The sequence below is a fragment of the Pinus tabuliformis genome, chromosome X (genome assembly GCF_031772625.1).
Source record: "Pinus tabuliformis cultivar Carrire ecotype Pingquan chromosome X, CPIR1, whole genome shotgun sequence".
Classification (NCBI taxonomy): Eukaryota; Viridiplantae; Streptophyta; class Pinopsida; order Pinales; family Pinaceae; genus Pinus; species Pinus tabuliformis.
The window spans coordinates 1,241,617,217-1,241,761,395 of record NC_142308.1 but is presented as its reverse complement, the minus strand read 5'-3'; positions in this window follow the sequence as shown (position 1 = coordinate 1,241,761,395).

Here is a 144,179-nt window from a genome sequence, read left to right as displayed (position 1 = left end):
CATTTAAATTTTAGGTTTTGAGCATGGTAGCTCTCTAGATCATTATCTCATTTAAAAATTACCGTAAATTTTAATTGAGTGGCCATTATTACGACAAATGGTCAAGAGATGAACATGAAATTTCGTTCGACTGTAGCATGAGGGAAAGATTTATGGATCCAGGTAGATTTATTGGCCAAATATACATTCATTACCCCAATTCAATAGAGACAGCGTTCGTATCTCATGATCAACTACTTACCAATTTTCAAACGTCTGAAGCACGAGCTCTGACATATCTAGAAAATTCATATAGCTCCCACAAATTTTCATTTAAAGCACATAGTTTACATTAAGTGTGCAAAGTAAAAATTGTGTTTTTGTGTTCTAGTTGTCAATTTGATTTCATTATAACTTTATTATAAATATTTATCAAAATAGGGGCATGTATTTTTATCTTGATGGTTAATTCGCTGAATATTATGACATGGAAAAAATAACCCTTTATGAGCGTTCGACTTACTGTATCAGTTTAAAAAGTTGAATCGCTAGAAGTTCTCAACATAAGCTGCACATTGTAAGAAGGGAACACACTTAACATATATTACATGTACACAAAGCCCACAGAGAAATTAATGGATTTGGAGATGCGACCTTCAACATTAAAATAAAATCTTGGTAACAAGCAAATCTAGAAGTTTTTAGGTGGTTTAGGTAAACTTCATTTACCCAAAGTAGTGTTGGGTTTTAAGCATATGACAATCTATGGTTTTGCCCAAAATATTTATGTGGAATGTAGCTTTCAAAAATTCCACAAGTAGTCCCGCTGGCAGAACAATGTAATCCATCAGTATTCCTGCTGGCAGAACAGTGTAATCAATCAAGGTGTCTTTGAACACCATCATTTCTCTCAATAAGGAATATCAATTTCTACACGTGATCTGCACCAATTATGAATTCTGGCATACACTGTTAGAGATCTAAATAGAATTAATATATATATTCCCTATAGAAGATACTGTTCATGGTAATCAGATTAACATTTCATTTTTAAGATATCAATTAAAATATCTTGAAAGACAGAGAACTTTAACACGTGGCCCACGAGCAATCATCCACGCCAGAAGGACAATAAAGCGGTCAATGGAAACGTTTTACATGGTACATCAGATTAACACATCATTTCTATGGAAATCTACTATCTTGATCATTTATTTACATATCTTACATCTATGTGTGAGTGTGTTGTCCATAACCTTTTATTCATTCTATTTAAATTAAATTGGGAGATATGTTATTCATGCTTTCATGTTTATTCAAATACATTTTGGAATAACATGGTTAATACATTGTTAATCTATTACTTAAAGAAAATAGTTAAAGAAATTTCGCATGTTGGATGTGTTTTTAGGGTTATGGTTTTTGTTTATTTATATTAATTTTTAAGTTATAAAAAAAATAAAATTAACTAATTAATTTATAATCTTATTTTTATGTTTAAAATAATGATTTTTTTAATTAAATTTATTTAATTTTGATGGTTTAGTAATTGGAGAAAATTAATATGGTTACACATTTTTTAAAGGCAAATTATAATACTATAATATTGTATATAAGTGAAATATTATAAAATATAGTCTTTAGCATTTAAAAAGAAAAACAAATTTCATTTTTTATAAAATAAAAGTTATAAGTTATGTTTTACCAATTTTGTATATATATATATAAACATTTTTATTTAATATTAATATATATTTTTGTTTATGAGGTAGTTGAAATTGAAAGAAAAAGATATTTTGTTTTTGTAAATTAAAACAATTTCTTTCCTCTTAAATTTATATGTTATAATGCTTTTAATTGAAAAAAATGAGAACTTACAACTAAACAATGAGATAATTGAAACTTGATTAATTCAAAAAATGATTAACCACCAAACAATGAGATAACAAAAAGATTGACATAGTCAATATTAACAACACTTTTTAGACAACACTAACTAGTGACAAAAATCACACTAACTAATAGAATCTCTTAGTTTGAACTATTACAAATAGTAAAAAGAATAATACCTAGGTTTTTTCTCTTAGAATTCAAAATCATATCACATCAATGGCTTGGAAAATTTGTTTACAATTGGTCTTGAGATTTACAAAATTGTAGAATGATGTTGGCATTGTTAGCAAAGTCATGAATAAAATTATAGTAAGTGTCAATGTGCTTACTTTTGTGATGAAACAATGATCCTTACATAATGCAATGGTTGAAATATTGTCAAAAGGATAGAAGTTCCTTCTCTTCATGTGCAATATTTCTTAAGATTTTTCTCAACCATACAATCTAACATGTTGTGGGTGTAGTTGCTACATACTTTTCGTGAGTTGAACATATTATAACAATGATTTTTTTCTTGGATGTCCATGAGAGTAAACATGTACTATCTATGTTTCCAACAAGAATATTGTATTTTGAAGTGGAAGACCTGATTCCATAATATGTTATGCTTGCAATGTACTGTAAGATTATTTTATCAACCTTCCAGTGAGACTCTTTGGGAGACTCCATATATCTAGAATAAGCTTACTCCAAACATGATTGGACTTGTAGTGGTAAGATACATGAGGCTACCTACAAGTTTTTTGTGCAAAGTATGATCAACTATTGATCCTTTATTTTCTTTACATGACTTTGTGCCTGTGAGAGTTGATGTAGCTACTAGTTTTATTTTATCTATTCTAAACCTTTTCAAAATATCAATGGCATACTTATGCTAACAAATAAAAATACTTTATACAAATTTCTCAACCTCAGTTTAGGAAAAATACTTCATAATTCTAAGGTCAATCATTTCAGACTCTGTGTTCATGGTTATTTTGAAATCATCCAATATTAAATCTATTCTATATATCATATTATCAACATAAAGGAAAAAATTAGAATACTACCTTATAATCTATTTTAGTGTAAATTGTGATTTCGTTATTTCTTTTATTGAACTCATTATAGAACAAAGGGGAATGCATGCAACTATAAAAATATTGTAGAGCTTGCTTAGAACATACAATTATTTCTTCATCCCATAAAATTTGTGCTTTTGATCCTTGGATTCAAATCTAAGTGCCCAATTTACATAGAGTTCCTCTTCCAAAAAATCATTTAAATTTTTTTATTTAACATTCATTTGATAAGCATAACAATCATTTTGGGCCACAATTTGCAAATTTGTTCTAATTATGTATAACATTTCCATTGGAGAAAATGTCTCCCCATAATCAAGGATAACTACGACACTTACTTCCCCTATCAGTAAATCTACAAGATATTATTTGTGGTTCTTCTCAATTGCATCCATTTCTTAATTCATAGCTTGAACTCTCTATTTTTCTTTGATTTCTTATTCAAGGGACATAAGATGACATGATAATAAGGGGAAGTGTGATTTCTAATCCACATCATCATGTTGCACATAAATTTCTCTCAAAATTCTTTTTTTTTTGTTCCATTGAGAGGCTATTATGGGATTTGAATTGACCTATTTGTGTTTCCTATATTGAATATTTTATACATTTGACCTTGGAGACTTGGTGGAAGATCTTATTGTCTTGTAGAATTTGTAGAATCCACTTGTTTTCCTTATGAACAAGGAATCCAAATTCCAACTATGTAATCAAAATGATCATCCCATGAATGATTTTTTTAGAATTTAACATTCCTACTTACTATAAACTTCTTGCTAAGAAGATTTTACAATCATTATGCTTTACACTACTCGCTGTAGCCAATAAACATATATTTTTCACTTTTATCATCAAGTCTTTCTGTGAATTCTTATGGAACATGTGCATAAGCTACATAACCAAAAATCATAAAATGTGACATATTGGATTTCATGCTAGTTGATTCTTCTTGATGGAATTTGTCCTTCACACTCTTGGTTGGACATTAGTTAGAGATGTGTTTTACCAAAAATTCATTAGATAGATTTTTAGTCTTAAGCATACTTCAAGCCATATTTATTATGGTCCTGTTATTTCATTTAGATACCCCATTTGGTTGTAAAGTTTACCTTGTGATTCCTTCCGGCCCACATAAAAATGAAGATTCTCTAGAATCATACTCGCCACCTCCATATGATCTAATTACATTAATATGTTTTCCACTCTATCTTTCTCCTATGGATTTAAATTTCTTGAATTTTCCAAAGGTTTATGATTTATTCTTGATAAAATATATCTAGTTCATTACAAAAAGTTGTCAATAAATGTTACAATATAAAAATTTCCTCCTATTGATTGTGATTACATTGGACCATAGAGGTATGTTTTCATTAGTTCAAATGATTCCTTGGATGTGTAGGAAGTAGTTGATGGAAAAATATCTCTATGTTGTTTAGCCAGGATGCAACTCTCATGAGAGATTGGACATTTATCATGGGGATACATTTGATAATATATTCCTTTTATAAAATAATAAGGCTATTACTAAGTATATAACCATATCTAAAATTCTATTTCTAGGAATCATATACTATTGAAACATTTTATGCATATGATTATGACCGATTAAGATTCCTCATTACTAATGGAAGCAATGTATTTTTGTTCATTTGTATTTTTACAATTATTCTCCTACTACATGGCTTGTCTAAAATGGTACACGTGGGACCTTTAAATATGAATTGATAGCCATTTTCACTTATTTTCCCAACAATCATCATATTATGTGAGACCAAGTACATAATAGATATTTGAGATGTCTTCCTTTCATATTTCTTGATCAAAATATATACTTTTTATTTTCCTTGAGAATTTAATAAATATTCATTCACTAATTTTACTTTAGTTTTGAATGAATTATCTAAAATTGGGAACATGATTTTGTTACCTATCATGTGATTGTTGTAGCCACTTTCCAACAACCAGAGATAATTATTCTTGCATTATTTAGATACTTGACATGAATGGAACATGGATTCTCATGTACCTTCATTAGTGTTTATCACATTAGCATTGCCTATTTAGAGTTGATTTCTTTATCTTACAATCATTTTTGTAGCATCTAAATTTATTGTAGCAATATAATTGTATTTTTGAATTGTGAGTCCTCCTTAACTAACTGTAATGTTTTCTTCATGTTATTTGGTTCTAGGGGAAATCATCTGACTATATCCTATGTTCTAATGCTCACTTGTCTCCTAATTGAGAGTGAAATCTTCCTCAATTTCCTTAACTTATATTTCCTCCACCTCTTCCCCCACTAATGGAGGTCTGATATTCAAATTCACATTCCAAAGAGTCACTACTTATGTTGGTTGTTTTCTCATGTTTCAATAAATACATAGCGAGTTGTTCTATAAGTAATTGTGATAGATATTTAGTCTCCTCTATGGCTACTACAGTCATATCAATGTTTTTAGTAAGGCTGCTATGTACATTTAAAATAACCTTATAATATGAAATGTTTTATCCATGTGCTCAAATTTAATTGTCAATTTTCTCAATGTGTTTCATAAAATGGCCTATAAAATCTATGTTCTTCATATCGACAATTTAGATGTTCTTTCTAAGTGTTACAATTTGGCATTTTTTACTTTATTTGTGCCTTGATACGCTATCTCAAACTTGCTTCCCATGATCAATTACTGCAACCTTTGGAAAAAAATAAATATTTTATCCCTTGCTGGATAAGCCACAATTCCTTTAAATATTTCTATTATTTTTAGTAAAAACTTGTATCTATCTATTTGTAATTTGTATTCTAAGATTTTGTAATCTATTTATATGAGCCTACTTGCTACAATATCCCAACATTCTTAATGTAAAAATTCATATCTATCAAACTTGGGCCGTATGACTATCCTTAATTACTATTAGATTAGAATGCTTATTTTTTTAGTTTGATCACATGATTGCATTAATACTCTCACCTGGGAATGATTATTAAAATCTCGTTTTGAATTTCCTTAACTCAATGTTCACATTATTCTTGCTTTAACATGACCTTTTTTATGAATCCTTATTTTTTCTAAATCAAACTCATTTTTAATTTTACCAAGCAAAATTTTTCCTTCTTATTTTAACTTTTATGGAATTTAAAAGTAAAAAAAATAAAAAACTTTCTTTTTCCTTTTCTAATCCACCATCCCATTTTCTTTATATTAAACATTTCAATAAAGAAATTTTATAAGGTAATATTTTAATAACTCAACACCTTCTTAAGAAATCCACTCTCAATTAGTCTTAAGACATGGGTGCTTAATAATCACATTTCCTTTAATAAATCTTTGACAAGTTTCCCACCACTTTGTTTCTTTTTTCCACTATAAACAAATCTTCATAATTTAATTTAATCACTATATTATGACAACGAGGTAAAATATTTCTTAGTGTATTTTCATACCTACTTTCTTCCAACATGCAACAAATTTATAGATCGAATTTATGGATTAGTTAGTTTTGTCTCCCTTTAAAATATACCCAATTTTATTCAACTTCATAGGGAATTAGGTGGCTCTTTCTAATGGAATTGACTCCTCCACATATGCTTCATTATAGCTTCGCTTTTACCTAGTTTCTTCCCAAAATGAAAGTCCTTTCTCTCTCACTCAAACACTGCACACCATCCGATCATTAGCACAATGTTCATATTGCTCTTGTATTTTAGGAAAAACTCAAGTCTTACTTTAATACCATGAAAAAATCAAAAAGAGAAACCAATAACTAAGATACTGAACCAATAATATGATCAATATATAAAATTATTAACATAAAATATGATGATTCATTAATTCATAGAACACATACTTATAAAAAATATTTCTTCCAGAATAACTCTCTTAAAATATCTAGATATAACTAATTAACATAGTGAACCATAAGTACTAAGATATCTTAAAGATACATAACATTAGTGATTTTAATATAATGTATACTAACTTCATCCTCTATTCTTCAACAACTTATCTTAGAGTTAGGATATTGATCACATCTCATTCTAAGTAGTACATGATTTAAGTAATTAGTTTTCACTAATGTTTGAAGTAATATTAAGAAGCCCTTATATTTTATTTTAAATCTATTTTCTTTATTAAATAGATATATGATCATGATAAAATATTTTCAAAAAGACAAAATGAAAATGAAAAATAACAGAGAAAATATTATTTTTAATTTTAAAATCATAATTGTAAACCTATGGGACCCCATTCTCTATATACACATTAAAATTAAATTCATATGAAAAAATTTAATATCATTAAATATTTAAAATATATACACACTTCCATTAATACAAGTGTATCACCTACCAATCTTACTATAATGAAAAAATATACGTATCGACAAGTAAAAAATATAAACAGTTGTATCACCTACCTCTATATATATATATATATAAAATTAAATTTTCTCCAATTTGCGTTTTATTAGGTGGCATATAATAATTTTAGTTCATTTTTATTAAGATACTTATAACACATTATTTTATTTATTTTTAACATAAGGGGTTTATACATATATATGTTATTTTATTTTATAATGGTGTATTTTTTAGTTGTTACGGTGTTAAGAGGTGCTCTATATTTTTCTCTAGCCAAGTATGGAAGAGATGTTGTAAGGTTATGTTATATTATGTTATGTAAAAATTTTGAGGTTTACTCCTCGAGACTTGATAGATCCAGGGTAAGAGACATCTAATCTCCTTATGATAATATTAATATGAATAAACAATCATTCATTTTAAATATTTATTTTTTTCCATTAAAAATTTTCCCCTCTTTCTAACAACATTAAGATGAAACATAATCTTAAATTTTAGTGAAATTAAAATAAAAAATCTCACCCAAAAAATATAATCAAACTAACCCACTCAAATGAAAATTTCACCAACCCTTCTAAGTGACCCCATAAATCCTTTTCATAACCCTCTTAATAGAAAATTATTCTAGTATAAAAAATCTAGATGAATGTATGCTTGTTTAGTGTTATTGATTTTTTTTCCATTAAACTTTTCCATTAATTTGTTGAAGACTAGACCACAACTTGTTAATGTAATGGGATGGTCATATGGTGATGTTGGGAGAGATTTTAAATGTTTTATAGGTATTTGCATAAGGATGTGAGTTTTGTTTTTAGAATAAGTTGGAGGAAATATTTAGTAATGCAAATGTAATTTCAGTTTCCCATATTTTGTGAGAAGGAGAAATGAATCATCACTTGTGGCTCTTGGTTATCCCATGTAGATTTCTTTTTAGAGAGGAAGAGTGTTGGAGAAGAAGTGTGTGTGCAACAGAGGATAAGTGCAACAATGGAGAGGAGAAGCTCCAACATTATGAGAAGAGGAAAAGGATGAGAGCCCTAGGCTACACATGCCCACATTGTATATCTGGCTAGGCTTAATGTATACTCAAGTTGAATAATGAGCAAATTCGTTATGTGCCTATGTTTTGGTAATTTCATTGTCTGCCCATTATTAAGTAAGTCTTTTGTTTGCACTTGTTAAGAATATGAAATGTGCTAGAATGTGTCATGGTTTTATGCCTTTATGTCAAAGTGATGCTTTGGTTTAAATGTGATCTGGGCCTAAAAATATTCAACCTTGTGCGTATGAAGTTGTAGATTCACAAGACTATCATAATGTTGTTGATGTGTTATGAATTTAAGCTACTGGACTATTGATGTGTGCTACTATTGTTGGTATATGGTAGTGTCATAGGTGGGTTGTGAGAATTTATGAGATGTTATATGCCTATTAGAAATTAGACCCTACATTGTAGATGTTGATGTGTGTGTCGATTTCTTGTGAAGATTGTCAACTCTATTGAAGACCATGAATTGTGTTGCATATAGATGGTTTGTGCAACATATGTAAGGCTACGTGGTATGTGTGGGTATGCTGGTTGATTCCCTTTCCTATTGTTAAATGTGGAAAGTCTTCATGTGCGTATGAAAACAGAGCACACAATTTTGTTTGCACATTGTCAAGACCATTTCCAATTTGTCTCTATCGAGTTAGAGTTGTAAATCCCCATGAAGGAGGGTGTATGAGGTTGTTTGTAATGTTAGGGAGAAATTATAGGCCGTGAGTAATTGATTTTAGGAAGGCCTGAGTCATTTCAGCTTCCTGGAATACAAAAAGACAAAGTTTTGGAGCGCTACAAAAATATTTTGTAGTGCCTACAAGATTTTGACTGTGCTATAACAAGCATTTTCTAGGATTACAAGTTTGGGTTTTTGAATCTTGTTTGGCATGCTTGGTGTATTATTTGATAAGTGAACCCCATGTGAGTTAGATGAGGTAAAGAAAAGGGTTGGAAGTCTTGAGAGAGATCTCTCATGGAACTTGGCAAAGGAAATCTCCATTCTTATTTTGACTGCATATTTTAATTAATTTACTAAATTCCATAATGTGTTTAAATACAAAGCTATGGATACTTGGGTTGGAGTATCCTGAGTTATGGGCACTCGGGGTAACCCGACCTGTCCCTATCATTTATTCAAATTAAATTACTACAGACTACACTTCATTATCCTTACTATGTATGCAATTTCAATAACATGTTATTAAAAATGACATTAATAAAAACTTATACATGATTTTGGTGAAATACTATTCTTAAACGTTTTTATCAATAAATTAAGTAAATTTAATTTTAGATTATTATTTAAATTAAAATAAATTTAGAAAATAAAAAAAATAAAAAATAAAAAAAATAATTCATGTATAAATTATTTTTCATAATTATACCTTCTTATAATTCTCTATATTCTCCATATTAAAAGAAGTTCAACACCATTCATTAAATTAACCCCTGGTTGAAAAAATTCAACACTATTCACTCGATTTGTTGAAATAAATATCTCTAACTAGGCCATAGAATAGATATCTCAAATCATACCATATGCCATGTAAGATTATGAAAGTTTATAATATATTAATATTTAAGTTAAAAAAAAAATTCCAATTTTGATATTTATGATTTAAAATTTCCTCATTCCAACATTTAATTGGGAGAGAATTTGATGTTAAGTTGAGCCATGTTGAATTTTAAGATGAAGTTTTTTATAATATATTAATATTTAAGTTAAATAAATTTTCCAATTTTGATATTTATGATTTAAAATGTTCTCTTTCCAACATTTCATCGGGAGAGAATTTCATACTAAGTTGAGCAACGTTGAATTTTAACATTTATTTTTAGTGAATATATTACGATGTATATTTTATTTTTAATATTTTGATGTAGGTGTATAGATTGAGCAAAAGGTTTGATAAAGTCTAGACTAGATTTTGTTAATTTGATGGGATGGTTATATGATGATGTTGGGAGAAATTTTAAATGTTTGGTAAGAAATTGTAGATGTTTACATTAGGAAGTGCACCAAGAGTGGAGCGGTGGAGAGGAAGAGAGAAGGCTCTCTAGAACGAGGAGAAGAGGTAGAGTTCAAGAGGCTCACATGCCCACATTGTATATTCTAGCAAGTTTAACGTATGTTGAATTTTATTAATGAGGAGTTTGTTAAGATGCTTTTGTGGTTGTTTACTTCTCTATCTGTATATGGTTAATAAAGTGCTAGTCTTTGGGAAAAATCGATTTTTGTCTATAAACTGGTGCAATAGTATTTTCTTGATGTGTGTTGTTGTCATTAGAAGTATGCACTTGTAATTTGATTTGTGTTAAATAATTTGAATATTGAAGCCATAGATCATTGGGGTTTGTTCATACATTTTGTGGTCTTGTTGAAATGGTTTCAATACCCCATGATGGAGTATTTGTTGTGTTTTGGTAGCAACTATGTGTGAGTTGAATGTTGTTAGAATAAAACATAGCACCACTGTTTGGATGTCATCATGCCATTTTGACTAGAATGCAATATGCTTTGTTTGGTTCCCTTGAGGTTAGAAATAGTGTGTTCCAAAGTTGAGAAACCACGTGTGTAGATTATAATTGTGCTAGCTTTGTTTGAGTCATCGTTGTCGTAAAGTGCCTACATATGGAGAAAACAAAGCACCCAATTTTGTTGAGTGTTCTCCAAGCCCATTAGATTGATTCCTACTTAGTAAGTTCGAGTTAGAGTTGTAAATCCCCATGAAGCAGGGCATGTGAAGTCATGTGTAATGTTAGGAAGCAAGTCTAGGCCGTGTGGAATCGATTGGTAGCAAGGCTAACTCGTTTCACCTTCTAAGAATGTGAAAAGATAGTTTTTTGGAAGCACTACAAAATCAGCGCGTAGCGCTTATATGATTTTATAATAGCACTACAAAATCAACTTGTAGCACTTACAAACAATAATTTTCAGCGCTGTGTGTTAGGTTTTGAATGCCTGTTTTGGAATGCCATGTAATTAGATAATGTGAGGATTGGAAGGTTAGATGGAGAATCTCTCACTACATTTTTGTGTTGGAGTCATGATTGCCGTTTCACTAAAACCCGCAGGTGTTAGTAAACAGAAACATTGCTAGATTTAAGCACATTCCACGAAACACATAGGGAGCATTGGATTATCCTTCTACATTGCCATTAATGGGGAGCCAACAATCTGCCCCCCCCCCAACGCGAGCCCAGTGTGTTTCGAACTCGAGACCTTTGGCTCTGATACCACTTGTTGGAGTCATGATTGGCATTACACCAAAACCCACAGGTGTTAGTAAACAGACACATCGCTAGATTTAAGAACATGCCATGAAACACACGGAGAGCATTGGATTATCATTCTACACCGCCATTAATGAAGAGCCAACATTTTCAGCAAAGTGAATTCACATGAATTCATAGTCTTATATTGACTGCATAGTGTAAATGTTTCATGTAATTAGATAATGTGAGGATTGGAAGGTTGGATGGAGAATCTGTGACTACATTTTTGAGCGAAGTGAATTCACATGAATTCATACTCTTCATACTCTTATATTGAGTGCATAGTGTAAATGTTTCTTTAATTAGTGTCAAATTAAACAAGCTATGGGTGTTTATTGAGTTATCCTAAGTTAGTGGCCGCTTTTTTTTTCCAAAAATATAGAACTCTTTTGTTAATTACATTTATGAGTAATTATTAACCTTTAAACCACTTTGGAAGTTATAAATTACATTTATGAATAATTATTAACCTTTAAATCACTTTGGAAGTTATAAATTCTGCATATCCATTTTCTCCTCTATCTCATGGATATGAGCGAAATCATGTAAACACAAGAAATGTAAATCTTGATATCTCCGCAAGGGTCATTATAGTGAAAAATGTCATCACACAATTTAACGTCTAACCACAAAACGCGAGTCCAGTGTGACATTTCAGGCACAGCTAAATTAGCATAAACGATACCTCTTGTTGTGACATTGAACTAAAGAAAGCCCTAGCACTAGCACCGGTGATGAATCTTCCTGCGCCTTGTTTCTAGAAGCAGCTAAAAAGTATTAAAAAAACATAATTAACATAGAGTTATCGTGTATGAAACAAATTTTCCTTTGTTCTCCGACCGTGCAAGCAATCTCACAGCGTTTTTTCAAGCTGACCAGGTCGTATTTTGTAAGCATTACATTAATTGAGTGGTACACAAATACAGAAGAAAATGAATTACAGTGGGTTTTTACTATGATTACCTCATCGACCCTTCAAATCTGTCATGCTACCTGTGGCCATTGTTAAATAGCAGCAAACGGGAGGGAGGAGAGTGCATTCTATTGTCTAATCCAGTTGTTTTGTATCCAATGGCTTCTTCCTTTACTAGATCATCCTTGTCGTTTAGAAGGGAGGGGTCATCGGGTTTTGTATGGCGCGACGGTTGTATTCCCCGCGAATCACACGGATATGGCAGATCAACTCTGGCCATTAATAATAATGTTCATGCTGCTGCAGATGGTGTTTTATCGGAAAATATGTTGAAGCTGCATCAGATTTCGACAAATCAGGTTTTGCATCAGAGCGGAAGCCTCGGATCGAATTTCGTGCCTTGTGCTGCTTCTGCCAATCGTCATGAAGATTATCGTACATACAGAAGAGTAATTAGTAGTACTGGTGCACGTAAGAAGACCAACTCTGGCTTTAGGAGATGGGTCAGACGGACTTTTTCCAAATCCTCCTCGGCCTTGTCGTAACGATGAAATTGAAGGCTCCTCGTGCTTTGTTCTATCTAATAGTGTTTCGGGTGTTCTCTATTAGGTAGCCCTACAATGTTTAAGTTGCCATGAATACATTTCGGCTCTGCTATGACGAAATGGTGTCCATATCAATGTTTATCGCATGGATCTGTACTCTGCTCCTCAATCAATCTATATATATATATATATTTGCTTGGCAGTATCCATATCGGTGTCCTTTTGGTCTTTGAGCTCAGATATAATTTCGGGTTTAACAATATAAATGCAATCATCGTATTATTAAATATTTTATGTTTTCCCATGGATATGTACTCGGATACTGTACATATATAATCTAAAGCATATATATAATCCGTAAACTTATGTAATGATCATATACGTAATCGATAAACATATGTCATGGCGGTCTCTCACTACAAATATATTTTGACCCATAGCAATATTAAATGAAATTTTCATATATATGTTTATTTCGGGAGAATCACTGCAATTAACAGAACTTTTGTAAACAGTCCAATACTTTTGGTTGAATTAACCGTATTTTCCATTTTTAACCTATTAAAGTCATCTTGCCAATTTTTATGTTCTTGTTATTTTAACAAGTCTTTTATTAAGATGCCTCTCCCTCTCGTAAGATGGCTCTTTTATTAATATGAAATGATTCTTTGATTTGATTAATAGATGAAATGATGTTTGTTATTGAGTTTTTATTTTTTAATTTTTATTTTTGTTTTAATTAATGTAATTATTTAAAAAAAAATTAACATTTCTAAAAATAATAATTTAAATTTGTGATTTTTTAAAACCACTGCAAAATTTTAGTAGAATTAATCATATGAAATATAAAAATGGCTCTATAAAAAGAATTCCAAAATTTCAAAAGATAATTTTTTAAAACCACTAAAATTGATCATATAAAATGTAAAAATAGTCCTATCATTTCGTTATCAATTTTTTTCTTAAAATAATTTTTTGAGATGAAATAGATGAAGGCTAACGGATCGAAAAATTCAACAAAAGTATTCAATATTAATTGGGTCCGTAGAAAACTGGATAAAAGTATGCAACGATAAGTATGTATTATTGCAAATAAGTCGTTCACTCTTCCATTCTCTCGTCTTCCGTGTTGTATAGAAGCAACCAATTTTAAAAATAAATTACGCTTCAAATATATGTATGTTATATTTGTAACCATGGTTGTATTAAGATGAGGAGAAATAAATATCTCTCATAGCATTTAAAGTTAAGATTAAGTTAAGATCGTTAAATATTTGATAATTGTAAAATTAAATATACAGCTAATGATTTAACATCAATTAAAAATTGTAATAAGTGTAGTAAGAGTATACATTTGATACATACGACTTGATTAGAACAAGAAAGACTAGTGTCACTACATGGAGAAGATAGTCTAAAATTAGTTTGGCCCAAAACGCCTACATGTGGAGGTTTAAGATATTTCTCAAATGGAACTCATTTAGAGGCTACCACAAATAGAGTATCCATTTCAAACATCTATTTGAAATGTTTTATTGCAATGTTTTTAAGAAAATTAAAAATTTTAGGTCGTGGTGGGAGAGGGGTTAGGCATATTTATAAGAAATAAGTGGTTTAAAATATCTGTTTGAAATGTTTGATTGGAGTGATATTGTTATCAAGAAAATTAAAAATTTTAGGTCGCTATGGGAGAGGGGTTAGGAATATTTATAGGAAATAAGTGGTTTGAAATATCTATTTGAAATGTTTTATTGCAGTGATATTGTTATCAAGAAAATTAAATATTTATAGGAAATAAGTGGTTTGAAATATCTATTTGAAATGTTTTATTGCAGTGATATTGTTATCAAGAAAATTAAAAGTTTTAGGTCGCTATGGGAGAGGGGTTAGGCATACTTATAGGAAATAAGTGGTATTCTCAATGGTTTGCATTTGGTTGATTTTAATAGATAAAAACTTTTTTGAACTCACTAATGTCAAAATAGTTATAGTAGAAACCAATCACGAACATGGCCCATGAAAAGACTAATGACACCTCACTATTATTATAAATGTTAGCTCATCTAATGCTCTTTCCTTAAATCAAACCTATGATAATCCATGCAAAGGCTAATGGAACCTCACTATTATTATAAATGATAGCTCATCTAATGCTCTTTCCATAAATCAAACCTATGCTAATCCATGCAAAGTTGTCTTGTATTTGTACTAGGGGGTTGGTTGGATCAATAGTGAATAAGTAGCCCCACAATCATTTGTTTGGCGATATTCAAATATTTATCTTCTCTTTACATTAATAAGATACCAACTTAGTATATTTCTCTCATCTCGGCCCTATATTAAATTATACTTATAAATTGATTATGAGAATAGTAATGGAGGTAATAATGTTCTCAAGGGATGTGGCTAATGAAACTTGCAATGGTTCCTTCTGCTGCTAAGATATTGAATGAATATTTTTTTTAAATCTTCTGTAATTTTGTATTTATGGGGTGGGATTTTCTTAAAGATTGAACTTTTTTAGTGCTTCTATTGTGTAGCTTGTATCTCTATTTAGTTTTTAGTTTTAAGCCATATTAATAATTTATTATCACTACAAATTATAGATAAATTGGAAAATAGGAAACTACCACACTTTGGTGAAGGAAATAAAATTTTATATTGAATATGTAGAGCAAGCTATTATTGTAAACCAATTGTTAATCATTTCAAAAAATTTAAGAGAAAAAGATCTTTCTTCATTCCAAATACATATAAAATGAAGATCTTTATGAAAATTGATCTTATATTTCATGAATATGGAAATGATTTTCAAAACAAGATGATGAAAATGTACAAAAACTTCCTCAAATGGAATTTGAAGTACATATGAACTAAATTACATTTAACATCAAGGTAGCATTGGAACAACCTATAGTGAAATCACACAAAGAAAGAGTGGACCAACTTTGCACATAAATGAGACACTCTAAAGGTTAACAAGGGAAATTAGGGCATTTATTAAGCATAAAGATTATGGTAAGATGTGTAAAGTTATGATCATAGAAAAATACTTGAATTAGGAGAAAATAAAAGGTTATAAGAAATGGATGGATGGTATGAAATAAAAATATAATATTATCAGTATCCATCTTAATTATAGATATAGCAAGTATTCAGAGGGATCTAATATTTTGATATGCAAATCTCTTTTCTATTCCGAAATTCAAAATAAGGTTTGCACTTTAAGAGATTCAACCTCTCTTGAGGCCTAATATATCTATGATTGAAATGGATTTATATTGGTTCTATATATACACATAGCATGTGTAATTTTTCATTGTTTAAACTACAATTTTTTATTTCATGAATGAATACAATGTCTTTAAAGTCCAAATTGGGCACTTGAATTGTGCAGACTAGATTACTTAAACTTACAATACAAAACTTTAATATATTTTAGAAAAAAAATACTAAAAAAATATACCTAGGTCAAAATAGTGAGATTACTTGAAACCTTTTAAAATGTTTTAACTATTAGAATATTTTTTTAACTACTCTCTCTATATATCTATATGTGGGTGTGTGATCATGAAATATTTACTTCATATGAATCATGATTGATTATTAATTTATTTTTAATTAAAATAATGATGAATCACATTGTTCATATTAAAATTTATTTTTTGTTATTATTTTATTTTTAAATGCATGTTAATATTATTTAACTTTATGGAGTGAAATATTTTATTTATTCTCTATATTGAATGTTTTTATTATTAATGCAATTCTCTCATATTACATATTTACTTTATATTTTTTTTTTCTGAATTGAGACTAATTCTATTAAGAAAAGAAATATGGTACAAACAAAGCTTGCAAAGAAGCGAAGCTAAGGAGCATGGGAGCCGGAAATGATATGAAATCAACCTCGGTCCCAAAGAGCTAACACGGCATGAGCAAAAGAGAACAGAGAGAACAGAAAAAACGAGCTGGTCTAGGAAGTCTACCCAGCATGGGCTAAATCTTCCAATCTACATTTTTTCCCCTTTTTTTTACTGACTTTGACCCAACCAATTTGATCTGGCTGGACCGGAACTACTTGTAGACAGATCTGAGCTGAAGGAGGAGACTCCTTATCTGAATCAGAAGGCGAAGACTCATGAGTACGTTTCTGCGAGAATAAAGGCGCAGAAGGATCCTTGGCGCAGGCAGAGGGAGAGGCCTCCGGTTGCTCCAAATTCTCTTCTTCCACTTCAATGTCCTCCTCATCAGAGCTAGAGGACTCTATGTCATCCATAGGGGGACTATCACAAGGTTTCCAACTCTTGGATTTGGATTTGCGAGTGAAATTTTTCTTTTTGTCGAGGAACGCTGCACATGAGTTCTGGAGATGCCCCGTTTGATGGCAGTGGCGACATCTGAAGGCTGTATTCTCATAATCCAAAGTTTGCGTCCAATGGAAGTCCCCGACTTTGAGGATGATCTGATCCGGCAGCCCTTTGCTAATGTCTATTTCTGCACAAATTCTGCCGTAGGTATAGATTCCTTTCTCCCCCCTTGTGGTATCTGTTGCCAGGAAGCGGCCTAGGGTGTTCCCGATTCCTTGAAAGACAGCAAAATGCCAAAGATGCGCAGGGAGATTTGGAAGCCTGACCCAGATAGGGAGCTTTGAGATGACTGCAGTGGAGGGGTCAAAGTCTGGGAACCAGGGGGAGAGGAAAAGTCCCGCTGAACCCCAGAACCAGGGGCCCCCCGTTAAGGCTTTCTTGTAATCTTCATTGAAGGCTAAGGTTACAATAAAGAAGCCTTTCGAGCAGAAGAAGACTTTGCAGTTATTGGTCCAATTAGAATGGATCCACTGGTATAGATCAGCAGTGCGTGGCCAAAGGCCATTAAATCTGCAAATGAGGGCTTTTTCTGCAAATGTCTGGAATTGATCATCCAGAGATGGATGATTGATTTCAATGGCAGGGGTTTCCTCCATTTTGTCCACCAAGAAAGGCTTGGGAGCCTCGGTAGATTGGGCAGATTCCTTGGCCGGCTGTGCATGTACTGCATCTTTGTAGGAGAAGCCCTTGGAAGCAGAGGATTGCCCAACTGCACCTCCCCGAAGTCGGAGTGATAGGATCACTGTGGCATTTCTTTCAATATTATAAAAGGAAAGAGGCATATTGTTGTCAAGCTGCTTACCTACAAAGAGGAGCCGCAGAAGGGAGGAAGGGATCCCCAACCTCTGTTCAAGAATCTTTGAGAGCTGGCGCACTGTAAGAGATGGCTGGACCCCCAGGAGCAGGGTTTTGCCTGTTAGAAGAATTATTTGTATCTGAAAACTCGCTTGCTGGAGATGGACGCCTTCACTAATAAAAGCAGAGATAGTCGAGCCCTGTTTTGAGAGAGAGGGCTTCACTCTGAGCTCTGCCCTTTCGAGATTGCCTATGGGTATATTTGGCTCATTCAGCAGCTTGGAAACCAAACTGGCATCGACGCGCTTCTCCACGCCTGAGCTCCCAATAAAATCCCTCTGAACGCTCCTGCCGGTCGTGTGATGTTCGGTTCCTGCCTTCATGTCCGGCGACGCCTGATCATTCTCCCATTTGGCATTTCCGTCCTCTGTCAGAGCTGCGGCACCAGCCCTAAACTTTCGCAGAGGGGCCATTGTAAAACCATGAGCAGCCTCGAACCATAGCAGGGGCCTGTAATTTTCGGTTTCTGGCTTCATGTCCGGCGACGCCTGATCATTCTCCCATTTGGCATTTCCGTCCTCTGTCAGAGCCACGGCAGCAGCCCTAAACCTTCGCGGAGGCGCCATTGTAAACCCATGAGCAGCCCCAAACCAGAGCAGGGGCGCCGCTTCCATGCCTGGGATCAATCTTTCACGTCTAGGGTTTTGCAGAGCGAGTTCCATTTTCAAAAGCATATTTACTTTATATTAAGAACTGAGTAAATTACAAATTAATTAAATTGTTTTATTTCTATTTTTTTGTGTGAGTATTTAAATATTTTAATGTGATCAACACACATATACCTTTTTTCATATATTTGAAGTTCATATTGAGATATATCAGTTACATGAATATTTAAATATCTTATTTAGGTTTTATATTGAAATATTTATAAGGTAAATATAATTTTATTTTTATTTTTTATTTACTTTTAATTATTTTATTTTTTTTAATTGATATAAAATTATTCGTTATTTAGCATATACATCTATACATATTTTATTAATTGCTAAAAGAGGAAACTGCCATATTTTCACATTTTTCCACATTTTTTATATTGAGTTGTAATATTAACCATTAAAAAAAAGTATGTTTGAGATTATTTAATTTTATAATGATTTTAATTAAAACTAATGAAATATTTATATTCATTTATATTTTTATAAGAATTCACATTTTTTATTTAAAATATATTTTAACATAAAACACAAATAAAATCATACACAACCATCATACACCACAATAAAATGCACTTTTGGTGCGATAAACAAAAATGAAATTTGACAAGTATACAATTTGAAAAGTTACAAAATTATCTACACACAAAATTCCTATAAGTTCAAAATTGTTATTCAACTTTAAATTCAATATTTATGATAAGATAAAAAAGAAACAGTTTAAATTTAATTGAAATGCAAAAGAACAAAAAAAAGGAAAAAAAAGAAATAGGTTTTGTTACAAGTTTTTAGTTGTAACTAAAACCAAAACCACTAGATTAATGACATTGTTTGCCATATATAATTAGAAATTATATTTGTTGTATGTCGGGTTAAGCATTTTCGAACGGCAAATTAAAAGTAAAAGTGTATCTCTGTCGTGCAGAAAATTGACATTTTCATTTCCATCAAAGTATAATAAAACATAAGACCGATCCAAATTTTCACATTAAGAAATAGAATTGAAAAATTGTTTTAATTTCATTATGTATTATTGATTTAATCGATCACAACGAAATTATCACACGAATTTGAAATGAAGTATCTTGGTCAAAGACGAATTTAGTGAAATATGTTAAAAGCAATTTCGAGTGTATGAATAGAAAGCCGAGTGTGGCGGTTCAGCCCATAGAATAGAAAATGCATCTGGCTGTAGCATTGAGCTAAAGAAAGCTCTTGTTGTGGGTTGGTGCAGAAAGAAGATAAAAAAATATAATTAACATAAAAGTAGTGTGTACCAAACAATTTTTCTTCATATGCTGACCATGCAGATGATATTTCTAGCATCTTTTAAACCTAACCTAGTCGTAGTAAGTGGACTCTCCACGTTCTTTGTTTTGCGTTGTAAAGCACATACCTTACTTTGTTTGAGCTGATCTGAAATTTTGACAACAGAAGCCATGAAAATGGAAACGGATTTATTATTTGTTTGTAATGAATTGAAATTTATTGAATTATGACGGTATGCGTCGCCGTCAGCTCATTTAGTAGCGTGGAATATTCGATCGAGACCCCGTCTACTGATTTAAATTGTGTCGCCTCATTCAAGCCTGGTGGCTCTCCAGGTCATGCATCCTTGTCGGTAGAAAAAGTCAAATATAAATTCATTACCATCTAAATCTGAGCATAAAGTCAACGGCTTCAAAATACGAAATCAATTCAATAGAGGCGGCGTTCGTATCTCGTGATCAACTGCTCACCACTTTTCAAACGTCTAACGCACATGAGCTATGACATACATAGAAAATTCATATAGTTCCCTCAATTCTTCATTTAAAGCACATAGCTTAATTTGTTTGTTCAAAGAAAAAATTGTGTTTTTTACTTGACAAGTTGATTTCATTATAACTTCATCACAAATATTCAATAATATTCTCAAATATACCAATATTTCATAATGAGCTTAGAATAACATAGCAGAAACCAAATAGAGTGGCTTCGTCCAATCTGTCATGCCACCTGGCACGAGGAGAAAACGGGGTAATTTGGAATGTGATCGACATGCAAACAGGAGCAATCTATGAGCTTTCTACACTAGGAGGACGATAACGTGATCAGTTTCTACACTGGTGATCTGCAACAATTATGAGTGACATTGCTAGAAATCTAAATAGGAATTAATATAGAAGATACTGTTCATGGTAATCAGATTACCCTTTCATTTTTAAGATATCAATAAAAGACGATTAAAAGACAAAGATATAAACTTTAACACGTCGCTCACTAGCAACCATCCACGCCAGTAGGACAATAGGGCGGTCAATGGCAAAAAAATATTCATGGTAGATCAGATTAACGTATGATTTCTAGGGAAATATACTGTCTTGCTGTAAGGTTAATCATTTATTTACACATCTTACGTCTATGTGAGAGTGTTGCCGACAACTTTTTATTCATTTTATTCCAATCGAATCAGGAGATACATCATTTGATGTGTAATTACATTTTGGAATGGTACGGCTAATACAGTGTGATCTATTGTTTAATGAAAATAGTTAAGAGAATTTTTAGATGTTAGATATCTAACTTTATGATAATGGTTTTTGTTTATTTATATTAACAGAAAAGGTTAAAAAGTTAACTAATTAAAATGTTAATTTTTTTTAATATTTAAAGAATGGATATATTTTGATAAATTTATATAAATTAATAATTTTAAAAAATTAGTATTATTATATACATTTAAAAATCAAATTGTTAAATGAGTATAACTGAAATATTATAAAATAGAGTGATTAACCTTTTACAATAAAATTATTTTTTTTCAATATTTTAGTATTATAAAAATTATAAAACATAGTGATTAACATTTACAATAAAATTATTTTCTTTTTTAAACATTTTAGTATTATAAAATTTATAGATTATTTTTATGGTTGATCATTTATTTAGATATCTTATATCTACTCTAAAATGTTGGCTACACCTTTTTTTTTTCATTTTATTCAAATTGAATTGAGAGATATATCATTTCATTTATGCTTACATATTTTAGAATAATATCACTAATACATTATTAATCTATTATTTAATGAAAATATTTTAGATATTAATTTTTTTTTTAATGATTATGTTTTTGTTTATTTATATCATAAAAAACTTAAAAAAAAATTAAAATTAGTTACACTCGATTAGATATATATAATTTTGAAGGATTAATAATTCAAATAAAGTTAATATTGTAACAAATATTTTAAATTAAATTGATATATAAGTGAAATATTATAAAACATAGTATTAATATTTTAAAATAATTTTTTTTCCACTTCTATTATAAAGATTATAAATAGTGTTTTAGGAATTTTTTATAGCCTTGTTTTATTATGGAATTGGTGAAAATTAATTTTTATTTAATACTAATATATATTTTCTTTATGAGTTCGCTGAAATTGGGAAAAATTTTTTTTTGTTTTTTAAATTGGAGTAAATGGTTGCTCTACAACATTTTATTTTTTATTTTATTTCATCTTAAATTTGCAGGTCATATATTTTTTATTGACAAAGTTAGAGTGAGCAACCAAACAATGATTAATTTAAAAAAAATATTAGCGTAGAAGATTATATATATATATATATCTATATCTATATATATATATATATATATATATATATATATATATATATATATATATATATATATATATATATAATAATTTTCTCATAATATCTAGATAGTATCTATGTAGATATAACCAATTGACATAGTCAATATTAAGAACTAATCTCTTCTAGATATTTTAAGACAACACTAACTAACAAGAAAATCACACTATCTAACACTCTCTTAATTTCAAGTATTACCAATATCAACAAAGACAATACCTCGTTGTTCTCTCTAATAATTCAAAACCATGTCACTTCAATTGCTTGGAGAAATTGTTTTCCAATTGGTCCTAATATTTACAAAAATTTGGAATGATGTCGATATTTTTAGCAAGATCATCCATAAAATGATAGCAAGTGTCAATGTATTTAATGTTCTGATGAAACCCACAATTTTCAGATTATGAAATGGTTAAACTATTGTTACAGTTTATACAAATTGGCTTCTTTTCTTCATATCCAAGATTACATGATGTTGATATAGTTGATACATACTTTCATTTAGCTAAACATATTGTGATAGTGGATTTTTTTTGGATTTCCATGATATTAAACATGTACTACCTATGTACCCAACATTAATATTTTGTTCTGAAATAGAATACTAGATTCCATAATTTGTTGTACTTGCAATATATTGTAAGATTCTTTTACAGACCTTTGAATGTGACTTTTTGGGAGACCCAATGTATTAAGAATAAGCTTACTCCAAACATGATAATTGGCCTAGTAGTTGTAAGATATATGAGGCTACCTACAAGTTTCTTGTGCAAAGTAAGATCAACTATTGACCCTTTAATTTTTTCACATAACTTTGTACCCATTGGAATTGGTGTATCGACTGGTTTTCTTTTATCTCTTCTAAACTATTTCAAAATATCATGGTAATACTTATACTAAAAATTAAAAATACCTTTCTAAACCATTTCAAAATATCATGGTAATGCTTATACTAAAAAATAAAAATACCTTATGCAAATTTCTCAACCTCAATTTCAAGAAAATACTTCATAAGACCAAGGTCAATCATTTCAAACTTCATGTTAATGGTTGCTTTTACACCACCACCACCACTTTGTATGTGTGTGTGTGTGTGTGTGTATATATATATATATATATATATTTTCTACCTGGAAATTTCCCCTGGATCTGATTTCTCCGGGGTACTTTCCTTCCTCTCGGTTCTTTTTTTTTGTCATTGGTTTCAATGGCTCAAGTTTTAGATTGGTATTTTTGTTGACAGTTTCGCCTTTTGATCCTGTTTTGATCTGTGTTCATGTTTCTTTCTGGTCAATTCTTTGACATCATGTTTCTCTGGTCAATTCTTAGTATTTTGTGGCATCATGTCACCAATGTTGACTCACTGATCTATGAATATGTAATTGTCTTTCGTTATTTTTAAATGAAAGAGGTTTCTTTTTTCGCTTGCATATATATATATATAATGCTACTTTACTAATTTAGTTTGGTGTAAATTGTGGTTTCATTACTACTCCTATTGAACTCATTCTAAAACAAATAGGAATTGATGTAACTATACGAAGATTGTGGACCCTATAATTCCTTCTTTAGCCTATCCATTTTGTTTTTCTAATCCGTGACATAAAATTTAAGTGGCCAATTAACATAGATTACTCTTCCAAAAAGTCATTTAAAAACGTTGATTAAACATTCTTTTAATAAACAAAACAATTATTTTGAGTTGTCATTTCCAAATTGCTCTAATTATGTCTAACATTGTTGTTGGCCAAAAGTTCTTTTGCATAATCAAAACTATGTTATTGAACAAACCTTTTGAAAAAAGCTTGTATTTTTTTATTTTAAATTTCCCTTTCTCATTAAATTCTACCGTGTAAACCCATTTTACTCCCACACTTACTTTCCCTATGAGTGGAACTAAAACATACTATGTGAGGTTCTTCTCAATTGCACAATTCCTTTATTCATATCTCAAACCCATTTTTTTTGTAGACTTATTCTTCAAAGTATATTAGATGACATAGTAATAAGACAAAGTATGATTTCTAATACACATCATGATGTAGTGCATAAATTTCTCTCAAACTTGTTTTTTTCATTCAATTAAGAAGCTATTGTGGGATTTGAATCAATATTAGAAGAAATATTATGAAATATTCATATTTCTTGTCTTAAATGTTCTATCATTATCTCTAATTTTAAGACTTGGTGGAAAATATTGTTAAATACACACATGGCAGCAACAGAATATTAAAGATAAATAGGAGAGTACCTCTATTATTAACAAATGATATAAGGTTATAGTATATGGTGTGACCGTTGGGTTCCACGTCCCAAGGTCTCTTGGACTTACTTAGTCTATTCGGCTTCCACACCAACCCTTAGAGGATTAGGTGTCCAACATTCCCCGCCTTAATCCGAAGGGTTATGTATGAGTCCAAGAAGAGAGTTGTAATACAAAATGTGCAAAAATGCATGACATCACTAGGTTGAATGTGCTCTTTGAAATGTTGGTATAAAGGGTGGTGGTTTAATGATGACCACCAACACTGGAACGTTTAGTGCAGTTCCCAGAACTCTTCCAGTTCTGGCATGAAGCTCAAGTCTTCTGTTAGAGGAAGTGCTTTTGATGTTTTGAAGAGGGAAACCTTCAACCATGAAAGGGAGGTCTCACCCCGCATAAAAGGGAAAACTTTAACTTGAAAAGGGAAGTCTCAACCTGTGATGGTTTAAGGATGGAAAACAGCTCTGGAATGCTTAATGCAATTCCTGGAACTCTTCCAAAACTGGCAAGAAGTTGAAGTCTTATGCTAGAGGAAGTGTCCCCAATTCTTTGAAGTGGTGTCACAAACTGAAGGCATGCTCAAGGGCAACTTTGTCTCTGGCTACAACTCTAAAGCTGGTATGGCAGATTGTGGCTCAGGCTCGCTTGATGTGAATTTGAAGCTTGTAGATTACCATCATTTCCTCCCCTGTTAGATAAAAGGTGAGATGATGGAGAAAACTCAATTGCATGACTGTTCAATAATCTAAAACAAGTTCAGACATATGACTGAAATATCTTCTTGGTTGTTGATGCCCATTGCCAAGAAGCGATCCATCCAAGATGAATCTTTTTTCTTGCAGGAGGTTTTTTTCTGAAGCATTTGTTTGAAGAATGACTAGTTTTATGAATGTGCTTACATGGATGAAGATCAGAATAGTGATCTTTCAGATGGCCAACTCGGTCACAGTGTTGGCATTTCAAAATCTGTTGTTGTTGCTATTGTTGTGGAGGAAGGGAAAAATATAGAACAGTTGAATGTGAATTGTCATGAAGGAATCCAACACTCTGAAACTCGATGGTCTTTGATTAGTCTAGAATATGAAAGGACACGTCCTTCTCATATCCAAGACCTGTTTTGTACTTGTAATGGACAAGCTCTTCCCAAGGTTTGATGACGGGCTTGGGAAATGCAGACTGAACTTCTACATCTACACGTGACTTTTTTGCTTCCTTGGCCATTGGATTTGAATCAACTTTCTACTTATGGGAGTCTGTTTCAATGTTCTGAACAGAAACGAGTTCAGAATGATGACTCCTCTGTTTTAATTCTTCTTGTTGTAGTTGAGATTCAAGCTCCAAAAAATCTATCTTGTCTTGTGTATACTGTAGATAGGTTTTAATATCACAAAGAGTGTTCTTGTTGATTTTCACTGTATCATGAACTGTGGAATGTAAATGTTATGAAACCAGCTCAAGAAAAGATAGTAAAGATAGATCAATGCCTTAGAATTCAGCCTCTTCGAGGGGGGAACCTCCTTTACATTACATAAATGAACAATTCTTGGATGATTCAAATGAAAAATCCTCCTTTCTATATATAGGAGTCTAAGGAGTCACAATATAACCCAGCCGACCTAACAATAATAATATAAAGCCACAAAAATAACAATAGAGGGATTCTATGGGGCACAGTAATAAAAATATGGGGGCAATAGGGTCACAACAATGTTAATAAGGGATACAACTACAATAGTAATGGGGTAATCACTAATATTATAGGGACCTATCAGTATTATAGTATTTAACAACTCTAATACTTCACCGATTTTATCCATTTTCCAAACAATCAGGCCAAAAATGCACTTGTAGAAATAATAATGGTTTTAGAAAATTAATATGCCAACACGAATTAATTTGCACTGATGTCTGCTCATGTTCTCACTTCATTGTGTCTTGTGCCTCAATTTCTACGCAGCAAGCCCAATATTGCTGCCTTAATAGAATGTCCAGCTTGACAGGTTTGCAGCCCACAGGCTCTTCTTTTCCAGCAATAAGAAGACCCCAATAGAAATGAGATTAGCTTCTATATTTCATCTACCATACACCATATAACACCCATGCATAATAGCCTTAAATGCATTAAAAGCAACATACAGTAGTTCCAGGCCATGGAATTTCAATCGTCCCCACTCAATTTTGAATAATACAACACCAAGGGGATTGCCTTATGCAATGCTCAATGCTCAACATTAAAATGCTCATGCCAATGTTAAGAAACTTCAAATATTTCACATCCACTTGTCAACCCTATTGGCCTTTAGGTGTTATATCATGTCGGACAACATTATTATGATGGAAATGCAGTTGAAACAATACAATGGACAACGTTATACTATCTCTACAAACTGTGTTATACCAACAATGTTCAACTTATCAACAACGTATATATCTGGACAACATTAATGTATATAACCTGGAGCAGCCTTCTTTGCAGCTGGCTTCTTTGCTGGGGCAGCTGGTTTAGCAGCCTTCGTAGACTTGATGGACAGAGCAACGTTCAATGGATACCAAAAGTTTGAAGCAGAGACCACGGAGGTATAATGTATATTGGCATTCTTTATATATGAAGACCACGGAGCACCACATACAAGGACTATGCGTTTTAATTCCCAAAGAACCCGGTCAATCAACCAATAGTGGAATACACGTAAACTCACCTTTTCACCAATTCGTGGCTTTCGCATAGTTCCCGAGGTTTAACTTTATCAGGTTCATTCTCCACCGTAGATTTCAACCCCACAATCTGATGGTTGATATCCTTTCCGCGATCAATCAAACTTGCATGACCATCCTCCATCGTAGATCTGCACTCACAAGATCCGACGGTCTTCGGCGATTTTGGAAGGAAAACTTTTGTGACGATTACCCATCCGAAATGGGCAGTTTTTCTCTCTCCTATAGTGTTTACATGTCGAACAGTGAGTGGAATCAAGCAGACTCACAAGATTACCGCTTACCACTTTTTATGCCCCCGAAATACTATTTCCTATGCAAATACCACCTTTTTCGTTTGCTATCTTATGCGCACCTTTTCCAAGTGATGACTGTTAGATTTGTCGATCTATCGATCGGACGGATGTTGCTCCCCTTCAGCTTTTGACTCAAAATTGTCGGGCTTTCCTATGTTCCGCTATAAATTTAACACTTACCCCAGTTTATATTGGAGTTGTGGTATGGAGGAGCTCCTATATCGGAATGTGAACCGAAGTGGTAGGGACCGAAGTGTGAACAAGGTAATACCACAAAGGAATGAGCAATGATATAATCAGGCCCGACAGACAACACCACAAGTCAAGTCTAACACACAACACCAAATCACAGTTTAGACAAGTGGTTTGGAGAGCCACGAATGGCAGTTCGCTTCAACGGAGCTGACAATGCATAGGTTGAGGATGACTGTCGTTGGTTCACACAAACACCCTTCTTGCACAACACCTCTAGGAAGCAACTTGATGTTCGAGTTGGGGTTATGGTCAATGTGTCAACACAAACATTCAATACAATGTGTAGAGAATAAAATTCTCAGTCGAATTTGAATGGACTAACCTTCAAACACACAACAATGATGTACTAGAGTTTCTGCTTATAATGCATGGCTAGTGATTCACGTCTACCATTGGAATTGGAATTGGAATGAATCGAAATAGAATAGAACTTTGAACCGAACAAGTATTCAAGACTTTGAAGATGCCTTTTCTAGCGTAGTTACGCCTCCGTTTTCAAAAGGAATGCTTGCCATTACCAGAGGAAAAATTCAAGGCTACCTTAGAGGTAATAGACAAATAGGCTTAGATGGCAGAGCCCTAAATTTGACGAGACCACAAGTCAATTCCAAACCAAACTCAGATTGGAGCAGCTATGAACCAAATGATATAGTGCTCACAATAATCTCAATGGATATATAAATACACTCGAAATTTACTGCAAGATTAACACTATAACTTAGCATATAAACCTTGAACTTCAATTAACGCACAGAGAAAAAACGTATATACCAAGAATAGAAATGTCAAAGGAGTTACTCTATATAAAACTAATTTGAGACCTGCACTCTGACCGGTGCAAATAGATTCTGGAAAGCGTATTAAGGTGGTTCACGAGATTCAGGGTACATGACTGATATGTATAGAAAGGCCACAGAACAAAAAGCTCACATAAACAAGTGGCTCATACTTGAGCAGGGCAGGAGATTGCCCGCTCTGATACCATGTTAAACACACACATGGCAACAACAAAATATTAAAGATAAATAGGAGAGTACCTCTATTATTAAAAAATGATATACATTTATAGTACATGGTGTGACCATTGGGTTCCACATCCCAAGGTCTCTTGGACTTCCTTAGTCTATTCGGCTTCCACACCAACCCTTAGACGATTAGGTGTCCAACAAATATTTATGCCCTTTAGAATCCACTTGTTCTACTTATGAAAAAGTAATCCAACTTCCAACTATTTTGTTAGACTAATCATCCATTGATTGATATTTTTAGAGTTTAAAATCCCTACTGTTGGAAATAATACTGAGAGGGGGGTGAATCAATATTACCAAATTCTTTTCAATATACTTCCAGATTTATACTTTAATTTATTCTTCATATATTGATCATTAATTTGTATGTCAGTACCATCTAATAATGAACAAGAACAAGAAAAACAGATAGGCACACCAAAGAACACCAGATATAAGGTGGAAACCCAATGTGGGTGAAAACCACCTGCTGCAATATGTCTCTATCTTCTTTCAATTAGAAACTTCTTTTATAAGGATTTTGTACTACTACAGTCCTTTACCAGTACGCAGGCTGCAACCTGCAAAGAGCTACAACTCTCTCTCGTTTTCCAGTCTCTCCTGGAAGGGAGCTACAACCCCCTTAGCTCTTCTACTTCTTTAAGGACCACGTTTCATTAATTTTCAGACTGGATCCAAGAACATCAAATAATCATCAAGTACATGTGAATCAACCAATCTCCTTATACAATCAAACCAATGAACCACCCAACTTCTCAGAATGCTGTAAATAGAAAACCAATACCAGTAATCTAAACCCAGAACACTGCAACAATAGATAAAAGGCAACCAACAAATATTTCAAGAAAAGTATGTAACTTCACCAATATAAACCTGCGGATATCCGCAACTCTTCTGTGCCTGAACTGCGTAGATCCGCACCTGGTCCTTCTTCTGCTCTGCATACCCCCGCACCTACTCCTTCCATTGCACTGCGTACCTTAGCTCAGATCTGCATTTGCACTGTCTTTCTGACAGAGTACCCCCGCACTGGTCCTTCTGTTCCTCTGCGTACCTCCGCATTGTGCTTTCTGCTTCTCTGCGTACCTCGCACTAGCACCTTCTGCTTCCCTGCGGACCCCTGCACCTGTGCCTTCTGCTGCGCTGTGGACCTCCGCACCTGCACTGTGGATCGCCTACAGACCTCCGAATAGAGCCAAATTAACAGTCCTCCAATGTGCCACAGACAGTTAGATCCACAGATCTGATCATGTGCCCGAGAGATCACGACCTATCAATAGATTTGCCTTAAATTTCACCTTGATTTAGATCTAGCTTTTAAAACCAATTACCCAAAATTTTAGATCTTAAGATATTCAAATTTCACAAGTGTCTAGCCAAGTGATCTCCTTTCCTTTTTATAGGCAAGCCCTTATTCAAACCATGGGACAAAACCATCGAAAACCAATACAAGGGATCCAAACCGGGGTTCAATAATTTAGATCCTATACCACGGGCCAAAACCATAGGATCATGAACGACGGGCTAAATACCAAGGGCCAAACATAAGAAACCCCACGTGTGCACACTTCTCTACATTGGAGTGAGTGAACTGGGGTCCACACCTTCTGAATGGAGCACCTGCGGGTATGTCCGCACTTCTTGGTCGGCGTACCTGCGGGTCCGCACCTTTTGAACGGTGCACCTGCGAACCCCTTATTTTCCATCATTTTGAGAGCCTGAATAGAGTTTTGCCACTTGAGTGAGTTGCCATCAAGTACAACACCTGTACCATAGCACCAAACCTGAATCATAATGCCAACAATCTCCCACTTTGGACTTGATGGCAACCTTAAGATCCTCAACATCATTCTCCCCCTTTGACATCAAGGGAAAAGGGTTATGCTCCCCTTGAGAACATGCTTAAGTCTTTGCTCTGCTGATCATGCTCCCCCTGACTATAAACCAGATCTGCAAAAGGAAAAAAAAATTCTTCAAGAAGAACCATAATCCACCATACACCATAAATGACCGTGAAAGAGATAGAGACATGTTGCAGCAATATTCAGATCAGCATCCATGTTCTCCTTCTGTGCTACCATAATGCCAATAATGCATTATATATGCTCCCCCTGAACCTGTGCCATTTGATCTTCGACCAGTCCATAAACCAGAAAATGTATGCGTATACCCCAAATGAAACTCGCGTACAACCAACAATCTCTAAAACAGATGAGATTCAACAACAAGATGATGCATCAACTACCCCCATCTTTTGCCTCAGGTATTCAAAGGTCTCCCTGGGCAATGGTTTGGTGAGTATATCAGCAACTTGTTCCTTAGAAGGAACATACTCCAACTTGACCTTCTGTTAAAGCACTTGTTCCCTGAGAAAGTGATACTTGATCGGTATGTGCTTGGTCTTTGAATGCATGACTGGGTTCTTTGAAATGCTGATTGCACTTGTGTTATCACATAAGATGGAGATAGGTGGTGTACAAGTGATCTGAAAATCCTGCAAGGTCTGCATCATCCAAAGGAGTTGAGTGCAGCAAGATGCAGTAGCCACATATTCCGCTTCAGCTGTAGATAAAGCAATTGAGCTCCGTTTCTTGCTTAACCAAGATACTAATTTGGAACCCATAAAGAATGCACCACCACTTGTGCTCTTCCTGTCATCCACGCTTCTGGCCCAATCTGCATCTGTATAAGCATGAAGTGTGAGATCTGTATCTCTAGGATACAATAAGCCATAGTTTTGAGTTCCTTGAAGGTACTTGAAGATTCTCTTCACTGCTTGAAGATGAGTTTCCTTTGGATTTGCCTGAAATCTTCCAACTATTCCCACTGCATGCATGATTTCTGGTTGGGTACCTGTCAAATAAAGTAGACTTCCAATCATAGATCTGTAGGTTGGTTGATGCACTACTGTTGATTCATCATTTGCACTGAGGCTGCATCCTGTGACCATGGGGGTACATACTGGTTTTGCATCTTCCATGCCATATTTCTTCAAAATCTGCTTGAGATACTTGGTTTGAGACAAGAAGATCCCGCATTCATTTTGTTGGATTTTCAATCCAAGAAAATATGTCAGTTCTCCAAGCAAAGACATTTCAAATTATTTCTGCATCACCAAGGCAAAGCTTTGAGTCATAGCTTCTTCATTGCCGCCAAAGATAATATCATCTAAATACACAACAAGTATTAGCAATTTATCATTTTCAATTTTTATATAAAGATTGCTATCTGCTGATCCCTTTGAAAAACCTTGTTGATGAAGATATTTGTCCAAATGGTAGTACCAAGCCCTTGGAGCCTGTTTAAGACCATAGAGAGCCTTTTTTAGTCTGCATACAAGATTTGGATCATTCCCAAGGATGAAACCATCTGGTTGCTCAATGTACACTTCTTCTTCTAAGTCTCCATTCAGAAAGGCTGATTTTACATCCATTTGAAATACTTTGAACTTCTGAAAGCTTGAGAGAGCAAGGAACATTCGGATGGCCTCAATTCTAGCAACGGGAACAAAAGTTTCTTCAAATCTATTCCTTCTTGTTGAGCATACCCTTTGCAAACAAGTCTAGCCTTATTTCTAATTACTTCCCCATTTTCATTCAACTTATTTTTGAAGATCCATTTTGTCCCTATGACATTCTTATCTTTTGGTCTAGGAACCAACTCCCAAGTGTTTTTCTTTTCGATCTGTTCAAGTTCTTCATCCATTGCCTTGACCCAGCATTCATCTTTGCATGCCTCTCTTACATTTTGTGGTTCAGTGGAGGAGAGTAATGCCAAGTAGCTTGAAGCTTCTGCAATTGTTCTTCTTCTTTTACGCCTGCCTCCTTTGGTCACAAAATTTGAGATTCTGGATGATTCTTTTGAACATACCTGGATGGAGTCTTCTCTTCTATCCTTATCTGTTCTTCTGGTGCCTCTTGAGGTTCTTCATCATCATCAGTCTGATTTGAAGGATGATCTTCATTCTCTTCGATATTTTCATAATTTACTTGCCTAGGAATGTTTCCCTTTTCATCAACCACTACATCAATGCTATCAACTATTCTTCCAAGTCTTTTGTTGTAACACTTATATGCTTTGCTGTGAGGAGAATAACCAAGGAGAATCCCTTCATCTGCTCTAGGTTCAAACTTGCCAAGATGTTCATCATTATTCTTAATATAGCATTTGCTTCCAAAGATTTTGAAATGTTTTACGGAAGGAATCTCACCATACTAGAGCTCATGAGGAGTTTGAGTGTTGTTGACCCGGACATTTATTTTGTTGAGAATAACAACCGCAACAAATGCAGCTTCACCCCAGAAGGTTGCGGGTGTTCCAGACTCATCAAGCATAGCACGAGCCGTTTGTTGAATCGTTTTATTCATCCTTTCGACTACTCCATTTTGCTGAGGAGTCCTAGCTATAGAGAATTCCCTTCTTATTCCATGTTCTTCACAAAAGTCGAAAAATTCATTTGAGGTAAACTCCCCACCTCTATCAGACCTGAGGCACTTAATTTTGTGATTTGATTCGTTTTCAACCAAGGATTTGAAAGATTTGAATTTTTCGAAAGCTTCGTCTTTGTGCTTCATAAGTCCTATCCAAACCATCCTGGAGTAGTCGTCAGTGAATTATATAAAGTATTCTTCTCTCCGAGGTGACCTTTTCCTAGATGGACCACATACATCTGTATGGACTAGTTCAAGAGGGCTACTAGCTGATCCTTCCTTCTCAGGGAAGTTAGTTCTGGTTTGCTTACCAAACTGACATGATTTGCATATTGTATTGTCTGGAATTCTGATGTCTGGAAGACCACGGACTGCCTGGTATTTGCATGCCTTCCTTATCTGTGAAAAGCTTAGATGTCCCAACCTTCAGTGCCATAACCAATGTTCATCGTTCTTGCTCAAATGACATTGTTGTTGTCCTTCTTCAAATATGTATAAATTATTTGGAGTTCTTATGCCTTTGATCACTGTTTTCCCTGTATCAAGATCACGAACACTACATCCATTTGATCGAAATATTACCTCAGTTCCTTGATCACACATCTGACTGACAGTTAGTAGATTATGCTTCAAGCCATCAACATACAAAACATTTCCAGCCTTGACTTTTTCTTTCAACTGAACAGTGCCTTTTCCTTTTATGACCGCAGGGGTATCATTTCTAAAAGAAACTTTCTTTCCTTTTTCTAAAGCACTATATGATTGAAGTTTTTCTTTATCACCTGTCATATGCTTTGAACATCCATTGTCGATGTACCATTGATTTTCCTGTCATTCTGCATATAAAGCTATCCCACATCTTTTTGGTTGTGGTTCCTTCTTTCTCCATGTTCTGGCATTCGAGTTTTTTTCCTGCTGAATTGTCTTCCGAAACCTGCTCCTTCATTCAGAATCTTCATGACCGAAGTTATTACAAATAGAACATTCAATTTCACTTTCAAGGGCGGAAAAGTTGTTATAGGTCCTTTTCATGATTCCAGTCATGCTTCTTTGTTTTTGAGCTTCTCTAGTCATGATTGTCTTATAGGCAACACATTGAGCTGCCTTGTGACCAAAGTTATGGCAAGAGAAACATTGGCCATTGAAGTAACTCCTGCGATTATCAAATCTATCAACCAACCGATTGTAGTTTCTACTGACATCCATTCTTGAGGCAAATTGGGAAGATTTTACCTGTGGCTGGTTGTAGCTTCTGTTTGCCCTTAAGGTAGATTGCCCCTGATTTTCTTGATAGACTTTGTTCATTCTTGAGGTAAACTGTCCCTGATTTACCTGATGATTTCTATTAGGCCTTTGCTCGCTCCTCCTTGCTGCATCAAGATAACTTTTGGAGGTGGATGCTTGAGAAGTTTCTCCATTATATCCCAGACCTGTCTTGATTAGTGGAGAACGCTGCACATTGATAATCTCATCCAGAGTTTCAGATCCTTTAACAAATTTAAGATTAATAGCTTTTGTCTTCTCAATCTCTTTTCTAAGACCAACAATTTCACATTCCAACTTTTCATGATGTTTTTCCCTTTCAGCCAGTTGACATTGCAGAGAATCAATAATCACATTTTTCTCTTCTAAACAAATTTTGAGATTAGAAATCTCTTCATAAAGACCTTCTTCATCTATAGCATCCATGTAATCATCATCTTCAAAAGCCATTAAAAGTTTATAATTATTACCTCGTTCATCTTCGTCACTATTTGAAAGTCCATCACTATCTTCATGAGTGTAATAGCTTTTCTTATTTGCATTCTGTTTCTTGTTCCATCTAACAGGTTCCTTCCCCTTGTCAATCTTATCCTTATGAGGACATTTGGCAGCATAGTGACCGACTCTTCCACAAGAAAAGCATTTGAAAGGTAACTTACCTCGGAATCGTCCAGCACCCTGTTGAAGATTTCTGACAAAATTTGGTTCTTCTTCTTCTTCTGACACGTGTCCTGACTCATAGTACTCTCCTTTGCCTGAAGCCTTGAAGGCAACTTCTCTCCTGTCTGATGGACCTCCTTTCCTCATTTCATAAGCCATTAGAATTCCGTGGAGCGGTGACATTTTGAGGTTTTGTAGATTCTATTTTTCTTCTATTGCAGAAACTTTAGATTCAAACCCTAGGGGAAAAAGATCTTAGAACTTTTTCAACCACAACAGCCTCTTTTATTTCTTCACCCAAGTTTTTCATACAATTAACAATCTCATCTACACAAAGAAAATAGTTAGCCACACTTTCATCATTGTACATTCTGAGATTTTCATACTGAATTCTGAGGGTTTGAAGTTTGGCTCGTTTTACCTGATCATCTCCTTCATATCTCAGAACAATCTTGTCCCATATTTCTTTTGCTGATTTATACTACATAACCTTGACAAATTCTGATTGAGATAGACATCCTAATAGAGTATTGACCACCTTTGCATTTGTTTCATATTTCTTCTTCTCAGCCGGATCTGTAGGAGTTGTTGATGGAAAAGTATACCCTGTATCTATGATATCCCAGACTTCTGTACCAAGAGATTGAAGATAGGCAGTAACTCTTACCTTCCAATATATGAAGTTTGTCCCATCAAAAATCGGTGGCCTGATTGATGCTTCCCTCTTGTAGTTGCTCATGATGAGAGATCTTCCTTCAAGTGATCAAGCTTCTTCTGAAGGACTTGCTCTGATACCAATTGTTGGAAATAATACTGAGAGGGGGGGTGAATCAGTATTGTTAAATTCTTTTCAATATACCTTCTAGATTTATACTTTAATTTATTCTTCAGATATTGATCATTAATTTGTATGTCAGTACCATATAATAATGAACAAGAACAAGAAAAACAGATAAGCACACCAAAGAACACCAGATATAAGGTGGAAACCCAATGTGGGTGAAAACCACCTGCTGCAATATGTCCCTATCTTATCTCAATTAGAAACTTCTTTTACAAGAATTTTGTACTGGTGCAGTCCTTTACCAGTACGCAGGCTGCAACCTGCAGAGAGCTACAACTCTCTCTCGTTTTCCAGTCTCTCCTAGAAGGGAGCTACAACCCCCTTAGCTCTTCTACTTCTTTAAGGACCACGTTTCATTAATTTTCAGACTAGATCCAAGAACATCAAATAATCATCAAGTACATGTGAATCAACCAATCTCCTTATACAATCAAACCAATGAACCACCCAACTTCTCAGAATGTTGTAAACAGAAAACCAATACCAGTAATCTAAACCTAGAACACTGCAGCAATAGATAAAAGGCAGCCAACAAATATTTCAAGAAAAGTCCGCAACTTCACCAATATAAACCTGCGAATATCTGCAGCTCTTCTGTGCCTGAACTGCGCAGATCCGCACCTGGTCCTTCTTCTGCTCTGCGTACCTCCGCACCTACTCCTTCCACTGCACTACGTACCTCAGCTCAGATCCGCACCTGCACTGTCTGTCTGACAGCGTACCCCCACACTGGTCCTTCTATTCCTCTGCGTACCTCTGCACTGTGCTTTCTGCTTCTCTGCGTACCTCGCACTAGCGCCTTCTGCTTCCCTGCGGACCCCCGCACCTGTGCCTTCTGCTGCGCTGCAGACCTCCGCACCTGCACTGTGGATCACCTACGGACCTCCGAATAGAGCCAAATTAACAGTCCTCCAATGTGCCACAGACAGTCAGATCCACAGATCTGATCATGCGCCCGAGAGATCATGACCTATCAATAGATTCGCCTTAAATTTCACCTTGATTTAGATCTAGCTTTTAAAACCGATTACCCAAAATTTCAGATCTTAAGATATTCAAATTTCACAAGTGTCTAGCCAAGTGATCTCCTTTCCTTTTTATAGGCAAGGCCTTATTCAAACCATGGGACAAAACCATCGAAAACCAATACAAGGGATCCAAACCGGGGTTCAATAATTTAGATCCTATACCACAGGCCAAAACCATAGGATCATGAACGACAGGATAAATACCAAGGGCCAAACATAATAAACCCCACGTGTGCACGCTTCTCTGCATTGGAGTGAGTGAACTGGGGTCCGCACCTTCTGAACAGAGCACCTGCAGGTATGTCCGCACTTCTTGGTCAGCGTACCTGCGGGTCCGCACCTTTTGAACGGTGCACCTGCGAACCCCTTATTTTCCATCATTTTGAGAGTCTGAACAGATTTTTTCCACTTGAGTGAGTTTCCATCCAGTACAACACCTGTACCATAGCGCCAAACCTGAATCATAATGCCAATACCTGCTTATTATAAATTATTGCTAAGAGGGTTGTATAGTCTATATGTGCTGGACCACTCACTATCACCAATAAATATATAATTTTCATTGTTTCTTTATTAATTCTTCTAGAACATGTGTATAAGCTACATAACCAAAAATATTAAAATGTGATATATTGGATTATAGATAACCAAAAATCTTAAAATGTGATATATTGGATTTCATGTTATTCTAAGTTTGTTGAAAAACCCTTTAATTCACCATCTTTGTTAGAAATTGGTTAGATATTGTTTATACCAAAAATTCATTAAAAATACTTTTAGCCTTAAGTAAACTTCTATTGCTATTCATCATGATCCTATTATTATGTTTTCTTATTCCATTTTGTTGTGGAATTTCCCTTATTGTAAATTACCTTGTGATTCCTTATTGTGTACAGTATGATTCAAATTCTTTGGAATCATACTGACCACCTCCATCTAGCCTGAGTACCTTAATATGCTTCCCACTCTTTCTCTCAACCATGGCTTTGAATTCTTTGAATTTTCAAATGGTTTTTAATTTTTCTTAATAAAATATATCCCGTTCTCTAGGAAAATTCATTGATAGTTAAAAACAAAATAAATCATTGATAAATGTTAGGAATTTTTTTTTTTTTTTTTTTACTTCCTATTGACTGTTATTACGTTGGACCAAAGAGCTATGTGTGTACCAGTTCAAAAGGTTACTTGGCTTTATAGGAAGTAGTTGATGGGAAATATTTGTATGTCATTTAGCAAGAATCCAACTCTCATTAGATGTCTTGAATATTTATCATGGGGAGACATTTGAAGATATATTACTTTTGTAAAATACTAAGGCTATTAAAGTAGATGACCATATCTAAATTGATTAAGCTAGGACACATCTAATCGTGAAAAATTTTATGGATATGATTATGAATTATTAAGATCCATCATTTACTGATGGAAGAATTTTGTATTTTTGCAATGAGTCTCTTACTAGGTGGCTTGTTTAAAATGGTACATGTGGGACCTTTAAATATGACTATATACCCTTTTTGACTTATTTTACCTACATTGTTCATGTAATGTGAAACCATATATAAAATATAGATTTTAGATATCTTCCTATGATATTTCTTGGTCAAAATAGAGACGTTTTCCTTTCCCTAAACATTTACAGGATATTCATCCACTAATTTTACTTTAGTTTTCAATGAATTACCTAAAATTTGGACCGTGATTTTGTTACGTGTGATGTGACATCTGTATCCATTGTCCAATAACTCGAGATAATTATTCTTTCATTCTTCACATACTTGACATGAATGGAGCATAGATTCTAATGTACTTTCATTAGTGTTTATCACCATAGATTTTTCTATATTTAGAGTTGATTTATTTCTCTGGCAATCACTTTATTGGTGACCAAACTTTTGTAGTAATAACATTGTATTTTTTACTTTTGGCTACTCCATAACTAACTATAGTATATGCATCCTCTGCTTTGGTCCTAGGGGAAATTGTGTGACTATATCTTTTTTTCAGATGCTCACTTGTCTTCTACATGAGAGAAAACTCTTCATTACTTTCCTCCACCTCTTTCTCTATTAATAATTGTCTAAGATTGAAATGCAATTTCCAAACAGTCACTACTTATGTTAGCTCTAGTCTCATGTTTCAAGAAAGATGTTGTGAATTTTTCTACAAGTAGTTGTGAGACTCTTTTATGGCTACTAGAATCATATAAAATATTTTAAGAATTCTCCTAAGTACATTTTCAATGGCTCAAGGCTTATTGTCAATGTTCTCGCTTTGTGTCATAAAATGACCTATATAGTTTTTGTTCTTCATATTGAAAATTTAAGTGTTCTTTTTGACTATCTACAATTTGGAATTATTTACTTTGTTTGTGCGTTGATACACTACCAATAGTATCCTAAACCTATATGGAAGAATCAATTTCTACAATCTTAAGAAATAAATAAATATTTTGTCCCTTACTAGATAAACCTAATAAATTTAAATATTTCTTATTATTTTTACCAACAACTTGTCTCTATGATTTTTTATTTTTGCCATAAGTTTTCCCAATATCCTTTTATGAAACCACTTACTACAATATCCAAACGTTCATAAGAATAAATGAAATTCTTATTTTTTACACTAAATTTTCTCAATCTATTTCTATGAAACCACTTACTACAATATCCAAGGGTTCATAAAAACGAATGGAAGTCTTCATTATGAATGAATTTCTTCATTCTAATTGAGAGGTCATAATTCATTCCCATGAGAATTGGGCCCTATGACTATTCTTAACTTTCTTTGTTTTGTGAATCGTTCCTGGTTTTTTCAATCAACCCAATATTTAATTTTACTAAGCCAACGTTTTCTTTTCCTTTTAACTTTTCTTACATGTACAAATAAAACATAAAATGTTATCATTTTTTCTTTTGTAATATACGATCCCATTTTTTATATATTAAAATATTTTAGTAAGGGATTAGGTGGCTCCACTTTAGGGTAACTAGCTTCTCCACATACGTTTTAATATAGCTTCATTTATAGCTATTTTTCCTCCACTTTGAAACACCTTTCTATCTCACACTAAAACCCCACACATTGTCTAACCAATGGAACAATGCCTAACTTTTTCTCCTAATTTTAAAGAAACATGAGCCTACTTTAATATAATATCATTAAAAAATTAGAAAGAGAAACCAAACATTAAAATAGTCAACCAATAATATGATTAGTCTAGAAAATGAGTAACATAAAAGATGTATCATTAATTCATAAAACACATACTTATACAAATTATTTCTTCTTGAAGAACCTATTATAAATCTCTTATAATATCTAAAGATGAACTATCTGGATCTAACTAATTGATGTAGTCAATCTAAAGAGCTAAGTTAATCTAAAGATTTGTAGATAACACTAAATAGTAGTAAAAAGTATGGTTTAAACAACTTGATTTTCACTAATGTTTATAACAATCACAAGAAACCCCTTGTATTTCATGTTAATTTTTTTTATTATAAGCTAATTATATAATCATAGTAAAACATATCCAAAACACTCACTTTTATGATCAAGCGCGTAGAGGGATCAAATCTCTCTAGCTGAAAATTAATTTTTTGAGTGCAAAACTTGAGGAAAGGTTTGCACATCCAGAGATTTGATCCCTCTCAGAGGTTGATAGATGCAGACTTAAGATGGATCTACACTAGTTTAGTAGTGTCCGGCCAAGGAAAATATGTCGAACATATAATTAATTTTATCAATAATATGTAAATACATCTAATATTAATATAATCATTTCGAAGATGCTTTAATTTTAAATTTTCTTAGTTACCTCACTTTGTTGAGATGATAAATATTGTTTATAACTTTAATGATGAAAAATGATGAAATAAAAATTTTGAATGCAAAATGACAATGTAATAGTGTTGAATGATAAAAAATGTGATTTTTCTTGTACTATTCTTATTGATATGAATGAATAACCATTCATCTTAAATCTAATTTTTTTTTAGGAAATCTTTTCTCTTTCTTTTACAATATTTAAATGAAAGATAATTAGCCTCGGGCTTTGGCTAAAATTAAATATAGGATTTTATTATGCCGTAAGGCATTCCATTTGAAATGAACTTACCTCTGGGCTTATTTGTCTTCACTATCCACCCTTAGATCATGTATTAGAAGATTGAAGTGTTCCCTTCTGTTGATCCCACAAAGTGAACTGATTTACTCTGCTCAATCCTTGATTTAATCTCGTCAACCAACTTTCTCATAAATTTTTCAGTTGGACCGTTGTGTCCTACCCACTGAACTAACTATCTGTAGACTCTTGCTCATTAATTTTTCAGTTGGACCGTTGTATCCCACCCGCTGAGCTAACTGTCTGCAAACTCTTTAAGTTTATGCTAAATTAAACTGTAAGCCAACTCATTAGGTTTGCGCTGCTTTCCCTTGACTCTCAAGACCATGGGGAATCTATCCTCGAGGTGATTGTGGGAAATGCCCAGACTCAGAGCATTGTGAAATATCTCGTCATAAGGTCACACGATTGAACCCTAGGGCATATTACATGGACGAGTATACTGAGAATTGGTGGTTGAAGGATTGGAACCGCGTCATAGGAGCCAGTGAATGGTTAAAATATGTCATTGACAACACCGGAAATACTTAGTTTGCAGGTCAGGACTGATGGCAACGTTATTTGCAACGCCAAACTCTGGAGATCCCAACTTGCACATACATATTGTACAAAATAAGTTAGATCTATTTAGGTGATTTCTTCTGTGAAATTTTGTGGTTTAAAGCTGAACTGAAGACTTACTCATGGCTTGCTCTTCATTCCGGAAACATCACTCTCAGTACGAGGGATGCTTTAAATTTCTATTATATTACCATGGAATTTAAGTAAATCCTGCTCTTGTTAGTTCATATTGGATGCATTAACTTCTGCATACTCTAAATTCATGTCAAACTTATTTTTGGAAGCGTGGGGCTTTGCTAGGTGAGTACCCTGAGGTTTTCTTCATATATTGGTGTGTATGTATGCTTGTTATACATCTATGTAATAGGAAATAAGTAATATATTTTCTCTGATCTGACATGTACTTTAAGGATGCCAATGACGAAGAGCGGTATCATGCAGAAAAGCTCATGAAATATCAAGTTCCTGAGACTTGAGAGTTTTAATTCAGTCTGTTGTTTCAAGCCTTAAACATTAGTCACACTGGTTATAACTGTTATTTTTAACTCTACCCTGTATTGGTCCATTCTTTGAGAAGAACATCAGAGGTGGGAAAGCTAAACTACAATCCATTTTATTATTTGTTGTCATGGAGTTTGACAACACTGAGAAGGGTGATGCCTTTTATGGTGAGTCCAATCCACAGACTTGTATATTTTCGTGCATGTGTCATGTCGTTTTTTGGTAGAATGTAGCCGGATGTTTTTGTGGGTCCATTCTCAATATACCTGTTAGAGCCATGGAGCTAGCCTTGTCTTTGGAGAAAGTAACAAACAAAATAAAATTGAACTTGCATGCTGTAAGTATCGACTGTATTCTTTGCTGGTTGATTCGACATATCATGTTACTTTTAAATATTTGAAATTATGTTGCATTAAGAAATAATTTTGAGAGGTCATGGATTTAATGGGAGTAGGTAGCCCAAGAGGCTAACGATGGTTAGATGACGGATTTCATCCAGGGCAATTTTCTCATCGAGCAGATCACATGCTCTGCAATTCCTCCCTTTACAAGTAGGAGAGAAGTATAAACAATGATCTAATGTTATGTTTTCCTCTGCAATTTTGCAGGTTGAAGCTATCAAGAAAGTACCAGAATATGTGTCTTCAGCTAACAAGGTATCTGTAAAAGAAGAAGAAATCATGTCATCAACCTAACATCATCAAAAGAAATGAATGTAGAAAATCAAGAATGCAAAGAAAGAAAAGCTTCATACTTTATATGGTCGTCACTTCCACTGTACGTTGCATTTGAAACTGCCCATGTTGCCTCTTTATTTATATTGAATTCTTCATTTTCTAGCAAGGATGTTTATTGAGCACAAGTTTCAATGCTATACGCATGACATTGATGCCAAATAATTTTGGAGTGGAAGACTTTAACATAAAGAGTTCATTGATTCAACGAAAGAATTTAACATAAACTGTCTAGAAGAGAAATGTCCAATGGTAATAGGACGACGTGGAAAGAGAACCCATGAGCACACATCACCCTGGACATTTGTTTCTTTAGTTGTATTTTCTAATGCTTGTAGTATGAAACCCCTGAGATTTTTATGTCGAGGTGAAAGCTCAAATGCGTTATGCTGCCACCATAAACACTTGAACATTTTTGTCCCCAACACAGTGATATGTTACAAAAACTGAAAATCTCACTTGTTTGAATGAGTTCTGCAAATATAGATTTGATGGTGATTTATTCCTCAAGTAGTTGTATTTAAATATATATGACTTACTGATCAATAGATAATGAAATATGTACTTCAAAGACATTATTATTTATCATGTGAATGATAGTATTTTTGTTTTTTTATGCCTTAATATACCTCTTCCCATAGGTGTATAATAAATGGATGAGCTTTGGTAAGTCATTATAAAATGGAATTTATAATATACATATTGTTTATTATACATGTACATTGCATTGTATTTATGAATTTAATACAAGCAATATATATACAAAATTTAATACATAGAATTTATAGTATGTGACGAGAGAATGTTATGTATAAAATATAATAATATATATAACACATTAACTAAATTAATTAAAGTGATATTAACCAATGTGACCCATCGTGAAAAAGTAAGGTGATGTGGCAACAAAAGGTGTCACATTGTCTTCTTAATGAGTAAGGGGATGTGGCAACAAAAGGTGTCACATTGTCTTCCTATGAATAAGGGGATGTGGCAAGAAAAGTTGTCACATTGTCTTCTTATGATCATCAGGAGAATTCCATCATGAATGCAAAAGGTAGCAAGGAGATGCTAACAACTTAGCAAGCAAAATAAAGGCCATAATAAAGGATATTCAAAAACATGATAATCAAAAACTCCAAAGCTTAGCAATAAAGCTTAGAGAAATCAAGAGCCACCCAAACACCAATAAAGAAGAGTTTTCTAAAATGCAGGGTAAAGGAAAACGAGTAATATAAAAAAATGTCAAACTAGTTCCCTTTTCCTTGATGGTCTCATAGAACTACTAGCCAATGACCTTCATAGAATACTAACTATGCTTGAATGGAGAATTACTCACACTAAGTCAGTTGCGTAGATCAAACTATCCATAAGATAAACATTCTATCTCTCTAAAAAAAAATATAAATATTAATGATGATTTTATTATTAGTAATTGATTAAATACCTCATATTACTTATGTGTTTTTATGATTGATATATGTTTTCTAAAATAAACTAATTGTATTATAGAAAAAGAAATAAACCATTAAAAGTATTTATTTTACAACTACATGCATTTGCGATAAAATGTACAGTTTTCTAGTTTAACTTTATTGATGAGTAGTGTGTATCACCTCTTCAAGTGGCATCTACATTTTAATTGGAAATTTTGACATTGTAATTGTTTCATTGGTTCTTAGTTTGATAAGCCAAAGATTAATTCTTAAGAGTTCACCACTTTAATTTAAAATTCCGTAGAACAATTATTTGAGACATTCGTTAAATTTTAGTTTTTTTTGGACTTGAATGCATCAAGTTTAGAAAATAAATCTACTCGGGAGTTTGAGACTCTTATTTATGGATTCATATGAGACATTAGTTAAATATTAGTTTTTTTTTGGAGTTGAATGCATCAAATTTGGAAAATAAATCTACTCGGGTTGTGGACTCTTATTTATAGATTCATAACATTCCCTTTTGGGAAAGTCTTCCTTCCATTTATTTTCTCACTGATTTATATATATATTTATACATTGTTGAGAATGGATTCATAGCATTCCCTTTCGGGAAAGCCTTCCCTCTATTTATGTTCTCGCTCATTTATATTTTTTTTTTTACATTGTTGAGAATCCTTATAGTTCAGGTGTGTAGTAATATTTCTCACATATAACTTCTCCACCTCATATATATCCCTTCAAACCATTTCTTCTTATCAAGTTGTATGCCAATTTATCCCATACTTGAGAGTGAATAAATCATGTGTCGAGATTTGTTATCTACTTCGTGTGAGAGATTGGATTGTAAGTCAATCTACTTAGAGTATTATTGAAAAATTATCTTCTTGAACTAGGTCTTATTACGGGATGTGTTATCACTTAGAACTACAGTTCATGTACATATGGTTGTCCCAAACAACAAAATTTTTCATTGTCAAAAAATGTGTGTCTAGTGGTTATGATCCTATGTGTGTCACTTAGGGATTATGATTTAAAAAGGTATTGTTGTGAATCATTGCAAAAAACCGTTAATCATCCTCTATCATATTTGGTTAAGGCATGTCTTGTCTTGTTTGCGTCATTTGTCCTTTGCGCAGTTTCGCAGCGCAGTCTGATTGGCCAATTTGGCAGCGAAATGATGTTTCCGCCTTTTCGTAGCGTCTCATTTACCAGCCATTTCGTAGCGCTTTTTGTTAATTCATTACTGTCTGCGCTACGAAATCGGGGTTTCGGGATTTTGCAGCGCGTTTTCTTGAAATGTCAAGTCTGGGGGGAATGAGTCATTAGGTCCGTCCATATATTGTCAGTTAATATCCTCTCCAGGTCATTATGAGTCATCATTCCGCCATAAGGTTCAGAACCACGCGCATAAGCATCATTCAAAGTGATTTTATGATGTATGGTAGTGTCATGTTATGGTTATTAGTGCGTAAACTGGATTGTTTGTATGACAAGACTATTGAAGCGCAAAAGAGCCCGAGTTTTCATTTAAAAGAACCTGAATTGCAAGCGAGCCTGCATTCCAAAGTTCGAAGTCTCCTTTTGAGTTGAAGCTGCTGTTTGTTCTCTGTTCGAAAGTTTTCAAAGTAAAATGGAAAGGAGGGAACATCGATCCGGTAGGTGCCACAGAACAGAACCAGTGGGGCTGGATCTTACATTAAGGGATGAAGGAGTAGCAAAAGCGTTTAGAGAGGCTGGTTGCTGGAGGTTTTGCGAGAAGTTGCAGGGAGGGCACGCAGAGGTGACAAAGGCATTTGCATTGAATTTTACTGGTTTAAACTCTAAGGTGTCAATGCTAGAATTCCCTGTGTCTCCAGAAGCTATTTCTCAGGTGACTGAGATTCCTAGAGGTGGACATGAATGGTTCAAAAATTTTAAATTCGACATGAGCCCCTGTAAGGAATTTTTGAAGGAACCTTATGTAAACGAGGATCTCACAAAAGCTGTGCCAAGGAGTTACGTGAAGGAACATTTTGCCCTGCTCCTCACATGCATCCAAAAGTATTTAACATGCGAAGGGAGGTATAACAAAGTGTACTCATATCATTTTAAGCTTTTGTTACATTTCACAGGCAAAGCATCAATTGATATCCCTTTCTATTTATTCAGAAGCCTAAGTAAAATGTGTGATAAAATTCAGTTGAAAAAAGATGACTGTGAAACATCACTGTTCCATCATGGTTTGGTGAAGTTGTTAGTGTTAGATGGTTTGCAGAAGATTGGTAAAGATTGGGACTCCTTTATTTTTATGGCGGGTTTTCAGAGCAAGACGGGCCTTACTCCATTGCCTGTTAGGGAAAGGGAGAAAACAGTTGAAGAACCTACTCTGGCTGAGATCAGGAAGGAGGTGAAAGATCTAAAGAAGTCCAAAACCAAGTTAAAGAAACCAGTCAAGCCTGTGGTGATCAAGGAGACACCTAAATCATCATCAAAAGAGAAGGTCAAACAGAAGAAGGATGCACCTGCACCAAGTGAAGTTGAAAAGGGATCAAGAGTAAAAACCAGAGGTCAGTTGAGCAAGGAGAAGGGTAAGTCAATTGTTGTTGAAGAGAGTCCTGTGTCAAAAGCTAGTTTAACTGATTTACTTGAAGCAATTGAACTTGAACAAGATCAGTCAGTGCAGATTGAGCCAACGGAACTTGAACAAGATCAGCCAGTGCAACCAATGCACATTGACTTAACCCAATCTTCACCAGAGAGCATGAGGAAATCAAAGGCTTCAAAGAGGTTACGGTTTGAGGAGCCAAGTGAAGAATATGTGTTTAAACCAAGAAGGCCAATTACAAGAAGAAAAATGAAAGAGGCCGAGAAAGTGCATAAAGAGGAGGCAGCTGTAAAAATGCCTAGTACAGAGGTTATTGAAATTTTGACTAAAGCAGTGCATGCAGCCAAGAGTAAAGACAAAAGTAAAAAGGTTATTATTAGTCAAGGAGGGAATGTCATTGCTATCAAGAACCAGGCAGGAAAGACCCAGGAAGAGGTGGTTCAGACAAAGAGTTTTTCTAAAGAAAGTGCAATGAGATATGCTAGTTATAGGAGGGCTGTATTAAAAGGCAGCACAAGTCTACTGAAGCAAGCTGGCTCAGGGTCTGATGTATTCTCATGGATGATACCAGCACTTAAACAAGAAAAACACGTGAGAAAGCTGAACATGTGTCTGAGATCAGAAAATAAGGCTTTGAAGGAGGAGGTTAGCAGTTTGAAGAAGAAGCTAGGTAAACTAGCTCACTGACTTAAGAAGAAAGGTACTTTTCAAAGTTTTGATAAATTTTGGTTCAACTTCTATCATTTTGAAGTTATTTCGGTCCCTATGCACCTATACAAATATCTGAAGAAGTCATGAGTTTAAGCTGAAAGCGCTGCAAGATGAATATGTTTTGTTTTGGCAAGAAACAGTAGTTTCGTAGCGCGCTACGAAACTACTGTAGAACGCTGTTTTATAAGGAAATAATGAAATTTGATGATGAGGTCAGCGAATTTTGAAAAGAATGTCTCAAGGACAGGAGGGAGATTATACATGGATATCATAGCAGCTCAAATAGTGACAAGTGTGAGTTTTGAAGAAAAAGTGAAATATTTTGTTTTTTGCTAAAAGTTCTCTTAAAGGCACTTTATGACCGAAATACTAGGGTTCTGGTAGGGTTACCGAGATTTTGGCTAGCACACCTGTTCACTCCACAAGGCATCCAGATCATGAGGCATATGGTGTTATGCGTGGTTATTAAAGGATTAAAGAGCTTGGAGTGTGGTCTTTTAATGGTAAAGAAGAATGGAAGACAGGGACCGTGAAAATAGGGTGTTCAGGTTTACTAATTTATGAGCCATCTACACAGCTAGCACCCGAAGGTCAGCTCGTTCAGTGAATGTTCCTCAACATATCTCAGCCACAACAGAAATTGTACAGCTGTCAAGGATCCAAGGAGAATCATGCATACGAGGAGATAGAGTTGGACTTGCAATGTAATTGGGATTCTATGTATTTACAACCCAACCACTTCATGTATTTAATAAGTTTGTTTAGAAATAGATAAGGTTAATTAATGGTAGAGCAACGAGTTCTCCCCTCATGCTTGTTGAGGAGACTCAAGATAGTTTTAGTTTTGGGTTTTCCTATATATAGTGAAAACTCTGATGTAAGTAGGGTTGGAGATTTATGAAAAAACAGAGTTTTTATCAGCTTGTGTAAGAAGACTTTTGACAGTAATATAAGAATTACTTTTTCTTCCCAAGATTCATTATGTGTTCAATGCTCAGAATATGGGTGGTTTTGTCATTATCCTTTATGTATTTTACAGCTCACTAAATATGCAATCACTCTGAATTCACCTAGTGCTCAGACTTCCTGTGTATATTTATGAGTTGTGTTTCTTTTTGAGAGATGTTTTGAGTGTTAAACATTATATGCCTTGGCTTCTATGATTGAGTGGTTAATAGATTACTGCAGAAGTGTTTGACTCCATGAGCCCAATGGAAGAAGTGTTGTTTTGTTTTTCCAACCAGCTTTATTTTCATGAACTGTGTGAAGAGTTAGCCATCTGTTTTTTGTAACTAAGTCTTATCAAAAATCTGTGAGAGAGCCCTCTCTGACTAAGGAGGCTAAGCCTTAGTCTAAAGCCTGGTTGAAATAGTTACATGAGATCTTGCTAGGTAGCAGCCCTTAGTACTGATTTTGTGATAACAGGATGCATAAGGATAAATTAGATGTGGACATATTAAGTCGTAATGAGAGGAACAATATAAAACATTAGGAGGTTAACCATTTCTTCCTATCAAGTTGTATGCCAATTTATCCCATACTTGAGAGTGAATAAATCATGTGCCAAGATTTGTTATCTACTTTGTGTGAGAGATTGGATTGTAAGTCAATCTACTTAGAGTATTATTGAAAAATTATCTTCTTGAACTAGGTCTTATTACGCGATGCATAAGGATAAATTAGATGTGGAAATATTAAGTTGTAATGAGAGGAACGATATAAAACATTAGGAGGTTAAGTAAATATTATCCATAAATAAGAAAGTCACCCCTATTTACACTCAAAAATTAGCATGACTAAGTTTTAAACTAATAATTTTTCATATTGAATTTGAATAAAAAAAATTTGTTATATTCGTGAATGGTTTTGACCCACAATGTGAATGAGAACATTTTTTAGAATAGGAATGAAAATAAAGACAATACTCTTTTGATAATCGAAATGCCAATGATGTAAATAGTATTTTCCTTTTTGTTTATTTTATTCTCTCATTTTTTTCATTTTTGTATTTTATTTTTTATGGATATGTATTTTTCGACAATTGTATTTTTATAAATTGTATCTATTTGTACGAGAGAGATGATTGTTGACCTATGGCTTTATGTGTGATAGAGTATTAGCAATTTTTTATATCTCTGTGTGAAAGAAAGACTAAGAAAAATGATTTTGATTCAAAATTTATTAGAGGTAGGAATGGCCTTAGGCCTAGAGCATAGTCTTAAATTAATATGCATAACTTTTAATTAAAAAATTAAAAATTATTTAATGTGAATATACTAAATTAGCTTATAAACATGCTACTTCAAAATCCCAAGAGTTTCCAATAACTTTAAACTTATTTATATAATGTCAAAACAATAGTCATCATTAATTAATTAAATAATTAAAGACTTAATGCTCAATAATAAGTTCAGGGATTTAATAACATGGAGCAACAACATAGAGGCTTGATTGACAAAAACTTCAGGCTATTGAGACTATGAATGGTGAACTAAAATAAGCTCAAGCTGACACACAAAGCCTGATGTCAATCAGTCTACCTTATTAACTTTTGCCAAGTCATTTATGATTTCCTTTTAGTTGTAGGCCACCAAACCATTTGCATCATCTTGAATCTTGAACTTCAGAAGTTAATAATGAGAAAGAAAAATAACCTACTCCAGTTTTAGTTCTTTACTCTCTTTTCCAAGAAGAAACACTGAACCCGAAAGGTTTCAAGGAAATTAGCTCAAATCTCCAAGGTAAATCTTCGAAGCACTAAAAGGTCACACAGTTTTACTCTCAAATTGATCTTCTACTTTGTTCAGTGAATATTTTTCAAAGCCTAATTGCTTCTTCTTATAACAAGTTAATTTACTAAGTATAATTTGGTTTCCATGTTCATACTGTGGAATTGTGCTTACGACTTCGATTAGTGATGTTTGATGGATCTGAAAAACCAATGCATAAGGTTGAAAATGGTGTGCAACGGAATGGGATAGATTTCGATGACCATTACAATGGAGAAACTGAATTTTTTAGTGAAAGAAATTACAACACTCCATCTTCTGAGGTTGTAATATCGCCTCCATCAAGATTGCAATTCTACTTTGAATGAGAATGTGGACTCTGAATTGTGAAAATGGATCCTTCATTATTTGAGAAGATTGAAAACTATTGTGGGTATGGTGGTGAATTGGGCCAATAAGAGGGAGGTGAAAATAAGTGGGAGTGACACCTTCTTCTTTTTACTGCATAAATGAACTATTGCTGGAGATATTAGGGTTGTTTGTCAATCACCATCCTTGGGTAAGAAGCACTAAGTTGAACCTGTGGAAGATGCCTTCAGGGAAGAAACTTTCGATTTATGTTTGGCATCTATATCTTCTTTTTCCTTCAAACTCTAAACCTTCAGTGTTGATTGTTAATATATAGTGTTGGGGCATCTATCTTAGTTGAGGCTAAGTAAAGTACATTTTTTGAAATGTACTTAAGTGAATATGGATCATAGTTTTTGCAATGTCAGTGAACTCTTTGTACTACATCTTTATCCCCTTGTGCATTAGTAGTTTTTGATATGGATGTAATCATGTTCACATGATTGATAATTTTGCAATACTGATGCATAAACCTTTGCAACACTCGGCTTCATTAAATTATTAAGATGACTGCGAACTTTTTCGGAGAAAGCTGCAAGCAATGTAACTAGCGCAGCAACCTATTGAGTCATTCTTCGACCTATAGTGTTAATGCCAATTTCATTTTAAGGTACTTAAGATGGTTTAGGTATGTACTCAAGTTTTAGATTAGACTTTCATAAGTAGTTTACAGAATTTACACCTCAAATGAAATACCGTGTTCTTTTCTTTTGATAGATATTTTTCAAGAAATTCTATTTTAAAACCTTATGGAGATCATTTCGTTTAGTAAATTATCAACTATGTTGACAAAATGTAATTTCTTTTATAGTTTATAATTTAGTAAATTAATAATTATATTGACGAAATGTATATTTCTTGATAGCTTCACTGCAGTTTTTTTTTTATATCCACATAAATATGGGGATCCCTAAGAAACAGTAAGTTGAAAGATGCCTTCAGGGAAACAACTTTTGAGAAAAACACGAGTAACAATCAACCATTATACTTAAATAGTAAAAAAAACCTACAATAATTTAGAAAATATTGTAGCAAAGGACTTGGCTAAAGAAGGACAATCAATGGAGCTGCAAAATAATGTTGAAATTGTAGCGTGTGAATTAGAAAGAGCCATTCACAGTAATTTGATTGAAGAGACTATCTTTGATCTTGTCTCATAGGGATTTGTGTTTACTTATGACTTTTGATTGTTGTATTTCTTTGGGTATTACGGTGTGAAAAGTCTACTTGTTGAGGACACTTTGATGCCATTTCCCAAGTAGGTACATAGATATGTTTGTGCAAGACATCAAATGAATTCCGCATTAGACTTTGTGCCTAATCTCTCAGATGACAATTCCAGTTCAGTTTTCAAGAGATGCCCTTATAGAGCATTTGAGTTGTTAATGGTTACTAGCTTGCAACTCATCTCCATTCTACAACTCTTGACAAATATAAAAGCATTTTCCTAGTCTTTCTTTGTCCTCAAAACCCACAGAGTTACTCTTACTCTTACTCTTTCTCACCATTCTTCTCAAATTTATGCCTTACAGCATTTCCGTTGCAACATATGGTGCAAATGCTAGTAATAAACTTTTCTCTAGAAATATAATCAAGCTAACCTATGCAAATATTTTTTATATATATTAAGTTTTAAAATTAAAATAAATTTAAAATATAAAAAACGGTTAAAAACTAAATTTTCTATAAAATATATATATATAGATACATTTCCAAACCAGATCGAAAAAACTCCGTTATTAATATTTAAATCCGTTATTAATATTTAAATCAAAATAGCTTGGACTTAGATAAAGATATCCTTCATGCGAGATAAAAATTGACATTGGTTCTTGTGAGAATGGACACTTCAATCATCATATTTAAGTTAAATAAAGTTCAACACTATTCACTGAATTTGTCAAAATAGATATCTGAAATTGTGCCATAGAATAGATATCGCAAATCTATCTCAAATATGGAGGTAAGACAATGAAAGTTTTGATAATATTTTAATATTTAAGTTGAATAAATTTATGAGAATAATGATTCCAATTTTTATATTTAAGATTAAAAAATTATAATCCCAACAATTCATTTGCAGTGAATTTGATATTAAGTTTAGGAATGGTAAATTTTAAGGTGAAGTTTGAGAAATGTAAAGCTTAACATTTATTCTTTGAGAATATGATAGAAAATATACTTCGTTTTGAATATTTCATTTTTTTCAAAAATATATATCTTTTTGGTGAAAATCATATAACTCAGTAAATGTAAATAGAGGGGCAAATTACATTTATGGATAATTATTAATTATTAACCTTTAAACCATTTTGGAACTTATAAATTCTGCATACTCCATTTCCGCATATCCAAGGACCGAAGTCATGTAAACACAAGGAACTTAAATCTTGATATTTCCGTAATGGTCAACGTAGTGAAATATATTATCAAACAATTTAACTTCTAACCGAAAAACGTGAGTCCAGTGTGACGGCTCAGGCAGACCTAAATTAGCATAAACGTTACATACTCGTGTGAAAGTCCTAGCACCGGGTGGTGAATCTTCCTGCGCCTTGTTTCTAGAAGCAGCTAAACAGTATAGCGAATTACAGTGGGTTTTTACTATGATGACCTCCTCGCCCTTCAAATCTGTCATGCTAACTGTGCCCACTGTTAAATAGGAGGAAACGGGAGGGAGGAGGCTGTATTCTATTGTTTGGTATCCAATGGCTTCTTCCTTAACTAGATCATCCTTGTCGTTTAGAAGGGAGGGGTCATCGGGATTTGTATGGCGCGACGGTTGTATTCCCGGGGAATCACACAGATCTGGCAGATCAACTCCCGCCATTAATAATAATGTTCATGCTGCTGCAGATGGTGTTTTATCAGAAAATATGTTGAAGCTGCCTCAGATTTCGACAAATCAGGTTTTCTATCACAGCGGAAGCGTCGGATCGAATCTCGCGCCTTCCGCTGCTTCTGCCCATCGACATGAAGATCATCGTACGTACAGGAGAGTAATTAGTAGTCCTGGTGCGCGTAAGAACACCAGCTCTCGGTTTAAGAGATGGGTCAAACGCACTTTCTCGAAATCCTCCTCGGCTCTGTCGTAACGATGAAATTGAAGGCTCCTCCTGCTTTGCTCTATCCCGTGGTGTGTGAGGGTGTTCTCTGTTAGGTAGCCCAACAATGTTTAAGTCGCCATGGATACAGTTCGGCCCTGCTGGGACGAAATGGTGTCGATATCAATGTTTCCCGCATTGATCTGTACTGTGCTCCTGAACATATATAGTTCTTAGATCTGAGTTTTAAAATTAATAAAAGATGGATCAAATAGATTGAGCAAGTAGGTGAAGTAGGTGATTAGCCGATGAAGGGACTGGAGTCTGAGTAGGCTGATGAAGGGATGGGAGTCTGAGTCCTTTTTCTTGAGCAAGTAGGTGCTTAGCCGATGAAGGGATTGGAGTCTGAGTCTTTTTCAGGTTGGTTCGTGTAAAGATCAAGGAATTAGTCCTTCAGTTTCGAAAGAAAGAAAAGCTGGTCATAACCTCCTACAATTTGGTATTTACATAATTTGATGTAATTTGGAGTTAGTGCTTGCAATTACATTATAATAAAAAAGAATTTGCACTTTTTTTTATATGGGTTTTTTTATGTAAACATCTAGTGTTCAAACTTTATGTGATTGGTGCATTGTTGTTTTGTTGAATGTGTTTGATTGGATGAATAAATATTAAAAAAATTAAAATACTAATTCAACTCCTTCCCCCTTTTAGTGTTTTGCTTGTTTCCAATAGGCAACCTAGAGAGGTTTTAAGAAATTGTATGGGATTTAATGCCTTCATCATGAATATTTGGCTCTTTGGGGGAGGGGGTGTGTGATTACTTCCTATAGAAATAGGGTTAAATCTATGGGGCCTTCACTCAATGAACATATGAAATGTCGGGTGCATGAGTAGCATACTAAATAGTACCCTTAATTTGATTAAGTATTGCAAAATACCTCTAAAAATGACTTTATTTAACCTCCTTCCAATACTAACCCAGTACACATTCCCAATTTAAAAAAATCTACTTTTACTAGATGTTGTAGGTATCTAATTTTTTATTAACATTTTTTATACCCTTTTATAATTTTTCATTAACTTTGAGCTCCATTTTTTATAACTACAAATATAAAAACCCTTTACCCTTTTATATGTTTAATATATTATGTCATTTTTCCCTCAATATACATCCCCCAATATGAATGCATATGGTATGGTATTTCTCTGAAGTCCCCATAGTTAAATCTCGCCACCTTAAACATGGTCATGGGTAGAAATATAATCCCTATAACCTAAAGAAGTTCTTAATCATTTGAAAGCTATGAACATCATCTCAAGCTTTAACATTATGAATTCATTCTTAATGTAGATAGTTGGTCATGTAAAGTAGAGTAAATAGTTTGCATTTAGAATAAAACTAAGTGGGTATATGAGGAGAATCTACTAGGAATGATGGCATAGACATTTACAATATGATTGATTAATTCAAAAACAACAAATTGAACTAGACAAAAATAGTGAATCTCACATTGAAAATAGATTTTATATAACATATATGCCCAAGTGTGAAGTGGTGTATTGGTACTAGTAGGAGATGGCCTATAAAAATCCTTAGTATAACCTTGTGTAAACAAAAAAATATTTATATGTATTTCTCCTAAATAGCTTGGACATTTGCAAAACAATTTTTTTTAAATACCATTAAGTTATCATTAAAGTAGACAATCATAAAATAATTTGAATACATGTGTGCCATAGTTACATCTATATTAATAGAACTAACATCTCTATCCTCATGGTGTATTCTCTCATGCCTGTGCACATGCCAAAAAGGAAAAAGTAAGAGATAAGTGCTTTAAAGTTATGCTTATTTAATATTTGTTAATTGCACAATTAAATATATAGCCAATGAATTGACATTAATTAAAAAGTACTAACTTGATCCATAAAGCTCTCATGAATATGATCCTCTATTAGGCCATGACAAGTATGCCCACAATAAGAGAATAGATGTGTTCCTACTTAACTTGAACTAGAAATGCAAGCTTGGCTATGTGGAGATGATGGTCTATAATAAGTGTGGCCCAAATTTCCTACACCTAGAAATTTAAGATACTTCTCCAATGGATCTTTGTCCAAGTGTTGTCCGGAATGAACTACATGGCACTAGGATGTGTATAAGAAGTGCTCTTGCAATACTATTGTCTTCAAAGAAACTCTAAATCCAAGGTGCCCATGGGAGGGGGTGTTAGTGTTATGGATATGAGTGATGGACCTCCCAATGGATTATGTCTAACATTTGGTCAATTCCAGAAGTGCCATAAACCATCCCATAAGCCAATGTCTCATCACAAACTATAAATCATTACCTAACTAGTCATCTACTTCTCTTTCCATGAATCAAATGGTGACCAATCCATGTAAAGGTGTCTCTTCCTTAAAATGAGTTATTGGTTGAATTTAGGGTTAATAAATAGTCCCACAATCATCTATTTGGTTATAATTAAATATTTACCTTGTTTTTTAATAATACTAGATACAAGCATAGTAGAATTATCTCATCTTGTCAGTATATTCAATTACATTTGTCAATCCACTATTGACACAATCGATGGACGTAATAATGCTAATGCCACCAAAGGATGTGGCTAATGAATCTTGTCATTGTTCATTTGTTCTCCTAATCTCTTAAATCATTATTTTTAATTGATTTAAATATTCTTCAGTCTTTATTTTATGGTTAGGAGTTATATTTGCGTTAATGTTTTAGTGTGACTCTATTGTAGGGTTCATTCCTTGATTTAGTCCTACTTTCTCAATCATCTTAATGGAATATAATCAATTTAAAATTTAAAAGAACAAATCTTTAAAAAAATTGAACTTTTTCTTTCATATAGAGAAAAAGAAAGTAAAGATGACTTCCTAAGCCTTTGAAACTAAACGATATCTACCAACGACTTCGAGGATAGGCATAAACTTATTCTAGCTATATTACAAATGGAAAATCACCATGATTCGATTAGGGAAATAATGAAAACCCTTCTTCCTTTTCTTTGGCATAAGATTTATCTTTTTAACATGTGCAATTAATAAATTATGTGAGTATCTCAGACATAAGTTCAAGGTTAGCACAAAAAAAAGGAATGTGATCATATTTCTAAGAATATATACATTTTCTTAAAAACTTTAAGCACTCTTATTCCACCCCATTTCAATGTGAGCACCCTATGGTTATAAACCCATGGTTGAACATTTGAGAATTTTGGGAATTTCAGAGGAAAATAGAAATATATCTTTGTTACTTATTGTGTTAACCATCAAGCTTACAAAATGTATGGTCCAATTATTCATCTGTTTTTGTAAGTATGGATAGTAGATTTCATGAGTATTCATAAAGTTCAAGAAAACATGATCAAGATGTATAAATAAAAAATGTCACATCAATGATCAATGTGGTATTGAAGAGACCAAGGGACTACATAAATCAATAAGATTAATTTAGACAACTATAAGTATAAAGATTATGCTATGATGACTCAAAGTTAGAAGAATGAAATTTCAGCAAACAAAAGATCATAATAAATAGATGGATGTTTTGAAAAAGAAATAAAACTCTATAATTAAAAATAAATATTGGTAAGCTATGAAATCCTTCAAGAATAATATTCCTATAAGTTCAAAATAGTTGTTCAAATATAATTTCAATGCTTATGGTAATATAGATAAGTTTAAATCTATACTAGATGCAAAAAATATTAACGTAAACAAGGAATAGATTTTAGTAACTAGTTTTCATATAAAGCTAAAATGAACAACATTAATAGAAATAAGGAATAGATTTTAGTAACAAGTTTGCATATGAATCTCAAATGAACAACATTACATTAATCTAATATTTTTGAGTAGTGAATTGAATGATGAAGTGCATTTTTTTTCAACCAAAATGTTTTGTAAAGTAAGGGAAATATAATTTGATAAGTTATGGTATGTTAAAATTGATATTTCCTTTTTCCAACAAAGTAGGATCAAAACTAAGAGTAATTCAAATTGCCACATAAGGGAATATAGAATCAAGAATGTTTTTTAGATCTCATTATATATGGGCGATTTAATTATAACATGAAGTGCTATTAAATTAATTGATGATATTAAAAGGAAATTATAATAAGAATTGGAAATGAAAGATCTTAGTCAAAAATATCATAATTTAGGCATTGAGGTTGAGAGGGAAAATGGTAACACTTTGATATAAAATCAACCACTAAATAGATATACATTCAATATAAGATTTGGAATTTTGTCCTAAAGCAAAATAGCAGAATAGTCAATTGTTTCCTGTTGTTCAACTAAAAATGTGTACAAAACATTTTAGAGTACTATCCAGAAATTAATTTAAAAACATTTTGGTTACTATCCATAAACGAATTTAAAAATGTATTTTTGAAGATAGGGGAGAAACACAAAAGTCTCAAAATCTATCTATCGAATGTTAATCAAAACTCATTAAAGTTGACAAACAATCCAAAATCAAATCTCAATAAAATCAAAAAACAATTTAGGATGCAAATCATTTATATCTGCTGAATCATTTAAATGATGCCATGCTCATCCAACCATTTTTCAATATGTATATGGTATTGAATAATAAGACGATGAGATAGATTCGTTTGAAAGAGAACTCAGAAAATATTTTAGTCATGGCAAACTTAGGGAAATCGTGACGTTTCGTGTTGATATTTTGACAAAGGTGAGTTTAGTGAAATATATCATAAATTAATTCAACTTAAATATTAAAATATTATCAAAACTTTCAAGGTCTTAAATGCCATATTAGAGATAGATTTGCGACATTTATTCTGTGGCATAATTTCAGATATCTATTTTGACAAATTCAGCTAATAGCGTTGAACTTTATTAAACTTAAATATGATGATTGAAGTCTCCATTCTCATAATTTCATATTGATGATATTAATCTTTTTATAGTTTAATTATTAGTATTAGAGTAATGATACTCTTTAATCTAGTTATTGTCGTTAAAGTATTTATATTGCACTCGACCTTACCCTTCACAACCTTGAATCCCATATCTCCCCGGCCCTTCTCACCTTTTTTCATTCCAGGGGCATCTTCACTTGGTCCAAGCTCATAGATTCGTGGTCCTCTCTATCGCCCATCTGGAAATCGGATCAACAGCTCCTTATTCCCCTCCCCCTTCGACCACTTTGGTCCTCCGCCATCCTTCATTTCTCCAGCCTGAATATCCTTCAAATGGGGACTCACGACAACCTCATCTGTTCCACAGACTCCAACATCCATCCCATCACCGTTAAGCGACTATACTCCGCCCTCTCTTCACTCACCCCGCCCCATCCCTCCCCCTTCCCTCAAAACCTCTGGAAAGCCAAGTGCCCCCTCAAATCCACTCTTTTTGGCTGGCTTCTCTTTCATAATAGGAACCTCGTCTGGGATGTGCTTCAATCAAAAGGGTGGCAGGGACCAAGTCAATGCTGTTTCTGCCGTTTGGAGTTGGAATCGAACGTCCACATGTTCTTCCAATGCTCTATCACCTCTACTATTTGGATCGAGTTGTCATCCAGCTATGGTTTTACAGTCCCTCTCTTCACCTCGGTTATGGACGCCTTTCTCTGGTGGTCTTCTCAGCGACCCTTGTGGATCGCCATCTTCCTTCTCACGGTTTGGCATGTCTGGAAGTGGAGGTGCAGCTGTGTTTTTCAGGACTCCCATCCACATTTACAGTCCATCATTTCTCTGATCACTAGTTCCTTGCCTCCAGATTAGTCAACATCTGTCGACGGCTCTTTTCAGATGCCGGTCTCACTCATGGGTAGCACTTTATATATCTTTATCTCTTCATATCAGCATTCTGTTTATATGTGATATTTTGATTCTACGTTCCATGTAACTGATCTAAATGATCTATATCCTTCCTTTTTGCTCCATCGACGAAATATCTGTTCGATGCGTCTAACATGCTCGTCGGCCTCTTATCGGCCCATACTATCATGTAATTAACAGATAGCTTATATGATCTCAATATAACAAATATAGTTTTTTTCCTCTGAAAAATTTATATTATTAAGAAGTCACGGATTCAGTTATCTCAATAATCGACGTTCTTTGGTTGAACCGGTAGACATGATAGTTCATGGTAGATCTGACTAATACAAATAACCCATGTCACTAAAGTGCATGAACCACATAAAAAATATATTAAAGCATTGATATTATTGGTATAAAAGGTGAATCATTAAAATATTTATAATACTGAACAAATTTCAACTTTATCATAATTATTAGAATATTTGTGATATTGGAATTTTATAAATTTAAATTATATTATTTGTGATATTGGAATTTTTAGAATTTATAAATTATGATGAGAGTAATTATTTGTTCAACTTTATCATAATTATTAGAATATTTGTGATATTGGAATTCTATAAATTTAAATTATATTATTTGTTATATTGGAATTTTTAGAATTTATAAATTATGATTAGAGTAATTATTTTATTAAATATATTTTAATCTGAAATTTTAAATTACAGATATTTATTTTATTAAATTTTCCAATTTAGATGTTAGGTATGGTATTGGATTTTTTTATTTAAATATTTTTTTTCCAAAAAAAATATTTTAATTTTTATTAATTATATAAAATTGCATTTTAGATGTTAGGTATGGTATTGGATTTTTTTATTTAAATATAATTATTATTTTTTTAAATATTTTCATTTTTATTAATTATATAAAATTACATTTTATAGACATATATAGTGGGTATATATAAGGTTGGAAAGCAAAAAAAATGTATATGGATATAATGTTGAAAAAAAAACCAACTTGAAAGCACATAAAGATAAATAGTTTGGTTCTTTTAATGAGTAGGAACTTCACAACATGAACCTATAAGCAACATGAAAAAAAAAAAACTAAAAAAATTAAGATTTACAACTTGTGTTAGTTTTTTCTTTTTCTTTTTTAATTTTTTCCAACTATCAAGATTTGGTTTCACTAAAGACAATATCAATTATTATCTCGCATGAAGGACATCTTTATCTAAGTGCAACCTATCAAGATTTGGTTTCACTAAAGACAATATCAATTATTATCTCGCATGAAGGACATCTTTATCTAAGTGCAACCGATTTAGATTTAAATGCTAATAACAAAATTTCTTCAATCTAGTTTGGATATATATATATATATATATAATTTAGTTTTTATTTTTTTTAATCTCCTAAACTTATCTTAATTTATCTTAATTTTAAAAACTTAATATTTATAAAAAAACACATTCTTATTAATTCTTTACATTAAAAATACCATGTTATTAGCATGGTAAGGTGAGTGAAATTTTCATTCCAGTAAGTTAGTTTGATTATATTTTTAGAGAAAAGTTTATTATAAAATATTATATTTAATTTAGCCAAAAATTGAGGCTAATTATTTTTCATTTATATAATGTAGAAGAAAAAGGAAATGTTTCTAAGAAAAAAATCTAAATTTAATATAAATGATTGTTCATTTATATTATAGTAATCACAATAAAGAAAATATAATTATAAAATAAAACATCACCCCCTTGATGTTAAAAGTGTGTTATGAATATGTTAGTCAAAAATTTTTTAATTATAATAAGCCACCTGATAAGACTTAGGTTGGTGAAATTTTAATGGTTTCCACTTTTTACATTTATATATGTAAAGATTGTAGGTGATAGACTTGTATATATTTTTTAATGGTATATTTTACATGTAAAGACTATAGGTAAAGAATGTAAAGACTATAGGTAATGATTGTAGGTGATAGATTTGTATATATTTTTTAATGGTATATTTTAGATGTTTAGTGATTAAAAAATTGTGTATGTGTTTATTGAAATTAATTTTAATGTGGATATAGGAAATGTAATTCTATAAATTGATTAGGTATTATAATTTATGTTTTTGATATTAAAATTAATATTTCTTATTTTATTTTTTATTTTTCATAAAAGTGAGCGTTTTGGATATGTTTTATTATGATTATATAGTTAGTTTACTCAAAAAAAAATAACATGAAATACAAGGAGTTTTCAACGATTGTTATAGTCATTAGTGAAAATCACATTGTTTAAACTATAATTTCTACTGCTATTTAGTGTTATCTACAAATTTTTAGATTAATTTAGTTTTTTAGATTGACTATGTCAACTAGTTAGACTTAGATAGTTCATCTTTAGATATTATAAGAGATTTATGATAGGTTCTTGGAAAAGAAATAATTTGTATAAGTATGTACTTTATGAATCAATGATAGATATTTTATGTCACTCATTTTCTAAAGTGATCATATTATTGGTTGAATATCTTAGTGTTTGGTTGCTCTCTCTATTTTTTTCATGATATTATATTAAAGTAGGCTTAGGTTTGTTTAAAAATAGGAGAGAAAGACAGGGATTGTTCCATTGGTTGGACAATGTGTGAGGTTTCAGTGTGAGATAGAAAGGCGTTTCAAAATGGGAAAGAAATAGCTATAAATGAAGCTATATTGAATCATATGTGGAGAAGCCAATTCCATTAAAGTAGAGCCACATAATTCGTTATTAGGTTGAGTAGATTTTAGAAAGAAGGAACAACTAACCAATCAACCAACAACATTAGTAGATTTATTTTCATGTAGGAAGAAAGTGGGTATCAAAATATACTAAGAAATATTTACCTAGTTGTCATAATGTAATGACTCGATTAAGTTATAATGATTTATTTGGAGTAAAGAAAAAGAATCAAAATTTCATGCTAATTGTCAAATATATGTTAAAGGGAATCCAATGTTAAGCACCTATGTATTAAGAACAATGGAAAGTAAATTTGTTAAGATATTCACTCATTTATAGATTACCTCTATAAACCTAATTTACTAAAATATTTTGATATATAAAAGATGGAACCTTATATTCGAAAGGAAAAATGATATTATTTTAAGTTTTATTTGTATATGTAAGAAAATTTAAAAGAAAAAGAAAAAGTTGTCTTAGTAAAATAAAATATGGGGTTGATTGAAAAACAAGGAATGATTCACAGAACAAAGAAAGTTAAGGATAGTCATAGGCAGAATTCTCATTGGTATGAATTATGACCTCTCTTCAATCAAAATTAAGATTTTCATTCATTCTTATGAACGTTTGGATATTTTAGTAAGTGGTTTCATAGAAATAGATTGGGAAACTTATGGTAAAAATGAAAAATGGACATAGACAAGTTGTTGGTAAAAATAAATAAAAATATTTAAATCCATTATGGTTTATGTAGCAAGGGACAAAATATTTATTTATTTCCTAAACTTGTAGAAATTGATCATGCCATGTAGGTTTAGGATACTATTGATCAAGGCACAAACAAAGTAAATAATTCCAAATTGTAAACAGTTAGAAACAACACTTAAATTTTCCATATGAAGAACACAAACTATATAGGTCATTTTATGACACAAAGGGAGAACATTGACAATAAACCTTGAGCACATAGAGAAAACATTTAATATCATGAGGTCATTGAACATGTACTTAGGATAATTCTTAAAAGATTTGATATGATTGTAGTAGCCATAAAGGAGTCTCAAGGTATATCACAACTACTTGTAGAAAAAATTACATCTTTGTCGAAACATGAGACTAGAGCCAACATATTTAGTGACTCTTTGGAAATTGCATTTAAATATTAGAAATTTATTAATAGAGAAAGAGGTGGAGGAAAGTAATGAAGAGTTTTCTCTGATGTAGAAGACAGGTGAGCATCTGAACATAAGATATAGTCACACAATTTCCCCTAGGACCAAAGTAGACGACGTAGATACCATAGTTAGTTATGGAGCAACCAAAAGTCAAAAACACAATGCTATTACTGCAAGAAGTTTGGTCACCAATAAAGTGATTGAAAGAGAAAGGAATCAACTCTAAATATAGACAAAGCTATGGTGATAAACACTAATGAAAGTACATTAGAATCCATGATCCATTCATGTCAAGTATGTGAATAATGTAATAATAATTATCTCGAGTTATTGGACAATGGATACAATTGTCACGTCATGGATAACAAAATCATTGTCCAAATTTTAGGTAATTCAATGAAAACTAAAGTAAAATTAGTAAATGAATATCCAGTAAATGTTTAGGGAAAGGAAAAAGTCTCTATTTTGACCAAGAAAGATCATAGGAATATATCTCAAATCTCTATTTTATACATGGTTTCACATTACATGAACAATGTAGGGAAAATAAGTCAAAAAGGGTATATACTCATATTTTAAGGTCCCACATGTACCATTTTAGACAAGCCACCAAGTAAGAGACTCATTGCAAAAATATAAAATGCTTACATTAGTAATGAAGAATCTTAATAATTCATAAACATATGCATAAAATGTTTCATGATTAGATGTTTCCTATCTAAATAAATTTAGATATGGTCATCTACTTTAATAGCCTTAGTATTTTACAAAAGTAATATATCTTCAAATGTCTCCCGATGATAAATATTTAAGACATCTAGTGAGAGTTGGATTCTTTCTAAACGACATATAGATATTTCCCATCAACTACTTCCTATAAAGCCAAAGAACCTTTTGAACTGGTACACACAGATCTCTTTGGTCCAAAATAATCACAATCAATAGGAAGTAAAAAAAAAATCCTAGCATTTATCAATGATTTTTTTGTTTTTACCTATCAATGATTTGTTCCTAAAGAATTGGATATATATTATTAAGAAAAAATTAGAAACCATTTGAAAATTCAAATAATTCAAAGCCATTGTTGAGAGAAAGAGTGGGAAGCATATTAAGGTACTCAGGCTAGATGGAGGTGGTCAGTATGATTCCAAAGATTTTGCATTATATTGTAAGAAGGAATCACAAGTTAATTTACAATAAGGGAAATTCCACAACAAAATGGAATAGGCAAACAAAATAATAGGATCATGATGAATATCACTAGAAGTTTATTTAAGGCTAAAAGTCTATTTAATGATTTTTTTGGTATAAACAATATCTAACCAATTTCTAACCAAGACTATGAATGAAAAGGTTTTTCAGAAAACTTAGAATAACATGAAATCCAATATATCACATTTTAATATTTTTGGTAATCTATAATCCAATATATCACATTTTAAGATTTTTGGTTATGTATCTTATATGCATGTTCTAGAAATTAAGAAAGAACCTTGATGATAAAAATGAAAAATATATATTTATTGGCGATAGTGAGTGGTCTAATACATATAGAATGTACAACCCTCTTAGCAAGAAGTTTATAATAAGTAGGGTTGTTAAACTCTAAAAGGATCAGTCAATGGATGATTAGTTTAACAAAATAGTTGGAAGTTGGATTACTCGCTACCAAGTCTTAAAATTAGAGTTAGAGATAGAATATTTAAGACAAGAAAGATGAATAGCTCATAATATTTCTTCTAATAGTGATTCAAATCCCACAAGAGCCTCTCAATGGAATGAAGAAAACAAGAAGTTTGAGAGAAATTTATGCACTACATTATGATGTGCATTAGAAATCATACTTTGCCTTATTATTATGTCATCTAATATACTTTGAAGAAGAAGTCGACAAAAAAATGGGTTCGAGTTATGAATAAAGGAATTTATGCAATTGAGAAGAACCACACATAGTATGTTGTATTTCTACTTTAATTAGTTAAGTTTATAAGTTTTCTATTAATGTAAATAACCAAAACCCATTATCATAAAGTTAGACACTGTATTAGCTGTACCATTCCAAAATATAATTACACATGAAATGATATATATCCTGATTCAATTGGTATAAAATGAATAAAAAGTTGTGTGCAACACTCTCACATAGATGTAAGATATGTAAATAAGTGATCAACCATACAGCAAGATAGTAGATTTCCCTAGGAATCATACGTTAATCTAATCTACCATGAATATTTTTTTGACATTGACTGTCCTATTGTCCTACTGGCATGGATGGTTGCTGTCATGTCTCCCCATTTTACCCAAGATTACCATAGTAAAAATAAAAATAAAAAAAATATTACATATTTCTATAAAACTATTACGACAACACCCCTTGTTTTATTCTGGCTGCTAGTGGAGTCTTTTCCTGGCAACCAGATTGTGGAACTAACAGTGATGATGTCGACCTACCGCTACGGGATCTGGTTCATTAACTTTGCATGTACTTCGGAAATCATCCGCCTCCTCGCGATCATCAACTGGGCAGATATGTGTTACACATGGCATTTCATTGATTTTTCTCTGGTTAAGCAGTACTGTTTATAGTTATTACATTGGGTACTGGTGTTAAATTCTCCCTGCTCGGCCCTCTACATGGCACGAGCAGGCTCCTCTAACTACAGGTGTTTACCTCGAGCCCCTCTCTATTACATCGGAGCATGGGCGAGTTCATGATCCGACAGCTCAATCCTTTCAGGGTTTGATTCATTCAGCACTCAGTTATCAGTTTGCAATATCATTCCCACCGTTTGGCTCCAGCTCGGTTCTCCCCTTAGTTTTTCAGTGGGTCTACTCAGTCTGCCGCTAGGCTTGGTACAGAGAGGATATGGCGACCCTGCTACACAGGAAAAGTCTAGGTATGCTTTTAACTGTTTGTTTTTTTTTCCCACGGTTATTTGGCATTCCCGTCTCATGAGTTTTTTTTTCTATTATTTGCATTCCACTTCTATCTGCTAATTACAGTTATAATGGTGTATATTATTTTTTTAGAGCCTGCCTCAGACAACCGAGGCCCTCAAGCAAGGCTGCAAGGTCGGCATTCCCCTGGTTTTCTAACTCAAATAGCCCAGGTATGGTTTGCTCCTAAATAACTATTTTTAATGGACTAGTTCATCAGAGGGTTCAAATCTGAAATGGTTAGCTATTTTGATTCTATATCGCAGCCTTCCGAGTTTCGGAGGTTTTACGCTTGTTGAGTTAGCCGAGTGGTCTTTCTTGTACAGTTGAAAGCTGTTGGGGTTGGAACCTATACCCCTTATACTCGGGGAGAGGAATTTGTTGTAGTTTTTCTGACGACAGCTAAACAATGATGTCTTGCTGTGATTGTATATCTTTTTTTTTATCTGCCATGGAATGTTCGGGGCTTTCTAGGTTGTATTATGTATATTTACGCGGTGCCGCGAACCACTCTCAAGAATTTTTGAGTGTAACCGCTGGAAGCACCTCTGGTTGAGTAATTTTCTTCGTTGAATGTATATTTGCGACTGTATAACCCTCTGTTACAAGGTTACCATCGACTGTTAACGGATGATGCTTTCTAGCTATGTACAACTACATGTTTTAATGATATGGATCTTGTTTTTGGTCTAGAATTGTAAAGATAGCAGTTCCCATCCAGATTGTCACTTAATTTAATGGTTTGAACCGAAATGTATTAATTGTTTAAATGTTTGGCACCATTCATTTCTCTGCACGTATCGCTCTTGGTTCTTTACAGCCTCGGGCTATATCTGGTAAATCTTAATTTCATAGGCAGGGTTTCTTAGTTGAATGTTTGATGTAAAACCCCACCCGTAAAGTCTTGAGGGTTTGTACGCATGGCAATGCTTTTCGGCTGGCTTACATGATACAGGGTTTCTCCCTCCATTGGGTCTCTGACGATTGCAATTCTCTTGTTGGTTTTTTTTTCTTTTATTCACCATATGTACATGTATTTATCTCTAAACTAAATACCAGCTTGTTGACTGTAATGAGATGTATGCATGTTGTTTTCTTTTATGAATAAAATGAATGGCGTTGTCACACCATACCCTACTCCCGTATAACACCCTAACGAAATTATAGACTGGTATTACTTGGATTCTACCCTCCCCATTCTGGTTAATTGGATGGGAAGACTCCTGTCTTTTGATTCATTTTCTCAGTATAAAATTTATACGTGAACAGTTCCAATATTACTCCTACCCACCGGGAGTCCCATTAGTGGTTGTTGTATACTACACCTACCGCATCCTAGGCTCATTATCAGAGTTTTGTGTAGTTCAAAACTACGTAATTCCACCAGTTTACCGAGGTCACTTTTACTCACCTGTTTCCAAATTTGGAATAATTTATGTACCTTGCCCTCTTCTAATTCTTCTATAAAGACCACCAACATTTCCCTTAATTGACTAGTGCATTTAATTACAGAATTAATCTTATACAGGTATTATCTATTCCATTACTATTATAGTTCTTTTATATCAATGTATAATACAGAACTTATTCACACAGTTTAAATAGAGTTTTTGTTCGGTACCTGTCCCTGGATGTCAAAGTATTGATTTCATAGAATTATTCACCTCAGTTTCTTCACTACGCCTTCCAGACGCCGAAATTTCCTCAGCCTTCCGCTTCTGTTGCCACCCAACCTTGTGATTCGTCTTTCGGGACCAGAATCTCCCCCCGTGCTCTCTTGTAGGACCGTTGTCCTCGGAAAGATATCTACACTTTGTGCTTGGCTATCTGGTCCTAACCAGACTTAGCCATCTATCTTCTCTCTTTTTAGTCTGTCTGTCCTTACAGCACAGCCTAACTTTTCTTTTTGCTTTCCTCTGCCTGTCCCAAAAGTGCAGACCAAAGCTTTTTCCTCTCTCTTTCCTGGAAACGTTTCCAGTGATGGGAGGTAGTTAGGGTTGCGGTTCACTGCAACCGCCCTTTCTCCAACTTCCCTCTCAGAAGTTGCCAACTTTCATCAAGAAAACATTTCTTGTTTATTAAAGAAATAAAAAAAATATATTATTAAATTCCAAAACAGCAAATAATGTCATATTCAGTTTTTAACCAAAATAACGTTAAATATTTACATTCTCCCAGCGTTACATCTCCCCCTCCTAAAATTGGACATCGTCCCAATGTCCATTATCCAAGAACAAATCCGGAGAAGTCTTTTTCATGAGCTCTTCATCTTCCCAAGTGGCCTCATCAGGCCCAAAGTGCTGCCATTGCACTTTGACTTGGGTAATAGCTCGCTTCCGCAGCTGTACTTCTCTCTGATTGAGGATGCTCAGCGGCTCGACCAAGACTTCTCCTTTCGGTTCGACCTGCACATGCAATATTCTAAATTAGTTTTCTTTTAAAGAAAACTTTTAGATTGGTCTACTGGAAATAATCCTCACCTGTATATCCTACCATCGAATCACATGTTTAGGATCATAAACGTATTTTTTGAACACAGAGACATGGAAGACATTGTGGACCTAGATGTGACTTGGTAGCGCGAGCTAGTAAGCCACTGGCCCAATTCTTGCCAAGACTTGGAATGGTCCACAATATCAGGGTGCCAACTTGGCACACCCTCTCCAATACAGTGTACTCTTTTTGGCTTGGATCCTCACATAAACATGGTCACCGACTTGGTATTCTTTGAACCTCCTCTTCCGGTCAGCAAAGCTCTTTTGCCTATCCTAGGCAGCTTTTAAATTAGAGCGTACCCTTTTCACCATATCCTCCATTTCCTTAAGCATTTCTGGCCCTAACCTTAATTTGTCTTCAGGTCCACCCCAGCTTGAGGGTGTGCGGCATTTCTGTCTGTATAGGACCTCAAAAGGGCTCATTTGTAACGAGGTATGATACCTGTTGTTGTATGCAAAATCAACCAAGTGAAAATACTCATCCCACTGCATCGGTTGCTGCATTACATATGCTCTTAACATGTCTTCTACCACCTGGTTCACTCGCTCTGTTTTTCCGTCGGTTTTGGGGTGGTACATTGTACTGAAGTTCAGCTGTGTCCCCAATTATGCAAATAATGTCTTCCAAAAGGCCGACGTGAATTTCACATCACGATCTGAAATTATGGTCTTTGGGAGTCCATGCAATTTAAACACATTCTGCATGAAGATATGGGCAATTTGTACAACCCTGTAGGTGGATTGCACAGGTATAAAATGTGTTGCTTTACTCAACTTGTCTACCACCACCATAATAGAATCGTTATTCTTCTTTGTCCTAGGCAGCCCTGTTATGAAATCCATAGAAATGGTTTCCCATTTCCATTCCGGAATGAGTAAGGGTTGTAATAACCCTCATGGATGCTGATGCTCCGCCTTAATTTGTTGGCACTCGGCTACATTCTTCTTCATACCTGGCCAATAGTACTCTTTTCGAAGTGCAGTGATCATTTTCTGATACCTTGGGTGTCCAACATAGTGACTGATGTGAAATTCGTCCAAAATCAGATTTTTAAGATTGTTTTGACTAGGTACATATAACCTCTTTTTATAATACAACATTCCAGCATTATCTACTTCATATCCTTGCCGATTTTTCTCACTGGTAGACCATTGTACTTGCTGTTTTATTTGCTCATATTCAGCATCTTGTTCTACTGCCTTTTCTATCATTTCCTCGAAGGGACTTTTCCATTCGCTGAAGGAAATTTCGTACAAACATTGCACCTTACGACTTAAGGTGTCAGCCACCGCTTTTCTTTCCCCTTCAAGTGTTTGATATTGAAGTCAAAACCACTTAGGAAATCTGCCCACCATGCTTGTCTTGCATTTAAAGTGGGCTGGCTAAAATAATTGGTCAGACTGTGGTGGTCTGTCAGTAATAAAAATTTCCTCCCCATGAGATAATTTCACCACATCTTCAAGGCCTGTATGATGGCTGTCAGCTCCAAGTCATAGGCAGAATATTTCTACTCATGCTCTTTTAGCTTCCTTGACTCATAAGCTATTACTTTCTCTTCTTGCATCAACACGCCTCCCACGCCCTCCTTGTTTGCATCAGTGCACACCACATAATCCTTATTAGGATCGGCTATGCTCAAAATGGGTGTGGTGGTGAGCAGATGCTTAAGCTGTTCAAAACTTCTCTGACATTCCAGGGTCCATTTGAATGCTCTTCCTTTTTTCTGTAGGGAGGTGATAGGATACGCTACTCTTGAGAAACCTTCTACAAAGCATCTGTAATAACCGGCTAACCCCATAAAGGACCTGATGTCTGCTACATCTTTCGGTACGGGCCATTCCATTATGGTCCTTATCTTTTCAGGGTCCACTGTGATCCCTTCTTTTGTGATTATATGGCCTAAATACTGTATTTCTTCCTTGAAGAAATCGCACTTGCTGAACTTAGCATATAACTGGTGTTCTCGGAGGGTTTGTAGCACCAATCTAAGGTGCTCCTTGTGCTCTTCCATGTACGGGAGTATATCAGTATATCATCGATAAATATCAGCACAAATCTGTCCAAATATTGGTGAAACACATTGTTCATTAAGCACAAGAAAGTTGCAGGGGCGTTAGTTAACCGAAAGGGTAGCACCACAAACTCGTAATGCCCATACCTTGTTCTAAAAGTTGTTTTAGCTATGTATTCCTCCTTAATCTTGATCTGGTGGTAACCTAATCGCAAATCGATCTTGGAGAATATTATTGCACCCTTCACTTGATCGAAAAGTTCATCAATCCGAGGTAGAGGATACTTGTTTTTGATTGTTAGTTTGTTCAGCTGACGGTAATCTATACACATGCGAAGGGTTTCGTCTTTTTCCTTAACGAATAACACTAGAGCTCCCCATGGAGACACATTGGGGCAGATATAGTTTTTGTCTAACAGTTCCTGTAGCTGCATTTTTAACTCTATCAACTCAGGTACACTCATTCTATAGGGTGCTCGAGATACTAGTGCTGCCCCCGGTATTAATTTGATAGTAAAATCTATATCCCTCTTAGGCGGCAATCCAAGAATCTCTTCTAGAAACACATCCGCAAACTCTTGTATTACAGGGATGTTATCCAACGTGACTGTTTTATCCTTCAAGTCAGCATAGCCCACTTGGAAGGCATAAATCTGACACCCCTTTCTAATGAATTTTTCTAACTGGGATGCAGTTATTGGCTGAACCTACACTGGCCGCTTAATTCCTTGCATTTGTTGCTTGGCTCCAAGTTCATCCCTATAATAAATAATCTTTGTTTTGTAGTCAACCAATGACTAGTGCTTCTCTAGCTAGTCCATACCGATTAGAACATCATATGATCCAAGAGGAAGCACATTTAAATCTTCCATTACTGGTTGTCCTGCTATCTGTAGAGAACAGTTATTGACTTTTGCAAGTACTCGCCTCTTGGCTCCTGTAGCCAGCTATACTAGCCATGGATTTTTGAATTTAACAGGTTGCAGTTTACAATACTCTACAACCTTAGGACTAATATAACTTAATGTGGCTCCAGGATCAATTAAAATAGCTACAGTAAGGTCTGAGATGTTACCTTCGAATGCCACCATGGTCGGCTGATATTCCACCTGACGATCATCCAGGGCTGCATTAATCCTTGGTATGCTACATCCTACATCACCAACTGTTGATGCTTCATGGATTTGAGATAACTGTTCGGCTCCCTTTCGTTGCGGACAATTTTTGACGTAGTGAGGCCCTCTACAACCCCAACACTGTACTGGGGGTCTTGTTGTCCCTTCACTGTCCAATCTTGCAAGCTATTCGCCGACTCTGGACTCACTGGTTGGCTTGGATTTGAATGAGCTTTTCTGTATAGTTTTGTTGTTCTGCCCCTTGCCAAATCCCTTGCTTCCACCACTGCGATTTCCTTTACTGTTTCCAGTTGACTTATTACCTCTTTTCTCATTCCATCTTTTGCCTGGAACTTCTCCTTTTTGTTTACTCTGCTGGTAACAAATCCTGGCTTTACGGATAGCTTCATCCATTGTCTTTGGATTGTCAAACTCAATCCTTTCCCGCATATACAGTGGTAAACTACTAACAAATCTTTGCACCTTAGCTTTTTCTTCTCTAATATAAGGCACATAACGAAGCAAGGAAGTAAAACGGGTGATAAATTTGTCCATGGTCTGCTGCCCCAACCGCAAGTCATGGAATTCCCTTGCCTTTTCATCGTAAAAATGCTCGGTCAGGTATCTTTCTTTGAAGTACCTTTGAAATTTCTCCCAAGTTATGGTCTGTTTGCTTACTCCCTTTACGATCTTAACTTCTTCCCACCACAGGGTAGCTTTTCCTTGCAGTTGGAAAATGGCCATCCGTGCCTTAAGGTTGTGATCATATTCGTATAACTGGAAATATTTGTTCATATTAATCAACCACACCTTAGCTGCTTCCTCCTGTTCCTCGTCGAAGTCTGGCGATTCAATCTTTCGTAACTCTCCTTGCAACTCTATCTGTTGCCTTTTTGAGGTTTGTTGTTCAGATGCATTATCAGATCGTTCCTCCCTCTCTTCCGACCCTTCAGGTTCTGTATGATGGTTCTGTTCTTCCAACATCCTCTACTGTTCCACACTGGGATTAGCTCGCAGCTGGTTCTGTCTATCAGATAGGATTTTTATAATTCTTTCTTGTTCCATCATTAATCGTGCATTATCTTCATGTAACCGGGCCATTTCATTTTTCAATTCCTGCACCGTCTCCAGAATAGCCATGTTTGTATTTCGAGCCTCCTCTCCAAGCTGTACCCATAGCTCGGGGTTGCTCTCAGGTCCAGGTACAGGTCCCTGGCCCATCGCATACCTGCGTGATGCACTATCCGCTCTTCTCATACTGTCAGTATTCCAGTTCCTGGTTCTGTCTTTCACATCGTAAAAGTGACAACAAGGAAAAAAGTTAGCACACTAACTGTTTTTCTTGAATTGCACGAATAAAGTGAAAATAAATTGTATGTGTTGTTTTTTGTAGTTCACTTCCAATTCCTAGAGGCCTCAGTCTTGTAACCAGGCTCTAATACCACTTGTCATGTCTCCTCATTTTACCCTAGATTACGATAGTAAAAAAAAAAAAAAATTACTACATATTTCTATAAAACTATTACAACAGAACCCCTTGTTTTATTCCGGCCGCTAGTGGAGTCTTTTCCTAGCAATCGGATTGTGGAACTCACAGTGATGTTGTCGACCTCGCATTACGAGATTTGGTTCATTAACTTTGCATGTACTTTGGAAATCATCTGCCTCCTCGTGATCAGCAACTGGGCAGATATGTGTTACACATGGCATTTCATTGATTTTTCTCTGGTTAAGTAGTACTATTTAGAGTTACTACATTGGGTACTGGTGTTAAATTCTCCCTGCTCAGCCCTCTACGTGGCACGAGCAGGGTCCTCTAACCACAGGTGTTTACCTCGAGACCCTTGCTACTGGATGGGAGGATGGGCGGGTTCATGATCCGACAGCTCAATCCTTCCAGGGTTTGATTCAGTGCTCAGTTATCAGTTTGCAATATCGTTCCCACCGTTTGCCTCCAGCTCGGTTCTCCCCTTAGTTTTTCAGCGGGTCTACTCAGTCTGCCACCAGGATTGGTACAGAGAGGATATGGCAACCCTGCTACACAGGAAAAGTCTAGGTATGGTTTTAACTGTTTGTTTTTTTTTCCCACGGTTATTTGGCATTCCTGTCTCGGGAGTTTGTTTTCTATTATTTGCATTCCACTTCTATCTGCTAATTACAGTTATAATGGTGTATATTTTTTTTTGTAGAGCCTGCCTCAGACAACCGAGGCCCTCAGGCAAGGCTGCAAGGTCGACATTCCCCTGGTTTTCTAACTCAAACAGCCCAGGTACGGTTTGCTCCTAAATAACTATTTTTAATGGACTGATTCATCAGAGGGTTCGAATCTGAAATGGTTAGCTATTTTGATTCTATATCGCAGCCTTCTGAGTTTCGAAGGTTTGACGCTTTTTGAGTTAGCTGAGTGGTCATTCTTGTACAGTTGAAAGCTGTCGGGGTTGGAACCTGTACCCCTTATACTCGGGGAGAGGAATTTGTTTTAGTTTTTCTGGCGACAGCTAAACAATGATGTCTTACTGTGATTGTATATCTTTTTTTTATCTGCCATGGAATGTTCGGGGTTTTCTGGGTTGTATTATGTATATTTACGCGGTGCCGCAAACCACTCTCAAGAATTTCTGAGTGTAACCGCCGGAAGCACCTCTGGTTGAGTAATTTTCTTCATTGAATGTATATTTGCGACTCTGGTTGAGTAATTTTCTTCGTTGAATGTATATTTGCGACTGTATAACCCTCTGTTACAAGGTTACCATCGACTATTAATGGATGATGCTTTCTAGCTATGTACAGCTACATGTTTTAATGATATGGATCTTGTTTTTGGTCTAGAATTGTAAAGATAGCAGTTCCCATCCAGATTGTCACTTAAAAAATGGTTTGAACCGAAATGTATTGGTTGTTTAAATGTCTGGCACCATTCAATTCTCTACACGTATCGCTCTTGGTTCTTTACAGCCTTAGGCTATATCTGATAAATTTAAATTTCATAGGCAGGGTTTCTTAGATGAATGTTTGATGTAAAACCCCACCCGTAAAGTCTTGAGGGTTTGTACGCATGGCAAACCTTGTCGGCTGGCTTACATGATATAGGGTTTCTCCCTCCATTGGGTCTCTGATGGCTACAATTCTCTTGTTCGTCTTTTTTCTTTTATTCACCATATGTACATGTATTTATCTCTAAACTGAATACCAGCTTGTTGACAGTAATGAGATGTATGCATGTTGTTTTTTTAAGCAGGAAAATGAATGGTGTTGTCACACCATACCCTACTCCCGTATAACACCCTAACGAAATTATAGACTAGTATTACTTGGATTCTACCCTCCCCATTCTGGTTAATTGGATGGGAAGACTCCTGTCTTTTGATTCGTTTTCTGAGTATAAAATTTATACGTGAACAGTTCCAGTATTACTCCTACCCACCGGGAGTCCCATGAGCGGTTGTTGTATACTACACCTACCGCTTCCTAGGCTCATTATCAGAGTTTTGTGTAGTTCAAACTGTATAATTCCACCAGTTTACCGAGGTCACTTTTACTCACCTGTTTCCAAATTTGGAATAATTTATGTACCTTGCCCTCTTCTAATTCTTCTATAAAGACCACGAACATTTCCCTTAATTGACTAGTGCATTTAATTACAGAATTAATCCTATACAGGTATTATCTATTCCATTACTGTTACAGTTCTTTTATATCAATGTATAATACAGAACTTATTCACACACAGTAAATAGAGTTTTTGTTCGGTACCTGTTCCTGGATGTCAAAGTACTGATTTCACAGAATTATTCACCTCTGCTTCTTCGCTATGCCTTCTAGATGTCGAACTTTCCTTCGCCTTCCACTTCTGTTGCCACCCAACCTTGAGATTCATCTTTCGGGACCAGAACCTCCCCCCGTGCTCTCTTGTAGGACCGCTGTCCTCGGCAACATATTTGCACTTTGTGCCTGGCTATCTGGTCCTAACCATACTTAGCCATCTTTCTTCTCTCTTTTCTGTCTATCTGTCCTTACAGCACAGCCTAACTTTTCATTTTGTTTTCCTTTGCCTGTCCCAACAGCGCAGACCAAAAATTTTTCCTCTCTCTTTCCTGGAAACTTTTCCAGTGATGAGGGGTAGTTAGGGTTACTGCAACCGCTCTTTCCCCAACCTCCGTCTCAGAAGTTGCAAGAAAACATTTCTTGTTTATTAAAGAAATAAAAAAAGAATATTATTAAATTCCAAAATAGCAAATAATGTCATATTCAATTTTTAACGACAGTAACGTTAAATATTTACATTCTCATGGAGCATTAAAGTTGCTAGTGAGCCACTTGTTAAAGTTCATATATTCGTCTTTTAATCTTCTTTTATTGATATCTTAAAAATGAAATGTTAAACTGATGACCATGAACGGTATCTTCTATATGTATTCCTATTTATATTTCTAACAATGTATCCAAGAATCTAGCAATGCCCCTCATAATTGTTCTAGATCACCAGTGTAGAAACTGATCACGTTATTGTCCTTTTATTTTAATGTTGATCCTGGCATTTCCTGAAATTCATTAATTTCTCTGCGCGCTATGTGATATATGTTAAATGTGTTCCCTTCCTACAATTTGCGGGTTTCTGTTGAGAACTTCTACCGAATCAAATTTTAAAGTGATACTTAAGTTCGGGTTTCTGTTGAGAACTTCTACCGAGTCAAATTTTAAAGTGATACTTAAGTTGAAAGGCACAATAGGTCGAAATCTCAATAGATTGCTCCTGTTTGCATGTCGATCGCATTGCATATTAACCCGTTTTCTCCTCGCGACAGGTGGCATGACAGATTGGACGAAGCCAGACACGTAGTCGCCCTCAAAGCCCACTGTATTTGATTTCTGCTCTATTATTTTACTCTCCATATGAAATAGGGTATCTTTCCGAATATAATCGAATATTTATAATGAAATCAAGTTGTCAACTAAAAAATCAAATTAAACTATGTGCTTTAAATGAAGAATTGAGGGAACTATATGAATTTTCTTATGTCATAGCTCATGTGCGTTAGACGTTTGAAAAATGGTTAAGTAGTTGATCACGAGATACGAACGCCACCTCTGTTGAATTGATTTCGTACTTTGAAGCCGTTGACTTTATGACCAGATTTAGATGGTAATGAATTTATATTTGACTTTTTATATCGGCTTAGATCCATAAATCTTTCCCCCGTACAACTCTCTAACGAAATTTCCTGCTCATATCTTGACCATTCGCCCTAATAATGGCCTCTCAATTAAAATTTGCCGTAATTTTTATAAGAGATAACGACCTAGAGAGCCACCAGGTTTGAATGAGGCAAAATTTAAATGAGGCTGTGGCCTCTCGATGATGAGCTGATAATGATGCGTAGCGTTTGAATTGAATCCGTTTCCATTTTCTAGGGTTGTGTGATGAAAAATTCTGATCAGCCAAGACAAAGCAAGGGTATGTCAACGAAAACAATGTACAAGCATTTCTTAACGTGGAGAGTCCACTTACTACGACTAGGTTAGGTTTAAAAGACGCTAGAGATATCATTTTCATGTTCGGAGTACGAAGAAAATTTGTTTGGTACATATATTTTTTCAATCTTCCATCAAGACTTCGGGACTAGGAGATGCACAAGAGGACGTGTGGGAGTACTTTCAAATTTTAGGGAAATTTAGGGGGACAAGGGACTTCAAGGTGTATATATATATATATATACACACACTTCAAATTCATATTCAATAATGAAAGCATAAATACAATGATACATACACAATTGAATTAAGTAATGAAATACATTGATCCATACTCATCATCCTTACTAATACATATATGATTAATCCATACACTATGAGATTCAATAATATAGATATTCATCATTCATTATTCACCATTCTGGAATCTACATTGATTTAAAAATTAAATTCAACATTCTATCAATCTAGATTGTAAATTGATTTAAAATTAAAATTGATCATTCATCATTGTAGAATCTAATTAGTACTAAGCAAAATAGACTATAATAGATACTCAAATCTAAAGATTGGAATAGTAAATTGATATAACTAAACTAAAAAACAATGGAGTGATGAGTCTAAAAGTCACTCTAAAGTACATAGAGGGCTTGGTGCTCTTGATTAAATACTAATTCCATACCCTTGTACATCATAAAATGCAATGGAAACATTGCAATCCATCGAATCCTAAATCCTTGAAAAATTGTTAAGTCTGCTAGTTGGGTTTTGAGTGAGATCTAAAATTCTACTTTGTCCATATGAAATCCAATGAGCTCGGAACCACTCTCAAACATCTTGAGTCATTTCATAGTAATGTTAAAAATTTAAGTAAAAAGATGAAAATGAAGGATAAAGGAGAATGTCACTTTTACTTTAAGAATTTAACATTACCATGAATTGCATAGCATTAGTAGGCAATGTGGTCAAATACTAGGTTTCCCTTGTCATTAATCATTGTTTACAAGCAAATTTAAGGGGAGACGCATAGCCCATTTTGAGGGGATGCCTAGGCGTCCCCCTTTGGGGAGTCGCATCCCCCACACTGGGAAAACGTCCCAATGAAATTATCTACCAATGAAATTAAAATAAACTTTCATTTCAAATTCTTGTGATAACTTTCTTTGTAATCTAAAACAGATAATGAACTTAAAATATTTTTTCAATTCTATTCCTTAATGTGAAAATTCGGATTAGTTTTAATTTCTATTATACTTTACACATGACACTGTGTGACATAGATACACTTTCACTTTCACTTTCACTTTCACTTTTAATTTTAATTTACCATTAAAAAAGGAAATACAATTTCTAATTATATATAGCAATCAATGTGGTTTTCATTTTAGTTACAACTGAAAACCTGTCACCCTAATCTATTTCTTTTTTATTTTATTTTTTTATATCTAAACCAATTTTGAACTTAAACTGGTTTATTTTATCATATGCATTGACTTTAAATTTGAATAACCATTTTGAATTTATAGGAGTTTATTTGTAAACAATTTTATTGGTAGATAATTTTATAACTTATTAATTTTGAATTTTTGTATAAATTTAAGATGAAATAAAACAAAATATTAAGATGTTATAGAGCAATTATTTACTCCAATTTCAAAAAAAAAAAAAAAAAAAAAATTCAACTCTCATAAAATAAAATATATATTAATATTAAATAAAATTGATTTTTCACCAACCAATTCTATAGTAAAACAAGTCCATACAAAATTCCTAAAACATAATCTTTAATCATTATATACTAAAAAAATTAAATGGAAAAAAATAATTTAAAATGTTAAATACTATGTTTAATAACATTTCACTTATGTCCGCCCACGGGGCTTTGAATGGACGGTGAATGGGTGCACTGTTAAGGCACTCCTTGCGATAGGTCCCAGGTTCAAATCCCCCGTGGGTACTTAGGTTAGTTAAAAAAAAAAAAAAAACATTTCACTTATGTCCACATTACAATTTAATTTTAAAATATTTGTAGCAATATTAATTTTTCTTTAGTTATAAATCCATCAAATTTATATAAATTGATGAAAGTGTATCTTCCATTCTTTTAAAGATTACAAAAAAAATTACAAAATAAATTAGTTAAAATTCTAAAATTTAAACAATAAATAAAAACAATAATCATAAAAAACATCTAACCGATAAAATGATTTCATTAAATAATAAAGTAACAATGTATTAGCCATAATTAATATAAATAAACAAAAACAATAATCATAAAAAACATCTAACAGATAAAATAATTTCATTAAATAATAAAGTAACAATGTATTAGCAATACTATTTCACAATGTGGGAGGGAACATCATGAACTGATGGAACTCAGGAAATGGCGAGGGTTTCTGAAACACTAGGGTTTGCAATGGAAAGGCCGAAAGAGGAGCAACAGGGGAGATAAGGGCAGAGAACGAACATTGGGAGTGCAAGAAAACAAACAACAGCGCAAAAGGGAGAAAGGAAGGTTCACAAAGCCAGGAGGAGCTGAAAGGCGCCATGGCCGGGGATCCAGGGAGGGGAGAGATCCCCTCCTACAAAAATGTAATGGCGGGAGAAACAAGCGGAAGCAGACCATGAAGAGAACCAGGGGGAGAGAGTAGGGAGGCGCCTATGATGGGAAACCAATGGCAAGCAAGACTAGGAGGCAGGTGCCTTCCCAGAGCCCTAAAAAAGCCGAGGTTTGTGATCCCGAACAACAAACTCGAAGAGTATAGATGCTATATGAGAGATCACGCTCTGATATGTAATTTTATAGGGTTCTGGCCGGCAGAAAAGGACCTGGCAATGTGGATACAGCAAATATGGAAGCCGCAGGGTCATATTGACCTGAAGCTAGGGGCAAAGGGCTTTTTTACAGTGATATTTGCTAATCTAGAAGATAAGGAAAGAATCTTTGAAGGAGGACCGTATTTCATGAACAACGTAGGTCTATTCATGAGACACTGGGAAGATAGGTACAACCCTGATCAAGAAAAGATGTTGGCAGCACCTGTCTGGGTCCGCCTGTTTGGCCTACCAATAGAGTTCTAGGACCCTGAAATCCTGGAGGGGATAGGCAATACGATAGGGTCTTTCGTCAAAGTATCGGAATCTACAAAGAGAGGGAGATACACATCCTATGCAAGGATATGTGTATACATGAACATATCAGAACCCCTACCAGAATGCATAGAGTTAGAATATCATGATGATGTATGGAAACAACCAATGGATTATGAACATATACCATTCAGGTGTAGAAGGTGCCACGAATACGGACATCTCTTTAAACAATGCCCTTTGAATATTGGAGAGGAAACAACAAGGAAAGCAGAAGCAGAAAGGAGAAGGATAGAAGAAACAGAAGGAGCGAAAGAGGGTTTCCAGGAAATCCAAAGAAAAAAGAGGAAAGAGGCGGTAAGCAAACCACAAACTCCTAAATCTGTACTGGTAGATTGTCAAAACAAGTTCAGTATATTACAGGAAGAAGAAGGAGAGATAGAAAAGGAGGGAAACGTAGAAGAACCCATGGATTCTACTAAAGACATAAAGGAAACATACTCAAATCAAGGAAACTCTGGAAAAGAAGGGATATAGGAGAATGGAGATATAAAACAAACATAGATGGAGATTGATCCACAAAAGGAGAATGGAAACGATGAGGAGCGAGTAATGAAAAGGTTGTTACAGGATTGGAGGAACCTAGATGAGAGGTTCATACCGGAAGAGAAAAAACAGTTATAAAAGGAAATGTTTTAGAAATACAAGGAGAAGAGGGAAGCCCTCATGACAAGTCCCATGGAGCAAACAGGAACACAGGAAACACAGAGTATAGGAATGGGTAGTGGTGGGCTCCAGTATTGTAGCAATAATGCTACAACTCCTGGAGCTTCCTTCTCTAATTTTATCAACCCAGTAGTTCGTAACAAACTTGGAAGCGACGGTGCTGTATGCACAAGTACTAGCTCTTGTCGCAGCTGTCACTTGGTCAGCTGGCACAAGTCCGCTAGGAGCCTAAGCCAACTTATATGAGTTCTTAGAAGAAGCTTTTTAACTGATGGACGAAAGCTAACTCAAAGGAAGCTAATCTACTTGTGGAAAGAAACTGAAAGGCAAAAAGAAATACAAACCCTAGCAAACCCTAATTCTACCAACTAGTCCTAATGATGCAAAAATGAGAATGCAAACCACGAGAAGAGATGCCATTACTTCTAGGAAGGTAAAATGCATGTGTCTAAGTTATCACTATCTGAAGAAAACATCTTTTTGTATTTTTTCTTAAGTTGTTGAAATTATCATGCATGTGCTTCTAACTAGTTTTCCACTGTGCAGGGATGGATCAAGGGATGAAATGCTTTGGGAAAGGTTGGGAAGACTCGGAGAGGGTCTAAGGGATCCCTATCATCCTTTCAGAGAGTTTCACAAAGTCAGGATGCCATGCAACCGTGTTTATGAACTTCTACAGGAAGTCTGCAGGGGTTTCTACAGGATGTTCTGCAATTCTTCTACAGGATGGTTCGAAATGGGATTTTTGAGGATGGGTGATTGATGGAAGATGCATGGATGGTTATGGAGGTAGGATGGGGGTCTGAAGTGACCTAGGAACTGATGGATGGAGTGGTGAGATGATATGTGGAAGGCTAATTTGGCTTTAAGGTAGTTGAGACAACAATGGAGAAGAAGGTAGGGTTACGTGGGCAAGAGGATGGGTGTGAAGCGAGAAGCCTAGATATGGGATGAATCAGATGGCTCTGATGAAGCTTGACCATGTGAGTGAGTGATAGAGATGCCCTGCACAATGCACATTCAACCAAATCAATGAATTCTTGCAAACAAACTAAGTCCTAGCTAACTTAATCTAACTGTCAATGAAATGAATAAACAGCAACCTCGTTTGGAAAGAGAACCATGTACATCACGTGAGCAAGAATATTCTGAAAGATCTAAATGCATGACAAACTCCTACCAATCGATTCGCAAACATAAAAAGCTACTTTAACCAACAAACAAAACCAAAATAACAAAGCAAGATCTAAAGAGTAGATTTTATTTTAAGAACGCAGCAAACACACATAAAGATAAACAGGGGAGGTATTGGGCGCTTGAGATGGGCCCAACCCCAAGAGCTACAGCCTCCCAAGAGAGATTTAGAGCTGGTGCAAAGCTGAATTCATCTTTATTAATCAAGAATGAAGAGTTACATCAAAACTGTCCACAAGGAGAGCTTGAGAATGAGCTGAAAGCAAAGCTAATCTATTGCATACAAATCGAATTACAAAATGACTACAACAAGGCTATGAAATGACTAACTACTAGTTACTATCTACTGGCTAACTAGCTAACATCCATTGGCTACACTGGCTAACCAAAATGAGGCCCTACGCCTTCTTATTTATACAATTTGAGGACCCAACAGTCCTCCTAAAATTTAGGGACTTGGCTGCCCAAGACTTGTAGTTAACAGCAGTCCTACTTGACTTGCTTGGCTGCCCTTGTGCTCATTGATTTGGTGGCCTTTGATCTCCGAGCTGATGGTGGAGAATTCGAGGTAAGGGCCCATAAATGAGGGGGACACCTTCCTACAAATCCTCTAGCTTGTTCTCCCAAGAATTTGGCTGCCAAGTGCTCATTAAGACCTTCAATTTTGTCTCCAAGTTGACCAAAAAGGCTACACAAATCACCCATTAGACTTGTTGGCATAATGACTAACCAAATTCACTCTATTAACATAAAAATAATCAAAAACATGCAATAAACCAATGATAATGGTGGATTAAGTCAACTTAGGAGGTTGAATGAGCCCAAATAATTGTCCATTTTTGGGGCTCATCATCACCCCCCTACTGAAACTGTTGCTCATCCTCTGAGCAACCAATCTCTCTCCTCGTCTTTGATGGCCCTGGTGGCTTCTTTGGCTAACATCTCGGCTGAATCCTCCTTTGGCTTCCCTCTTTTCAAACTTCCTGTAGAAACAGTTCTCTATCTTCCTGTAGAAACAGTCTGCTAGCAGTTCTCTGTCTTCCTGTAGAAACAGTCTGCTAACAGTTCTCTGTCTTCCTGTAGAAATAGTCGGCACTGTCTTAGCCTGCTTGGCTGAGGGTGCTTTTCCTTTCAGCTTGGCTATGGCAGCCTTCGTCTTCTCGCCCTTCTGCTCTTCTTCCTCACTGTCTGCTGCTTTTCTTAGTGAATCCTCAGCCTTGTTATGAGTGCACAAGTATATGCAATCATATGGAAGAAATGGTGCCCTTGGCATTTGTGTTATTTTACCACCCCCTGCTTTGGCCTCAACAGCTTGTCATTTTCCCTCATTCCTCTGCCTGTTCCTTCTGTGGTGGTCTTTCTTGTGTTTGTTACATCATCATTGAGACCCTCACTGTTGCTTCTTTATCATATCCATGAAGTCTACCTGAAGGTTAGATCTCCATGAGTGTCTAAACTGTGATTGCAACCGTGGAATTTTATTTCAAATACCCATTGAGAGATATCAAATTACAGTTCACACTGAGGTATGCAGGCTAATATAAATTGAATGCTGAGATCCTTGATCCTAGGACAGATCCTTCAACTTCATCTCTTTGATGAAAACACTTGCAGGTTGACAAGATGATGTTCATACATATTCCTAGGTTTATACATCCATAGATATTTCCTTTAATCATAGGTATGCTGAGTATCACATATATTCGTTGTGATATGTCTAGACAGATCTGAATATAGAGCCGAGATGCAACCCTTGTTATTTCTGCAATATATATACACAGTCTTCTTTGTCCCTCAACTGCAAGTTTCACAGTAACAATCCTTCCATCAATGGTTTTGTTTGGTTCCTCACGGGCTCACTTAGTAGCCTCCACAGTCTCGAGAGTCACAAATGCAAATCCCTTGTTGGTGAAAAATACATACAACATTAACCAAGACAAATACAACCAAACAATCTAGGCCTCAGAAAAACATGCATAAATCTCTAAGAATAGAGACATTTTAAACTGCCCATCAAAAAGAAATCTGATGTATCTTAGATTTGTAACCTAGATTTGCTGGTATTCTTATCATATGCAACTGAACCTTCTTCCATCTCTCCATATTTGGAAGAAAACTTCTAGAATATTATCATTGGCCATGTCATATGAAATACGACCCAGGTAAAGTTTCCTTTGAGCTTGATTTGCACTTTAACCAGGACCTGTTCCCACCACTGACTAATTTCTTACAGTAATCCCGCTCTTTCTTCAAGCTTCGAACTGGATGAAGAAAAGCTTGGGCTTCTCTTCTCTGGAAGACTCTGCTGTGTAAAACGTCTTCCTGTAGAAACGCCTGTAGATTGTGATAGGTGGGAGATTTTTTTTTAAAAACGACAGAAATCTGAGAAATCAGGAAGAAAACTTGTAGAGGACCATTGGTTAACTGATCTGGAAGTGGTGGATGCGTGCTCCAGTTGTAACTGCAGTTGAACAGAGGGTGTGAGAGTCAGCCGAGTGTCATTTAATTTTGGCGTGATTCATGGTGAGGGAGTGCAATGGCCAAGCGTACGTGGCCACATGCAGATGGCAGTGTTGTGATGAGCTGCATGGCCTCTTTCCGTTAATCAGTTGCACTGGAGTTACCACTGTCTGTTTTTTTTTTATTTTATTAAAAAAAAAAAATTAATTCCCCGTGACTGACTACACACATGCGTTGATGATCCCTGGACGAGTGCAATCAGACTTGCTACCTTTCTAACTGAATCTCACCATCTCATTCATTCATGCAATGCTTTAGATTAGATCTATGCAAACAGAGGAACAAGTTTAGTCACGTACCTGCAAGTCGTGCGTGGTTGCTTTGCTGCATGCATGTGTTGATCTTCATTTGCTGCATGCATGTGTTCATGTAGTTGCATGGTGGCTTGATTGATGATTCATGGTTGTTTTTTCTTGTGCAGGCGTCCTCTAGACGAATCCAAGCTGCAGGAGTTCATTTCCACGTTTAGACCTGCACGTTCAAGCTGCTGCTGCTGCATTGTCACAGAACCAGAACTTGTTTTCGCCATTTCTCCCAAACGGTAAAGCGGATTGATCTGAAACTTTCTGAGCATGTTTCTATCATCATGATGCATCTCCCATAGCAAAATCGTGATCAATGGATGCACGGATTTCGAGAAAAATGGAAAATGGCTGAAGATTTCAGAGATCGATTTCTCAGAAACCGTGCATCAGAATCGGCTGAAACTGCTTGGGTAGGTTACCATTACTCATATGCATATCCCCATGAAACAGGTTTTGAAACGGATGCACGGTTATGGAGAAAATGCAAAAATGGTTGATGGTGATGGAGGCTGATTTCTTGGAAACCGTGCACCGAATTGGCTGAAACTGCTCAAGCATGTTGCCATAACCCTTGTACAATTCGTCATAAAACGGTTTGTCAAATGGATGCATGGTTTTCAAGTTATTGCAAAAACAAATTTTGTTCTAGGTATTTTTGCCTCAAGGCTTTTTGCAAATGTTTGCATGGAAAGACAAACTGAGCTTGGGATGTGATGCAGGTATGGAGATGATGGAGGAGGAGTTGGAAGATTGCATGAGGACTTCTGAACCCTTGAGGAAGCTACCATGTTCGCCAAACCACTTTTTGAAATCCATGTCTAGTTTCCCACAATTTCTACAGGAAGTTCCTGTAGAAGCACAATGAGAAGCACAAGGAGGTGGAAAAAATGATGGATAAAGGCAAGGGATGGACACACAAGTGCTTGTAGGCCTAATCAACAGATTCCCACCACTAGATTCACTTTTGAAATTGGATTTGGCTCGTCCAAAGGTTCTACAGGATGTTTCCTGTAGAAATACAGAGCTTCCTGTAAAAGGCAAAAAAAATTCCTTTGACCTTGATTTGAGTGCTCCTCCTGTCATGAAACGTCCTTCTTGCAACCTGCAATTAGCCAATGGAATTAGTTTTATTTTTCTTTTTCTTTTTCTCTTTTGTTTTTTTTTTTTAAAACAACTAGGGCGCCTCATGGAGGTTTTCACCCTAATTGCCTGCCTTGGGCGCCTCCAAGGGAGGTTTTCACCCAAAGATCTTATTCTCTTTTCTCTTTTTTTCCAACCCATTGACTGCCTCATGGAGGTTTTCAATCAATGAGCCAATCTAAGGCGCCTCCGAGGAGGTTTTCACCTTAGATTTCTATTTTACTCTTTTTTTCATTTTTTTCTTTTTCTTTTTTTCTTTTTTCTTTTTTCTTTTTTTTTTCTACCCTACCCTACTTGAAAAACAAACTCATTTTCAAGTATAAGAATACTTCCAATGGAGCCATGTGCACATCGAGATTAGAGAAAAAATGATGTGAAGGCTCGAAATGCATGCTTGGACAAGTATCCAGATCTCAGAGACCAAATGATCTGGCATTGAAGGGATCAAACAAAGCTGAGGAAGAAAGTACTGTTGCAACTTAGTGACCTTCTGAAACCATATCTCAATATAGCTTTGATATCCTTGGTTTTTTTGCTGATCTGGATCATTCTTCATGTCACCTTCTATCATGACCTTCTGATCTTCCTCTTTTTGTTGATCTTTCTCTTGAATACATGGAAGACTTGATGGTAACCATGAGGGAACTCTTTCGATCTCTGATTCTGATCTCTTCTCTTCATCAAGTGCAGCCCATGGTTCTTTGATCTCTTCTTTTGAATCTTCTTTTGCTGGATGTGATCCTTCAATGCTTTCAAGATGATCTCTGCTTTGCAACACTCTTCCTGAGCTTTGGTGAAGATCATTGGGCTCAAGAGGAGTTGTTTGGATATGTTGTGCCTCAGATTTGCAATGGGGTTGAGCTGCTCCATTGTGTGGTTTTGGAAATGGTACGGGTAGTTGAGTGGAGGTGTGAAATTGAGATGGAGATGGATGGCATTGTGGTTGGGTAGGCATTTGGGGTTGCCTTGGTGGAGGAGGAGGCGATGGTTGTGGATGAGCAGGTGGTGGAGGAAAATGAGCGGGATGAGAGTTGTACTGCGGCCTCCACTCCTGATAAGGTGCATCCCACTAAGGTTGTGGCTGAGCATAAGAGTGAAACGAATGAGCAGCTGGTTGGGCATAATATGGATCTGTGAAGGAACAAGGAGGAGGTGTGAACTAGGAAGGATGAGCAGGGGGACCCCAAGAAGGCATGAAAGTGGCTTGATAGGGGTCATAATAGGTCTCGGGTGTCCCTTGCAGTTCCTGCTGGTAAGATCTAGGTCCATGCGGCCAACTTTGGTTCATGTAATAGAGTGATTCAATGGCTCCTTTGGCTCTCTGATATGCAGTTTTGAATCTGGGTAAGGAAGGGCACTGATCTGTAGGATGGTATTCTTCACAGATGAAACACACTTCTAGGGAGTGCATTGGACATTCGTTCCTAGGATGCTTTCTAGTGCACCTGGGACAAAATATGACCAAAGCCCTCTTGGCTTCTTCTTGCTTCTTTTGGATCCGCAAGGTATCCAGTTGCATGGCAAGAAACTGCCTCATATCACTCTTGAAATCTTCTATCTGATCTTCAAATTCGTCTTTGGACAAGGGACTGCTCCCAACATTTCTTCTTGTAGCCATTTGCTCCAGAGGAATGGTTTGTTCTTCTTCTCCCCTAGACATTCTTCAAATATGTCTTGATGTCCACCCAGGGGTTCTTCTTAGTCACAGCCATCGAAGGGCTGTGTGAAGCAAAAAGGGGGGTGTTGTGAAAATATTTTTCTAACTTATCTCTACTCCTACAAGGCATGAAATGAAATCTTTTTGGTTGATTTTTTTTTTCTTTTTTTCTACTTCTACTTGCAAAACTTAAATAGATTGAACTGCAACTAACTATCTTGCTAAAATGACAATGCGGAATTGAAATGAAAGCAGGAAAGGACTAATCTATTTTGCTCAAATGAAATTGCAGGAATGAAATGCTAGGCTACGCTTGCGGAATTGAAGTGCTACTCTACACTTGCAAAAATGAAATTGCGGAATTGAAAAGCTAATCTATGAAAGCAGGAAATGCTAATATACTTTTGCATAAACGAAATTGCATAATGGAAACGAAATAAACTACTTAGAAGAAGATTGTAGTGGAAAATAGAAGAAAAGCGGCAATCACCAATACTCTGACGCGTCCCCGGCAACGGCGCCAAAAACATGGTGGGCTCCAGTATTGTAGCAATAATGCTACAACTCCTGGAGCTTCCTTCTCTAATTTTATCAACCCGGTAGTTAGTAATAAACTTGGAAGCAACGGTGCTGTATGCACAAGTACTAGCTCTTGCCACAGCTGTCACTTGGTCAGCTGGCACAAGTCCGCTAGGAGCTTAAGCCAACTTCTATGAGCTCTTAGAAGAAGCTTTTTAACTGATGGACGAAAGCTAACTCAAAGGAAGCTAATCTACTTGCGGAAAGAAACTGAAAGGCAAAAAGAAATACAAACCCTAGCAAACCCTAACAAACCCTAATTATACCAACTAGTCCTACTGATGCAAAAATGAGAATACAAACCACGAGAAGAGATGCCATTACTTCTAGGAAGGTAAAATGCATGTGTCTAAGTTATCACTATCTGAAGAAAACATCTTTTTGTATTTTTGCTTAAGTTGTTGAAATTATCATGCATGTGCTTCTAACTAGTTTTCCACTGTGCAGGGATGGATCAAGGGATGAAATGCTTTGGGAAAGGTTGGGAAGACTCAGAGAGGGTCTAAGGGATCCCTATCATCCTTTCAGAGAGTTTCACAAAGTCAGGATGCCATGCAACCGTGTTTATGAACTTCTACAGGAAGTCTGCAGGGGTTTCTACAGGATGTTCTGCAATTCTTCTACAGGATGGTTCGAAATGGGATTTTTGAGGATGGGTGATTGATGGAAGATGCATGGATGGTTATGGAGGTAGGATGGGGGTCTGAAGTGACCCAGGAACTGATGGATGTAGTGGTGAGATGATATGTGGAATGCTGATTTGGCTTTAAGGTAGTTGAGACAACAATGGAGAAGAAGGTAGGGTTACGTGGGCAAGAGGATGGGTGTGAAGCGAGAAGCCTAGATATGGGATGAATCAGATGGCTATGATGAAGCTTGACCATGTGAGTGAGTGATAGAGATGCCCTGCACAATGCACATTCAACCAAATCAATGAATTCTTGCAAACAAACTAAGTTCTAGCTAACTTAATCTAACTGTCAATGAAATGAATAAACAACAGCCTCGTTTGGAAAGAGAACCATGTACATCACGTGAGCAAGAACATTCTGAAAGATCTAAATGCATGACAAATTCCTACCAATCGATTCACAAACATAAAAAGCTACTTTAACCAACAAACACAACCAAAATAACAAAGCAAGATCTAAAGAGCAGATTAAATTTTAAGAACGCAGCAAACACACATAAAGATAAACAGGGGAGGTACTGGGCGCTTGAGATGGGCCCAACCCCAAGAGCTACAGCCTCCCAAGAGAGATTTAGAGCTGGTGCAAAGCTGAATTCATCTTTATTAATCAAGAATGAAGAGTTACATCAAAACTGTCCACAAGGAGAGCTTGAGAATGAGCTGAAAGCAAAGCTAATCTATTGCATACAAATCGAATTACAAAATGACTACAACAAGGCTATGAAATGACTAACTACTAGCTACTATCTACTGGCTAACTAGCTAACATCCACTGGCTACACTGGCTAACCAAAATGAGGCCCTAAGCCTTCTTATTTATACAATTTGAGGACCCAACAGTCCTCCTAAAATTTAGGGACTTGGCTGCCCAAGACTTGTAGTTAACAGCAGTCCTACTTGACTTGCTTGGCTGCCCTTGTGCTCATTGATTTGGTGGCCTTTGAACTCCAAGCTGATGGTGGAGAATTCGAGGTAAGGGCCCATAAATATGGGGGACACCTTCCTACAAATCCTCTAGCTTGTTCTCCCACGAATTTGGCTGCCAAGTGCTCATTAAGACCTTCAATTTTGTCTCCAAGTGGACCAAAAAGGCTACACAAAGCACCCATTAGACTTGTTGGCATAATGACTAACCAAATTCACTCTATTAACATAAAAATAATCAAAAACATGCAATAAACCAATGAGAATGGTGGATTAAGTCAACTTAGGAGGTTGAATGAGCCCAAATAATTGTCCATTTTTGGGGCTCATCAGGTAGTTCTGGCAAAGGAAGTAGAAAAAGAGGAAGACGACCAATGAGTGAAACTATAAAGGTGGTAGGGGAGACCCTGGTGAACTCAGGAAGAGTCATATCTCTTTCAGAGATATTTCAACAACATCCAAAAAGTTATAAATGATTGTAACAAGCTGGAACATCAGAGGCCTCAACAGTAATGGGAAACAAAGGTATCTAAAGGAAAGGGTGAAGAAGGACAAACCTAGTATAATGATAATACAAGAGACAAATATTAGCACTCAAAAATTAGAAGAGATAGTGAGAAAATATAAAATTCAATATGAAGTTATGGCCCAAGATGCGATCGGTACAATTGGAGGATTGGAAATCCTATGGAATCCAGAAGAGGTGCAAGTCAAATATTGGGTCAGTCTCCCTAGAATCCTCTCAGGCTCATTCAGATTGATAGGGTCCTCAGAGTGGGTGCTCATCACTGGAGTTTATGGCCCGCATATCCCAAGGGAACGCAAAAATTTCCTTAAAGACATGCAAACTATCCGCAGAATTTTCCCTGGGATTCCATGGATGGTAGGAGGGGACTTTAATATGATTAAAGCCCTAGGGGAAAAGAAAGGAGGAAAAAGTAGACCAGATCAAGACATGGAGGCTTTCAGTGAAATGATAACAGAGCAAGGATTGGTAGATATTCCGACGATAAATGGAGTTTACACATGGAATAATCGTAGGGGAGGCAGAAATCAAATTGCATCAAGGCTGGATAGATTTTTAGTATCAGAACAGATCTTAAACATGGATGTATTTGTAGAGGCAAAGATTCTACCAGCCCTGGGTTCGGACCACTGGCCTATAAGATTGGAAATAGATATTAAAAAACACCCCCATAAGCGCCCTTTCAGGTTTGAGGCTTTCTGGCTCAGGAATAACCAGTTCATAACGAAAGTAGAGGATTGGTGGACCAAAAGTCAACAAAGAGGAAGAAATAAGATGCACACCTTTCAGCTAAAGCTCAAGGAACTCAAAGGGAAAATAAAAAATGGAACAAGGAAGAGTTTGGGAACATTTTTATGGAGAAGCAGAGACTAGAGCGGAAAATGGAAGAATTACAACAGAAAATCATAACAGAAGGACGAAATGAAGAAAAGAGCAGAGAAGAAGGAATCCTGATCAGTCAAGTAGAAGAAAGGAGAAAGCAGGAAGAAATCCTATGGAGACAAAAGTCCAGGGTAAATTGGCTTCGTGAAGGAGAAAGGAACACAAAGTTTTTCCACCAAGCAATGGTTCAACACAGGCAAAGGAACAAAATCTTCTCCATTCTAAACAGTGAAGGGCAAAGAGTAACAGAACATGAAGGAATGGAACAAGTTTTAGTAGGCTATCACAAAGATGTGCTGACAGAACCAAGGGTCAATAGAGATGAGGCTATAGGAAGAATTTGCAATGAAATTCCCAAGATGGTAACCAAAGACCAGAATAAAGCTGTGATGAGAGCAACATCATTAGAAGAAGTAGAGGAAATAGTAAAAGGAATGAAGAAAAATAAGGCACCCAGACCAGATGGATTTACGGCAGAATTTTATCAAGCAAGTTGGCATTTCATGGGACAATATATTCTGGAAGTGGTAGAGGAGTCGCGAAGACAGCAAAAGGTATGGCCAAGTCTTAACTCTACCTTATTTACTCTTATCCCTAAATCAACTAAATCTGAGAATGCCCAAGGTTTTCACCCAATAGCCCTTTGTAATGTTATTTATAAAATTATTGCAACCCTGATAGCTAAAAGATTGAAACCAATCCTTGTGAACATTATATCCCCGGAACAAACTGGTTTCGTAGAAGGGAGACAAATCCTAGATGGGCTGGTGGTAGCCCAGGAGGTGATCCATTCTCTAAAGCAAAAAAAGGAGAAAGGAATGATGATAAAGCTGGATTTATCAAAAGCCTATGACCACCTCAATTGGAACTTCCTCAAGGCAATGCTCAGGGCTTTCGGTTTCAGTAATAGATGGATTGAATGGATCTATAACATGATATCAACGCCAAACTTTTCTATCCTATTGAATGGTACTCCCACTTCGACTTTTAATGCCACCAGAGGATTAAGACAGGGGGATCCTCTGTCTCCCTTTTTGTTTATTATGGCGGCAGATGGTCTGGGAAGATACATCAAAAAAGAGATAAGGGAAAGAAAGATAAAGGGACTTCGGTTATGGGGAAACAACATGCCTATCACCCACCAGCAGTTCGTAGACGATATCATGTTATTCTGTGAGGTATCACTAAAGGAAGTAAAACGAGTGAAAAAGATCTTGGATCTGTTCATGGAAGCATCAGGGATGGAAATCAATAAAGAAAAGTCATGCACTTTCATCTTCAACACTCCAGAACTGATAAAATCTCACTTGACCAGAACTTTGGGCTTTAGAACTGGAGAGTTTCCAACAAAATATCTGGGGAACCAACTAGCTCTAAACCCTACAAGAGTATCAAATTGGTTTCAAATTATTGACAAGCTTAAGAGAAGACTAGAAAACTGGTCCTTCCGATCGCTAAATATAGCAGGAAGATTGGTACTCTTGAAATCAATTCTCCAGGCCATCCCAATTTACCCTCTATCGGTGATGGCAGCCCCTAAAGGAGCTTGCGCTAAAATGAAGGAAATTTTTGGAAAATTCCTATGGGGAGGACCTAAACAGGAAAAGGAATGGGCCTTAGTGTCGTGGAAAGGAATATCGAAACAAAAAGAAAAAGGAGGATTGGGCCTCAGGGACCTTGGAATTCTAAATCAAGTCCTGGGGGCAAAAATATGGTGTAGGTGGATGAGAGGAGGAAAGGATATATTGAAACAAATATGGACTCAAAAATATAGCATGCCCTCAACAACAGAAGGTATCCTTAGAGTGGAAGAAGTTCCAAAAGGATCCTCAATCTGGGATCTAAAAAGCCAAAACAAAGAACTCATAAACAAATTTGCCTTCTGGGAAATCAAGAACGGAAGTATAGCTCAATTCTGGGAGGAGGCATGGCAACAAAGGGACAGAATGGCCGATATTCAAAACATACAAAACACTTACTAGAAGGCAACAATGATGGGATTAAAGCTGGTTAAAGATTACTGGCGAAGGAGAGTCAGATGAAACTTGGCGGATCTGGAGAAAGCTTGAAGAATGGGACGAAAACATTGATGAAGTTCAAAAAGAGATACTAACAAAAGAGATGGATGTAAGAAGAATCAAAAACAGCACGGGACCAGACATACTCAGATGGGGAAAATCTACAAAAGGGACCTTTACTGTCAAGGAAGCCTATTATTTAGCCACTCGGCAAGAAGGAGAACAGGAAGATATAGACTGGAAACAAATATGGAGGAATAAATGGTGGCCGAAAGTAACAATTTTTGCTTGGTTAGTAGGGAAAGGGAGAATCCTGATGTGGGACAAGCTGCAGAAAAGAGGTTTTCAAGGTCCTCCCAGATGCAGCCTTTGTAAACAAGAGAACGAGACCCAGGAGCATCTCATGAACTCCTGTCCTTATGCCCAGCTCCAATGGGATGAGGTAAGGAACCTCTTTGGAAAATCTAACAGAGATCCGAATGATATAAAGCAGACCATATTCCACTGGGGAAACGGCCAATTTTCATGTTCCATAGTAAGGAGAATATGGAGCTTAGCTGTAGGATTTGTTATATGGTTTCTGTGGAAAGAACGAAATCAAAGGATATTTCGGGATAAAAATAATCCACCAGGGAAGATTTGGGAAAAAATTCAAAGAGCAATAAGAGAAACCATTCTGGCTGAGAACTGGGAGGAGGAGGAATGGAACACAAATCCGGAGGAGAAAAGAATCTTAGCCAGACTCAATATAGAATATAACATGATCTATCCCTGGAAGGAAAGACACCAAAGAGCGCAGACACAGAGCCAGGCACAGTTCAAATATCCAGGGGAAAACTTCATTAAATTGAACTTCGACGGGGCTTCAAAAGGAAACCCAGGACTTGCAGGCTTTGGGGGCATCTTTAGAGATAGTATGGGTCACACCAGATGGGTGTACGCAGACAAAGGAGGCATAATGACCAACAATGAAGCAGAAATGATGGTCGTATACCAAGGTATTAAAATAGCAATAAGAAATGGATATAGGAACCTAGAGATTGAAGGAGACTCGCAGATAGTAACTGGAATGCTCAGGAAACTTGACAATGGGAAAGACTGGGAACAGGTGGCCAAGAGTTGGAGGACGGCAGGGTTAATTCAAGACATGGCTATCATCCTAAAGCGTATTGAATATAAAATTATCAGTCATATAAAGAGAGAAGGAAACAAAGCAGCAGACTTTCTGGCAAATTGGGGATGCAAAGAAGGTAAAGTGGATAGCATTTGGCCAACAGTCATGAACAAACCTGGATGGGAAACTCTCAACCTAATAATCACTCAGGATAGAAATGAATCCACGAAGCAATAAAGAGAAGGGTAAAGGACCCCCGATCGGGGTGGTTAATGCGGTGAGATGGGAAGGCAGTAAAAGGACGAGGGGCGGCAATTATGAGCCACCTTGCATCAAGAGATCGCGACAGGTGGATTGTACGTTAGGTAGACTGGGCATCATTTTAAATTGCAGCAGGAAGGATAATCTTAAGCTCAGAGGTGGTGGAGGTGATGGCGGAACGGTGATGGGACAAGGACCAGGTCGCACAAGGGAAAGCCGAGGAGGAGTGGGCTGTTATGGCGAGTGCAGGCAGCAGAGAAAGAAGGTGTAGCAGCACAAAAGAGGTCGGCAGGTGAGAGGGAATGGATATGGGTGGAGGCATAAGGGCAAGCAAGAAAGGAGCATCCTTGAGGTGAGCGGAGGCAGGAAGGAGAAGGTGATAATTGGAGCAGGAGGAATCACACAGGGTTGACCTCCTAGGTTAAGGAAAATCCAGTGTAAGAGAATAGAGGATGGAATGAGGAGGACTGTAATGTCTGAGAGCAAGGGAGGAGGACCTTCGGGATATGAAGGCATAAAGCCAGATCACTGGGAGGGAGAGGAACAGACTCGGGAAAACATGGAGGAGATATATGACCTGGAACGGGACAGTCAACCGCAGATAAGGAAAAGCGAAAGAGGTAAAGGGAAAATTATGGAAGAAACACGATCAGCAAAGGTGGAAATAAGAGACAAGAAACTCAGAGGCCGAGAAGAGGATGTAGACACGGGATCACCCGCCAGCGAAATAGGACAGGGAAGCAGAGCAAGGAAATACAATGTAGGCGGAGCAGGACGAGGAAGGGGCCGCAGAGGGAGAAGAGGACGTTGGCAAGCCGGTCACCAGGAACAGGGACGCACCAAAACAGCAGGAACCAAACATGGAAGGAAAACGATGAAACGCCAGGTGCAGTATGCAGAGAGGGCATACAGTAAAGACACGCATGCAGATATTAGGAGGATAATTCAGCATTTGGAGGAGGAGGCGACCCAGGAGCAGTCAGAATCCGAGATGGAGGACTGGGAATATCTGTTGCCAGACCCTGGAAACACCAGAGGACGTATGTCCCTATACAAATAGGCCTTACATGTGTATTGGGTCATGAAGCGGTTGTTAGCAAAGGCCATGGAATAGGTGGCCATGGAGATGGCTGAACTGGCCCAAGGCATTCCAAATCTAAAGAAAGAGATAAACAACCTTCAGATAACCCTTATGATGCAGGATGGCAAGCTTGACGAGATACAGCAGCAGCTAAAGAAGCTCACTCAGGAAGCAAAAGAGGAGGAGCACCAGCCGAGCGCAATGGAAGAATGATTTTTCAAGATATGTCTATTATCTCCTTAGTTAGGAAGCTGAACAGCATGCTACCCTATGTTATCTTTTATAATGCAGTTAGTAAACAGTATTAGTTTCTTTGAATGGTTAGTATATATAGCATGGACAAACAAACTCCGTAAATTTTGTTTTTGGATGGCTATTAAGAATTTCAGATGGCTAACAAACCTGGTTTCCGTAGGGGGCAGGTTGAGGCCATCGTATGTATGTACTGGTTTTAACTTGTTCTAATACAAATGGTTCCATCTTAACTTACAAAAAAAAAAATACTATTTCAAAATGTAATGACATGTGGAATTATATATCTCCTAATTCAGGTTGAATTAAACTAATTAAAAATAAATAAAAAATTAAAGGTTCAATATGATGTTTTATAATATTTCATTTATACTTATATTTTAAAATGTTAAATATTATTTTTTATAATATTATTTATATTTATATTAAAATATGATTTAAAAATATGGATAATAATATCAACTTTCTTAAACTATTAATCTATAAAAATTATATAAATTTAAATATATATCTCATTCTTTTGAAGATTAAGAAGAATTTCAAAATAAATTAGTTAACCTTCTAAAAAATTTATTACTATAAAGCAAAAGCCGTGATCATAAAAGGATCTCACATCTAAAATTCCATTAACTATTTTCTTTAAGTAATAGATTACAATGTAATAGCCATACTATTCCAAAATATAATTACACATGAAGTGATATATGTTCTGATTCAATCTGAATAAAATGAATAAAAAGTTGTAGACTAACACTCTCACATACATGTAAATGTATGATCAACCATACAGCAAGACAGTAGACTTCCCTAGAAATGATACGTTAATCTGATCTACCATGAATAATTGTTTTTGCCATTGACGGCTTTATTATCCTTCAGACGTGGGTGGTTGCTAGTGAGCCACGTGTTAAAGTTCATATCTTTGTCTCTTAATATTGTTTTTTATTGATATATTAAAAATGAGATGTTAATCTAATTATCATGAGCAGTATCTTCTATATTGATTCTATTTAGATTTCTAATAACGTATGGAAGAATTCTAGCACTATCACTCATAATTACTGCAGATCACAAGTGTAGAAATGTGTCACTTTAACGTCCTTCTAGTGTCGCTGGTTGCCGATATTTTATTTTGATGTTTACCCTGGCATTTCTTGAAATCCATTAATTTCTCTGTGCTCTCTGTGTATATGTAATGTAGGTTAACTGTGTTCCCTCAAAGGACACTGTGTTTGATTTCTGCTATATTATTCTAAGCTCCATATGAAATATATCCATATGGGTATATTTGAGAATATTATCGAATATTTGTGATGAAGTTATAATGAAATCAACTTCTGATGAAGTGAAAAACACAATTTTTTCTTTGCACAAACAAATTAAACCATGTAATTGATATATCTGCATCTTCAACCCCAATATGAATTAATATTTGTGATGAAGTTATGATGAAATTAACTTTTGATGAAGTGTAAAACACAATTTTTTCTTTGCACAAACAAATTATACTATATAATCAATATATCTACATTTACATTTTCAACTCCAATATGAAAAAAAACCTATAGTAAATTCAAACAAGAATTTAAATATGTTATTTGAAATACAATTTATATATGTTGAAGATAATCATTTTCATAATGTTTAAATTATATAATTTATAAATGTTTAAAATTAGAAAATTAATAAAAATGATCCTATACTAAAACTATATACATGTTAGTTTGTACATATATGTACATACCTTAGTACCTCCATTGATGGGTTAATCTGAAAGCTTAGTGCAACATCACATCATTGAACAACCTGTTTAGGTGAAACAAGTTTGTCTAGAGAGTGGTCTATTGGATATCTTTGAAGTGCTCATTTTATACACGCCCATGCACCATCATGTTCTCATTTTCCATGACCAGTCTTAAAGAAATTCCAACGATGTTTAATGTGGGTTTTCTTATTAAAATGACACAACCAAAAGAATGATCATGAAGATTTGAATTGATCTCCGCATCCATTCGACCATATCCAATGTTCATTGAATTTTATTTCACGACCTTTCAATGAGTCATAAATCTTATCAAAACAATGTTGTACAAAATGTGTATCATGTGTACAATCATCGCTGATACAAAAGTGATATTCTTTAATAACATGTTGATTCTAATGAGTGCTTTTTATATCATCAACATTTTGTTTAGCATGTCTATATAGAATATGGACAAGCATAGAGACTTGGTTAGAATGATAATATTAATATTCACTTTGTATTTCATTTTGTGCAACAAATGTGTAATTCTCTGCAAAACCAACTATTGATAAAATGGTCCCCAGTGGAAACATTTCACGGGAATTTTTGAATTGCAGGTCTTGCCATCGAGATCTATGTAAATGCTTAGTGTACCTATAAATTTTTATCTCAAATTTCTTCAAAAAATCTATCACATGAATTTCTTCTTCTTGTAATTCAATCTTTTTAGCACTTGTACTACTATTTGAACTAATCGATGTATGGATATATTCATATCTCTTCCATTTCACTTTTAGGCTAGAAAATGGTTGATCATTTATATCAATAGAATATCTGTTATGAAATAAAGTTAAATTTCCACAATGATCACATTTTTTACCACTAACACATTTCTTTTGATAAAATAATTCATGACTTTCTCTTTCACATAGAATTTCGTATATGAAACCATGGATAGTGGAAGGAGGAGCTGAATTTTACCAAAATTAAGGAAAGTGTCATAATTTAATTGAAATTCCACATAATAATGCAACAAAAAGTTTCGTATATAGTGATAGGTTTAACATACCATGGTTTTTTTTTCAAAAAAGTACTGATTGAGAAATTAATTGCATGATTCTCTTATGAACTTATTGAACAACTCTATCTGATTGGTGTCCAAGATATGCTTTTCATATTCTTCATACTTCTTCCATGTTATTCTTCGTTGCATCACATCCCTTTCTTTTGGTGAAATACGTGAATTTTTATCCAATATTCATTATTATTTTTTTATCATCTTCTCCAAGTCTATCTTTGTATGGTTACCTATTAATAACTGTCCAACAAGTGAGTTCATCATTTAAATCTATTTGTGATTGAAATTCCCTATGTTTGTGCAATGTTTTTCGTGAGGTCCCTAATATTGTTTCCATAGATTTTACCAAATGATTTTCTTTAGTAATTGATGAAACCAATGCCATTTGTATTTCTCTACATGCAACTACCTCATTTTTATTTCTAGATCTTCCATCTTTTTGTAGAAAACTATTTATATTTTGAATCACATTTTCCTTCACCTATTTATCTTTCGTTGGTTTTCCAATACCCAATAGAGTTGTAGCATCTTTATTTTCTTTGATGTTAAGAGACCTCTCAAAATTTGATCTTGAAATGTCACACTTTCATTTTTGAAGAACTTCTCAATAATGACCTTAACACGATATCGTACAATATGGTCAGCGTTTCTTATCTCTATATATGTCAATGACAACATTTTCTAACATATCATCATCAATATTGATTTCATCTATACATATGAAATTTAAATGTAAATGTGTACAAATATTCATTAAATAATAAAATTAAAAAATAGAGTTTGAATGAAATCAAAATTAATAAATATTTATAATTTCAATAATACACATGAGTATATATGTGTGTGTGTGTGTGTGTGTGTGTGAGCTCTGCTACAGTTTGCAACATTTCATGGGTTAAAGTAGGTCAGACAGTGCTGGTTTGGGTCGCAGAGGAGTTGTAGTTGTTCGTTTCATCCTTCTCCTTCATTTTATTATGCCCTTATAACTCCCATTCCTCCATTGCTTCCTTCCCCTTAAATCCTGCTCATTCCCCTTCAAACCCCTAAACCCATTATTTGTTTATCCCTGGGCGCTTAAAGTCTTAACATTTTAAAACCCGTTTAAACCCCTTTATACCCTGTCCCCGCGCGTTCTTTGTTATAATTTTGTAAACCCCGATAACCTTATAAATCCCATATTAACCTGTTTTTGTTTTAACGCGCGGATATAACAAAAATCATAGCCCCGGTGGGCCCGTACCTATCACATCGCCTGTCATATCAACCAAAATGTGTTGTAGCCTGTCACCATCCGATCATCCTGCCCTATCATCCAATGGTTATCACAACCCCCGCTCTTCCAACCTGCTCGTTCGATAGCCCCCGAGAAAGTGGTTTTCCCCGTCGTTCTCCCAGCCACGTGTCTTCATTTCATTGCATCGGACTGCCTTGTACAATTACCGCCCATGGCCCAAAAGCAGTGCGGGGAAACCGCTCACCCGTCATACTGCCGTCCTCCTCGTGTGTTAATTATCTCGCATCTTCTACTCCCGATCACCGTTGGATCTGCCCGATGGTGATCCAATGGCTTTCGTTAAATCCCGATCCTCTGTTCAAATTCCTTCCCAATAACCCCTCAAATCAGATCTTGGCCGTTTATTTATACCATCCGATGGCTATCTTTGTTTCTTAGCTCCTCATTGATTTTCAACGCAATTTCCATGAGCTGGCCTACCTTGTGCTTCCAAGGGATGAAGGTGATCATCCTCCATCCATTTGCGCATTAATTCTTCACCCACATGCATTCAACACAACACGACCAAGGACAAGGAGAATGATCCTCGAGCAGTTCAATGATAGCAACAATTATTGAAAAATTATAAAGATAATATTTCACCTATTCAAGAAGTACACTAGAGTACAAAAAGAGGCATTTTGTGCATTAAAAACATTCAGATTGTAACAGAGGACCCATATCTAATTGTAAATGCGGTTGGTGGTTAATTATGACACCTCCATGCATACCCTAGCAGAGATTTTTGTAAACTGATTCTATATATACTCAGAAAAATGATGTAATGAGTTTGATGAGTGTTAGATGAGTGTTATTTTGTTGTAGGCTTCAACTTCTAGAGATTGTAACTACTGTGAGACCTGCAACTTCTGGTCTTCATTTCCAACTAATACAAGCTTCTTTTGCTGTCAATTTCTAATTTTTCACTTCTTCTATGTTCCAGGTTGTGCCTGTCATGCATTACTTCATGTGTTGTTGATGTTTAGCATTAGACGGGTTGTCATCCCACCTCTGTGTTAGAATTTAGCAGTATCATCGAATTTGGTTGTAGGTTTCTGTTGTTTTAATACCAGAGAGTTGTCATCCTGTCTGTGTATTAGAAAATAGATTTACAGACCATTTAACTGGTTGCAGCTGGCCATCACAGGGTCCTGTGCATCTGCTGGTGTGGTCAGTCTTTTCCATCATCACCTTTACCTTAAACTGAGTAATTGGTGGTTAAAATCCTTGTAGTCTAGGGGTGTTCACCCATGTCTGGGGTAAATCATAGTAGAAGTGGTTATCTGGCTTGAATATGCAACATTTATTTCATTCATCAACCATTTATCCAACATTTTTGTTGAGTTTGTAATATTCCCGAGCATCATTGATATACAAACTAGGTGAGTTTCTTGGGGTGATAACACTAATTGGTGCCATTGTTGGGGAGAGGAGAATTGAAGCTTAGATGCCCTGGGAGAATGACACAACTTCAAGCTTTGATGATAGACAATGTTTGAACACATATTTTGGTTGTAATCATCTGTCTGGTGACCCCATTGGAGGAATACCATATTTTGGCGACTCCATATTGAAATTCTGGCTCAATTTGTGAGACACACTTGAAGAAATCCTCAAAAATCACCAGCTGAACCAGTGCCTGAACCTGAGAGGGCTGTTAAATCGAAGAAAGCTTCACAGAAAGGGGAATCAGGATCAGGTAAACATAAGAAATCTAATTCATCTATGAAAGATAAAGTTATTGTTGAAGATTTGCAGTTTGAAGATTTAGAGCACAACACTGTTAATAAGGAAATTCCGTCAGAGATTAGTTCAGCCTCTTGTGCAGTTAGTTCCCCTTTGAATCTCAGTCCAAAGAAAGCTTCCCATTCAGTCCAAAAGATCCCTTTATCTCTGCCATCCATCACATTACTTCCTACTGCTCCATCTGCGACTAATCTTCCAAATATTCCAATCATGGCCGGACAACAAGCACCTACTATGATAGAGAGAATTGTCGCTGCCAGATATGGACCATTGGTGTTTCCTGTGCCTTTGAATCCTATGCCTGTGGGAGAATATCAGAAATATATGCCTAAATTCACTGACACAGAGAGAGTAACAGCAGAAGAACACCTTGAATCTTTTTATAGTTATGCTAATAATTTAGATATAAGTGAGAATGATGTGTGGATGAGAGTTTTTGTCTAGAGCCTTGATGGGGGGCTAGGAAGTGGTTTAGAGAGTTACCCCAGAGATCAATAACAGATATTGAAGCATTAGATGATGCATTTTTGAAGCAATGGGGAGATAAAAAGGACTTGTTGTATTATCATATTGAGTTTGGTAATTTGAATAGGGAAAATGGGGAATCTATACCTGATTTTAATAAAAGATTTAATCGAAAGTATAGTAAGATACCAGCTGAAGTAAAGCCTACTCCTACCTCTACCAAACTCACTTATGCCAATGATTTTGACTCTGATTTCTGCCTGTTATTGAGAGAAAGGAGATGTGCCACTTTAGTAGACATGCAGGATGCAGCCCTGGAGGTGGAATCCAATATTATGGCTGCAGAGAAACTAAAAAGTCAAGCTGATAGGAGAAGACAGAGAAGTCAGGCTTCTACTTCCTCTAGTTCATCTTCAGAGCCTAAATTAGATAAAATGACTAAGATGATAGAGTCATTGGCTGCTAAAATTTCTAAACTTAAGGTGGAATAGAACTCGGGGAAAGCAAGGCAGCAAAACACATTTGCTCCAAGAAATCAGAATCCATTCAGAAGAGCAAATGAGAAGTTACAAACTATGCAGAGGGGTGAAGAATCAAAAGAGGATCAGAAAGTAAAAACTCCCTTCCAGAATGTAGTCATGGAGGAGGAACAATTTGAAGAGGATGAGGATGAAATTTTTTGTATGGAAGACAAAGGCAACACTGCATTTTTGACATTGGCTGAGTATGAAGAATCATTGCTGCAAGAACAAAACAGTCATGAGTGGGACAGAGGAGCTGTTCTACAAACCAGTGACCAGCAGAGATATAATCTAAGATCCAATGCAAAGAATGTCAAAGAAAATCCTGCACAAAGAGCTGCCATCCAAACAAAACCTCAGAGTGGCAAGAAAATAAAACCAGCAATTGATACATTCATCCTCAAAGCTCCAGTTCAAGAGGTAAAAAGTTCTGATAAGTCACCTTCTTCTTTCAGCTTTGAGTTAGAGGTCCAAAAATTGAAAATATATGTGCCTTTGGTTGAGTTGGTGAAGAGTCAATTATTTATAAAGCCTATCCTTGAAACCCTTGAGCTAGAAACCAAACAAACCTCTACTGACTCTGTTGATTTGCAAGATGACAAGCCTGCCATTGTGCTCAGCCCAATGGTTGAGCCTGCTGATAATAATTCTCCATATTTTTATGTCTCATTGAACATTCATGACAAAGTCCTCCACAACTGCCTGCTAGACACAGGGGCCAACCACAATTTGATGCCTAAAGCTGTCATGGAAGAGTTTGGCCTTGATATCACTAGACCCTATCATGATTTATTTTCTTTTGATTCAAGGAATGTCAAATGTCTTGGATTGATTAAATATTTGACCATTACCTTAACCCAGCTACCCATGAAGAGTATGATGATGGATATTGTGGTTGCTGATGTTCCTCCTAAGTTTGGCATGCTGCTGTCCAGAGGGTGGATTAAGAGACTAGGTGGGACATTACAAAATGATCTATCTTATGCCACTATCCCAGTTTTTGGAGGAGAAAGTAGGAGGTTATATAGAGAAGCACAGTTGGCATACATCATTAGTGATTAGAAGAATCCTACAAATCATCCTATATATGCAGTGGACATTGACTTTGGAGCATATATTCTTCAAATAGAAGAATCTTAGAAGGTCGTAATGCAGATCAGAAAACCAACAGTTTAGGCTGAGAAAGAGAAAGGAAGTCAGATTTTGGAGTTGTTTTTTGATGGAGCATGTTCCAGGGAGACTGCAAGAGCAGGGGTGGTGCTAGTGTCTCGAGAGAAAGAAAGAATTCAGATGTCTTTTAAGCTGGTTTTTCAAGTGACTAACAATATAGCAAAATATGAAGCATTGTTGTTGGGCCTTCGTGCAGCAAAGGATAGAGGAATCAAGAATCTAATGGTGTTTGGAGACGCTGATTTAATTATACAGCAAGTAAATAAAACATTTCAAGCAAAGCACCCAAGGCTTAAAACATACAGGGATGAGGTATGGAGAATCAGAGACTCTTTTGATTTTTTCTGTATTTCATACATTCCTAGAGCCCAAAATCAGCTCGATGATTCCCTTAATGTCTCTGCTAGTTTATTTATACCTCCCATGCCTCCCAAGCTAGTTTATGAGGTACAAATGATGTATAGACCATCCTTTCCTGATAATGTCCACCATTGGAAAGTTTTTCATGATGATAATGAGTTGAATAGATTCCTTCAAGTCATTGATGAATTTTCTGAGATGCAAATTGACCAAGAGAATGATGCTTTGTTATAGAATCCCCAATCCCAGCTTAGAAATAAGATTTGTAAAGACAGCATAGTCCAGCTTCCTAGTAACCATATTCCTAAGGACCTAATTCCTCTAGAAAGACTGTTTGACCAGAATGACGTGCCTTACAAGGTTGCCCAAAAAGAAAACCAATATGTAGTCTGTAAGCATGATATAGGAAGTCCAGGTCAGCCTAAGTATGTGAATTTGTCCACTCATTTGTCTGCTAATCAGAGTGCTGAATACTACAATTTAATGAGGGAGTTTGCAGATGTGTTTTCCTAGGAATATAGTGATCTTAAAACATATGACAAGAATATAATTCAGCGCAAAATCCCTCTGGAAAAGGACACTGTTCCTTTCAAACAGAACCTGAGACCAATAAATCCCATGCTTCTTCTGCTGATTGAGAAAGACATTAAAAAGTTGCTAGCTACCAGGATCATTGTTCCTCTCAGGTATTGAAAATGGGTAGCAAATCTAGTGGTGGTGAGGAAGAAGCGTGGAGAAATCAGACTTTGTGTAGATTTCATACTTTTAAACAAATGCTCAAAGAAAGATAACTATCCTCTGCCAAAGATGGAGCATTTGTTGCAGAAGGTCTCGGAAGCTAAAATGATGTCATTTTTGGATGGATTTTTAGGCTTCAACCAGATTGTTGTGCACCCAGATGATCAAGAAAAGACTGCTTTCACCACTCCTTGGGGCACTTTTATGTATGCCAGAATGCAGTTTAGATTGATGAATGCTAGAGCCACCTTTCGGCGAGCTATGGATATAGCATTTGTAGGAGAGAAGGACAAATTTGTGCTTATATACCTTGATGATATAACAGTTTACTCCAGCAGCCATCCAAATCATTTGCAGCATTTGAAAAAGGTGTTTCTGAAGTGCAGTTGGTATGGAATATCAGTCAATCCCAAAAAATATCAATTTGCTTTACATGAAGGCAAGTTGTTAGGACACATTGTGTCTACTGCAAGTGTTCAAATTGACCCAGAAAGAGTAAAGGCAATACAGACTTTATCTATCCCAAGATCAAAGAAGGATATCCAGTCATTTCTGGGTAAGATAAATTTTGTAAGGAGGTTTATTCCAAATTTTGTAGAACTAGTGTAGCATGTGACCTCCATGTTAAAGAAAGGAGCAAAGGTGAGATGGACTGATACAACAAGGAAATATTTTGAGCCCATTAAGAAGGCTATTATGGAGGCTCCCACTTTATTAAGTCTTGATTACAGCAAGGAGTTCCACATATTTTCTTTTGCCTCTGAAGATACTATTGCAGCAGTTTTATTGCAACAAGATGAAGAAGGTTCAGAACATCGAGTGGCATTTTTCAGCAAGAACTTGAGGGATGCTGAACTAAGGTATGATATTATAGAAAAACAGGCATATGCTCTTATTAAATCCTTGAAGGCTTTTAGATTTTATATCTTGCATTCAAGAATAATTGCATATGTGCCTTCGACTACAATAAAAAACATTCTAACACAACTTGATGCTGACGGAAGAAGGGAAAAATGGATTTCTAAAATGATAGAATTTAACATAGAGCTGAAGCCCACTAAGCTGGTCAGAGGTCAAGGGCTTGCTAAGTTATTGGCTGAAGAAAATTGCAAGTTCTTAGATATCGATTTCTTGTGCACAATGGTAGCAAATGGTCAGGCAAAAGAAGAGGAAACAGCTAAAACAGAGAAAAAACAATTAGTGGCCGAGAATCTAGCTTCTTGTAACTGGTATGCTAAAATTATTGATTTCTTATTGAAGCTAGAGATCCCTTCAAGATTTACTCAAAGCCAAGCTAGAACTTTAAAACTCAGAGCAACAAAATATTGCATTATGGAAAATCTGTTGTACTGGAGGGATCCATCTGGAATATTTTTAAGGTTTCTGGACAAAGAACAGTCAAAAGAAGTGATGCAGCAGTTTCAAAACAATATGTGTGGAGGGCATCATTATTGGAAGACTACAACTCACAAAATTCTCAGAGCTGGGTACTATTGGCCCACTTTATTTTCTGATGTATTTGTTTTTGTTAAATCTTGTGATAGGTGCCAAAGATTTGAAGAAAAGCAGCAGTTGAAACCCCTACCCCTAAAACTAATTCAGGCAAAAGGACCTTTTCAGCAGTGGGGTTTGGATTTCATTGGTGAAATCAATCCACATTCCAGTGGCCAGCACAGATGGATATTAGTAGCCACTGATTACTTCACTAAGTGGATTGAAGCAGTCCCTACTAGGAAGGCTGATCACAATGTGGTCATGAAGTTTTTGACAGAAAATATCTTTAGCAGATTTGGTTGTCCACATAAATTAGTCATAGATAATGCAGCAGCCTTCAGGGCCAAGGAGCTGGTGGAAATGTGTGATTCAATGGGTATCAAACTTGTTCATTCCACTTCATATTATCCTCAGGGAAATGGTCTAGCAGAATCCTCTAATAAAAGTTTGATCAGGATAATTAAAAATCTGTTAGAGGACAATAAGAAGTATTGGGATTCACTGTGGGCTGACAGAGTGACCATTAAAAAATCCACAGGCCACTCTCCTTACAAGTTGGTGTATGGCACGGATGTTCTATTTCCAATTTAATTAACTCTCTCTGTGGCAAAGTTCGTTCAAGAAGAGCAAGATGATGAAGAAGACATGGTAAGAAGAATCAATGATTTAGCAGAGATACATTAGATTAGAGAACAGCTGGTGGAAAAGGCTGCAGCACATCAGAAGAAGGTCAAAGAAGCCTTTGACAAGAAGGCAAAATCAAATAATTTTAGGATTGGTGACTCGATTTTAAAATGGGATGTACTGAAAGAAAAGAAAGGCAATCATGAGAAATTTGATGCTTTTTGGACAGGGCCTTTCATCATTTCATAGGTTCAAGGGAACAACACCTTCATACTAAACAGTATGGGGGGAGAAGCAATTTTTGATAGCCCAGTTAATGGGCGGTTTTTGAAATTTTATGTTGCTTAAGGTCTTCGGCCTTAAAGGTTGTAAATATTTTGTTTTTATCAGTTTTGTGCAGGCAAGTGGACTCCATGCCCAATGGAACACTAAGAATTTTGATTAATGTGTTTTCAGCTAGAAAGACAGTGGTCTGCAGGTTCTTAAGACCTCACAGGGAGGATCTCATCCCCAAAAGGAGTCAGTGTTAGCTCTGTTATAGTTTGCAACATTTCATGGGTTAAAGCAGGTCAGACAGTGCTGGTTTGGGTCGCAGAGGAGTTGTAGTTGTTCGTTTCATCCTTCTCCTTCATTTTTATTATGCCCTTATAACTCCCATTCCTCCATTGCTTCCTTCCCCTTAAATCCTGTTCATTCCCCTTCAAACACCTAAACCCATTATTTGTTTATCCCTAGGTGCTTAAAGTCTTAACATTATGAAACCTCTTTAAACCCCTTTATACCCTGTCCCCGCACGTTCTTTGTTATAATTTTGTAAACCCCGATAACCTTATAAATCCCATATTAACCTGTTTTTGTTTTAACGCGCAGATATAACAAAAATCATAGCCCCGGTGGGCCCGTACCTATCGCATCGCCTGTCATATCAACCAAAATGTGTTGTAGCCCGCCACCGTCCGATCATCCCGCCCTATCATCCAATGGTTATCGCAACCCCCGCTCCGCCAACCTGCTCGTTCGATAGCCCCCGGGAAAGTGGTTTTCCCTGTCGTTCTCCCAGCCACGTGTCTTCATTTCATTTCATCACATTGCCTTGTACGATTACCACCCGCGGCCCAAAAGCAGTGTGGGGAAACTGCTCGCTCATCATACCGCCGTCCTCCCCATGTATTAATTATCCCGCATATTCTACTCCCGATCATCGTCAGATCTGCGCGATGGTGATCCAACAACTTTCGATAAATCCCAATCCTCCGTTCAAATTCCTTCCCAATAACCCCTCAGATCAGATCTTGGCAGTTTATTTATACCATCTTATGTCTATCTTTGGTTCTTATCTCCTCATTGATTTTCAACGCAATTTCCATAATTTGGCCTACCCTGCGCTTCCAAGGGATGAAGGTGATCGTCCTACAGCCATCTGCACATTAATTCTTCACCCACCTGCATTCAACACAACACGGCCAAGGATGAGGAGAATGATCCTTGAGCAGTTCAATGACAGCAGTAGTTATTGAAAATTATAAAGATAATATTTCACCTGTTCAAGAAGTACACCAGAGTACAAAAAGAGCCATTTTGTGCATTAAAAACATTCATATTGTAACAGAGGACCCATATCTAACTGTAAATGTGGTTGGTGGTCAATTATGACACCTCCACGCATACCCTAGTAGATATTTTTGTAAACGGATTCTATATATACTCAGAAAAACTATGTAATGAGTTTAATGAGTGTTAGATGAGTGTTATTCTGTTGTAAGCTTCAACTTCTGGAGACTGTAACTACTGTGAGACCTGCAGCTTCTGGTCTTCATTTCCAACTAATACAAGCTTCTTTTGCTGTCAATTGCTCATTTTTCACTTCTTCTATATTCTAGGTTGTGCCTGTCATGCATTATTTCATGTGTTGTTGTTGTTTAGCGATGGGCTGTCATTCCACCTTTGTGTTAGAATTTAGCGATATCATCGAATTTGACTGCAGGTTTCTGCTTTTTTAATACCAGAAAGTTGTCATCCTTTCTGTGTCTTAGAAAATAGATTTACAGACCTTTTAACTGGTTGCAGCCAGCCATCACAGGGTCCTATGCATCTGCTAGTGTGGTCAGTCTTCTCCATCATCACCTTTACCTTAAATTGTGAGTAATTGGTGGTTAAAAGCCTTGTAATCTAGGGGTGTTCACCCATGTCTGGGGTCAATCATAGTAGAAGTGGTTATCTGGCTTGAATATGTAGCATTTCTTTCATTCATCCACCATTTATCCAACATTTTTGTTGAGTTTGTAATGTTCCTAAGCATCACTGATATACAACCTAGGTGAGTTTCTTGGGGCGATATATATATATATATATACATACTTGATGGTGATTCAATTTCTTTATTTTAATCTCTTTCAACATCTTCAACAACATCATCAGTTATTAGTTCATTATCTTTCTCACTTTGTCTTTCAACATTTTCAATCTCATTATCAATGTTATGAGGAATATCTCTCTCTATTTACATTGTAAAATATTTTTCAAATTAGTTCATCAAATAAAAATTAAATTTCACAATACACTAGTTAAATTTTAAATATCATTTATAATATTTACATTTACATATCTGCTTCAACTTCTAGTTGAGATTGATTTTCCCTTTCAATATTTGTGTGTTCTTCCTTCTTTCTTTTGTAATAGTTTCTCCCGTATTCTCTACGAGCCTCAATGTTTCTTGTTCAATTATATTTTCTCTTGCAATTTCTTTGATTTCCCATGATAATTTAATCTATGTAGATTTTTAAAATCCAACCCCAAAAAGTCAATTTCAAAAAATCATGCAAAAAATATTCTCTTTCCAAATTTAGACCCAAAAAATCATTTTAAAAATTTAGCACAAAAAAGTAAACTCACTTTAAAAATCTAGCCAAAAAAGTTTACTTTAAAAAAAACTCACTTTAAAAATCCAGCACAAAAAGTCACTTTAAAAATTCAGCCTAAAAGACTTACTTTAAAAATTAAGCCCAAAAAACTTACTTTAAAAATTAAGCTAAAAAATCTCAATTTAAAAATTCAACCCAAAGAGCTTACTTTAAAAATTAAACTAAAAATTCTCACTTTCAAAATTAACTCCAAAAAATTTAGCCTAGAAGATTTACCTTGAAAGTTCACTCCAAATGAAGAAATTGTGTGCAAATGAAGTTTCAGCTCCATTTATTTATATTGTTTCGAGCCAAATGTTTTTCGAAGAGTCGCATCGTTTCATTTTTGTAGTCGATGGAAAATATAGACACATTTTCGGCCGAACTTCTAAAAATAATTCGATCGAACTTTTAATGTAATTCAACTGAATTATTTTTCTGTTTATTTTTAACGAGCGTTGATGACAAGCACAAGTTTGGCTGAATGTAATTTTAATTCTGTTGAACTGTTTTAACCTGCAACTCTACGACAGCTCGACTCTAGTCACCTTTTTCCAATTTCAGAATGCTTAAACTCCATCACATTTGGTGAACTTACTACCTGACCGAAAACCAAAATTTCCAAAATTGACTCTACTTTCAGTATATACAAGTTTTATGGAATTTCATAGAAATTTTCTAATTTTACATAATTTTCTAAGAAGAAGTGTGCAAAAAATTTCTGAAGGTTATTATGATTCAGTGAAATAAAAAATTGGTATCTTCATAAATACACTATAAAAAAAATGAAAAATTCATGGTTCATTACACTGGTTCGTCTTCTATAATGGGTAGTTTTTTAATTTTTAGTTTATAACTAATATGTCAAGACATTTGACGTTCAGTTAAACATCTTCAAAATATGTAGTTTTTCAATATTGGTTCAATTCAAAAAATTCTAGTAATTATAATGTGCATCATTTGGTTTCGTAAATATAATGATATCAAAGTAGAGTCTGCCTAGATTGCTGCAACACATTTTTTTCAAAAAGGCCAAGTTAATAAAGAATACACTAGTGCTCAAAAACATGATGTGTTATGAATCCATTGATTTTTAAAGAACACACAGCCAAACAATTATTAAGTTGACATATCAAATGTGAATAAACAATTCCAAGAAATAAGTAATAACAAACTAATAAAATTTCTGACAAGTTTCCTTTTTATTGTAAAATGAAATTCTAAACAGAAAAAATTTCTTTGGCTTGCCGAAAGTTGAAGAACTTCTAAAAATGATATTTTTTCTCCAAAAAGGGCAAAACGAATAACCCAACTTCACATTTTCACCCCTCTAGATTCAAAGGCTTAAGAGGTCCAATATGTTCAAAAACTTCATAGTTCATTTATCGTTTGAGGTAGCTCATATTTTTCATTGTATGAAATAAAAAGATGAAAATTTTAATATATATAATTGAAGAGTGATTATAAACCAATAAGATAGCTTAAAACCAAAAACTAAATAGAATCACAAAAAATATTTAGGAAACTCCCAACCCACAAAGCCAAGATACAAAAGATTTAAATCAATTTAAAATATTCATTCAATATATTAGAATTACAAGGGAACCATTGCAAGTTTCATTCGCTGCATCCGTTGAAAACATTATTACCTCCATGACTATGCCCATAGTCAATTTATAAGTATAATGGAATATAAGGCCAATATGATAAAATTATACTAAATCGGTACTTTATTAGTGTAAAGAGAAGATAAAAATTGTAATATCACCAAACAAATGATTGTTGGGTTGTGGGGTTACTTATTGACCATAGATCCAACTAGGCCCCTAGTAAAAATAAATGAACATTTGATTAATTAAAAGAGAACTAAAAGAGCCATAATTTACACTAATATGGAGGTGCCATTATATTTTCCTTACATGGGCCATATTCATGATTGGTTTCTCTCTAAACTAATTTCATATTACCGATTTCGAAGGGGTTGGTCTTTGCTCTACTAGAATCAACCAAATGCTAAGTGAAAACCATACCACTTATTTCCAAGGAATATCGCTAACCTCTCTCCCATGAGAAGCTAATATTTTGAATTTCCTTGATGACAATATCACTACAGTAGAACATCTCATAAGCATAGTTATTTTGTGGTTGCCTATAATTGAGTTCCATTGCAGGAATATATTAGAGCGTTGAATTAAATAATTCAACATCGTCATAAAACCCAACCTTAAGCACCATAAAATATGTAGGTTGCACCTAAATTTCCATTGTCAAGTTAGATGGAAAATCGGTAGACGTAATTTTAGTTATGAAGGAAAAGTAAATAACAAAGAGAGAGGGATATTGAATTACCTGTAGGAGCGACGAAAGAGGACCATTGCCTCTGTATTCTTACACATACTTGCATATAACTCTGAGAATGTGCTAGGAAATCACAATAAAATGTCAAAATTGAAACCCTTAAACCAGAAATCAGATTATTTAAATTACCTTGACAATGTCGAGCAGGAAATGCCATAGTTTTGAGTAGGCAGAGAGGGCTTCCATCACTGCATCAATAATTGTTCTTAAAATACCAAGAAATGGCTAGAAGGATCATAATTATTCAGGATTTGGATCGATAACCAATTCATAGACACACGAATGAGGACAAGTGAGAAGAAATGGTTATGAACAGTAGACCTAATGCAAAATCAAGAGCTGAAAAATTATAGAGGTTGATTTTACCTGGTATTCACTGAAAATTGCCAATAACGTTAGTCTGGAGGCGCAAGGGTTTCTTTCCTTTCATTGTAGAGCTAATCCTTTCATCTTGTAGAGGGGAAAATGAGTCAAGATGTCGAAGAGGGTGTAGGGTCATTAGCATAATAAGGTAGCACTGCATCCCCATCGTAGATCTCAACCCTGGGATCTACATCGTCGATCCCAACTTCTCACCAACTCTGATGTCACGACTACAAAGGAATAATAGTTTGGAATAAATGGAAGGTCTAGATAATTCAAAGGCATCTAAAGGACGCACGTCAAATATTAATATTCATGACATATTAATATCCATCAGGAAATAGATTATCAACTACAAGGTTCTAATAATATACCATTGTCATAGTAATGTAGGTTGCATACTATACAAAATACTACTTCTAATAATAATATTCCAAGTGCTCACAAAGTATACGAGACCTCATCATAACCTTGAAACCATGTATTGGATTGGATACAAAACATATAAATATAGATATTGGAATTATCGTGTGGCCAGTGAAACCTCACATGGTTTTTATAAGTATGTTATCTCTAGTGAACTAGGAATTGAAACATTATAATTATAATTATACATTACCATTGTTCAATATATCAAAAATGTGGAAATGAAAATATTACTTAGTCATACTAATTAAAGACAATCTAGCATACCATAGTAAAATTAAATGTACTTGTTTTATAGGTAATGTGCATAGTTAAAAAGGAAAATAGTGAAGGGTGGATATTATAGGAATAAAGGCTACTTAAAAACATAAAGAATTGAGGTAAATTGATCTTGGTGATCAGTAAGATTCATGCAACCGTGTCTTTAGACACCACCACTTCTTTCAATCTTTCATAATCCTAAGACTTTTGTCTTTGTTGATGTGTAGTATGCTTTAGATTGGATGTTATACGCAAATTCAATATCTAGTGATGATATACTTTTGAAATTACTATGTTTAAAATTTCATTTTCACATTACCTAACCAATCAAATTAAAATTGTATGATGGTTAAAATTTTAAACTATCCTTCATAGACTTTTCTATTTTTACTGCACTTAATTTTATCTGAGGTAGAAATTCACTACATTTTTTATGAGTTATTTATTATTTATTATAAGAAGCCAACACAGTTGAATAATGAATCGTAAAAATATTGAAACTGCTCAATCATATCCAACTTATAAGGAACTTTTAAAAGCCCAACTGTAAGTGAAAATTTTTAATCACTACTCTCTTCCATGGTTAGTACATTGAACCTACCAACTGCAAGCTAAGGAAGGAACAACACAACTTTGTTTTGAAGAAAATGATTTTCCTTAAACTATAAATGACATTTGCCACACTTTGTGGACTTGTTGACCTCTTTAGCAACATTTACCTACCCTCCCCACTCTTCTGACGACCTCATTATATCTTCTTCATCTTGTGAGTAGGTTCCACATTCAAAACATGCACCTAAAAATATGGAAACTTCATTAACTTCATAGCATAAAAAATTAAAAAATTGAAATACAATGGGGAAGATGAGAAAATAAAAGACTAAATGCCTTATCTGCAAGATTACATTCTCATCCAATACAATAGGGAAGATGAAAAAATTAAAGATAGAATGCTTTATCTACAATAGTAATATTATATAGTTATACATAATAATGTCCATCTTTCTACTAATCCAATAATTGCACGCTTTTGTCCAATTTTCTAACTAGTAAATAAAATTGACAATGAAATGGTCATTTTTCTTGCCATGGAATTTTTGTATCATCTCTTGAATTTTATTGAAATCTTGTAGATATTTGTAAAACTCACAAATTTAAAAAATCTTGTAGATATTTGTAAAACTCACAAATTTAAAATATTTTTTTTTCAAATGTCGTAGAAAATTTATCTGTAAGTAAATCCTTTTACATAATGGAAAATGTATTTTAATAATAAAAAAATAAAAATCTCAAGTAACTTGTATTAAAAAAATGCATTTATAATTTATCTCTTAATTACAAAATATGTTTTATTTGGTGCATCAAATTCCAAGTCTATAGGTTATTGATCAATATTGACAATCTTACTACCAGACACATCTTAGGAAAAGATACTAGTGTAAAGAACAAGAACAAGACCAAACGATAAAAAATGACCAGATGGCTTTAATTGGTCAAAAATTGAAAACATGGTTACTTAAAGAAAAATTAATGGATTTTTTACAAACTAAAACTAATTATTATGTGAACGGTTTAAAATATATTCACGCTCAGAGACCACTGGGGCATTTAGTTACTGTTGGAGAAAATAATTCTAACCACTTGTTCTTGTCTGCTAGGTGTCATAACACTCAATCCAAGTGTCATAAGTAGTTTGAGTTCAGCCTAGCTTGATTGAGTTATAGTTGAGTCTCACTCCAATCATTTATGACTGTTGTCTCTTATGTAATCTATTTATACACTGAGAATATTAATAAGGGCACTTCAATCCACATTTTTCAATCTTTAACATGGTATCAGAGTGAAGTTTGCATAAGACTCCTTGAGAGAGCAGCAGAAAACATGAGGAAACCATAAGAAGCCTCTGTTGCTTCAAGAACACAACTACGAGGAAGCTCTCTCCTACCAAGAAGCTAAAATCCTGGGTGAATCATATTACTGCATTCAATGCAAAGAGAATGGAATTCTTTTTTGTTTAAAAAATTTTCATCGTGAGGGGGTTCATAGTATCACACCCTAGGGAATTAAGAAATAGCATTATAATTCCCCTGGGAAATTTTTTAAGTGGTGTTATCTATCACAACTACACACTTGCTGCCCTAATGCAAAATAATAGTGGCGAAGGGTGAATTATACAAGTAATACCCAACAAAATTGAATTGGGAGCACAAGGTACCACGACCACAAAGAATATAGGCACCTTGATGGCTAATGAAGGATGCAGAGCCACCATGTTTTGAGACCACAAAGTTTGAAAGACTTGAAAGTCTTATTAAGAAAAGACAAAGGTATTTACCTTTCCAATGCTCTAAATGAGTTATTTTTAAAAGTGTAATTCTTAAAATGGATTTTTTTTATATGGATCCAATGATATTGTGTTAAAGGGATTTGTTTTAAAAATTTCTTTTTATTCACAAAAGGATAAAGTCTTTAGAAAAAAACATTAAAAATTTAAAAAAATAACCTATTAAAAAAAGGGGGGCATTGTTCTTCATATTGTTGTAAAAGTTTAATTTTTATTTAAAAAATTAAAAAGGGTTTTGTGAAAATATTTGTAGAAGAATTTATCTTGTGAGAAAGCTTCATAATGTTTCCATTGCTTCCATGAGAGGACAAAGTAAAGAGTTTTAGACCACTACCAATTTTCATAATGATATGAAGGTTAATCCATTTGGGATTCTTGAGATGTGTAGTCACCATTGTTCTCGAGTTGCACTCAACCAGTGCTCAACAAATGGGAAAATTTAAGAGGATTAGAAAGTCAAAGAAAAAGCATGAGTCGTTTGAGGTCTATTTCAAAGATTTGTAATAAAAAATGTGAAAGAATGTATTCACAATTAAATATATAAAGGACTGCGTAGATGATAACATTCTTCCCCTCATTGTAGATTCGAAGATAGCCAAGGAGGCTTGGGAGACCCTTGACAATGGTTTTGGTGTAAGGGGTAGTAATCGAGTTAAAGATGAAGAATTTTGTGAATCCCACTTCAAAGTAAGTGGATGATAAATATGATGATTGTGAAGAATTTGCAAAATCAATAGAGAAAGATAACATAGATGCTCATGAATCCCACTATAAACAACCATAAATAGATGGCAATTTAGTCAATCGAACAACAGAGCTTGTTGATGACAATGAAGTTTCCATTGGAGCAATCAGTGGTATGATGAATCCAACAATTAAGATTGTTGATGTTAAATTTGATGAAGAGAAATTAGCAAATAATGAATGGTTGCACATGAAGAAACAAAAAATTATCATAGACATGATGTTATTTGGTGAGAGAGTCCCACTTGGATCTAAAAACCAAGTGTAAGAAAACCTCTTCGAAGCAATAGAGGGTAGTAAAGAAGAGGAAACAACACAGGCAAAGAAAGAAGTGTAGGAAGAGAATGCTCTCATTGCACAGAAGAAAGAACATAACAAATATGCTTCTATAAATATTTTTAAACTTAACATTGATTTCCAATGTGAAGGTAAACATGACGATTCTAAAGAAAAATTAAATTTCCTTCAAGCATGACTTGAAACACCATGTTTTGATGAAGTTTGCACAGAAGGGGTAGTAATGAATGTTGAATACATCATGGACGATGTATAAAAGGAAAATGTTAAAGAAATTTTCATGTATTGGAGTCCTGAAGAAATATATTTTTATTATGAACTTATGTTGTAGAAAATGATTCATGATGAAAAACACATTGTAGAACATAACATGTGGCAGCGGACCACATACAAGTAAATTTATTAAGAAATAGATGAAATGCATGGACAACCTAAAGAAACAATAGAAGAGTTGCACCAACAAATGAAGAGATGTAACTTTGAAGCCTACAACGAAAAGAAAAACCTGAAGCAACTTAGAGGATATAGGATTTGGAAGAAAAGAAAAAGAAAAGGAAGTTCAATTGATGTCAAAAATTTTAAATTGTAAGCCTAGTTGAGACCTACACCAAAAGACATCTAAGTTTAAATTTTTGTGGTTGTGATTAAAGGGGAGTTTTGGAGAAAATAATTCCAACCACTTGTTCTTGTATGCTAGGTGTCATAACTATCAATCCATGTGTCATAGTTAGTTTGAGTCCAGTCGAGTTCGCTATAATAGTCAATCTAGGTGTCATAGTTAGGTTGAATTCAGTCCATTTAGGTTGAGTTCTACTTGAGGGTTACTCTTGTCATTTATTATTGTTTTCCCCTATGTAATCTATTTAGATATTGAGAATATTCATATGCGCCCTTCACTCTACATTTTTCAATCTTTAACAGTTACAATAAATTAAAAATGAAGTTGGAATTTCTTGCTAAAATTTGGCCAAAAAATCTTCAAGAAATCTTATTGTGGGAGTGTATAAATTGTGTTTTTATGAGGAAATAGATTCAACACCATCAACAACCTCTAGGGGCACTCAAAATCATAAATTTTGAGAGCTCTAACCCAAATTTTTTAAAAATTCAACCCAGTTTTACTAAAATCATGTCCAAAGTTGTATTATTTTCAAAAAAATCATTTGTTTAGACTATTATATTAAGAATTAAACATACTTTTTATTATTACATGTACAGGAGCCCAGTACCTATACTTTTCCATGACGAAACATATGATTTCATTTATATTGTTAAAGGTGAAAGTATATCTTCCCTCCAATACCAACGTGACAAAGATATGGATACAGTAAAGAAATAAAAGACATAAATATATTCTTTATACTATATATGTGTTCGGGAGTACAGTATAGATCCATGCAGAAACCATTGATATCGAAACCATTTCGTTAGATCAAGGCCAAAATGTATCCATGTTGACTTGAGCATTGTTGGGCTACTAAACAGATAACACCCTCACACAACACGGGATAGAGAAAAGCACAATATAACACCCCTCCATTGTATGTAACAGTATGTTGACCTAAGATAAGAAAAGCTAGGTCTAAGTTACAACAATGAAAGTAAATACTTTTTTATTAAATAAATAATATAGATAATGTAATCACTTGGAAAATTAGACAACAAGGGATGAGATTCTTGCCAAATCAAATACCATTAGTGAATGGGAATGGATAACTCTTTCATGATAAGACTTCATATCCAAATATAGATAAAGTTAATGGATTGGGAGATAAATATCCATTAAGTTACTTAGCTAAAGAAGGATGCTAAGTTTAAGAAAAACATAAAATCCTTGTGGGAGAGAAAGGAACTCTTTTATGAGGAAAATTCTCGTGGGAGAGAAAGGCGAGCTTTTCTGGGAAAAGCATAGGAAAATGGATAAAAAGTTCAATAAAAGAAGGATGTTGCTAAAGCAAACCATATCATGAAATATGGCATTAAATATCCATTGAAGAGCCCAACAAGAGGTAGTTGATCCATGGCAAGAACTCTCAGCTCGTGGTGAACTGGAGGAAGTCAGTTCTATGTTGGGTGGCGGTGCTCAGTTTTCAAAGTGGCATTCCCTCAACTAATCTGGTTTGATTTAAGTGCATAGGATGCTCTGTATGTTGGCTCCTTACTCTTTACGTTGTCAAATATTTAATAATATGTGTATAATTTCTTGTGTTATCTTAGCTCATGAGATGATTGAATACTTATGCAGGTGACAACTATTGAATATAAATTTAATTGGACTTAAATTTAGTGATGGGAGCATAGTAGGTGGTTGTTAATATTGGGACAAGGAGCTATGTGAAAAATGGTATCAGAGATCTAAGTTCAAATTTTTAGGCTTATGGGCCAACCTGCATCGGTAATATATGAATGGGTTGTAGGTCCTTAACTAGGTCCTAAACGAATAAGAGATTTCACTGAAGGGGTTGGTCATAAAATTGTTATAAAAAAATATTCCAATGAATTTTATAGTAGTGCCTTAAGGCATTATAATCCATAAAGGTTGAAACTAAATATAAAAATAGTTTGGAGGAGGACTTTGAAGCCATAGCATGTGAATATTATATTGATTACTTACAATCAAAGGTAATTTTGAACTAAGGTTGTTTGAAATTATGGATTTTGAAAGAGATGAAGTTTGATATTTTAATGAGGAGTGAAATATCCTATATTGTTTGTTAAGCATGTAACTAATTGCATTTTCAAATTGCATAAAGGGATCAATTAAAAACAAAAGTAGTCCATTGGATCACTAGATAATTAATTAGAAGGGAATAATTAATCCTAGCCATTGTGCCATGAAGGCTAGAATTTCAATTATATTTGTGGTTTGCATTATTCATATGGCATCACTATAGTCAAAGAAAAATTTAAGGTTTGCAATGGCATACCCTGTGGCTCAGGTTATCTATGCTATGCATTATGCATAATGGGTTGAATTGCATCCTTTGAGGCTCGTTTTAGCAATGACAACGTAAGCATGGTGTGTGACAGCTTAAACATTGAATATGAAGTTGTGATTTAATGCATTAATGTTTGTTTTGGTTATCAAAGGAATGAAATCAAAATTCATAATCTTATCATGTTGAATGCCCATGTTGACTCTTTCCTTCGGGATGTAATGTATGGATAGTAAATGTGGAAGGGTTGATTTGGAATGTAGTAAATAAATTTGTTAATTTGTACCTAAAAGTCCACATCGTTTGATCTAGAGTAGCCACTATATATATGGAGTTAAAATACATATCTTAATTATCGTTGCAAGGTTTGATGGAGTGAGTTTTAGAACCATAAAAGGATCACTGTGTGCATGGATCAATAAAAATAGTGAGGGTCGAAGTGTCATGAGAATTTTGTCTGTAATATTGAAGGCCAATTGATATATTGTCTTTCAAAGATCGACATAAATGATATATGTTAAATAACTAGACGTAATGGTAGATACTTGAATGGTATTACATGAAAACAGAATGAGCCACACCCTACAGATTATGCCACCACCGATACCTAGCCTGAATAATCAACATCATGCTCCTCCATGTAGACTCGAGACCAAAAACTAGTTTAAGTAACCGAATTAAGAGTACTAATAGCATAAAGAGTATTAAGAGTACTAATAGCATAAAGTGTATGCTAGCGCAAATCAACATATATGATAGCGCATTAAGGAGATGTAAAATCAATACCATACTTTTAGCTTTAGAAGCTCTCGCCATAGAGGCTTGTGGGTGGAACATCTTATGGAAGTGGCTAACAGGAAGCATTAGAGAAGCATTATTTAAGGAATGTCGCAGACTACAAGTAGTGCAAATCAAGTTTCTCACGTTGTGGGCAGCTTGAGTAGGTTCATGAGATGTTGAAGAAGATTGCAAAGGTAGCAAGTTTCGAGGTTGACTTGCTACCTTGACTTGGCTCAAAGCTGTGAAGTATGCTCGCCAAGTGTTTGACACTTTTAGTTGTTCGAAGAAAATTTTAAATGCAATTTTAAATTTGATGGCAACCAAGATTGCAGGCAAACTTCATGGTGAAGCGCTTCCATGCAAGCCTTCACTTAATACTCATATGGAAATGGTCTGAATGGCAGCACTATTGATTGACTGATGTAGTGTTTTTAACAAATCAAGCATCATGGTAATAATTTCACTCCCCGTAAACCAAATGTTGCAGGTCAAACTTCCAGAGTTACGGTTGTGCATTGCCTATTTCTTTTCTTATATAAAATGGAACGTATGGTAACATTCTAAGAGATTACTCTTTATACGCACTCCATAGTAGCAAGGTTGGATTTAATATTTGCACATTATATTGAATGTCACAAGCCTAAGTATTGTATTGCATACACAATGGTGGATAACTATAGTAGCATTGTGGGGAGAAGGAACTCTGTAAGGTTATATTGGAACAAATAATTTAGCAATATTGTTATATAACATAAAACTTTGCAGTGTTGTGATGGAATAGAAAGTAATAAAAAAAATAATAATAATTGACATGTTGATTATTTTCAATAAGTAGAAATGGTCAACCATAAATTGGTTATTGTTTTGTTGTGCCTACTTATTTAGTGTTGGGAATTCTGTGAAGATTAAATTTTTATTTCACTATATGTGTGGAGTTCTCACAAAACTTAAGTTATTGTTGAATGCTCTTGTGAGGGCACAAAGAATTTATACCATAAATTAAAATTGGTTTAAGATACTTGCATAGTTTTAGATATTCATAGTAGAGTGGGAGGAATGAACAATTTTGTAATAATTGTCAAGTATGGTTATTGCATCGAAAGTTGGATGATGCCTTTTAGTGGTGAGGTCATCATGGCTTATAAATATGAAAGCAAGTGTTGAAAGGAGAAATGGTGGATAAGGAAAGTTGGAATCATATCTGTATCAGCATTCCAATAGGTCTCTTCTTCCATACTTCTATCATATCATTTTCCCATATTAAAATTAAACTATGAGTTGTATGATTGTGATACAAGGACATAGCTGAATAAAATACAAACTAATGCCAGTAAAGGTAGTCCATCCAAGGAAATAGATTAATGGAATGAAGTTTATACTTATAAAGATCTTAGGAAGGGATGAAACATAAAGGGAAGAAATGTTGAACTCTTATGAGGTAATTGGCAAACAAAAATAGATAAAATGACACGTGCTCTTTCCATAGATCATGGCCAACATGAGGAAAAATAAAAAATAAATATATCTATAGATGGAATCTATTTAGGTCATACAAAAGAAATTCATGACATTCTATCAATATTAGCATAAATTGATGGTTAATTAATTGGTTTCCATCCTAGAACATATTCTGAAGGTTTTCTTTAAATTGTATCTATTCATGAAGTTTCCCATGAAACATCGTTAAGTTCCTAAAAGACAAGTCTATGTATGTGGTATGAGAGTATGTATTTTTAAAATTGTCTTTCAATTTAATATTTTTGTGTTAATTGGTGCATCTACATGTAAGGATGCAGTTCATTTTTGGATGTGGTTTTGCCACTAGTTGAACTGTTTAATTCACCCTTATGGGGAAAATACTCCAAATATACACCATTGAAGGGAACTAAACTTTCCTAGGTCATTATTCTGATATTCAGTAGTAGCATGCATATGTAATTAGATATGCATAGTTTGTAACCTACCAGTTTCTGTTTGAATAAAGAAATACTCTAATAATTGTAACTGAGATATGCAAGAGGCATAAGTTATATTTCCAATATAGACTAAACTAGGGTTAGAATTGTGATACACATGTAATACAATTTATTATATACATGTGGAAGAAGACATCATAAATTAATAATTTTATGATCTTTATAAGTAGGTCAATGGGACTAGCACCCAAAAGTACATTTAAAGTAAATACATGGTGGGAGTATGAAAGAAACTTCTAGTTCTTCTCGATTAATAGTGGTAAGATAGTATTAAATACAAGATCAAGGGCACATTCTCAAAATCACTCCAATTGTAATGTGTCAGTTATTATAACTCACAGTACGCAACCTCAAACTCCACAACCTTGATGTGCATAGATGGGTTCCATTAATAATTATCTCACAAATAGGAATCTTTCAAATCTATAGCAAGGAAAAGATGCTTCCATTAGAATGATGATAGGTCTTAAGAATGTACTTTGTGAGCAAACATATAAGATTGAAATAATTTTTATACTTCTACTATATATAAATAAAGTACACACACTTAACGAAAAACAAAAATGTCAAACATATTAGATATGGTAAAGCAATTCAGAGCAGCATAATGAATAACAAGAATTGTACACTAGATTCAGAACATGGTTGTCTGAATTAATAAACAAATTCTTGGTAAACCCAAAAATTTTCATATTAATACAATTTATGATGATCTAGGGATATTATGCTAGTAGTAAAATAATACACACACCAAGTAAGGTGAGACATATAAAAGGTTCTATAAGAGAGAGAATAATAAACCATGCAACAGCTCATTGTTAAATCAATAGAATGTTTTAACCATATTGGATGGCTAAGTGGTACTGGTAAGTGAGATTGTTGTGTACAAAGATAATTGGTTTCGATAAAATGATATTTAGCAACCTATTCAAATCAATTCACAATTGTACAATTTGAGATGCATATTTTGTATCACTATTTCCTATCAAACAATCTTGGGAAGTTTTCCTGCCATATTGCATGGATTGTTTTATCTCGTTTTGAATATGAAAACATATCAATTATTGCATAAACAATTTATTTTAATGAATTTAAGAATTGATGGATGATATTCTACCATGTCACGATCTAGTGTAAAAAGTGGTATCAACATGCTAATGACCTAGGTTCACACCCTAGTACTCATAGTGCCTAAAAACTTAGTGGATGTGGAATTGAGAACATTGTAACCTTCATTTATTACTCATGTATGGGAGGTGTATGTACTTTCATACTGATTGTTCAATTGGTTTTGGATATACACTGAATTATTCATGGCCAACAAGGTGTTGGAAGTAGTGTTGAGTAACAAACAATTATTTTCTTAGCTAAAGACAAGGTTAAAGTTGTTATTAAACTTCAAATATAATATTGAAGGCCATACTAGATTAGCTATCAAAATCATGCTTTATGATTGTGCAGAGGTCATATTCCATTGTTATTAAGACCTTGTCTAGTGACAATTTCAAACCCAAAACTTAAAGTATGGGTATAGTAAAATTGTATTATGCATGATTACCTCTACGTCATTATTTTCTCTTATTGTTGAAAATTTCCTACAACCACAAGATATATGAACATGATTAGCTCAATAAAATCACTTAAATAATTTGACATGAATTTATGCTCTAGTTGCAGAAGCTAAACATGTCCATTAATTCTCTATTCTTCAATTGACAAACCGAGAATGGTTTGATTGGACTTGCCTAAAGGTAGTTTTGAATAAAGGAAAATTTTGGCATTAAATTCATGTTATGTTAATTATACTAACATTGTTTCAAAACATGTGGACAAGGTATGTGTTGTGCATGTGATGCTTTGGACATTTGGTATTGTGTACATGCTGTACAGATAGTACTGTGTATGTGTCGCTCAAATGGTACTGGTGTGGATGCAGGTATTGCATGATGTTGGATGAGGTGTATAATTGTATGTGTGTGATGCATACTATGTGTATGAACACATGGTTGAGGAGAAGGCATTGGGTAGTTGTCTAGTGTGACAACCAATACAGAGGGTGTATGGAAGAAAGACAAATATGGAAGTTAAGGATTGATTAAAAGATAAGTATTGGTGTTTTATTTCAATTTCGTATGCATTTGATTTATGATTCTGATATATTGATGGTTACATATGATTTATGATTTTGATGGTTATGTTTTTAGCTAATCTGATGTGATATTTTTATACATGTTGATTGGTCAAATGTGCTAGTTTGACTTGTTGTGACTAATGCAGGGAGAGTGTAAGAAGCAAGTGTTCGGCGAGAACACAAATGCATTGGAAGAACATGCATTTCTTCCTATTATTTAAATACAATGAAAATGAGGAATCATAGTTAAATTGTCGGTAATATTAACGTGTATTTACTTAAATAGTAGTACTATTATATCAATTGATGACATTAATTGTGGTAAAAAAAATTGAGTTTTGTTTTTATGGCATCTAAAGTCTCTCACAGAATTGATTCAACAAATGTTATAGGTAGCAATTGAAGGAAAATTGCAGTAGAACTCCTTTGTAACATATATATCAGAAGATTGGTTTCAGGTGGCAAGGCCATGGGAACCTGAAAATTAAGAAACAACTACCTGTGAAAGAGGAAATAAATTGTAATATGTAGTAATAAACTGACGATGGTGTGAATTTAAGGGGGGAAGTATGTAACACCCTCCGTTGTATGTAACACTCTATTGATCTAAGCTAAGAACAACTAGATCTAAGGTACAACAATGAAAGTAAATACTTCATTATTAAATAAATAATAAAGATAATGTAATCACTTGGAAAACGAGACACCAAGAGATGAGATTCTTGCCAAATGAAATCCCATTAGTGAATGGCAATGGATAACTCTTTCATGATAAGACTTTTAGATCCAAATCTAGATAAGCTTAATGGATTGGGAGATAAATATCCATTAAGTTACTTATGTGGAGAAATATGCTAAGAGTAAGAAAAACTTAAAAACCTTAAGGGAGAAAAAGGCAAGCTTTTATGAGGAAAAGTCTTGCGGGAGAGAAAGGCGAGCTTTTCTGAGAAAAGCCTAGGCAAATGGATAAAAAATATCCATAAAAGCAGGACGTCACTAAAGGAAACCATATCATGAAAGAGAGAATTAAATATCCATTGAAGAAATCAACAAGAGGGAGTTGATCCATGGCAAGAACTCTCGGCTTGGGGGTTAACTGAAGGAAGTCAGTTCTAGGTTGGGTGATGGTGCTCAGTTTTCCAAGTTACATTCCTTCAGTTAATCTGGTTTGATTTAAGTGAATAAGATAGTCTGTATATTGACTCCTTACTCTTGATGTTGTCAAAACTTTAAGCATATTTGTATAATTACATATGTTATCTTTATTGATGAGATGATTGAATACTTATGCTGGTGACAACCGTTGAATATAAATTTAATTAAATTCAAATTTAGTGATAAGAGCATAAATAGGTGGTTGTTAATATTGAGACAAGGAAGTAGGCGACAAACGAAGAGCCTTCAATTTGATCATTACGACAAGGCCAAGGAGGATTTCTAGAAAGTTCGTTTTTTGGTTAGACGTTAATTTGTGTGATGATATATTTGACTACATTGACCGTTACAAAAATGTCGACAATGACATTTCGTGTGTTCAGATGACTTTGCTCTACGGAAAAAACAGATATGCAGAATTTATAATTAAGTTTCAAAGTGGGTTAAAAGTTAACCAGTCTTCATAAATGTAAGTGGCCACTCTCTTTTTATAAATTGGATGACAACTAAATTTTTTTATTAAAAATAAAGTATATATTCTATTATATTTCCAAAGAATTAGATGTTAAGATTTAAATTTCTTAAAATTTAAGATTCCTAGACTTAACATCAAATTCTCTCCTACGGATGTGGATGTTTAATAGGAAATTAATGAGGATTAGACAGGGGGACGGCAGGCGGCTAAGCCACATGGCCACCCGCATTCCCAACTGTGGTAATTTATGGCGAGCCACCGTCAATCTACAGGCGCCATTACTCTGGTGCACAGGTCGAGACACTCTCTGCAAGGTTAAGGCCATGGCTTCGACAAGCCTGCATACCTTCACCCCTTCCCCTCTGAATTTCTCCTACCCCCCTGATGTTGTGGAGACGAGCTGTAATGTCCCTTAATAATAAATAATAAAAATAATAAATAATAAATAATATAATATAATATTAAATAAATAATAAACAGTAAATAAATAAAAATTAGTAATAGTAAATAAATAATAAGTAATAATAAAATAATTTAATTACATGCTCTAAATAAATATAAATAAGAAATAAAACAAGAAAGCAGTAAAAATTAGTAAAGCTATCAAAAAGTAAAAACAAAAGAATAAAACAAGAAAGCAGTAAGTCGCATGTTGACACATGGAGTGTGTGCATGTGGTTCCCATTCCAATGTTTATCTATTTAATAGATGGGGAGGAAGATGAGAGGCATTCCATGATTCCATGATTCCATCATCAATTCTCTTGGGAGAATAGTGTTATGAGACAATGGTTTCCCTGGCAGTAGTATGTTGATTGAGGGCTCGGGGGTGGTCAGTTGTAGCAAGATTTTGTGCAATTGAGCCTACAGTTGGGTGGAGAGTAATCCCCAAGACTTTGTTGCAGGTAGCGAAATTCAACTAGCGATCAACTAGCGTTCCATAGGTAAATTGTCTCTCTTCTCTCATATTTTTGTAATTTAATGTTAACTAGTTGATAAATTGCTTGTTGATTATAAATCGCTTGATTAATCTAATTAATTATGTGTTGTTATTTTGTGGATGTTACATGAGCGCTCGCATGACAACAAGGAGGCGCTGCTGGCTCCTGAGCTGCATTGATTTGGGGAATGACATCCATATTTCTCAAAATGTTCATTGTGCTTTGATTTCCTCCCAGAATGTCACTGTCTCTCGCTTGAATAGCTCTGTAAACTCCCGTGCAAACTCTACGCTCATTGCAAGCACTTTTGTCATCTTAGCCCTCACCAGTCAGCTCCAACCTGGCCGCAGGACCATGTCGCGTCTTCGCCACCGGATGCGCAGCTGGCATGGCAGTAGCTGAGGCAGAAACAGTCGCCCTCCCTCGCCACCACCTCCTGAGCCGACGACCCCGTCGTCCACCCCTTCCTCCACTCCGTCCATAGGCCAATCCTCTGGCAGATATCTCGCCACCTGTAGTGGAAGAGGTCGAGCCCAATCCTTTGGTGCTTGGAGAGTAAATGCTACAACCCAAACAACCAACCCCCCTGAGTCCCCTCATCAGTCGCATCATGTGACCCAATTCCGCTTCCACAGCACCATGAACCGCCTTGACATCATCGCCACTGTCATAGTGGCATTCAGCGAAGAGATCCGCCCGCAGGAGGCACAGAGTCAGGCCACAGTTCAGGAGAAGGTGGATATCGGCAAGCAGAAGATGGCCCAAGAGAAGCAGGACACCAGTGAATAGAAGCGCTCGGACAACAGCTATGGTTCTCACAAAAGCAAAGATGCCCATGACAGCGCTCAGCATGGTAAGGACATCCCTGATGGCATGCAGGCAGTCAGGGGCATTCCTGGTGGCACGCAAGCAATCGAGGGCATCTCTGATGACACGCAAGTAGCTGAGGATGATTGGGATGAGTACAGATGTCTCATTGTGGAAGAGCCTCCTCCACCAAACAACACCTAGTGGGTCCATGCAGCCAGGTTTCAATTCCCCGCTCCTACTCTCAGGGGCTTTTTTAATGTTTTTTCAAAGTATGTTGTCAATTTTGGAATATTCCACAAACGTCTCTTTTGGTTTTTGAGTTGTAATCCTTGTATGGGCAACACTTATCCTCGGTTTACTCAGACTGGTTTCCCCTCGGTGGGCAGTCCTGTTTCAATTCTAAATGTCCAAACATGATATAACTCTGTTCCAGCACCGCAGAGGCCAGAACCTCACTGTATTTTACTGTTTTTATTAATAGAATTAATATTACGTAGAAAAAAACATCAAATTCTTTCCCAATAAAATGTTAGTATTAAGTTTTTTTAAATCTTGGAATAATCATTGTCGTAATTTTTTTAACTTAAATGTTAAAAAATTATCAAAATTTCTCCGTCTTACGTGCTATATGGTATTTATCGCATAATTTGACATATCTATTTTAGTAAATTCAGTGAAAGGCGTTAAACTTTCTTCAACTCAGATATCATGATTGAAGTGTCCATTTCAATAAATTTGCATTAATAGTATTGGCAATATTGAATATTTTTCAATATACATTTACCCGCGATTAGAATATTTATTATATTAATTTTTTTTTTTGAATATTTGTGATATTGAATTTTTTTAATTTGAACATTATGTTATTATGTTATTTTGTTATATTTATTTTAATTTTAAGATCTAAATTATTAATATTTATTTTATTGAAATTTTCAATTTAAATACTAGGTATAGTATTGAATTTTCTTTTAATTTAGATATAAATTTTATAGATCCATCAATCGGAATTGTTAATTTTTTGAATATAATCTTGAAAAACTATTTTATATGTGAAGTTTAATTCATAATTTTCTTTAAAATCTTTCTTAAATTTATCATTGCATAAATGATAAGCCTAATATTAAATTTATTCAATTTAAATGATAAGAAATTTGAAAAATATTACTGGGCTTAGATAAGGCTAATATTAATCTTATTTAACTTGATGATCAGAAATTATCAGAATATTTTTCCACCAAGGTTGTGTGGTTCTTTTTCCAACAACATTCCGCTGGAAAATATGCATTCACCTTAATGGTTTATATCAAAAGTAATTTTTTATTAAGAAAATTATAGAAAGGAGTTATGAAACTACATTACAAGAAGTTTATTATGAGGCATTCTATTTTAATTTAACCAAAGCTTAAGACTAGTTATATCTTATTATTATGACAGCATTTCAATATTTCATATTAAAAATATTTGTTATGGGTTGTAATCAAAAGAGCTTTAAATTATTAGGTGAGATTTTAATGCATGCTATATATATAATTTTTTTATTTTGATTGTAAGATATATATGAGACATTTGTACATATTTTTTATTTATACCCATTGGATTTTACATGAATTTTAAATGTTAAAGAAAATATAATTTTTTTACATATTAATGAAATCAATTTTAATTTGGATATAGAAGATATAATCTCATAAATCAGTAAGGAGCTTATAATATATAATCTTAAAATTAAAAGTAATATTTAGTATGTTATTTTCTATTTTCATAGAAGTGGGTGTTTTGGTAGTGTTTTATCATGATTATATATCTAATTTATAGGAAAAAGATTATTAACATGAAATAAAAGGGGCTTCCTAAGTTTTCTTCGAACATTAGTGAAGTCTATTACTTAAAACACATACTAGTTAAAATGGGATGTGATAAATATCATAAGACTAAGCTAACTTGTTGGAGAATAGAGGAGGAGGGGATTATATGTAATATTGAAAATATTAAGGGTAGATAGCGTAACCTTTATTACTAGTTAGTGTTATCTCAAAAAATTTAGAAGAACTTAGTTGTTAAAGTTGACTATGTCAATTAGTTAGATCGAGATAATTCATCTCCAGATATTCCAATAGAGTTATCCTAGGTTTTTATAGATGAAATCATATATAAGTATGTCTTTTATCAATCAATGAAGCATCTTCTTCTAGGTTAATCATTTTATAGATTGATCTTATTGGTTGATTATCTTAATTTTTATTTTCTCTCTCTAATTTGCCATCATATCAAAGTAGGTTTAAGTATCTTTGAATATAGGAGAGAAAGATCATTTTAATTATGTGAAGAAATTTTGGTAGGCATTGTGCTAGTCATTGGAAAATTCATAGTGTTTGAGTGTAGAAAAGAAAGGAGTTTGTGCAAGTGATTATACATTGGGTATGGTTTGAGTATGAGAGAGTAAGGAGTTTCCTAGTGTGAATAAATGAACAAAAATTAAGCTATAGTGGGCCCTATATGGTGGAGCCAAATCTCCTAAATTAGAGCCACCTAAATCCCTATCAAGTTGAGTAAAATTTGAGTAGATTTTAGAAAGGAGACACAACTAACCAATCCATAGATTCATTGCATGCCAAAAGAAAATGGGTATTAAAATATACTAAGAAATATTTTACCTCATTGTCATACTATAGTGATTCTATTAAATTATAAATATTTATGTATAATGAAAACAGAAGACACAAAATGTTGTGTTAATAGTAAAAGGTGTGTTAAAATGCATGTAAGTGTTAATGATACATGTATTAAGAGTAATGGAAAGTGAATTTGTTAAGACAACAATTATTAAAAGATTAATTATATAAACCTTGTTTACTAAAATATTTGAATATAAAGAAAATGGGATGGTGGATTAGAAAAACGAATAAGGACATTGCTTTATTTTTAAACATTAGAAAAGTTAAAAGAAAAAGGAAAATTTGGCCAGTAAAATTAAAATAGAGAAGTGTTTGTGTGAAATAAAGAAGGATGTGAACATAAAGTTATGGAAACTAAAACATAAGGGAATCTAAATTCAAAGGATGACATAACAATAAATTCCAAGTAAGAGGATCAATGCAATCCTAAGTGGTGATTAAAAAAGGGATGAACAAATGGAATCTAGTAGTAGTTAAGGATACCTATAGGGCCCAATTCAGATATGTATGAATCATGACCTATCGTTAATCAAAATGAAGAATTTGTTTCATTCTTAGGAATGTTGAGATACTGCGGTAAGTGGGTTCATATAAATATATCGAGAAAATGTACAGGAAAATGGCAAATGCACATAGACAAGTTGTTTCCAAATATAAATAGAAATATTTAAGGTTGTTATGGCTCATCCAACAAGTGATAGAATAATCTAGTTTTCTTAAGGTTTCAACAATCGATCATGCCAAGTATGTTGGGATACTCTTTAGATAGCCTACCAAGGCACAAACAAAGAAAAAAATGCCAAATTGTAGAAACTCGGAAAGGACACATAATTTGTCCATATGAAGAACATTTATTTTGTAGGTCATTTTATGACACAAGTTTGAGAACATTGAAAATCAACTATGAAAACATGAGAAAGACATTTCATATTAGAAGCTTGTTGAAAATTTATTCAAGAGCATTCCCAAAAAAAATGTGATTTTAGTAGCCGTAGAGGAGACTAAAGATCTATCGTGATTACTTGTAAAACAATTCTTAGGGTATTTGTTGAAACATGAGACAATAGCCTACATAAGTATTGAGTATTTTGAAAGTGCATTTCAATCTTAGGTTGTCATTAATAAGGAAGAGGTGGAGGAAATATAAGTTGAAGCAAACAAGGGAGAGGTCTATCTCAAGAAGGACACATGTGAGCGTCAAAATAGAGAATATAATCACATAATTTCCCCTAGAACCAAATATTATGACGTAGCTATTACAATCGGTTAAGGAGGACACACATGTAAAAAATACAATTATATATATATATATATATTTCAAATAAAAATAAAAAATTTCATTGATAGTGAGGAGTCTTAATTAGTCATAGTCAAATGCATAGAATGTTTCATGGTTATATGATTCCTCGCTATAACATTTTAGATGTGGTCATATACTCTTTAATAGTCTTATTATTTTATAAAATAAATAGATTTCTAGATGTCTCCCCAAGGTAAATGCTTATGACTTGTCTCATGAGAGTTGCCTCCTAGCTAATCACTAGAGAGATATATTTCCATCAATTGCTTCCTACAATGTCAAGGAGCCATTTGAAATAGTAAACGCATACCTCTATGGTCCAACATAATCACATTCAATCGGAGGTAATTTTTATTTCCTAATATTTATAAATGATTTTACCCTAACGAAATGGATATATTTTATCAAGAACAAATCAAGAGCCTTTAGAACATTCAATAATTCTAAGCCATGATAGAGAGACTCAGTGGGAAGTATATTAACGTACATATACTAGATAGAGGTATTGACTATGATTCCAAAAAAATTGCATCCTTTTCTAGGTGGTCAGGAATCAAAAGGTAAATTCCGCAAAAAAATGTAGTATCTAAAAGTAATAATATGACCATAATGAATATGACTAGATGTATGCTTAAGGCTAAAAATATATCAAATCAATTTTGGATATAAGTAATCTCTAACCACTATCCAACCATGCGTGTGAAGCTTAGACTAGAATGAAATACAGTGTGTCACATTTAAAAATTTATGGTTATGTAGCTTATGCACATGTTCCAATATAATTGATAAAGAAACTTGATGATAAAAGTGAAAAATATATATTTATTGGCTATAGCGAGTTGTCTAAAGCACATACTCTATACAATCCTATTAGGAAGAAGTTTATAGTAAATAGGGATGTTAACCTTTAAAAATATCAATCATGGGATGATCAAATTAAATAAAAATTGGAAATTGGATTCCTTTTTTATAAGAAGAGTTATTGGATTCTACATGACAATAATATCAAACACTAAGCCTCTAATGCCAAAGGTAGAAATATAATCTTTAGGCCAAGAAATATGAATAGTTCATAGCCATTCTTCTAGCAATAGTTGAGATCCCACCATAGCCTCTCAATGGAATGTAAAAACAAGAAGTTTGAGAGAATTTTATGCCCAACATGATGATGTCGATTATAAATCACACTTTTATTTATTTTGATGTGATATAATGTCCTTTGAAGAAGGAGTCAAGCAAAAATAGTGGGTTCGAGCTATGAATGAAGAAATTGATGCAATTCAAAATTACTGCAAATGTTATCTTGTAGATCTAGCCATAAGAAAAGAAAGTTTTAGAGTAAAATGGATTACATAACAAAATTTAATGACAAAGGGAAATTTAAAAAAAAATAATCCAAACTTGTTGCAAAAGGGTTTTCTTAACAACCTAGTCTTGATTATGGAGAAACCTTTTCTTTGATAGCAATGTTAGACATAAATAGAGAACTTTTGGAAATTGTAACCTATAAAATTTGGTTTATTTATAAAATGAATGTTAAATCAAAATTTTAAAATGGAATTTGGGAAGAGTAAATATATATGAATTGGGCAACAAGATTTGAAGTCAAGGATCGAAAGCACAAATTTTATAGGTTGAAAAAAGAATTATGGCATGAAGCAAGTTCCGCAATCTTTGTATAGTTATATTGATTCTTATTTGTTCATGAACGGGTTGAATAGAAGTAATAATGAAACCACAACTTACCCTAAAATAGATTAGTAATTTGATATTCTATTTATTTTCCTTTATGTCAATTATATGACATTTACAAAAAAAGTTAATGTTCGATGATTTCAAAGTAACCATGAAGACAAACATTGAAAATATTTACCTTGATCTTATGTATTATTTTCCTGAAATTATTGGTTAAAGAATCTTAAGGTACATTGCAGGTATAATAGATTATGGAATTTGGTATTCCACTTCAAAAGATAGCATTCTTGTTGGATACATAGATAGTACATGGAATCCAAGAAATTACCCATTAGCACAATATGTTCAGTTGAAGCAAAGTATGTAGCAACTATATCAATAACTTAGCTTGTTACATTTTGACTCATAAAACATTTAATTAATCTTACACACCAAGTTCAACCATTGCATTGTATAAAAATAGTGTGTTTCATCATGAAAGTAAACACAATGATAGTGGCTCACATTTTATTCATGATTTTCCTTAGAATGTGAACATCATTCTACATTTTTTTAAATCTCAGAACCAAGTGGAAGAGAATTGCACCAATCCATTGGAATGAGAAAATTTTGAATGCATTATTTGTGCTATTATTTATAATAGTTGAAACTAAGAGAGAGGGTTAGTATAATTTTTCTAGCCAGTAATTGTTGTCTAAAGATATTTAAAAAAAAATTGTTAATATTGACTATGTCAATTGGTTATATTTATATATTTCTTCTCCATATATTACTAGAAAGTTATCCTAGTTTTTTATAAAAGAAATTATATTTATAGATATATGTTTTATGAATTAATGAAGTATCTTGTTCTACCATGATCATTTTTTGAATTGATTGAATCTTATTGGTTGATTATATATTTTTTGGTTGCTAGTATTTTGTCAATTAAAATTATTATCACATATAAATTTAAAATGAAAATAATGCTGGAAAAAATAAAGGAAAACATAAAATTAAAATACTATAAATCAATCATTTACCCAACTTAGAAATTCAAAATATCTCTTTTAGTCAAATTTAATATTAAATAATAATAAGTTTTCGCCAATTTCATAGTGAAAGAAAACCAAAGACAATTTCTAAAACATAATTTATCATTTTTATAATGTTAAAAAAATAAAACATGAAAAGAAATTATTTTAAAATGTTAAAAATCATATTTTATAATATTTCACTTATTCATATATTACCATTTAAATTTTAAAATATTGATAATAGTATTAACTTTCCTGAATTATTAAGTTACACTTATCAAGAGTATATAAATTTAACAAAATTGATTTCCCATATTTTTAAATATAAATATAAAATTATAAAATTAATTAATTAATTTTTTAATTGGTTATAAATAAGCAAAAAGCCGTGATCATAAAAAAATGGCTGACATCTAAGAACCCTTTAATTATTTTCAGTAAAGATACTCCAAACTGTGAGGACACATGAAAAGATGAATAAGATATATCGTAAAAAAAATTGAATAAAAAGTTGTGACAACACTCTCATGTTCATGGTTGATAATGATTAACTATATATAAAGACAGAAGATTTTGTTAGAAATTTAGAAATTGAAGGCTAATCTGTTGTACCTTGAATAATGTTTTTCATGGACGGCTTTATCGTCCTTTAAATATGGGTTCCTGCCAGTGAGCCACACGTTAAAGTTCTTATCTGGGACTTTGCTTTTATTGATATCCTAAAAATGACATGCCAATCTGATCTACCATGAACAGCATCTCCTATATTTATTCCATTTTAGATTTTCTAACAATGCATGCAGGAATTCTAGCAATCTTACTAATAATTGCTGGAGATGACGAGTGTACAAATTGACCACTTTAACGTCCTCTCGTCTCGCTTGTTACCATTGACCTCCATTTTAATGTCAGAATATCGATATTTTATTTTAATGTTGACCCCCGTATTTCCTCAAATCCATTAATTATTCTGTCAACTTTGTTTGATGTAATGTAGGTTAAATGTCTTTCCCTTCCTATGTAGGCTTTTGCCGATAACTTCTGCCTTTCAACTTTTAAAGCGATACTTCAGCTAAAAGGCACAATTTCTGCAGAGCTCATATTTGTTCCTGTCTGCATGTCAATCACATTGGAGAGCATCCCGTTTTCTCCTAGCCTTAGGTTGAATGACAGATCGGACTAAGCACAGGACGTTGTCGCGTTGAAAGGCCACTGTAATTTTATTTCTGCTCCATTATTGTACACCCGATATGAACTATAGGGGTATTCTTAAGAATATTTTCTAATATTTATGATGAAATGATAGTAAAACGAGGTTGTCAAAAAGAAAAAACACAAATTAAACAATGTTCTTTAAATCATAGGTACCGAATTCGCCCGAATCGAACTAAAAACTTCGAAAATTCGGCAGTTCGATACGAATACCATATTATTCAATGAAAGTCGATTCGGTTTTCAAGGATAAGTGGTTGGATAAGCGGTTAAATGAAAATTGAGATGCCTCAAAATTCGCGGTTGTTGGTTTACGTAGACGGAACAGATTGTTAATGGTGGAACAAATAGTGGAAGGATGGCATCTCAATTTTCATTTTCCGATTTTATTATTATTTTTATGAGTTAAAAAATCTTTAAAATAAAAAAAAAAGAGGAAGAAATAGTTACACTGAATTCATAATAATTTGTTAATTTGTAATAGATGTTAATAATTTGTAATAGATGTTAATTTTGTAATGACTGATTTTATAGAATTTTAGATATTTTTTAAAAATGTTTATGTTTATTAGGAAGGATTTTAGATAAATCAGTTTTAGATAAATATTTTAGATTTAAATTTAGAAATAAAGAGGTATTGAAAGGAAGTGAAATATATTTTGATGAATTGTATTTGTAAGACTATTATAATTGGATGTTATTTAAAATTGAAAATAAATTTAGAAAAAATGAACTGAATTTTAAAATGTGTAGTACCTAAATTTCATATTTAAATTAGTATCCTATTAAATTCCAATTCGAATTCGAACTTGATAACTATGCTTTAAAGGAGAGATTAAATCAGCTATATGAATTTTCTATACATGTCATTGCTCATGTGCGTTAGACGTTAAGTAGTTGATCATGACTTATGAACGCCGTCTCTATTAATTCGATCGCGTGGTTTGAAGCCATTGACATTATGCGCCAATTTATATGATAATGAATCTATATTTTGACTTCTTTTATGGATTTGGATCTATGAATCTTTCTCCCATATTAATATCGAATGAAACATCTCTTGACTAGTGGTCGTAATAATGGCCAATCAATTAAAATTGCGGTAATTTTTAAATGACATAACAAATTTTAAATGAGGTGATGGCCTGTCGATCGAATAGTCCACGATACTAAACGAGCTGATGGCGACGTATGCCCTCTGAATTGAATAAATTTCAATTCAGCATAAACATATAATAAATCTGTTTCCATCTTCAAGCCCTCTGATGAAAACTCGAGATCAGCCTTAAAAAAACAAAGTATGTGCTTGAGAATGCAAAACACGGGACTACAGTTTCTTGAAGTGGAGAGACAACTTACTACGACTAGGTTTAATTTAAAACTCAGTATAAAGATCATCTGCAGGGTCGGAGTATAAAGAAAATTTGTTTCGTGAACACTACTTTTATGTTAATTATATTCTCTCATCTTCTTTCGACACCAACGCGCTCTATGGGCTTTGCTTTCGCTAAAGTGGTACAACAAGAAGCATGTTCTATTCTATGGGCTTAGATGTCGCAGTCTGGCTTTCTCTTCATGGACTTGGAATTGCTGTCATATTATTTCACTAAACTCGCCTTCGTCAAAATATCAAGATGAAACCTCACTGTTGTGGGAGATGTATTTTTGCCATTGCTAAAATATATTTTGACGTTATAACATGTTTTCATATTTGGAAATCAAAACGTAATATTAATCCGCAATTATATGGGAAATTTCCGGTATTAAACTAAAATGAGGGGTTTTAAAGTGATAAATGTGTTCTGGTTTTGTTGTGAGGGGATAGATATTTTAGTTTTTTTGATGAGAGGCATCTATACGATTTTTTTTTAATTGTATTTTTATATTTAAATTGAATTTATGATATTTTTTTATAACTTTTCTTCATTATATTTGTTATTAATTTTATAATATTTATATTATAAAATTTTATTATTTATTAAGTCAATAGTTTTGTCTTTTCTAAGGGAATATATAATGAAATTCAAATAAAATTTTATAAACCTAACCCATATCAATTCTAAAGAATTATAAATAATATTTTATATAATTTTATTTTATATAATTTATATATATATAAAAGTTGGATATACTATTTTTAGTTTTGTGAATGTTAATTAATTAAAATGATGCATTTTTCTGTTTTTTAATTTGTTAGTGGGAAATCAAACCAATAGCATAGTTATATAGCTTTTGTCCATATTACCAAATTATCTAAAATAATAATGATGTATGTTGATAAGCCTTTTTCCATAAGGAGAACTATTATAGAGGCTATATCTATAAGTAGCATGAGGAGAAGATTCATTGTTTTATGAAATTAAAATGAAATATCTTACTCAAAATTTGTTAATTGTCTTTTGATTCAACTTTTTATTTTTCATATATTTGGAGATCTAGATTTGCAATCTTTTAAGCTTAGTAGAGACACTTTGTTGTAATATATTGGACATATAAAATGGGTAAAGGGTTTTTATATTGGTAAGTATAAAAAATGGAGCTCAAAGTTAATGAAAAAATATAAAGGGGCATAAAAAAATGTTAATGAAAAATGAGATACCTACAATATCTAGTAAGTAAAAGTATGGTCTTTTTAAATCCGGAAGGTGTATTGGGGTAGTATTGTTAGGAGGTTAAATAATGCGATTTTTAAAAGTATTTTCCAACACTTAATCAAATTAAGGGTATTGTTTAGTATGCTACTAATGCACTCGATATGTCAGATGAGTAAAGCCACCATGAATCTAACCCTATTTCTATAAAAAGTAATCACACACCCCTCCCCCAAAAAGCCAAATAATCATGATGAAAGCATTAAAGTTCATACAATTTCTTAAAACCTCTCTATATAGCCTATTGAAATCCAACAAAATACTGGAAAGAGAAGGGAGTTGAATTAGTGTTTTAATTTTTTTAACAATTATTCAGCCGATCAAACACATTCAACAAAACAACAATCCACAGATCACATAAAGTTTGAACACTAGATATTTATATATAGAAACCCATGAGAGAGAAACTGCAATTTTTTTTATTATAATGTAAATACAAACCCGAACTCCAAATTACATCAAATTATATAAATACTAACTTGTAAGAAGTTCCGGCTTTTCTTTGGCAGCACCCACTTGGAAAAAGGACTAATTCCTTAATCTTTACAAAAACAAACCTGACGAAAACTCAGACTCCAATCCCTTCATCTCCAAGCCCTTCATCTGCAAGCAACTACTTGCTCAATCTATTTGATCCATTTCTTATTAATTTTAAAACTCAAATCTAAGAACTATATATATTCAGAAGTACTGTACAGATCAATGCGGAAAACATTGATATGGACCCCATTTCTTCCCAGCAGGGCCGAAATGTATCCATGGTGACTTGAACATTGTTGGGCTACCTAACAGAGAACACCCTCACAAACCACGACATAGAGCAAAGCACGAGGAGCCTTCAATTTCATCGTTACGACAGGGCCGAGGAGGATTTCGAGAAAGTGCGTTTGACCCATCTCCTAAACCGAGAGTTGGTGTTCTTACGCGCACCAGGACTACTAATTACTCTCCTGTACGTACGATGATCTTCATGTCGATGGGCAGAAGCAGCAGAAGGCGCGAGATTAGATCCGACGCTTCCGCTGTGATAGAAAACTTGATTTGTCGAAATCTGAGGCAGCTTCAACATATTTTCCGATAAAACACCATCTGCAGCAGCATGAACATTATTATTAATGGCCAGAGTTGATCTGCCAGATCCGTGTGATTCCCGGGGAATACAACCGTCGCGCCATACAAACCCCGATGACCCCTCCCTTCTAAACGACAAGGATGATCTAGTGAAGGAAGAAGCCATTGGATACCAAGCAACTGGATAAGACAATAGAATACAGCCTCCTCCCTCCCGTTTCCTCCTATTTAACAGGGGCTACAGGCAGCATGACGGATTTGAAGGGGCGAGGAGGTAATCATAGTAAAAACCCACTGTAATTCGCTTTCTTCTGTATTTGTGTACGCTCAATATGAATTTTCGTGATCCTTGATGACGATATATTTTAAAGTAAGACTTACCACGAACGATCACGTGTCGTTGAATGTTTATTTAATACATTTTAGCTGCTTCTAGAAACGAGGCGCAGGAAGATTCACCACCTGGTGCTACGGCTTTCATAGGTCAATGTCACAAGAGGATGTAACGTTTATGCTAATTTAGGTCTGCCTGAGCCGTCACACTGGACTCGCGTTTTTCGGTTAGAAGTTAAATTGTTTGATAATATATTTCACTACATTGACCCTTGCGGAAATAGCAAGATTTAAGTTTCTTGTGTTTACATGACTTCGCTCATATCTCTTAGATATATAGAAAATGGCTATGCAGAATTTATAAGTTCCAGAGTGGTTTAAAGGTTAATAATTATGCATAAATATAATTTATCCCTTTATTTATATTTACCAAGTTATATATATATATATAAACTAAGTATAGTTTCTATGATACTCTCAAAGAATAAATGTTTAGCTTTAAATTTCTCAAACTTCACCTTAAAATTTACCATTCCTGAACTTAATATCAAATTCACTGCGAATGAATCGTTGGGATTAGATTTTTTTAATCGTAAATATCAAAATTAGAATCGTTATTCTCAGAGATTTATTCAAGTTAAATATTAAAGTATTATCAAAACTTTCATGATCGTACACGCCATATTTGAGTTAGATTTGCGATATTTATTCTGTGCATAATTTCAGATATCTATTTTGCGTTGAACTTTATTCAACTTAAATATGATGATTGAAGTGTCCATTCTCATAATTTTATAGCAATCATTTTTTTGATAGTTTAATTATTATTATTAAAGTAATAATTTTTTTTAATTTAGTTCCTTTGGTTAAGCATTTATGTTATTGAAAAGTCACGGATTTAGTTATCTCAATAATCTAGGTTTCTTGGTTGAACTGGTAGAAATGATAATTTAGGGTAGATTTCAGTCATACAAATAATCCAGGTCATTAATCTCCCAAATTCATGAACCACATTAAAAATAACATATTAAAGTATTGATATTATTAGTATAAAAACAAAGGATTAAAATGTTTATAATCCTGAACACATTTCAAGTTTTATCATAATTACTAGAATACTTGTGATATTGGAATTCTATAAATTTAAATTATTTTATGGAATTCTATAAATTTAAATTATTTTATTTGTGATATTGGAATTTTTAGAATTTATAAATGATGATTAGAGTAATTATTTTATTAAATATATTTTAATTTAAAATTTTAAATTACATATATTTGTTTTATTAAATTTTCTAGTATTGGATTTTTTTTATTTATTTAAATATTAATTTTTTTCCTGGAAATATATTAATTTTTGTTAATTATATAAAATTACATTTTATAAACATATAAAGTATGTATACGTAAAGAGTTGGAATGTACAAAAAAGTGTGTATGTATATAGGGTTGCAGAGTACATAAAAAGCTTGAAAGCACATAAAGGAACTCCACAACATGAACCTATAAGCAACATTAGAAAAAGGGAAGAAAATTAAGATTGACAACTTAGGTTAGTCTTTTCTTTTATTTTTTCTTTTTTTAACTTTTTCCCAACCATGTGGATTTGGTTCCACAAGAAACAATGTCAATTATTATCTCGCATGAAAGACATTTTTATGTGAGTCCAAAGTATTTTGATTTAAACATTAATAACAAAATTTCTTCAATATATATATATAAGTCCGGGAAATTTTAATTTAAATATTAATAATAAAATTTCTTCAATATGATTGGGAAATATATATATAATTAATTTAGTTCTTAATTTTTTCCTAAACTTATCTTAATTTTAAAAACTTAACATTTATAAAAAAACATTCTTATTAATCTTTTACATTAAAAATAACATGTTATTAACATGGCAAGGTGAGTGAAAATTTCATCTGAGTAGGTTAACTTGATTATAGGTTTAGAGAAGAGTTTATTTTAAAATCTTATATTTAATTTAACTTAAAAAAGAGCAAAGGTTTCCTAAGAAAAAAATATAGATCTAATATGAATGAATGTTCATTTATATTATAGTAAGAACAATTAATAAAATATAATTAGAAAATAAATCATTACCTTTTATGTTAAAAAAATGTGTTATGAGTATGTCAGTAAAAAAGAGTTTAAATTATAATAAGCCACCTCATAAGACTTAAGTTGGTGAAATTTTAATGCTTTCCCCTTTATTTATATATATATATATAAAGATTGATAGGTGATAGACTTGTATATATTTTTTATTTGTATATTTTAAATGTTTAGTTCTATTAAAATTAATATTTTTTTATTTTCATAAAAGTGAGTGTTTTGGATATGTTTTATTATGATTATATAGTTACTTTATAGGGAAGAAAATTACATGAAATAGAAGGGGTTTTTGGTGATTTAGTTTTTTAGATTGAGTATGTTAATTAGTTAAATCTAGATAGTTCATCTCTAAATATTATAGGAGATTTATCTTAGGTTCTTGATGAAAAAATAATTTGTATGAGTATATGAATTAATCATACATCTTTTATGTTACTCATTTTCTAGACTGAACATATTGTTGGTTGACTATCTTAGTGTTTGGTTGTTTTCTTTATTTTTTTTCATGATATTATATTAAAGTAGGCTTAGATTTATTTTAAAATATGAGAGAAATATAAGCCTTGTTCCATTGATTCGACAATGTGTGAGGTTATAAATGAAGCTATATTGAAGCATATGTGAAGAAGCCAATTTCCCTAAAGTAGAGCCACCTAATTCCTTATTAAGTTGAATATATGTTAAAAAGCAAGAACAATTAACCAATCAATCAACAACATTAGTAGATTTTTTTTACATGCACGAAGAAAATAGGTATTAAAATCTACTAAGAAATATTTTACCTAGTTGTCATAATACAATGACTCGCGATTAAGTTATAATGATTTATTTGGCGTAAATAAAAAGAATCAAAATGACATGCTAATTTTCAAATATATGTTAAAGTTAAAGGGAACGAAGCGTTAAGCACCTATGTATTAAGAACAATTGAAATTAAATTTGTTAAGACATTTACTCATTAAAACATTACCTTTATAAGCCTTCTTTACTAAAATATATAAACAACGGGATTTTATATTACGAACGGAAAAATGATATCATTTTATGTTTTATTTGTATATATAAG